General features: G+C 45.6%; 1 protein-coding gene across 1 annotated transcript; it reads left to right on the top strand.

The window, feature by feature from the left end:
• Window positions 1–16,204: 16,204 nt before the first annotated feature.
• LOC134933407 (START domain-containing protein 10-like) lies at window positions 16,205–107,289 on the top strand. Its single transcript, XM_063928558.1, has 6 exons — window positions 16,205–16,865; window positions 94,854–95,001; window positions 97,911–98,014; window positions 100,664–100,781; window positions 104,122–104,174; window positions 106,867–107,289. The coding sequence occupies exons 1-6, from the start codon at window positions 16,716–16,718 to the stop codon at window positions 107,095–107,097; spliced, it is 804 nt and encodes a 267-aa protein (XP_063784628.1). The 5' UTR covers window positions 16,205–16,715; the 3' UTR covers window positions 107,098–107,289.
• The last annotated feature ends 36,890 nt before the right edge of the window (window positions 107,290–144,179 follow it).

Consider the following 144,179-nt stretch of genomic DNA (forward strand, 5'->3'; position numbering starts at 1 on the left):
GCATCAGCAGTCGCTCCAGACTGCCCTGCATCACCGCCAGCGGGTGGGCTCGGAATTCTGAGCCTTTTCCTCGCACCCCCAGTTGCGGGAGAATGTGAAGGAGGAGATGTTGACAGGTCGCGTTCCGCTTGACTTGACAATTTTCTCACCAGCAGGTCTTTCAACCCCAGCAGACTTGTGTCTGCCAGAAAGAGAGATCCAAGGTAGGTTTTAAATCTAGGATCGAGCACGGTGGCCAAAATGTAGTGCTCTGATTTCAACAGATTGACCACCCGTGAATCCTTGTTAAGCGAATTAAGGGCTCCATCCAGAAGTCCCACATGCCTAGCGGAATCGCTCCGTGTTAGCTCCTCCTTCAATGTCTCCAGCTTCTTCTGCAAAAGCCTGATGAGGGGAATGACCTGACTCAGGCTGGCAGTGTCTGAACTGACTTCACGTGTGGCAAGTTCAAAGGGCATCAGAACCTTGCACAACGTTGAAATCATTCTCCACTGCACTTGAGACAGGTGCATTCCACCTCCTATATCGTGCTCAATTGTATAGGCTTGAATGGCCTTTTGCTGCTCCTCCAACCTCTGAAGCATATAGAGGGTTGAATTCCACCTCGTTACCACTTCTTGCTTCAGATGATGGCAGGGCAGGTTCAGTAGTTTTTGGTGGTGCTCCAGTCTTCTGTACGTGGTGCCTGTACGCCGAAAGTGTCCCGCAATTCTTCTGGCCACCGACAGCATCTCTTGCACGCCCCTGTCGTTTTTAAAAAAATTCTGCACCACCAAATTCAAGGTATGTGCAAAACATGGGACGTGCTGGAATTTGCCCATATTTAATGCACACACAATATTGCTGGCGTTGTCCGATGCCACAAATCCACAGGAGAGTCCAATTGGGGTAAGCCATTCCGCGATGATCTTCCTCAGTTGCCGTAAGAGGTTTTCAGCTGTGTGCGTATTCTGGAAAGCGGTGATACAAAGCGTAGCCTGCCTAGGAAAGAGTTGGCGTTTGCGAGATGCTGCTACTGGTGCCGCCGCTGCTGTTCTTGCGGCGGGAGTCCATACATCTACCCAGTGGGCTGTCACAGTCATATAGTCCTGACCCTGCCCTGCTCCACTTGTCCACATGTCCGTGGTTAAGTGGACATTGGGTACAACTGCATTTTTTAGGACACTGGTGAGTCTTTTTCTGACGTCCGTGTACATTCTCGGTATCGCCTGCCTAGAGAAGTGGAACCTAGATGGTATTTGGTAACGGGGGCACACTGCCTCAATAAATTGTCTAGTTCCCTGTGAACTAACGGCGGATACCGGACGCACGTCTAACACCAACATAGTTGTCAAGGCCTCAGTTATCCGCTTTGCAGCAGGATGACTGCTGTGATATTTCATCTTCCTCGCAAAGGACTGTTGGACAGTCAATTGCTTACTGGAAGTAGTACAAGTGGGCTTACGACTTCCCCTCTGGGATGACCATCGACTCCCAGCAGCAACAACAGCAGCGCCAGCAGCAGTAGGCGTTACACGCAAGGATGCATCGGAGGAATCCCAGGCAGGAGAGGACTCGTCAGAATTGCCAGTGACATGGCCTGCAGGACTATTGGCATTCCTGGGGAAGGAGGAAATTGACACTGAGGGAGTTGGTGGGGTGGTTTGCGTGAGCTTGGTTACAAGAGGAAGGGATTTACTGGTCAGTGGACTGCTTCCGCTGTCGCCCAAAGTTTTTGAACTTGTCACTGACTTATTATGAATGCGCTGTAGGTGACGTATAAGGGAGGATGTTCCGAGGTGGTTAACGTCCTTACCCCTACTTATTACAGCTTGACAAAGGGAACACACGGCTTGACAAATGTTGTCCGCATTTCTGGTGAAATACTTCCACACCGAAGAGCTGATTTTTTTGGTATTTTCACCAGGCATGTTAACGGCCATATTCCTCCCACGGACAACAGGTGTCTCCCCGGGTGCCTGACTTAAACAAACCACCTCACCATCAGAATCCTCCTTGTCAATTTCCTCCCCAGCGCCAGCAACACCCATATCCTCCTCATCCTGGTGTACTTCAACACTGACATCTTCAATCTGACTATCAGGAACTGGACTGCGGGTGCTCCTTCCAGCACTTGCAGGGGGCGTGCAAATGGTGGAAGGCGCATGCTCTTCACGTCCAGTGTTGGGAAGGTCAGGCATCGCAACCGACACAATTGGACTCTCCTTGCGGATTTGGGATTTCGAAGAACGCACAGTTCTTTGCGGTGCTTTTGCCAGCTTGAGTCTTTTCAGTTTTCTAGCGAGAGGCTGAGTGCTTCCATCCTCATGTGAAGCTGAACCACTAGCCATGAACATAGGCCAGGGCCTCAGCCGTTCCTTGCCACTCCGTGTGGTAAATGGCATATTGGCAAGTTTACGCTTCTCCTCCGACAATTTTATTTTAGGTTTTGGAGTCCTTTTTTTACTGATATTTGGTGTTTTGGATTTGACATGCTCTGTACTATGACATTGGGCATCGGCCTTGGCAGACGACGTTGCTGGCATTTCATCGTCTCGGCCATGACTAGTGGCAGCAGCTTCAGCACGAGGTGGAAGTGGATCTTGATCTTTCCCTAATTTTGGAACCTCAACATTTTTGTTCTCCATATTTTAATAGGCACAACTAAAAGGCACCTCAGGTAAACAATGGAGATGGATGGATACTAGTATACAATTATGGATGGACTGCCGAGTGCCGACACAGAGGTAGCTACAGCCGTGGACTACCGTACTGTACTGTGTCTGCTGCTAATATAGACTGGTTGATAATGAGATGTAGTATGTATAAAGAAGAAAGAAAAAAAAACCACAGGTAGGTGGTATACAATTATGGATGGACTGCCGAGTGCCGACACAGAGGTAGCTACAGCCGTGGACTACCGTACTGTACTGTGTCTGCTGCTAATATAGACTGGATGATAATGAGATGTAGTATGTATGTATAAAGAAGAAAGAAAAAAACCATGGGTAGGTGGTATACAATTATGGATGGACTGCCGAGTGCCGACACAGAGGTAGCTACAGCCGTGGACTACCGTACTGTGTCTGCTGCTAATATAGACTGGTTGATAATGAGATGTAGTATGTATAAAGAAGAAAGAAAAAAAAAACCACGGGTAGGTGGTATACAATTATGGACGGACTGCCGAGTGCCGACACAGAGGTAGCTACAGCCGTGGACTACCGTACTGTACTGTGTCTGCTGCTAATATAGACTGGATGATAATGAGATGTAGTATGTATGTATAAAGAAGAAAGAAAAAAAAACCATGGGTAGGTGGTATACAATTATGGATGGACTGCCGAGTGCCGACACAGAGGTAGCTACAGCCGTGGACTACCGTACTGTGTCTGCTGCTAATATAGACTGGTTGATAATGAGATGTAGTATGTATAAAGAAGAAAGAAAAAAAAAACCACGGGTAGGTGGTATACAATTATGGACGGACTGCCGAGTGCTGACACAGAGGTAGCTACAGCCGTGGACTACCGTACTGTACTATGTCTGCTGCTAATATAGACTGGATGATAATGAGATGTAGTATGTATAAAGAAGAAAGAAAAAAAAACCACGGGTAGGTGGTATACAATTATGGATGGACTGCCGAGTGCCGACACAGAGTTAGCTACAGCCGTGGACTACCGTACTGTGTCTGCTGCTAATATAGACTGGTTGATAATGAGATGTAGTATGTATAAAGAAGAAAGAAAAAAAAAACCACGGGTAGGTGGTATACAATTATGGACGGACTGCCGAGTGCCGACACAGAGGTAGCTACAGCCGTGGACTACCGTACTGTACTGTGTCTGCTGCTAATATAGACTGGATGATAATGAGATGTAGTATGTATAAAGAAGAAAGAAAAAAAAAACCACGGGTAGGTGGTATACAATTATGGATGGACTGCCGAGTGCCGACACAGAGGTAGCTACAGCCGTGGACTACCGTACTGTGTCTGCTGCTAATATAGACTGGTTGATAATGAGATGTAGTATGTATAAAGAAGAAAGAAAAAAAAACCACGGGTAGGTGGTATACAATTATGGACGGACTGCCGAGTGCCGACACAGAGGTAGCTACAGCCGTGGACTACCGTACTGTACTGTGTCTGCTGCTAATATAGACTGGATGATAATGAGATGTAGTATGTATGTATAAAGAAGAAAGAAAAAAAAACCACGGGTAGGTGGTATACAATTATGGATGGACTGCCGAGTGCCGACACAGAGGTAGCTACAGCCGTGGACTACCGTACTGTGTCTGCTGCTAATATAGACTGGTTGATAATGAGATGTAGTATGTATAAAGAAGAAAGGAAAAAAAAACCACGGGTAGGTGGTATACAATTATGGACGGACTGCCGAGTGCCGACACAGAGGTAGCTACAGCCGTGGACTACCATACTGTACTGTGTCTGCTGCTAATATAGACTGGATGATAATGAGATGTAGTATGTATAAAGAAGAAAGAAAAAAAAACCACGGGTAGGTGGTATACAATTATGGATGGACTGCCGAGTGCCGACACAGAGGTAGCTACAGCCGTGGACTACCGTACTGTGTCTGCTGCTAATATAGACTGGTTGATAATGAGATGTAGTATGTATAAAGAAGAAAGAAAAAAAAAAACACGGGTAGGTGGTATACAATTATGGACGGACTGCCGAGTGCAGACACAGAGGTAGCTACAGCCGTGGACTACCATACTGTACTGTGTCTGCTGCTAATATAGACTGGATGATAATGAGATGTAGTATGTATAAAGAAGAAAGAAAAAAAAAACCACGGGTAGGTGGTATACAATTATGGATGGACTGCCGAGTGCCGACACAGAGGTAGCTACAGCCGTGAACTACCGTACTGTGTCTGCTGCGACTGGATGATAAATAATGATATAAAAAATATATATATATCACTACTGCAGCCGGACAGGTATATATTATATAATGACGGACCTGCTGGACACTGTCTGTCAGCAGAATGAGTTTTTTATTTTATAGAATAAAAAAACACCACACAAGTCACACGACGTGTGTTTAACTTTTACAGGCAGACATTCACAATACAATATAGTATACTATATACTGGTGGTCAGGTCACTGGTCAGTCACACTGGCAGTGGCACTCCTGCAGAAAAAAAGTGTGCACTGTTTAGTTTTAATATGTACTCCTGGCTCCTGCTATAACCTAACTGCTCTCCAGTCTCCCCCACAATTAAGCTGTGTGAGCACAGTCAGATATTATACATAGATGATGCAGCAGCACACTGGGCTGAGCACAGATATGGTATGTGACTGAGTCACTGTGTATCGTTTTTTCAGGCAGAGAACGGATTATATTAAATAATATAAAACTGCACTGGTGGTCACTGGTCAGTCACTAGTATAACTAACTAATACTATCAGCAAAATTCTGCACTCTCTGTCTGAGTACTCCTCCTAAGCTCCAGTAAATGAAGTGTCACTGTCTCACTCTGTCACTAGTATAACTAACTAATACTATCAGCAAAATTCTGCACTCTCTGTCTGAGTACTCCTCCTAAGCTCCAGTAAATGAAGTGTCACTGTCTCACTCTCACTCTCCTATCTATTTCTTCTCTAAACGGAGAGGACGCCAGCCACGTCCTCTCACTATCAATCTCAATGCACGTGTAAAATGGCGGCGACGCGCGGCTCCTTATATAGAATCCGAGTCTCGCGATAGAATCCGAGCCTCGCGAGAATCCGACAGCGTCATGATGACGTTCGGGCGCGCTCGGGTTAACCGAGCAAGGCGGGAAGATCCGAGTCGCTCGGATCCGTGTAAAAAAAGCTGAAGTTCGGGCGGGTTCGGATTCCGAGGAACCGAACCCGCTCATCTCTACTAAAAACACCTGGCCTCATCTGGCAAGTGGCCTTGCAGGGCTCTCATGCAGGGGAAAAAGTTGTGCTGGCCCCCCTCCCCCCTTCAATAAGTGTCACCCTTAGGCACGTCAACATAAACTGCAGAGAAGAACATGGATTTTAAGAAACTACTCATACTTGAGCTACTATCTTGACCTTAAACAAGGACACTATCTGAATCTCTGGCCCGCTATCAAACCAGAGTCACACAGTGAAAATTGGACAGGACACAAAGCAGTGTAGAAAAAGCGGCCACAGTCTTTATTTATTATACTGTAAGAGGAGGGGTATACTTGGCAACCAAATGCCCCACAAGCAATGTATACTGTGACGGATAATACAACAATCCAAGAGTCCTGTTTACAATGCCCAATCCATCTGGCCACCTAGCACCCAATCTTGGTGACAGTCAAAAGAGTATAATAGCAAAAAATCAAAAATCCCTCAAGGAGTGACGGACTGCCAGGTCTCGGGTTCCTCCAGTAATCTTAGCTATACAGCACCACTGTGATCGGGAAGCACCTCCCCTTAACCACCACAAATAGGTAAATTCACACATTAAATTTGCTTCTGCTTCTAATCCACTCATTGGCCCTCTGTACTGCTTCTTGTACTGTATACAGTATGCACAATATAAATGCCCAGATCAACTGACAAATACTCCCATCTTGCTTATGTAACACGGGCCAGCTGTATGATCTTCCTACTAACGACGCCGGATGGTGAACAACACCAATATTGCCAAATAAGCAGCTGCCCTCTTATTCATTTCTTGAGGCTACTATTAACTACTGTATCTTACCATTATTGGCCTTCTGTATCATTTAGATCAAAACACATACAGTACACCTATCAAATATGTCATTGATTATGACTATGTCCCTACAAATGCTGATTGCCAACTTCAAAGATGTAATGGTAACCATCCCATTACTCTCCAAATGATATATTATCACATATGGGCTAGGCCAGTGGTTCTCAACCTCGGTCCTCAACCAACAGTTCATGTTTTCCAGGTCTCCTCACAGGATTGCAAGTGAAATAATTTGCTCCACCTGTGGGTCTTTTAAAATGTGTCAGCGAGTAATGAGAACAGCTGTTCAACTGCTAGGTGACCTGGAAAACATGAACTGTTGGAGGTACTTGGGGACCGAGGTTGAGAACCACTGGGCTAGGCAACCCTTGCATCATTAAGCCATCTCTGGGATTACCTGGGCCCACCACATGCCTCTCCTTCTAAAGCAATGCAGATTCACCTGCCTAAAGCTGACCTTCAGGTTCTGTACCAACCACTAATACCCTCTCTTTAATGCAGCCCAATGTATGTAGGAGTTCTTGCATATCCACTTGGTACTTACAAAATAACAGCAAAGCGATGTAACGCAGCACCCAAACCATCGCACCACTCCGCTGACATTCCTACTGATAGAGACGGGCACTTGCCCTGCGCTAAGATGCTGCGCTCTCACTAGCTCTTATTAAGTCCTGCCACACTCGGTGCTCTCAGGTGGACTATCTCCGTGGACCACATATGGATGTCAGGTGCCTCACACAGCGGACATCCTAACACTTACCCTCAGACAAGATAGGGTGTGTACACACGGTGAGATATTTTCTTTCGATTTTGACTATATAGTCAAAATCGCAAGAAAAGTTAATGCAGATCGCAAGGTGAAAGTCACCTTGCGATCCCGATGCGCGGTCCCGCCAGGTCGGCATCGCAAGAAAAGATAGACTGTGCAGGCAAGTCAATCCTTCCTAGATCGGTGTACTATCTAGTTCATCTCACATGTCAATGACATCTCACATAAGCCAAAATCTCACATAAGCCAAAATCGTAAGCACACATAGGGGTAAATTTACTAACATTCGTAATTTTCCGTTTGAGGTCAAAGTTCAATCACGAATGACATCGAAAGTGTAAATATGCAACTTTTTGAATTTATTACGACTAATTTACTAAGCTGCCGTATTCTGCATTTTCGGTTTTTCCGATGTCGATGTCATTCGTTTTTTTAGGCAGTGTTTTACGTGAGTGACTTGTAAAACACTGCCGACTTTAATATAATGAATCTGAGAGATCCGTGCTGGGCTTCATTGTGCACCTTGTAAAAAAAAAATGTTTAAACTTAAAAAAAAAATTGCGTGGGGTCCCCCCTCCTAAGCCAAACCAGCCTCGGGCTCTTTGAGCCGGTCCTGGTTGCAAAAATATGGGTAAAAAATTGACAGGGGTTCCCCCATATTTAAACAACCAGCACCGGGCTCTGCGCCTGGTCCTGGTTCCAAAAATACGGGGGACAAAAAGCGTAGGGGTCCCCCGTATTTTTGAAACCAGTACTGGGCTCCACTAGCTGGACAGATAATGCCACAGCCGGGGGTCACTTTTATACAGCGCCCTGCGGCCGTGGCATTAAATACCCAACTAGTCACCCCTGGCCGGGGTACCCTGGAGGAGTGGGAATCCCTTCAATCAAGGGGTCCCCCCCCTCCAGCCACCCAAGGGCCAGGGGTGAAGCCCGAGGCTGTCCCCCCCATCCAAGGGCTGCGGATGGGGGGCTGATAGCCTTTGTTGAAAGTGTTGAATATTGTTTTTAGTAGCAGTACTACAAGTCCCAGCAAGCCTCCCCCGAAAGCTGGTACTTGGAGAACCACAAGTACCAGCATGCGGAGGAAAACAGGGCCCACTGGTACCTGAAGTACTACTACTAAAAAAATACCCCAATAAAAACATAAGACACACACCTTGAAAGTATAACTTTAATACATACATACACACCTCCATATACACATACTTACCTTATGTTCACACGAGGGTCAGTCCTCTTCTCCATGTAGAATCCATGGTGTACCTGTGGAAAAAATTACACTCACAAAATCCAGTGTAGAAGCCTCTTCTTCTTTTAATCCAGATGTAATCCAGGTACTTGTCAAAATAAAAAAACGGACACCCGACCTCGCACTGAAAGGGGACCCATGTTTTCACATGGGACCCCTTTCCCCGAATGCCAGGAACCCCCTCTGACTTATGTCTAAGTGGGTTCCATCAGCCAATCAGGGAACGCCACGTTGTGGCATCCTCCTGATCGGCTGTGTGCTCCTGTACTGTATGACAGGCGGCACACGGCAGTGTTACAATGTAGCGCCTATGCGCTCCATTATAACCAATGGTGGGAACTTTGTGGTCAGCGGGTGACCGAAAGTAACCTCACCGCTGACCACATAGTTCCCACCATTGGTTACAATGGAGCGCATAGGCGCTACATTGTAACACTGCCGGGTGCCGCCTGTCATACAGTACAGGAGCACACAGCCGATCAGGAGGGTGCCACAACGTGGCGTTCCCTGATTGGCTGAAGAAACCCTCTTAGACTTATGTCAGAGGGGGTTTCTGGCATTCGGGGAAAGGGGTCCCATGTGAAAACATGGTGCCCCTTTCAGTGCGAGGTCGGGTGTCCGTTTTTTTTTATTTTGACAAGTACCTGGATTACAAATGGATTACAAGAAGAAGAGGCTTCTACACTGGAGTATGTGAGTATAATTTTTTCAACAGGTACACCATGGATTCTACATGGAGAAGAGGACCGACCCTCGTGTGAACATAAGGTAAGTATATGTATATGGAGGTGTGTATGTATGCATTAAAGTTATACTTTCAAGGTGTGTGTCTTCTGTTTTTATTGGGGTATTTTTTTAGTAGTAGTACTACAGGTACCAGCGGGCCCGGTTTTCCTCCGCATGCTGGTACTTGTGGTTCTCCAAGTACCAGCTTGCGGGGGAGGCTTGCTGGGACTTGTAGTACTGCTACTAAAAACAATATTCATTTTTTTACACAACGGCTATCAGCCTCCCATCCACAGCCCATGGATGGGGGGGACAGCCTCGGGCTTCACCCCTGGTCCTTGGGTGGCTGGAGGGGGGGACCCCTTGATTGAAGGGTCCCTACTCCTCCAGGGTACCCCGGCCAGGGGTGACTAGTTGGTTATGTAATGCCAGGGCCGCCGGGAGCTATATAAAAGTGTCCCCCGGCTGTGGCATTATGTATCTGGCTAGTGGTGCCCGGTGCTGGTTTCAGAAATACGGGGGACCCCTACGCTTTTTGTCCCCCGTATTTTTGGAACCAGGACCAGGCGCAGAGCCCGGTGCTGGTTGTTTAAATATGGGGGAACCTCTATCATTTTTTTCCCCATATTTTTGCAACCAGGGCCGGCTCAAAGAGCCCGAGGCTGGTTTTGCTTAGGAGGGGGGACCCCACGCAATTTTTTAACAAAAAATACACACTTTCCCATTCCCTTCCCACTGATAAACATGCACGGATCTCATGGATCCCTGCATGCCTATCCAAACACGGGATAAAAAAGCAGGTCTGTTTTTTTTTAGCACTTTTTCACGAATTGTATTTCTGCACGGCAGTGTTTGGCAATTGTCGGCAGTGTTTGTGATTTGCACTTTTTAGTAAATTACCGATTTCTACCAAATTGCAGGCGTATTTGACCGATGGTGTATTGATTCGTGATTTTTTTCCAAGGACTTCCAAAATATTACGAATGCCCTCATCACTGCCGAGATTTTTGCTTAGTAAATTACCGAAATGACACTTTGAAGAAAAAACGGCATCTCGGTCAAAATCGGGACCTTAGTAAATATACCCTATAGTCCATATCTCAAGAAAAGTTAGTCAAAATCTGTCCTATCTGGGCTCTGGGGAGTTCAAGGGAAATCGCAAGTGAAAATCGGGCATAGGAAGGATCTCACCGTGTGTACACACCCATAGACTGACGGCACCTGGCTTGGTTGCATCTTGTAAGCTCTCCGCATGACTCCCTGGCACAACTCTTGCCAGTGCTAGGCTCTGTGGCCTTTCTTCATCTCTCACCCACAAATACTATCGAGTCTGTGCTCTCTCTGGACTCAGACTCAGTCACATTTGACACTTACTAATGACTATGGACCTAATTCATCCATCCATCGCTGTGCTGCAAATTACACTGTCCTGCGATCAGATAGTCGCCTCCCAGGGAGAGTGGAAATTCGCCCCGTGCAGTGTAATGTACGCCGTGCGAAAATTCCCCTCAGTCAGCGGACAGCTGCAAAACCGTTCGCATCACACTCACCATCGAATGTTTTTCCCATTCTGTGCAGTCTGTGTGCAGCCCAGGACTTACTCCTCCAGTGCAAAGAAATCAGGCTGATCGGGGCCGGAGCTGACGTCACACACCCGCCCTGAAAACCCTGTGTTTTTCCAGACACTCCCAGAAAACTGCTAATTACCACCCACACTCGTCCTCTTCCTGTCAATCACCTTGCGAACGCCCGTGCAATCTGCTGTTTGGTGACACGCCTGCGCATTGCGCTACATACACATGGGCAGTCACTCAATAATCGCCCGCTGTGCGATTTTGCACAATAGCGATCAGGTCTGAATCGGGCCCTATGTCTCACACTGACGCCAGGCAGAAGGACAATGGCAGAAAGCAGGGTTTTCACTTCTGGTGCTGGAAGCATAGGGGGTTATTCAAAGGTGGCGGAGTGAACACAGTAAGGTGCGTCTTTTGACGCAGTTGCTGTCTGCAAATATAATAATACTGCAGGAGGAGTCTTGTGTAAATAGACGCCACCTACATGCTTGTGTGGTCCAGTGCTGCGTCCAAGAACACAGCATCAAATCACTTGCGAGAACATCGGCCACCTGAGTGACCCGAGGCTATTAAACCTTCAGCAGAACGCTGCCAGTCACCACAACCTCCCTGCCCCTAAGTGGCCTAGGCGACACTGCGTGCGTGACGCAATACCCTATCTGCACATGCGCATGGGGTTTGCGTACAACTATGAATTAGACCCATAGTGTGGTGTAGCACACATAGCTGACCAGCCTGGAATGCTTGTAGAAGGGTGGTATACAGTACCTTACTTACACCTCTGTACAGGAGCACACAGCATTAAAACACTGACACCTGGTGGCTAAATTATAGTACAAAAACAACACGCTTCTTTGGCATTACCAAAGGTCAATGGCCCTCATTCCGAGTTGTTCGCTCGCTAGCTGCTTTTAGCAGCATTGCACATGCTAGGCCGCTGCCCTCTGGGAGTGTATCTTAGCTTAGCAGAAGTGCGAACGAAAGATTAGCAGAACTGCTACTAAATAATTTGCTGCAGTTTAACTTTCTGAGCAGCTCCAGACCTACTCCTAGACTGCGATCACCTCAGTCCGTTTAGTTCCTGGTTTGACGTCACAAACACGCCCTGCGTTCGGCCAGCCACTCCCCCGTTTCTCCAGCCACTCCTGCGTTTTTACCTGGCAAGCCTGCGTTTTTTAGCACACTCCCTGAAAACGGCCAGTTTCCGCCCAGAAACACCCACTTCCTGTCAATCACACTACGATCACTCGAGCGATGAAAAAACGTCGCTCGAGCTTGTGTAAATCTACAAAGTTTTGTGTGAAAGTACTTAGCGCATGCGCGCTGCGTACCATGCACATTTTTGCCGTTTTTTCACTTGATCGCTGCACTGCGAAAATCGGCAGCGAGCGATCAACTCTGAATGACCACCAATGTTTTAAGTTAGCATTCATTAAAAATACGAATAACCTTTTAATAGGGAGCAACATTAGTCAGTTTTATTTAAAAAAAAAGTTATTCTGTTTTGCCCAAAACATATGTTTAATAGTTTTACTCCCTGCATCAATAATTATCCAGTACTAGCATCCCGGTGTACTCTGTTATAACTAGTGATGAGCGGGTTCGGTTCCTCGGAAACCGAACCCCCCCGAACTTCACCCATTTTACACGGGTCCGAGGCATACTCGGATTCTCCCGTATGGCTCGGTTAACCCGAGCTCGCCCGAACGTCATCATCCCGCTGTCGGATTCTCGCGAGATTCGGATTCTATATAAGCAGCCGCGCGTCGCCGCCATTTTCACTCGTGCATTGGAAATGTTAGGGAAAGGACGTGGCTGGCGTCCTCTCCGTTTATTAATATTGATGCAAATATTTGTGCTTATTGCTTAATTGTGGGGACTGGGGAGCAGCTGTATTATATAGGAGGAGTACAGTGCAGAGTTTTGCTGACAGTGACCACCAGTATACGTTGTCTGCCTGAAAAACACTCCATATCTGTGCTCAGTGTGCTGCATATATCTGTGCTCCCACTGCTTTATTGTGGGGACTGGGGACCACCAGTATATTATATAGGAGGAGTACAGTGCAGAGTTTTGCTGACAGTGACCACCAGTATACGTTGTCTGCCTGAAAAACACTCCATATCTGTGCTCAGTGTGCTGCATATATCTGTGCTCACACTGCTTAATTGTGGGGACTGGGGAGCAGCTGTATTATATAGGAGGAGTACAGTGCAGAGTTTTGCTGACAGTGACCACCAGTATACGTTGTCTGCCTGAAAAACACTCCATATCTGTGCTCAGTGTGCTGCATATATCTGTGCTCACACTGCTTTATTGTGGGGACTGGGGACCACCAGTATATTATATAGAAGGAGTACAGTGCAGAGTTTTGCTGACAGTGACCACCAGTATACGCTGTCTGCCTGAAAAACACTCCATATCTGTGCTCAGTGTGCTGCATATATCTGTGCTCACATTGCTTAATTGTGGGGACTGGGGAGCAGCTGTATTATATAGGAGGAGTACAGTGCAGAGTTTTGCTGACAGTGACCACCAGTATACGTTGTCTGCCTGAAAAACACTCCATATCTGTGCTCAGTGTGCTGCATATATCTGTGCTCACACTGCTTTATTGTGGGGACTGGCGACCACCAGTATATTATATAGGAGGAGTACAGTGCAGAGTTTTGCTGACAGTGACCACCAGTATACGTTGTCTGCCTGAAAAACACTCCATATCTGTGCTCAGTGTGCTGCATCTATCTGTGCTCACACTGCTTTATTGTGGGGACTGGGGACCACCAGTATATTATATAGGAGAAGTACAGTGCAGAGTTTTGCTGACAGTGACCACCAGTATACGTTGTCTGCCTGAAAAACACTCCATATCTGTGCTCAGTGTTCTGCATATATCTGTGCTCACACTGCTTTATTGTGGGGACTGGGGACCAGCAGTATTATATAGGAGGAGTACAGTGCAGAGTTTTGCTGACAGTGACCACCAGTATACGTTGTCTGCCTGAATAACACTCCATATCTGTGCTCAGTGTGCTGCATATATCTGTGCTCACACTGCTTTATTGTGGGGACTGGGGACCACCAGTATATTATATAGGAGGAGTACAGTGCAGAGTTTTGCTGACCAGTGACCACCAGTATACGTTGTCTGCCTGAAAAACACTCCATATCTGTGCTATATCTGTGCTCAAACTGCTTTATTGTGGGGACTGGGGACCAGCAGTATTATATAGGAGGAGTACAGTGCAGAGTTTTGCTGACAGTGACCACCAGTATACGTTGTCTGCCTGAAAAACACTCCATATCTGTGCTCAGTGTGCTGCATATATCTGTGCTCACACTGCTTTATTGTGGGGACTGGGGACCACCAGTATATTACATAGGAGGAGTACAGTGCAGAGTTTTGCTGACCAGTGACCACCAGTATACGTTGTCTGCCTGAAAAACACTCCATATCTGTGCTCAGTGTGCTGCATATATCTGTGCTCACACTGCTTTATTGTGGGGACTGGGGACCAACAGTATTATATAGGAGGAGTACAGTGCAGAGTTTTGATGACAGTGACCACCAGTATATATAGCAGTACGGTACGGAAGGCCACTGCTCTACCTACCTCTGTGTCGTCAAGTATACTATCCATCTAGATTCTATACCTTTGGTGCATTTTAGTTTTCCAGTTTGCTGACAGTGACCACCAGTATATATAGCAGTACGGTACGGAAGGCCACTGCTCTACCTACCTCTGTGTCGTCAAGTATACTATCCATCTAGATTCTATACCTGTGGTGCATTTTAGTTTTGCAGTTTGCTGACAGTGACCACCAGTATATATAGCAGTACGGTACAGAAGGCCACTGCTCTACCTACCTCTGTGTCGTCAAGTATACTATCCATCCATACCTGTGGTGCATTTCAGTTGTGCGCAGTATATATAGTAGTAGGCCATTGCTATTGATACTGGCATATAATTCCACACATTAAAAAATGGAGAACAAAAATGTGGAGGTTAAAATAGGGAAAGATCAAGATCCACTTCCACCTGGAGCTGAAGCTGCTGCCACTAGTCATGGCCGAGACGATGAAATGCCATCAACGTCGTCTGCCAAGGCCGATGCCCAATGTCATAGTAGAGAACATGTAAAATCCAAAAGACAAAAGTTCAGTAAAATGACCCAAAAATCTAAATTGAAAGCGTCTGATGAGAAGCGTAAACTTGCCAATATGCCATTTACGACATGGAGTGGCAAGGAACGGCTGAGGCCCTGGCCTATGTTCATGGCTAGTGGTTCAGATTCACATGAGGATGGAAGCACTCATCCTCTCGCTAGAAAACTGCAGTGCCACTCCTAGATGGGCCAGGTGTTTGTGTCGGCCACTTGTGTCGCTTAGCTTAGCCATCCAGCGACCTCGGTGCAAATTTTAGGACTAAAAATAATATTGTGAGGTGTGAGGTGTTCAGAATAGACTGAAAATGAGTGGAAATTATGGTTATTGAGGTTAATAATACTATGGGATTAAAATGACCCCCAAATTCTATGATTTAAGCTGTTTTTGAGGGTTTTTTGTAAAAAAAAACACCCGAATCCGACAAAAAAATTTCAGGGAGGTTTTGGCAAAACACGTCCGAATCCAAAACACGGCCGCGGAACCGAATCCAAAACCAAAACACAAAACCCGAAAAATTTCCGGTGCACATCTCTAGTTATAACTGCTGAAATATATATTTCACAGCCCTCTGCACCATTCACAGCCCTCTGCACCATCTACATTCAGTGCTCTGCAGTGAGACAGGATGATATATTGTACTTTAAGATGTACAGTGTCAGTTTATTTATGTATTATTCCGTACTGGAAAGAAAGTGCATTGACCTTTTTAATGTATTGAGTTCTTGCAGCCGCATAACCAGGTTACTGTACATTAAATAAAATCTCAGCCTGCAAGTCTACTTTCTTCAGGCTCTGGATCCGTCCTCTGCAGAGATGTCAGTGCAGCAGTAAGTGGCGAGTTCTCAGACTGCTGCAATGCACACATCCCTCTCACTGCAATAAGCCCTTGCAGCAAGACACTACTACAGCATGTTTGCAGGCCAGTTTAATGAACTTGATGAAGCTGGCTAGTGATCAGCTGTATCAGTAGCTGCTCCAAAATACCAGACAGATGGAGATTAGGCAAAGTTAGACAGAAAGGGGAGGACGCTTAAGAAGAAATAGGAGGGAGTGGAAGTAATGGGCTGGGTGAGGAATCCAAGACACCTGTATGATGTTACAGCACCTTCTAAATAATACAGGGCAGCAGGGCTTATGTATAGGAAACTGGAGACAAGTCAGCGGAGCTTATTTGAATACAAGGTTGGATAAGTGCTGTTCTATCCCTGGGATCGCTGAGCCTTGGAACAAACGCAGAGATATTCAGATTAACCTTGGAAATTTATCACGAGACGGATAAAGGGAACAAGCAAAAGACTGTTCACGCATAAGCGAAAAAGAACTAATTAAGGAAAACAGTGGACATGGGCAAGAATAGAATATTCTCCTGCAAAGTGTTATTGTGCTAAACTGCAGTATCCAAGGACGTACAAGTCTGCATGTCAGAGAGAGGCAGCGTTCTAGCTGAAAGAGCAGCTTTCATCTAATATTTGGAGTGCAGTTGCTGTGCCAGGTGCTTTGGAGTAGTGGAATGATGGTGCATATTCCCGATGATGCAGACTTTAACTCATTCCGGGAGCAGTGTGAGAGTGCTGAAGGCTGGCAGTGCCAGTATAATAAGGGGGGAGTGACGGTGTGGAGCCATGAGCAGGACAGCATCAGAGCTGTTAAAAAACTTAAGGTATAGTAATTCCACTCTTTATTGGTAACTATCGCATATGTTCTGCAATTCAAAAAATTGGATTATTATTATTATTATTATTATTATATATTTTTATTTTTTTTATTATGATTTATTTATATCTCTTTTGTGTGCGTATATATCCTATATATATATATATATATAAAACATTGTTTTAAATGGTACATTATTCCTCATTTTAGGGGCTTAGGGAGACATGTACTAAGCAGTGATAAAAGTGGAGAAGTTGCCCATGGCAACCAATTGGCTGCTCTGTATATGTTTTATAGTATGCAAATTATACATGTTACATCAATGCTGATTGGTTGCCACGGGCAACTTCTCCACTGGCTCACTTCTCCACTTTTATCACTGTTTAGTACATGCCCCCCTTAGACACATGAGCACTCTATAATCGGAGACCTAAATTAAACCCACAAATCAATATTCCCTTCTGTCTGTGGTGTGGGAATAATGGACTCTAAACTTGACGATTACAGGCACTTTTTTATGGGCTATTTAACATCGAGAAAGCCCATTACAGTAGAACCAGCCATATTACCTGCATACTGCAGTAACTGGGTTTCTTATCCTTTTCGTATATCTGAAATCTAACAATAGCTGGGGGGAAATTCTGCTTATTCAACATTTTTCTTCACTGCACTCATGTGACAATGTCTAAGAGTAATACACTATAATAATAAGTGCAATAAACTATTTTAGCAGACACAGGGGCAGATGTTCTAACGTTGGTGAGAGCTAAATTGCACGGTGATAAAGTACCAGCCAATCAGCTCCTTTCATTTTCAAACACAGCCTGTAACATGAAAGTTAGGAGCTGTTTGGTTGGTACTTTTTTCTTTCTCCAAGGCTTCATACTTAGACACCCGCCCCCTCCTGTCCCTAACCTTACTCTCCCCTCCCACGGTCTAACCTTGGTGGTCATTCTGAGTTGATCGCTCGCTAGCAGTTTTTAGCAGACGTGCAAACACTATGCCGCCGCCCTCTGGGAGTGTATTTTAGCTTAGAAGAAGTGCGAACGAATGGATCGTAGAGCGGCCACAACATTTTTTTTTTGTGCAGTTTCAGAGTAGCTCAAAACCTACTCAGCGCTTGCGATCACTTCAGACTGTTCAGTTCCTGTTTTGACGTCACAAACACGCCCAGCCACGCCTGCATTTTTCCGAACACTTCCTGAAAACGGTCAGTTGACACCCAGAAACGCCCTCTTCCTGTCAATCACTCTGCGGCCACCAGTGCGACTGAGATGCTTTGCTAGACCCTGTGTAAAACTACATCGTTGTGCCCGTATGTGCGCAGAACAGCCATTTTTAAGCTTGATCGCTGCGCTGCGAACAACTGCAGCTAACAATCAACTCTGAATGACCGCCCCTAACTCTTAAACTAGGTACATACTATACAATTATCTGACAGATCTAGCTGGTTGGAATGAAAATCTGGTAATGGATGAAAGCAAATGACAATCTACCATTAGCTCCCAAACACTGGAAAATGGACAAAAACAGTCGTTCATTCAAGTTGGTTAAAATTGTGTTTAACCAATTTGTATGAACATCAGATTTTGTTAGTTTTTCAGTGTTTGGTAGTAAATGGTCGATTGTCATTTGCTCTCATCCATTACCAGATTTTCATTCCAACCAGCTAGATCTGTCAGATAATCTGTCAGATAATTGTATAGTGTGTACCTAGTTTAAGCATTCTGAGCAGGGGCGCATCTAGAGAGGAGGAGGCCTGTGTGCAGGCTCCGTCTAGGCCCCTTCCTCTCTAGCTGGCAGCACTGCAGCTCTGGGCACTAGGGTCCCTAGCGCCGTCCCAGAGCCTAGTGCGCATGCACAGAGCTCCGGGAAAAATGGCGCTATGGCCATTTTCCCTCTGATTTTCCAACTGCGCATGTGCAAAACACACAGAAAATGGTGCCGCACCATTTTCCCAGTGACTACTGCAGCACTGTGCCGCGGGACTCCAGAGGTTAAGTATTCAAAATAATGGGTGAAGGGTGTGCGGTGGGGGCCCGTGTGCACCGCAAGCACTGCACCCATTATAAATACACCAGTGATTCTGAGATGTGCCGTCATTGTGAACATGTCAACGCTCTGTTTCTGCAGATGTCGACACGTTCCATGTTGACATTTCAACAATGGTGACATCATAACTGTCGATGTTATGTTGTTGACATTATGGTTATCAACATGATGGCAATGTCCCTGATGAACTACAGCTATTCAACATGCTGCACTCCAGCTACTGTGGAACTACACATCCCAGCATGCCGTGACTCCATTTTAGCAAGCCCTAATAGCAAAACTATGGCAGGTTATGCTGGAATGTCTAGTTCCACAGCAACGATACCCCTTCGCTACAGGTGTCTTCAGCATGGGAAAGTTATGGCGATGATTCAGAGTCGATAACAAATAAAACATTTTTGTAACTTTGCACCCGGGACTGGATTATGTATCCAACTTCCTGCGAGTTGCAGCAGGGGATACCTAAACACCAGTACAATTCAGCATTGCTCCAGTGTGCGGACAGCTGCTCTAGAAAGCAGCTAGTATTGGTGGAATTTACACCCCCCCCCCCCCCCCCGTGCCAGTTTCTGTATATGTGTAACCTGTGGAGGAGAAAGAGGGATCCCTCTTCACTTCCCTGGACTTCTTTCCTATAGGAAGGGGGGGGGGGGGGGGGGGGCTCCAAAAGCAAGTGCCAACTGAAGATGGCGTTTGTTCTTGCAGGCAAATAGTAAAAACTTTCCGTTTTCTAAGTTTGCTCTAATGACTGGGCCCATTACCAAAAACATGTGGAAACTAGCATTTCTGCATGTGTAATGGGCCCTTAAGTGATTATGAATAGGCCTCATAGTTACATATTTATAAAGTCTTTAAGCCCCATTGCAACTGTAGTAATTGGCGAAAATATATGTTTTAAAGTAACTTTTGCTAGGACAGTTGTTTATTGGATCAGCTGTCCTGGCATGAGTATAATGATAAATTGCCTGGAAATTAATTTGCAATTCAAAGAGCGACAGTAATGAAGATTTATTTTCTGAGCGTAGCTGTAGTTTGTATTAAATTGGCCACTATAGACAGGTAGAAAAATAATTGGTCCAAAAATGGCACTGTTCAACCTAAAAATAAAGTTGCTGGTTTTCACCGCGCATTGTATCATGTCCCTGTGGCATCTAGGGCCTGATTCTGATTTGGAAGTAAAGCAAAAAAGACACAAGTCACTTGTGCCTGGACAAACCATGGTAAAACGCAAGGGGAGCAAATACATTTATATTTTTTCTGTTAAGGGTAAATACCGTCTGATTTTGCTTTTAGCTCGGAAATTAGAGACCGCTTTATATTTATACTGCAATTTAGATTTCAGTTTGGACACACCCCTCCCAAATATAACTCTCTGCACACTGACGGTGGGAGTAGTGCATAGTGATAGTGACAGTAAGGATTCGTGGTTAGATACTTGTTTAAGTGAAGAAGTAGTCAGGGAGAGATTGCGCAAAATAAACATTAATAAATCACCTGGCCCAGACGGACTTCATCCGAGGGTTCTTATGGAGCTTAGGTCACAACTAGCAAGACCCTATACTTCATTTTCAATAGTTCAATTAGATCTGACATGGTACCGAAGGATTGGCATATAGCAGAGGTAGTGCCATTATTTAAAAAGGGATCCAAAAATCATCCGGGTAACTACAGGCCGATTAGTTTGACATCTATAGTGGGGAAAATATTGGGAGGAATTCTAAGGGATAACATACAGGAGTATCTGCAGACTACTAAGATTATTAGCAAGAACCAGCATGGGTTTGTGAGGGACAGATCATGTCAAACTAACTTAATTAGCTTCTACGAGGAAGTGAACAATAATCTTGACCAAGGAAAAGCAGGGGATGTGGTCTACTTAGATTTTGCAAAAGCCTTCAATACAGTGCCTCACAGGAGACTAATAATCATCAAATTAAAAGAGCTAGGCCTAGGAAAAACTGTTTGTACTTGGATAAGTAACTGGCTGGAGAACAGGGTACAGCGAGTAGTGGTCAACGGTAAGTCCTCAAGCTGGACACCAGTTGTCATTGGAATACCACAGGGGTCCGTACTCAGGCCACTACTGTTCAACTAGAAATAGGCCTGGAAAGCACAGTGTTAATCTTTGCAGATGATACTAAACTGTGTAGGGTAATTAATTCAGAAACAGATGTGGAGTCCCTGCAGAATGACTTATCTAAACTTGAAATCTGGGCGTCTAAATGGAGAATGAAGTTCAATATAGAAATATGCAAGGTTATGCATTTTGGGGCTAAAAACAAACTTGCATCCTACATATTAAATGGGGAAAGTCTAGGGGCAACAGTTTTGGAAAAGGATTTGGGGGTTGGGCCGGACTGGCCATCTGGCACTTCTGGCAAATGCCAGAAGGGGCGATGGCCACGTGGGCCGGTCCAGCGCTCACTGATACACGCTGCCGCTCAGTCCGGCGGCAGCGTGTCTCAGCTGTCAGCAGGGCCGAACTGGGACTAAAAATAGGCCCTGGCATTTTTGAAGCACACAGGCCCACCTCTGTGACTCCTCCCCCTTACTATTCCTGACTCCTCCCACTTATTAGTCTATGCTCTTACAAATATAATTAATATTCTAACAACATACAAGTGTACATCATTCTCTATTAAAATACACACAACCAGTGGTTGAAGTGGAAATTTTTAAGTGGGGGTATGGAAATGTGAAGTTTGTAATTAAGCGCTCCAGAAAAGGGGTTTTGCCACTCAAAAGGGGGCGTGGCCTTCAGTGTAGTTTACCACACCATACACCCCTTATACGCATTATGCACCACAATAGTAGGACCGCTTATACTATCTAGTACTGGTGCCTCTTTCACATTATACCGCACCGTATGAGCCAAAATTCACATTATAGCACCCGGTATGAGACGAAATTTACATTATATGCCCCCAATAGTGCAGTGCCAGATCCACAAATGCCCCCACAGTGCCAGGTATACAAATGCCCCCACAGTGCCAGGTATACAAATGCCCCCACAGTGCCAGGTATACAAATGCCCCCACAGTACCAGATCCACAAATGCCCCCACAGTGCCAGATCCACAAATGCCCCCACAGTGCCAGATCCACAAATGCCCCCACAGTGCCAGATCCACAAATGCCCCCACAGTGCCAGATCCACAAATGCCCCCACAGTGCCAGATCCACAAATGCCCCCACAGTGCCAGGTAAACAAATGCCCCCACAGTGCCAGGTAAACAAATGCCCCCACAGTGCCAGCCAATTGCTCCCACAGTGCCAGGTATACAAATGCCCCACAGTGCCAGCCAATTGCCCCCACAGTGCCAGCCAGGTATACAATTGCCCCCACAGCAGCCAGTGCTGCAGCTGCTTACCACTGCTGCTGCTCCTCGTCCGGGCTCCGGCTGTGAGGGACGGGTGAGTCAGGAGAGGTAGCGCCCGCCAGTGCGGCTGTGTCTGGCGCGGCGGCGTAAAGCGGACTTCGTTCAAACCAGCCGCCAGTTCGTGAGCCAATCAGAGCTCGCGGACCGGCGGCTTCTGATTGGCTGCCGGTCCGCGAGCTCTGATTGGCTCGCGAACTGGCGGCTGGTTTGAAGTCCGCTATACGCCGCCGCGCCAGACACAGCCGCGCTGGCGGGCGCTCTCCTCTCCTGACAGCTGAGACATGCTGCCGCCGGACTGAGCGGCAGCGTGTCTCAGTCAGCGCTGGACCGGCCCACGTGGCCATCGGCCCTTCTGGCATTTGCCAGAAGTGCCAGATGGCCAGTCCGGCCCTGGCTGTCAGAAGAGGAGAGCGTCCGCCAGTGCGGCTGTGTCTGGCGCGGCGGCGTATAGCGGACTTCAAACCAGCCGCCGGTTCGTGAGCCAATCAGAGCTCGCGGACCGGCAGCCAATTAGAAGCCGCCGGTCCGCGAGCTCTGATTGGCTCACGAACCGGCGGCTGGTTTGAACGAAGTCCGCTATACGCCGCCGCGCCAGACACAGCCGCGCTGGCGGGCGCTCTCCTCTACTGACTCACCCGTCCCTCACAGCCGGAGCCCGGAGGAGAAGCAGCAGCAGCAGTGCAGCAGCGGTAAGCAGCTGCAGCACTGGCTGCTGTGGGGGCAATTGTATACCTGGCACTGTGGGGGCAATTGGCTGGCACAGTGGGGCATTTGTATACCTGTCAGGTATACAATTGACCCCACAGTGTCAGGTATTACCTGACACTGTGGGGGCAATTGTGGATCTGGCACTGTGGGGGCATTTATGGATCTGGCACTGTGGGGGCATTTGTGGATCTGGCACTGTGGGGGCATTTGTGGATCTGGCACTGTGGGGGCATTTGTATACCTGGCACTGTGGGGGGAATTTGTATACCTGGCACTGTGGGGGCAATTGTGGATCTGGCACTGCACTATTGGGAGCATATAATGTAAATTTCGGCTCATACCATGTGCTATAATGTAAATTTCGGCTCATACCGGGTGCTATAATGTGAATTTTGGCTTATACTGTGTGGTATAATGTGAAAGAGGCACCAGTACTAGATAGTATAAGGGGTCCTACTATTGTGGTGCATAATGCGTATAAGGGGTGTATGGTGTGGTAAACTACACTGAAGGCCACGCCCCCTTTTGAGTGGCCACGCCCCCTTTTCTGGAGCGCGCGCTTAATTACAAACTTCACATTTCCATACCCCCACTTAAAAATTTCCACTTCAACCACTGGTTGTGTGTATTTTAATAGAGAATGATGTACACTTGTATGTTGTTAGAATATTAATTATATTTGTAAGAGCATAGACTAATAAGTGGGAGGAGTCAGGAATAGTAAGGGGAGGAGTCACAGAGGTGGGCCTGTGTGCTTCAAAAATGCCAGGGCATATTTTTAGTCCCAGTCCGGCCCTGGGGTTCTCATTGATAATAAATGTAATAACCGCATACAATGTCAAAGCACAGTAAAGAAGGCAAGTAAGGTGTTAGCGTGCATAAAGCGGGGAATTGAGACGAGGGACGAGGATGTAATTCTGCCGCTGTACAAATCATTGGTACGTCCGCAGCTGGAATATTGTGTTCAGTTTTGGGCACCACTGTATAAAAAAAGATATCGGTGAACTCGAAAGGGCTCAAAGGCGAGCTACTAAATTGATTAAAGGACTAGAGGGACTGGATTACGAGGAAAGGATTACTAGGCTGAACATGTATTCACTGGAAAAAAAGGCGTCTAAGAGGAGACATTATTAATGTCTTCAAATATGTAAAGGGGCACTACAAAGAGTTATCAGAGGAATTATTTATTAAAAGCACTCCGTTTAGGACACGTGGGCACTCGCTGAGGCTGGAGTAGAGAAAATTCTGCACGCAACGGAGGAAAGGGTTCTTCACTGTTAAGGGCAATAAGGATTTGGAATTCCTTGCCAGGGAAGGTGGTAATGGTGGACACTGTAAATGCATTTAAAAGGGGATTGGATGAATTTCTGATTGAAAAGGATATCCAAGTTTACAACATTTAAAATATTGATGTTGTTAATCCAGGTGTAACATGATTTGTAGTGGTTAACTAGCCATAAAACATTCTTCAGCAGGTACAGTTAAATCAACTCAACTTAATACAAAATACAGGTTGAACGCGATGGGCATTTTGCCTCTTTTCAACCTCAATTACTATGTTACTATGTTGTATTACTTCCAAATCCGATTGAAGCCCATAGACTAGTTCTGAAGAGTAGGTCCTCTTCCCTATCTGCTTCTCCTTCATCTTGTGTATATTGCTTCTATTTTTATGTTTTATTTGTATGACTTGTCATGTTGTCCAGTGCGGTAGAGTTTGTGGCACCTTCTAAATAAATAAATACAGTATTCATGGTATTGCACCCATTTGTGTAGGTAAGCATGCAGATTGGTACACTAAGATGGCATTGATAGTAGCTGTTCACAATATTGTTCCTTTTAAAGGTAGGATCATTGATTGCTGAGTGCTAGCTACTGTTGGAGGAACAGATGTGCCGTGTATCCTGCCTGTGTACCAGAACAAGATTACACGTTGTTGCAAAAGACCTTTAAGTGTTGTTACACATTTTGGGGAGCTGTCATTGTTGGTGAGTGCTAGGGATAACTATCGCCCATCGATGGTTAGGTACAGATAGTGGTTTTGGTTTTTCCATTGATGAGCTGATGGTTTTCCACTATCAATGACTATGAGATGGTAAAAAAAAAAATATATATATATGTAAATATATATATATATATATATATATATATATATATATATATATATATATATATATATATATATATACAAAAAAGGAAAAAATAGCGCCACTTGTGGTAAGTTAACCTTCACAATTATGTATAATATATGTCCAAAAATACACTCCCTTGGTACAAAGGGTGTCAGCAGGCCCCTAAATAAAAACAGCAGTGGTAAGCTGCTGTAAAAAGTGTTATAGAAACCAAGAATATGGGCACAAGCGAACAATGGTGTCTATAGTAAAGGAACGTAAAAATATTTTTTATATAGAAAGTAAAAGCATATTTATTTTACACGATTAAAAAACACTGATATACTTTAGTTTAAGAAAACATGCTTAAGCATAAGAATTCATAAAAAATGTGTGAACAAAAATATGGTTAAAAGAGAAGAAAAAATCTAAAAGTACAAGGTACACATCGGTTTGTAGTAAATGTGTAAAAAGTGCTTATCTTAGGTTCAGGAGGTTGGTCTGGGAAAGATCATGGAATGCCCAACGCGTTCGTCCTGAAGGACGAAACGCGTTGGACATTCCATGATCTTTCCCAGACCAACCTCCTGAACCTAAGATAAGCACTTTTTACACATTTACTACAAACCGATGTGTACCTTGTACTTTTAGATTTTTTCTTCTCTTTTAACCATATTTTTGTTCACACATTTTTTATGAATTCTTATGCTTAAGCATGTTTTCTTAAACTAAAGTATATCAGTGTTTTTTAATCGTGTAAAATAAATATGCTTTTACTTTCTATATAAAAAATATTTTTACGTTCCTTTACTATAGACACCATTGGTCGCTTGTGCCCATATTCTTGGGGTGTGTGTATATATATATATATGTGTATATGTATGTGTTTTTTGTTTTTTCTCCTCATCCCTAGCTCCCAGTGGCCCACTATGCCCCGCCCCCTTCCCTGATTGGCCCATTGTCCCTTCTCCCATAACAGAGATGTTCATCAATGGGTGAAAAACATTGATTATTCACTGTTGATGGTTTCGTACCATCAATGTTAACCACCACTGTCACCAGGGACGTAACTAGGGTGGTGCACCACAATATCCATTACCCGGGTGCCCGCTGTAATGTTCTTCTTAGCGCTGCACCTGGCTCCTCAGGTAGAAGCTAGTATAGCAGTCTGGTGCTTGAGCGGCAGGAGCCCGGACCAGTGGAAGACTGCAACGGCTGGGTGAGTCACCCTGCAGGGGGCCGGGGAGCAAGGGCCTTTACCTGCAGCTTCAGTGTTCTGAACTGACTTATATACAACTCCCCTTTTTTAAATAATCAGTGTAAGTAACTGTTCACCCCTAGGCTGACATGGCAGCACAGATATTACTAGTAAACAAATGTTCATATCTCAGGCTGGAAATAGCAGTAAATAATTGATAGGCCACTGACTGCTCTGTTGTGGGCAAAGGTTATTTATGCTATAGATGTGCAGATCAGAAATACTGGCATAAAACCCAATCTAGATTAGTGGCGCTCATGGGGAAAAGTTGCAGATGTCTCCACTTCACTTCACTCCTGATTGTCCTATTTTACCTTTGCTTAGCTAAAAACGATGAGTAATTACCGGGGCACCACTGTGTGGCATACCGTGTATAAGGGGCACTGATGTGTGGTGTAATTTGAATTGGGGGTACTATTTGTAATCACGCCCCTTTCCTGCAAAAGGGGTACTACTATGTGGCGCACCGTGTATAAGGGACACTGATGTGTGATGTCATTTGAATTGGAGGTACTATTTGTGACCACATCCCTTTTCCTGCAAGACCACTCATTTTTGGGCATGCGCCTTTGGTATGCACTGTCCCTATTTGAAATATTGGGGGAGGGGCATCGGTGCTCTTCTTGCCATAGGGCACTACAATGTCTAGTTAAGACTCTGAAAGTCCCCATCTATGGTGACCATCAATGTTTAGCTCACCAATTAGCCATCCATAGTGAGTGGCCGTATAGCTGCTCTCCTCTGGCACCACAACAACCAAATTTTTACACATCCTCAGAGATGGTAGTAATCCTGTGTCTTTCTAGAGTTTTCCAAACTCCGCCATTACAGTCCAGGTTTACTGATATCCATGCAATGAGTCCAGATGGTTAAATCAAATTGACTAATGTCACTTGTATGAAACATGGATATCCTTAAAATCTTGAATGTAATTGTGAAGTTTAGGAAACTGTTCTAGACTTTCAATTTGTTATAAATGGTCATCGGCAAATCATTGGTGGATGGCAAATTGATTCATTTTCATCCAACCTTAATAAAGACGTTTTCTGTTCTTTTCATGCTTTTAGATCAGAGCGAACATTTTTATTTGCACATCTATGATCAGCTTATATCTGACAAGCCCCATGCCACACGTTTTGTGCTAAGAACTGTTCATTGTAGGTGCTTACGTCCAAATGGACCTGTGGCCTGGGACCTCCATGCCTCTAACAGTCTTCAGTAAGGGTAATCCCCCTTTTTAAAGAGCTTGCCAACATCTGTTCTCTTCCAGTTCTATTACCCCCCCCCCCCCCCCCCCCCCCTGTTTTTGGGGCATGCTGAAGGCAGTGGTGCGTACTTGGACGTGGTTTACTGAGATGTTCGCGCAGATAATCCAATGCTGCTTCTCCGGACATAGCAGCAGATTAGAGAAGCCGGCATGGTGCGTCTGTTTACCGAAGACGCCTCCTGCGGCATTAACATATTATTTATGTCACAGCCGCTTATAAACGATGCACAGTTCCTAATTGTTTTATGTTTGTTTTTTAAGAGCCCATGAAAATGGAGTAATTGTTTTGTACATAAAATTACTACCACATGTGAGTCATGATACTGTATTTATATTGTGTTTCTTTTTCCTCTCATTCCGTTGCCTTAAGCTTGAGAAGATATGCACCCTACTCTGACAACTGTCTATCGCTTATATCTTAAACTTTTCCCTTTTTTTTTTTTTGTCTTGTTTATAGTTTTTGCTGTGTGTTGGCATATCAGTGAAAATGCTTTCATCTGAAACTGGGACACATGAAACATTTGGCTTTCAGGGTGTTTTTTTTGGGAGATCAAATGCTATTCTGAAGCGCCTGTGTCAGTGCATCAGTAAATTGTGGAGAGAGTCTGTTCACATACTTTAAAAGCAGCATCATGACTTACTGATTGATAAAGTTCTCTGTTGACAAATTTGGGGCAGTCTCCGTCTGGGATCTGCAATAAATACATTAAATAACTTCCACATTGCAACCAAGGTTGTTGTTGTTGTTGTTGTTGTTGTTGTTATTCCGTCCTGTGGCGCAAAGTACCAATTATCATACTTTGCACGTGCGCAGGACCTGTTCTGTGGGTGCTCGAATGGGTACTGGGACACAGGACAGCAGCAGACTGTCAGTGATGGATAGTCTGCTGCCATCTGGGGGGCAGGGAGGGGGCGGCGACGGCCTCCGTTTCTAAAAACAGAGGCGTGTCATAGCTGTTTAGGGGGTGGGAAGAGGCCCAGGATCGCTGTTGTAAAAAGGAGATTTCCTGGCCTCTGCGTCGTGAGGCATGCTCAGCACCGCGGGTGCCACAAGCCGCCCGATGGTGGGTGAGAGATCCGATGCTGTTTCCTAGGACACAGGTCGGATAACTACTGCAGCATGAAGCATCTGCGTGTTATAGACTCCTCCTGCTGCATCACCGTACAGAGCTATCGCTGCTGCTTCCAAGGAAGCGATAGCACCTCCAGCCACATCTGAATTAGGCACGCAGTGTTAACGATTTACCTTTCCTAGACAATTGTTGCTCCAGGCAAGCTTGTAATCTTTCTTTGCAATTGAGTCTCCTTGCAGCACTGTTTTACAATGAATTTCAAGACTGCTGGTAGAGCTTAACCAAATATTTAGCAACATTTTTTTTTTATCTACATTCCTTATTTAATGTCAGTGCACAAAAGGAATACAATTTTTGGATACTCCGCTGTCTCCCGCAGTGGCGCAGCCCCCACAACCCCTCCCTCTGCAGCCTACTTACATGGGCGGTCCAAGGAGACCCGATGATACTGTTCATACTGAATTGCATCATCTTAGCCCTGCCCCTGCTGTACAATGCCTGGAACAGCGGCATTGCATAGCAGGGGCGTGGACACAATGACGCAAATGCCATGCCCCCTGTACTGGCCCTTTTACAGTGTCATCCCCCACCACACCCCTATGCTGCGTCACTCTCGCCTGCCCGCACCGCCCCCTGCAGTGCCAAGCTAGCTGCCCTCTCCTGGAGCGTTCAGTCATTATGTTAGCAACCCTGCTCCAGACTCATGCAAGTGGCTATGCCATAGTATACAAGTGGCTGTGCTGTGAACTCCCGACTCCTTACAAGTTGCTGTTCTGTGTCCATCTAAGTGTCTGTGTGTTCACATATAAGTAGCACTACAGTGGGTATTGTCACTCGGTTGTAAAAAAAAAAAAAAAAGATTTAAAGTTTGTACAACCTGTGTACGCTGTGCATTTATTATTCACTTACATATAAAAGGATGCCCTTTGAATTGCTGCCATTTTAGTTGAGCTGCAAAGTTAAAAAAAAATATTGTTCTATTGTTTGTACTGTTCTGGTACACTGTACTCCATCTAATACGGTCACCATCCAAAGAATGGTGTAGGGTTATTTTAATGACAACATACAAACAGGCATTTCACTGACTACTGGAAGAAAAATAAAAAAAAATTGGAGGCCCTTGTAAAAACTGGCTCTGCATTACTTAAGCTGCTCACCCTCCATTGAGTTTTCAGTACAGTTAGGAACCTTGTCAGTGATTGGTATAGGAGGTTACTTCCTCAAAATGTGCAAATTCCACGAGGCAGACCTTTACTGGCAGTTACATCAAAGTACAGAGACTTCTGTGATGGTGGACTCCAGTGGGATGAATTTATATTGTGTGAGGATGAGACATACGGTACTGATGTGGGTGAGGATGGCAATGATGATGTCCTCTTGCCACTGCAGAGCTGTTAGCTTAGTTGCCTTAAGTTGTAGCTTGCTTTTTGGGGGGGGGCAAACAAACCAAGCACTTCAGTCACAAAAGTGGCAGACCCTGTTGCTGAAGTGCTTGGTTTGTTAAACAGTGTGTGTCTTTTTTAATATCCAACATAAGGCTTGGTGGGAGGGCACAAGGACTTTTCATTTCTGCCACTGCTGTGTAGATATGTTTCATAGATGCACTTTAAATTGCTGTGTGTTTGTGTCGCTGCTTTATTGCTTAGTAACCAGCCAGCTGACTGCAGCCTTTGGCCTACAGAGGACGAAAACAACACTGATAGCTGTGAGGATGTCAAAATTGACTGGAAATTAATGTTATTGAGTACCGTAGGAACATAAATTGTGATTTTAGGTTTTGTTTTGGGGTCTCTTTGGTCATATTTTGAAAAAAATACAAAACCAGTCTCGGCGTTTAGGCAAAACCAAAAACCAGCAAATATGGTCTGGTGCACAGCTCTAGTCCTAACATAACCTGATTTGTAAGGTATGTTATCCAACACTACTAGTGTCCCTACAGTACAGTATGTTAACTACTTAATATATTATTAAACTGGTATCCTGGTCACGGTTTCTAACAACTTTATCAAATGATCTTCTAGGGTATGTACTCTGGTCCGTATGAAGATAACATATCTTCAGGGCTCAGTTGGCAAAGCAAAAAAAGGAAGTAACTACGGTGCAGTGTAAACATAAAGCTGTTTTGTGGGCTTCATGCAGACAGTAGAGATGTGTGCAGATCCCTGTGTTTTGATTCTAATTCATCATCCTTTTTGGTCAAGACCACCCTCAAGTGTGTTGGTTTGGATTCCTTTAAAATCGATACACACAAAAAAAAAATCAACAAATAGATAAAAACAGCTAAAATCAAATAATTTGGACCTTGTTTACATTCAATCCAAAGCCTGAGTTCAGGTTTTAGATCCAAGTTCCGAAATGACGATGGACCCGAGCCGTAACTCTGTTCCACTCTGAACCCCAATGTGTCTCCAAACTGCGACTCAATCAGGGCCATCTATTCGTATGGGCTAATAGCTGGGGGTCCCCTTTTTCCAGAGGTACCAGATTTTTGAAAATCTGCCCTGGGGAGCTGAAGATATCTGACTTCAAAGCAGTGGTCCCCATCTGAGCGTGTTAATTGCCCTTCTCAGCCAGAGATCTTGGGTTCTGTCTGACTTAGAGTTTTCCTGAGTATATACGAGCTGGGGCTCTCCCCTTTCGGTGTACACTGGCAGCTTGTCTCTACTATGCCCAGAACCAGAGATATCGGCCTTCCAGCAGCGAATCCCTGCTCTATCTCCACACACCTGGTATGCAATTTTATATTTTTGTCGGTGGATTGCTCTGGCTCTTGATCTCTGATCCCCAAGTCTCCAGTACGTCCTGAAAGGTGGGAATCTCTAATTAATTAATTAATTAATTAATTAATTAATTAATTTATTTATTTATTTATTTATTTATTTATAATTTTTTATCCCATTGAAAGCTAAGAAATTTATTTCCAGGAACTGTAGATATCTGCAGTCAAGCAAGCTGCCCTCCCACTGGAAAAATAGGATTTTAATTACCTACCGGTAAATCCTTTTCTTGTAGTCCATAGAGGATACTGGGAATCCATTTAGTACCATGGGGTATAGACTGGTCCACTAGGAGCCTTGGGCACTTTAAGAATTTTATAGTGTGCGCTGGCTCCTCCCTCTATGCCCCTCCTACCAGTCTCAGTCTAGGAAACTGTGCCCGAGGAGACGGACATACTTTGAGAGAAGGATAGATAAGGAAAGTGGTGAGATTACGAACCAGCACACAGAACAATAGGAAAGCCATGCTAACCAAACTTGAAACATGAACAGTAACAGCTGAACAAACCAGAATACTTAACCAAGTAAGTGCAGGAAGAACGAAGCACCGGGCGGGCGCCCAGTATCCTCTATGGACTATGAGAAAAGGATTTACCGGTAGGTAATTAAAATCCTATTTTCTTACGTCCTTGTGGATACTGGGAATCCATTTAGTACCATGGGGAAGTACCAAAGCTCCCAAACCGGGTGGGAGAGTGCGCTGAGGTTCCTGCAGAACCGATTGACCAAACTGAAGGTCCTCAGAGGCCAAAGTATTGAACCTGTAGAACTTTGTAAACGTGTTTGAACCTGACCAAGTAGCTTCTCAGCAGAGCTGTAAAGCCGAGACACCCCGGGCAGCCGCCCAAGAAGAACCCACTGACCTAGTAGAGACCTGTTTCTGAAAGAAAATAGACAATGCCGAAATCTGGACTTTAATAGTGCCAAGGCGTAGGCCCACATCCACTCCCAACTGCAGAAAAAGCAGGAAACGTCCCAGATGAAATTCCACCACAGAATATTGTCTGCTCTCACACCAAGAGACGTACTTCTTCCATATATGATGGTAATGTTTTGACGTTACCCCCTTCCTGTCTTGGATCATAGTCAGGATGACCTTTTCAGGAATCCCTCTCCTGGCTAGAATCAGCCGTTCATCTTCCATGCCGTTAAACGTAGCCACGGTAAGTCTTGATAGATGAACGGGCCCTGCTGTAGAAGATCCTCGCGAAGAGGTAGAGGCCACGGATCTTCTGTCAGCATCTCGAGAAGATCTGCATACTAGGCCCTTCAAGGCTAGTCTGGAGCAATGAGGATTGCTTGAACCTTTTCCCTCTTTATTCTTTTTAGAATTCTTGGGATCAGAGGAAGTGGAGGAAACACGTACACCATTTGGTAGACCCACGGAGTTGTCGGAGCATCTACCGTCACTGCTTGTGGGTCTCTCAACCTGGAACAATACCGCTTGAGCTTCTTGTTGAGTCGAGAGGCCATTATGTCGATCTGTGGATATCCCCACCGACATGCTGACCACCGGAAAACCTCTGGGTGGAGGCCCCACTTCCCCACGTGCAGGTCATGTCTGCTGAGGAAGTCTGCTTCCCAGTTGTCTACTCCTGGAATGAAGACCGCCAACAACTCCACAGCGTGTTTTTCCACCCAGAGGAGAACTCTTGATACCTCTGACATTGCTGCTCTGCTTTTCGTTCCACCATGTTGGTTTATGTACGTTACTGCCATTACATTCTCTGACTGGACCTGAATGGCCTGATTCTGAAGTAGAGATGAGGCCTGCAGAAGGGCGTTGTAGATTGCCCTGAGTTCCAATATGTTTTATTGGAAGGACGACTTCCTGACTTGACCATCTTCCTTGAAACTGCACCCCCTGGGTGACTGCTCCCTGACCTCTGTGGCTTGTGTCTGTGGTCAGCAGAATCCAATTCTGAATCCTGAAACTTCGGCCCTCGATGAGGTGAGAAATCTGTAGCCACCACAGTAAGGAGATTCTGGCTCTTGGCGACAGACAGATCCTCTGGTGCATGTGAAGATGTGATCCGGACCATTTGTCTAACAGATCCAGCTGGAAGGGCCTCGCATGAAACCTTCTGTACTGAAGCACCTCATAAGAGGCCACCATTTTCCCCAGAAGGCGAATGCACAGATGCACCGAGATCTAGGTTGGCTTCAGGACAGCCCGAATCAATTGACTGGATTTCCCTAGCCTTCTCCAAGGGAAGGAACACTCTCTGAGACTCTGTGTCCAGTATCATTCCCAAGAAGGAGAACCTCTGTGTCGGTTCCAGGCGAGATTTTGGTGAGTTCAGAATCCACCCGTGATCCAGGAGTGGTCTGGTTGAGAGGCCAATGCTGTCCAACAACTGCTCCCTGGACGGTGCCTTTATCAGGAGATCGCCCAGGTATGGAATTATGTTCACTCCCTGTTTGAGGAGTAGTAACATCATCTCTGCCATCACCTTGGTGAACACTCTGTGCCGTGGAGAGACCAAATGGCAGGGCCTGGAACTGGTAGTGTCAGTCCTGCAGTGAAAACCGTAGATAAGCCTAATGAGGCGGCCAGATCGGAATGTGAAGGTACACATCCTTGATATCAAGAGACCCTAGGAATTCCCCCTCTTCCAGACCTGAGGTCACCGCTCTCAGAGACTCCATCTTGAATTTGAACACTCGTAAGTACTGGTTTAACAACTTGAGATTCAAAATCGGTCTTACCGAACCGTCTGGTTTTGGTACTACAAACAAGTTGGAATAATGGTGGTCATTCTGAGTTGATCGCAGCCAGCAACTTTTTGCTGCTGCTGCGATCAACTAGTACACGCCTATGGGGGAGTGTATTTTAGCTTAGCAGGGCTGCGATCACTTGTGCAGCCCTGCTAAGCTAAAAAAAATGTCAAGCAGAACAAGACCAGCCCTATACCTACTTACCATGTGAGACGATCTCTGCGATGCTAGAGCCAGCTTTGACGACAGACATCCGCCCTCCGTTCTCCTGGACACTCCTGCGTTTTCCCTACCACTCCCCGAAAACGGCAGCCAACGGTCCGAATCCGCCCAGGAACGCCTTCTTCTTGTGAATGTTCTTGCGGTCGGCTTTGCGACTGCTTTCTTCGTAGGACGCGACGTAACCCGGCAATGTCACGCACACGCATTGCGGCCGCCGCGCATGCGCATTCTGGACCCGTTCGCACCGCAGCGATAAACCACTGCGTGCAAACGGGTTGGAATGACCCTCAATATCCCTTGTTGTGCAGATGAGGTGGAACTAGAACAATGACCCGAGTCTGTACCAGTTTTTGAATGACGTCCTGTAAGGTTATACTTGCTTCTTGTGAAACTGGTAAGCCTGATTTTAAGAATCTGTGAGGTGGGAGCTCCTGAAACTCCACTCTGTAGCCATGGGAAATAAGATCTATGACCCAGGGATCCTGGCAAGATGTTGTCCAGATGTGACTGAAAACTTTTAGTCAGGCTCCCACCTGCCAGTCTTCCAGGCATCACGGTCCACCGTCATGCTGAAAGCTTTGAGGAAGCAGAGCTTGAGCTCTGTTTCTGTGAATCGGCAGTTGCTGGTTTTCGTGGTTTACCTCTAGTGCCTCTGGTGGCTGTAGAAGAACCTCTGGTTTTGCCCTTAAACTTGGCAGTCGGAAAGGACTGTAGATGAGGTCCTGAGTAGGCCTTCCTGGCTGGTGGAGCTGCAGAAGGAAGATACGTGGACTTTGCCTGCAGTAGCTTTTGGAGATCCATTTGTCTAGTTCATCTCCAAATAAGGCCTCTTCTATGAAGGGTAGGCCTTCCACGCCTTTCTTGGAGTCCGCGTCAGCAGTCCACTGGCGTAGCCACAAGCCTCTGCGTGCTGACACTGCCATAGCAGTGGTGCATGCATTAAGCAATCTTATTTCTGCTATAGCTTCCACCATAAAATTCGCAGAGTCCTGGATGTTGCAGGAGTAAAATAATCTCCCCCTTGGGCAAGGTACCTAACCCCTCAATTAGGTTACCCGACAATTTGGCGATGGCCTTAGTAATCCACCCACATGCTATAGTGGGTCTTTGGGCCACCCCAGCATCTGTATACAAAGATTTATTCTACGATCAGCCGTGTCTTTTAGGGAGGCTGCACCCGGGACAGGCAATACAATTTTCCGTGACAGCCTGGATACTGATGCATCCACTATCAGTGAATTTTCCCATATATTTTTTTTTTCTTTTTTCCCTATCCTCAGGAGGAAAAGGAAAAGATGATATCAACCTTTTAGGGATTTGAAATTTCCTATCAGGATTAACCCACGGTTCTTCAAACAGAGTGTTTAGTTCCATTAACACAAGAAAAGTGGCTGAGGATTTATTTTTTTATATTAAAATAAAACTCCTCGGTCTCCTCTGTTAGGCATATGCAGAACGTCTCTGATAGCTTCTATGAGAGCCTCTATCCCCTGTGACAGAGTAGCCTCCCCCCACCTCTGAGTCCACCTCCCCCTCCTCCATGTCTAACCCGTCATCATCCAAGTCAGACTGCAGAATATGAGCCAAAGGACATTTTTGCGGACAAATGGCAGGGGACTGAGACGCTGGTTTTGGTACGGAGTCTCTCTGTTCATAAATTCAGTAATCGATTGCCTTAAGTATTGCATCTCTTTCCCCTAATAGTATCCAACCAAGCTGGCTCTGCCCCACTAGCCTGGGAGGGTACACTGCACTGAGTACACTGCAGTGAACTCCCTGGAGAAGAGGAACACTGTGCCTTGACAGTGATGGAACACACACACACACACACACACACACACACACACACACACACACACACACACACACACACACACACACACACACACACACACACACACACACACATACTAAATGTACAAGTAACCCACAAGAGAGACACAGAGCCCTTCAAGAGAGACACAGAGAGCCTGGAGCCAGCACACCGTGCCCTTACTGCTAATGCCAACCTTAGCCGGGTCGCAGACTAAGTACCCAGACTGGGGACTTGGTACACTAGTAAGCTGGAGTCTAGGTAACCTGAAGTCTCTCCGGAGGAGCTACGCGTCCCTGTCGGTCAGCGTCTGTGTCCACCGCAGAGGAAAAATGGCGCTGCTGGATCTGCTCATAGCGAAGCCCCGCCCCTTCAATGGCGTGCGGCCTTCCCGCTTTTTTTTTATTTTTATTCTGGCTGAGGTAATTTTTAGTGCTTAAAATGGAGTCAGTCGCCTTTTAAGTCTGTAATGCCAGTCTGGATACTGTGTACACCTGTAGTGTACTTGGACTCCCGTGCTGTGGGAATGTACGCTTGTCGTGGTGGGGCGTGCAAACATCTCCCTCAGGAGCTGGTGTCCTGTCGGCAGGGAACGGGACCATTAACCCTTTATTTTTGTTTGCTTTGCTTCCAATCCAGTAACAACACCTTAATGTATCACTGCTACTTCTCAAGCTATGGGTGGAATTGATTAGCTGTGGTAAATTACCATGGGTTAACTGGTTTTGCCCCCCCCCCCCCTTCAGGGGCCAGGAGTTATCGGGGATTTGTTATTCACCTGCCTCAAAGGCTTGGGGGAAAAAATACCCAATTAAAGCGGGTTAACGGGTGCCATAAGTGTTTTAAAAAGAAAATTTGTTAACTCTTCACGGATTTTGTGTGTTAACTCCCGTTAATATGCTCATTTTAACAGGTGTTAACACGGTTGTCAGGTGGAAAAGTAAGTGCAATTGAATACCCATGGGCGGTAAAGGCCGAGCCTACCTCCCTTTTTCAGGTGAAAAGTTTTCATGGGTAATTTTATTCCCCCTTATGTGTGTTAGCAGTTATTTGCTGCCTACAATGTTAAAAGCTTCTAAAACAGACAAGTGATGGTGTCGCCCATATCAAACAATCTCTTTCTATCATTTTATAGAATGCAAGAGGAACAATAGCTAGAAAGTGACAATCACTCAAACCAGCACTGTTGCATCAAAGAAAATATAAACAGTAACCGTAGCCGTGTACTTCAATTTCTCGTGGTTATATTAATCCCATAGGGAAAAACAAGAGGGAGAAAATAAATATATATATATATATATATATATATATATATATATATATATATGTGTATATATATGTATATGTGTGTGTGTGTATATATATATATATATATATATATATATATATATATATATATATATATATATATATATATATATATATATATATATACAGGTTGAGTATCCCTTATCCAAAATGCTTGGGACCAGAGGTATTTTGGATAACGGATTTTTCCGTATTTTGGAATAATTGCATACCATAATGAGATATCATGGTGATGGGACCTAAATCTAAGCACAGAATGCATTTATGTTTCATATACACCTTATACACACAGCCTGAAGGTAATTTTTGCCAATATTTTTTATAACTTTGTGCATTAAACAAAGTGTGTGTAGCAGTCACACAATTCATTTATGTTTCATATACACCTTATACACACAGCCTGAAGGTCATTTAATACAATATTATTAATAACTTTGTGTATTAAACAAAGTTTGTGTACACTGAGCCATCAAAAAACAAAGATTTCACTATCTCCCTCTCACTCAAAAAAGTCCGTATTTCGGAATATTCCGTATTTCAGAATATATGGATATGGGATACTCAACCTGTATATATATCTTTAATTTATAAAAAGAAATACATAAATGCATAAACAATGGACATCCACAATAAGGAAACCTTAAGCGACTTAACTATCTCAATTACCGGCTATCCGTCAGAACTGTCAACGGGCAGTTCTTTTTAGAGCTGGGTTTAACAGCAAGCAAGCTCCAGTTTTCATCAGCAAGGTCTTCAGTAGTAGCCACCGCTGGTCCCACAACAAACCGGACCGCTGGAGAGGTAAGCCGCAGGGGGAAGGGGGAGGTTAGGTTTTATGCTGCGGGCACAGGGTTAGGGTTAGGCTGTAGCTCAGGGTGGGGGGGGGGGTTCAGGTTTAGGTTCCCCTGCAGGGAGAGTTAGGATTAAGCTGCAGGGAGTGGTGAGGATTAGGTTTAGGATGTGGAAACGGGGAGTTAGATTTAGGAACCACCAGGGAGGGATAGGCTTAGGCTGCGAGGGTGGGAGGATAGATTTAGGCTGCTAGAAGGCAGGGTTAGGGGGCCAGTGGGGCTGGGTAACTCTACTTATCTTCCCATGTCGGGATTCTGATTATCTGGATGCCACATTCAGTATTCTGACCACCTGCTTTTCAGTCCCAGCCCGTTTAAAGCACAATGGAATATGCTGGAGCTATATTAATAAATAGCAGGTGTTTGTCAATAAGCTTGGCTATGATGATGCAATTGTAAGCAGTAGTTAAAGTGGGGCGGAACTGCGTTCCGTCACCTTTAATTGCAGGTGGAACCAGTTTCACCTCCACCCGGCCACAGCATCAGGTCCCGACTCCCAGCTGCATTTTAAAGGTGGCAGCGGCCACCAGCCAATCCTGGCTCGAGGACCGGCTGTAGCACCAATCAGAAGTAGGGGCGGCTATTTCAAAATCTACATGCTCCGCCCCTTCCCAGCTCCCGACCTCTGCTGCCAGGCCCGGCGACAGGGGTCGTCTAAGGGGACATCCGTATCGGGCCCCATGCTTCAGAGGGGGATCAGGTGCATAAAAAATGAGGCCGCATCACCTAATCACTATAAAGGAAATTTGAATAACCTCCGCTCCCGGCCACTCGCATCCTCCTGTTCGTCCGCATCCATCCGTCCAGCCTGCTGGCTGCCTCAAATCAACTGGCTTTCCGGCAGTCAGCGGCGCTTTCTCACGACTGACTGTGTGCCCATGAAGAGTGGAGGAGCTGAAGCAATGTGCACTGATCACCGTCCAGGTGCAGGAACTGGATCGCCTGAGCAAGTAAAGACTCAAAAAAGGTAGTCGCTACTAGCTAGCAGAGGGACAGGACCATTGTAATAACAATCTTGAAAAAATGCATTTGAGTTTGCCTAGAATGACACACTAAAGCTCCAGCACCTTTGTCATGTGGGGCAATTATTTACTATAAAATAATAATAAAAAAAAAGTCCTAATTTGTGATGCTTTGAATGATGCTTAACTGTGTGTTTATGTGTGTATATTTGTGTGTGTGTATGTATATATGTGTGTGTGTGTGTGTGTGTGTGTATGTATATATATATATATATATATATATATATATATATATATATATATATATATATATATACGACAAGATTCAATCCCTGCGCTGCATGTCCGTGTTTCCAGAGTCTCTTAGAGATTGTTATTCCAGTGCTGCTCAATCCAACTCCCAGCCAGGGAGTAAATGGTATTGGTGCTAAAAACAAATAAGGAGAGCGCACTGGTAAACGTAAAATCATTCACTTTATATAGAAAAAGTAATATCCACATACATTGCAGTAAAAGCTTCCAAACTCCGTAAAGTCCACACGACCAACAGGATTGTGCTCAACCGAGCTGGAACTGTCTCGTCGGCTCCGGACCCGGCGGGTGACGTCACAACGTCCTCAGCAAGTAGCCACGCCCAACGCGTTTTGACCTATCACAGTCTGACGAAGACTGTGATAGGTCGAAACGCGTTGGGCGTGGCTACGGAGTTTGGAAGCTTTTACTGTAATGTATGTGGATATTACTTTTTCTATATAAAGTGAATGATTTTACGTTTACCAGTGCGCTCTCCTTATTTGTTTTTAGCACCAATACCATTTACTCCCTGGCTGGGAGTTGGATTGAGCAGCACTGGAATAACAATCTCTAAGAGACTCTGGAAACACGGACATGCAGCGCAGGGATTGAATCTTGTCGTTTATATATATAAACGACAAGATTCAATCCCTGCGCTGCATGTCCGTGTTTCCAGAGTCTCTTAGAGATTGTTATTCCAGTGCTGCTCAATCCAACTCCCAGCCAGGGAGTAAATGGTATTGGTGCTAAAAACAAATAAGGAGAGCGCACTGGTAAACGTAAAATCATTCACTTTATATAGAAAAAGTAATATCCACATACATTACAGTAAAAGCTTCCAAACTCCGTAGCCACGCCCAACGCGTTTCGACCTATCACAGTCTTCGTCAGACTGTGATAGGTCAAAACGCGTTGGGCGTGGCTACTTGCTGAGGACGTTGTGACGTCACCCGCCGGGTCCGGAGCCGACGAGACAGTTCCAGCTCGGTTGAGCACAATCCTGTTGGTCGTGTGGACTTTACGGAGTTTGGAAGCTTTTACTGCAATGTATGTGGATATTACTTTTTCTATATAAAGTGAATGATTTTACGTTTACCAGTGCGCTCTCCTTATTTGTTTTTAGCATATATATATATTATATATATATATATATATATATATATATATATATGTATATATATATATTATACATACACGCAAACACACACACACACACACACACACACACACACACACATATATATATATATATATATATATATATATATATATATATATATATATATATATATATATATATATATTATGCTGTATCCTGGTAGAAATTCTCATTACACTGACAGGCGTGTGCTTGTGAAACAATATGTGCATGACATATGCCTCCTCAAAGACTTTTATTTATTTTTTTACAAATACACACACACATGGTTCAAGTTCAGAACATGGGACCCCCTGGATTAGCATAACATCATAAAACTTGTTCAGAATAATAAAATGTGTACAGTCTTGGGCTCACTTTCTCTGCACACTTTTTGGCTTACAGTTCCCATTAGATATCCACGTGGATAGTAGAAGTAACAGCCCAGGGGTCCCATGTTTTGAACTTGAGCAATCTGGGGGGGCCCTAGAGATATCAGTGTACAGGGCCCCATGATTTCTGTTGCCAGCTGCTTGGAAATAAGACAACAATAGTGCAGGGATCAATGATGACTGCAACAAGTTGACGGGGAGCGGAGAGGCAGAGATATGGGGGATGGTGCGGGGTGCATGGCTGGCAATCGGCTTCGTTTTTGTCCAGTTGTTACTGTAGTTACTGTAACTCGGTGTCAGGTAACTGCCCAGAATGCCCGCTGCTGTCACCGCTGTTTATTTACTAAGCATGGCCCTGTCTCCCCTCTCTCCTGTCCCTGTTATCCCTGTCCAGTCCCATCCCTGCCACCTCTGTGCTGGCCCGGTCTCCCCGCTCCCCTGTCCCTGTCACCCCTGTCCTGTTCAATCCCTGTCACCTCTGTGCTGGCCCTGTCTCCCCGCTCCCCTGTCCCTGTCACCCCTGTCCTGTTCAATCCCTGTCACCTCTGTGCTGGCCCTGTCTCCCCGCTCCCCTGTCCCTGTCACCCCTGTCCTGTTCAATCCCTGTCACCTCTGTGCTGGCCCTGCCACTCCTGTCCCTGTCACCCCTTTCCTGTCCCATCCCTGTCACCTCTGTGCTGGCCCTGCCACTCCTGTCCCTGTCACCCCTTTCCTGTCCCATCCCTGTCACCTCTGTGCTGGCCCTGCCACTCCTGTCCCTGTCACCCCTTTCCTGTCTCATCCCTGTCACCTCTGTGCTGGCCCTGCCACTCCTGTCCCTGTCACCCCTTTCCTGTCTCATCCCTGTCACCTCTGTGCTGGCCCGGCCACTCCTGTCCCTGTCACCCCTTTCCTGTCTCATCCCTGTCACCCCTGTGCTGGCCCTGTCTCCCCCGCTCTCCTGTCCCTGTCCCCCTTGTCCTGTCCTGGTACCTCTGTGCTGGTTCTGCCCCTGTCCTAGTCCTGTCACCTTTTTCATGTCCCTGTCGCCTCTATCTTGTTTCTCTATCCTGGCCCTGTAATTTCGGTTCTTCCCCACTGTACTGTCCCTGTCACCTCTGTCCTATCCCTGACACCCTTCTCTCCGGTCCCCTCTGTTCTGTCATGGCCCTTTCACCCCTGTCCTCTCCCTGTCCCCTCTGTCGTGGTCCTGTCACCCATCTCTCCTGTCCCTTTGTTCTGTCCTGGCCCTGTCACCTCTGTCCTGCTCCTGTCTTCTCTGTCTTAGTCTGCCCTGGCCCCACTGGACTGTCCCTTTCATCTCAGTACTGGCCCTGTCCTGGAACTGTCCCTCCTGGTCCTGTCACCTTTGTCCTAGCCCCAAATTATATATAATTTTCCTCTTCTTTTTTTTTTTTTTTTTTTACTCTAACTTGCCTCCAGGCGACAGAGATGGACTTAACACTACTGGATCGCATGGAGTGAGAGGTACAGGGGGTGAGATGGGGAGGGAGTGAGATGTGCAGGGGGTGAGATGGGGGAGTGAGTCCGAGGGAGTGAGAGGTGTAGGAGGTAAGTAAAGGAGAGAAAGATTCAAATGATCAGACACAAAGGAGAGCATAGAGGGAGTATGGGATACCTAGGATGAAGATATGGACACATAAGGAGAGTGACATACAAAGGAAACAATAAAGCAGAAGGGACACATAGAAGACATAAGAGAGGTGAGCAAAGGTTGTTTAACATATACTGCTATATTGTGCATCGAATCTACAATTAGGAGGGGGGGGCACTGCTGTGGGCATTGTGTGTGTAAAGGGCACTAGTATGTGGGTCGGGCAATGTGAAAAAGATTGTGCTACTGTGAGGCATTATTTTGAATTGGTGGTACTTTTGTGTGGCCATGCTCCTTCCTTGTGAGGCCACACCCATTTTTGCGCCATGCGTGTCTTCGGCGTGTGCTAAGCGGGAGGAGTCGTGGAGGAGGTGCGTTCCCCCACCTCTCCAGGACCACTTTAAGCCCTGATTGTAAGGGAATTGTGTCCTCGCACCTCAATCCCTGCTCCATTAGAGAAGTGGACAGTCTGTGGATCGGTGTTCTATTTATCTTTTGGCTGTGGTAAGCATCCTAGATTTGGATACCCAGAGTAATCTGGTTAGAGCCTACGGTGGTAAATATCTGCAGGAAGGTGATGATGGTTCATCTGACAAAATTTCCAAAACAATATTAATTTAAAGGTACAGTAGTCATACAATGTTATTGGACACTGAAATGTATGAGTGACTTAAACATAATTAATTGAAGGCCCCTAAAGGACGCTTAGAGATTCCCTTAGCAGCCTGGGCTTCCACAGTACAAACCATCCTGAAAGGGGACAACAGCCATTAAATGGCTGAAGCTTGGAGACTATTTTCAAGTGCAGATGAATATTTAGGTCTGTAGCAATTATCACCATACTTAGTAGGCCTGTAGAATCACACTAAAGTCAAATATTTACAAGAACCAGATATGGCAGATTTCTGTTTATGACATTGATATTATTTATTGACTTACGGTGTGTCATTTATACTATAGAGATGTTGTGTTGTAAGACTATACTGCTACATAATGTTGGACTGGGACATGAAAGGTGCACAACGGAATGCAGTAGTAGGGGCACAAACTTATGGAGTGTGGCTAGTCTCTAGGGTGTGTGTGATCAGTCACCACAGAGGGACTTGGTCAACCATTAGAGACAACATGCAAACAACAAGGCCCTTTTGTAAAGGAGGGGACAGGGCTGTGTCTGACCACCCTCTTTGTTTGGCATGAAGGTTAATCAGTGTAGATTTTTACAGAAACAAACCAAGCACCTAGGTTCATCCTTGATCCTGCTCCACCAAGTTGCTGACCCTCTAGTAGTAGAATAAAAATGTGTCATTTGAGTACATGTTCTGGAACCTGACACCTAGTTGAGTGGGTGGATCCTCAAGCAGTGGGCCTACTGGGTATTTTCTCTATAGCTCTGTGTGACAGTCTGACCTTCTTTCTACATTTATTGTTATAGAATTGAGTTAGATAACCTACCTCTTGAGTATTAGTATTGTAGAGCTGGCGATATAATTGCTCCTAATTGTTGTCAACAAAAATCTATATTTAAGGTTTAAAGTTTAAGAAAAACCCTACACTTATACTTAAAATAAGTGGACTCAAACTAAGTAGCCTTACTTGGTCAGTAATAAAATACTTCTTGTATTTACTAAGCTATGTTTTACTGTAACAGGGGTGGGAATCCTTGCCTCTCTGTTGCGATGTGGATAAGGGGAAGAATTAGTGTGCTGCCAAAGATTGGTGCCAGTGCAGATAAACTGAGAGTTTTTGCTAGCAAGAGCTTTATTTTTCTTTCTGCCCAATAAGGTATATGAAAGTTATATCCCTGCTACTGACTGTGATGACAACCCATACTAATGGGAAGATCCACAAAGGTTCCACATGCCTCACTATGGGAAGTGTTGGTAACGGTGTTGTATAGTAGTCTGTTGTTTGTGTTGTTGCTCATTGTTGGTGCTGGTTTTGCTGAGGTCTGCATTATGGTCACATGTTTTAGACTGTGGTCCATCTAATTATCATTGGTAACTGGTTGCTTAAATAGTCAGAACCCATATAGGTCCCAACCCCACATGTGAGTATCAGCAACATATACATTTTGTGGACTGCCATGTATTGTTGGAAAAAAAGTGTTGAATGTTTGTTTCTCCCTTTTAAAACTTCACTAAGTACCAGAACAGCACCACAGCTGGCCGAACCACAGCAGGCCTGTTTTCAGAGTCGGGACATCTGAAATTACCTCTAAGGTACAGTCTATCTTTATTGGCCATGGGTTTTGAGATAACAGGCAACAATAGCCGCACTGGGTTATCGGTAAACTTAATGACCATAAAGTCACTTTTTTATTTTTTTATTTTTTTCCCTTGTGTTGGTAAAAATCTCTTCCGATCAACAGAACCTCAATTAGGTACCGAAGATTTCCATAGTTTACCCTAATATTAGACTGGCAGAAAAATTGCATTTTGGATGTGAAGTAAAGTAATTCACCAGTTGGTTTTGCCTTGGAGGTCTAATTCAAGAATCAAAAGTATATTAGGGATTTTTATGCCTTGCGTTTAAATTGTTGGAATGTCCAGTGGTGACCTTTCAGAGACATCGGTTATGTAAATACAAGAGTTCATATACACAGCCATGTTTAAAAATAAAAATGTATGGAAAACAAAAAATAGGATGAATGACAGAAGGAGAGCGAAATGACTGCATAGGAATAGAGAGAGTTAAACCTCCTGTGAGGGGTGGACCTAGCTGTGAGGAAAAGTACAGCCCATGGTAGAGAGGGGAGGGTTCAGTATATATAGGGACTGCTAGGCCAGCTTGGTCTCTCTTGCTGCTGAATTGCCTTCCCGCCCTCCCACCCTGTTTGGTAGAGGTTCTGGCACGGAGTGCCTTGGCTTTGAATTGTTAGTATGGTTTTATCGTTGGCTATTTGTTGGCGGAAAAGAACGGCAGGTTGTAGTTTGTCTTGTTAGTTGCAGTGATTTACAGTTTGGTGTGGTTTAGGTGCACTCACCTCCATTGACTTTTAAGGCCGCTTGACCACCTGTCCGGGGGCAGCGTCATCACCCATCAGGGTGGGTAGTCACCGTGGGGGTCTGAGTCGGGCACCTATTACCTATTTTATAGTTTGTGTTAAAATTAGGATAGTTTGGAAATTTAATGTTTTGAGGTTATCGTCAGTTGAATATAGCCGTTCTTTTTTCTGCCACCATATGCGGGCTGAATCGGCATGTTAACTAAAATTTTCATTTTACAGGTTTTCTAATGGTTAGGGTACAATAAATAGCTAACAATTTTCTGCCAAATTCAAGTCTCCGTGTCATTATTTCTTGGTATTAAAGGTACTGAATGCTTTACTTGTGAATAAGGGGTCCACACATTATCATTAGGAGGTTTAATTGGTGGTACAGTATGTGGGTCCAATGCTCTAGTCATTTATCTTCATTTTATGAACTTGAGTTACTCAAGTTAGGTATTTGGGATGCACTCCAGATAAACTTTGAGTTCTGTTGCATCAATGAATAAGATGTATTTGTTTATTTAGGTCTCTTGATATGTAGCCTAATTATAGGTCTATCTCTGTAGTTTATAGTCTTCCGTTTCAGGACTAATTAATTATTCCATTACCTGTAATGAATGAATTATGCAGTTTCTTATTTGTTTTATAAAATTAATTGTTTCAGGATTTTTTTGTAAGCCACTAAAGCAGCTGACACTAACTGTGAGAATACCGGGCAAATGTTTTACCTCTTTTACCCTCTCTGCGCTGGCTGGTCAACAAAAGCTGTGTGTGAGATTGGGGTACCCAGTACCTCCGTGATTTCAGAATCTTACATGGAGGACACAAAAGCATTTTATTTTAGATCGTAAATAGATAAATCTACTGTATCCTCAAAATATTGTCCAGCTGCTATTCAACATGGTTTTCTCTTCTCTGCTGGTGTGTCATGAACCAAGATCCTCCAATTTTTATCGGTGTTTCTCAATCTGTCTCGTGGAACCCTCGCAGTGCGAGTTTTCATGGTACACTGAGGAACAATTAGTACCCCCTGTGGGGGGGTCATTCCGACCCGATCGCTCGCTGCAGTTTATCGCAGTGCAGCGATCGGGTTGGATCTGCGCATGCGCCAGCGCATGCTGGACGGCCGAAGGCCGTTGTATTGTAGCGATCGCCTCTGCCTGATTGACAGGCAGAGGCAGTCCCTGGGCGGGAGGGGGCTGGACGGCGGCATTAAGCCACCGTTTAGGGGGCGTGGTCCAGCCAATGCAGGCGTGGCCGGACCATTGAGGGGGCGGGCCACGGCGGCTGCATGACGTCGCACGCAGCCGCTGCGATCCGGGCAGCGAGGAGGTTCTCCCGGCGAGCCACAGAAGCTGCGCTGGCCGGGAGTTACTCCTCGAATGCAAAAGCATCACCGCTGTGCTATGCTTTTGCATTTCTGCGGGGGGGGGGGGCGACACTGACATGCGGGGCGGACTAGCCCTGTGCTGGGCATCCCCCCGCATGTCTGAGTGCCTGATCGTAGCTGTGCTAATTTTAGCACATCTACGATCAACTCGGAATGACCCTCATTGTTCTAGTCAGTTAACACACCTGTGCTCTAGCTAGATGATATGGAAAACATGCACTGTTACCCTGGATACAAATGCGACAATATATCGTTGTGACACTTATCGGAACAATATATCGTCCATATGGTCTAATGTGTACAGCCAATTGCGCACTCCCGGGGGTCGTCCCTTTGCATGTGCTGTATGCCCAAAGGGACTACCTGGGGAACAATGACATGCATCGTTCTGATCTGTACCCAGCCATGAGGACCAAATATTAAAAACACTGTTTTAGCACATTCACAAAAAAGTCAAAGTTTGGACAAGAAAAAAGGGTCTCCTAGTCATCTCTATCATAGTGTAAGAGATAATACCCCAACATGTGCTCTTTATATTATATAGTATATAATATATTATATACCCAAAACATGTGTCGATCACTACCATAAATTCCATAAGTGTTTGAAATCTGCATCAATATTAAGTGGAGATTTTAGCAAAGCAACCAATCTTGTAGAGGGGGTTGACCTGTACCAAGTCAGCGAATGGGTATTAGTCTAGGCCAGAGGTTTTTAAATGCATTCCTCAAGGCAACCAAACAGTCAGGGCTTTAGTTATATCCATTGCTCAGCACAGATGGTTAAATCAAATTAACTGAGGTGCTACTTAAGTCACCTGTGGCCAAGCATGGACAAACTTAAAACCTGGGGCCTAATTCAGACCTGATCGCACCTCTGAAAATTTGCAGAGGCTTGCGATCGGATAGTCGCCGCCCAGCCAGAGTGAAAATCCACCCCGTGCAAATCTGCGTATGCTGTGCAAAAAGCTTTCCAAACGCTGGTCAGCTGCAAATACGTTGGCAACTCGCTCACCATCAAATAATTTTTCAGTCTGTTCGTAGCCCAGGACCTTCTTCTGCAGTGCAATAGAAACGGGCTGATCGGGCCTGAGCTGACGTCGCACACCCTCCCTGAAAACACTTGGGAATGCCTGTGTTTTTCCTGACACTCCCAGAAAACGGCCAGTTACCACCCCCAAACGCCCGCGTCTTGTCAATCAATCTGCGTTCGCCTAGCGACAAAAATATTTTTAATTTTTTTTTGCAGTTTGGCCTCGCGCCTGCGCATTACGATCTATACTCATGTGCAGTCGTTCGATAATCGTCGCTGTGCGGTTTCGCACAACAGCGATCGGGTCTAAATTAGGCCCCTTGACCGTTAGGGTGCCTTGAGGACCGTTTTTGAGAACCTCTGGTCTAGGCCAACAAGTGTGTGGTCATATTTTTTAATTTTTTTAAAAACGTTTTTTTTACTGGCTTTCTAAGGAGAACACCTCTTGACCATACTGGTGTAGTACTACATGTCTGTACAATGCAGAATAATTACAGTACACATTACTATTTAACAGCAGGAAGTGTTCTTAACTGTAGGGATAATGCCTGCTCAGTGATTGAATCAATATTTAACCATCCAATCTACTGCAGTAAAATAGCTGTATCAGCTTTGTCTCTCATTTAGACATGGGAGTTTCCATAAGGGTTTTTTATTCAAACGCAGATGTAGACTTTACTGCATAACCTCTTTCAGTGATTAGAATATTAATAAAACCTTGTATTGTTCTAAATCCAGAACTATCAAATTACAATTTATCTTGTAAAAAATTTTTTATACTGTGACACATTATCCAGTTCCCATTTTTATAAGTAAAATGAAGAATCACAAATGACAATGGTCTTTAGAGAGATTTCTGTAAGGCTTCCTTCCCTAAATGATTTCACAGCTTGTTGCCCTCCGAGCAAAGATTAAACATCTAAGCTGGCACAGTCTGTAACCTGAAGCAGTTTGGTAATGTGACAATGCACAATACTGATAAGTGAATTCAACATTTTGGGGGAAGGATCTGTATTTAAAAATCTTTTCACAGTTTCAGTGTTTTTGTCTGTATTGATGTATAACTGTACTCATAAATAACAATTGTGTACAGTGGTGGCAAATTCAGGGTTAAAAATCAGAGAGGGACATTAAAGATGCACTGGCACATAAAAAAAAAATGCCCTTTTTTTTTTTTAGGGAAATCTGATCCACACAGAGGCGTAACTAAGGCAGGGTGAGTGGGGCACGTGCCCTGGGCGCCTTGGCAGGCCCAGCAGGAGGGGGGGGGCCCACCGGCGGCGGCCAGGGCATCATGCCCACTCGCCCCCGTCACGCTGCAATGTGAGGGGAGGAGAGCACAGCGTCTCTCCTGCCCCTCAATGTGCTAACTGCCGCTGCCGCGCTGCCAGAAGCGCTGCGTGTGTGTCCGGTCTCCGGCGGCGTTAGCCAATCAGAGCTTGTGGACCGGCTCCTGATTGGCTGCCGGTCCGCGAGCTCTGATTGGCTAACGAACCAGCGCCACATTTAAGATAGCCGCCGCCGGAGACCTGGAGCGTTGAGGGGCAGGAGAGGCGCTGCGCTCTCCTCCCCTCACATAGCAGAGGGAAGCGGTGAGTGACGGGGGGGGGGGGGGGGGGGTCTTATACCTGGCACTGTGGGGCAATGTATCTGGCACTGTGGGGCAATGTATCTGGCACTGTGGGGAATGTATGGCGCTGTGGGGCAGTATGTATCTGGCACTGTGTATCTGGCACTGTGGGGCAATTGTGTATCTGGCACTGTGTAAAAAGGGGACTCTACAATACATGCGTACTGTGCAAAAATTGAATGAAGGTGTGCTGAGAGAAGACACAAGGGGTAGCGCGATAGTGTGCTGAGAGGCGACACTGGGTAGGTGATAGTCATGTTGGCATGCCCCATTTTCAGTGGTCACTCCCCTTCTGGTGCGTGGCCATGCGCGCACATACTTCTTTTTGTGTGTGTTGTTGTTGTTGTTGTTGTTGTTGTTGTTTTTCTTGTTTGTTTGTTTTTTTGGGGGGAGGGGGGGGCGCCACTCTTCATCTTGCCCTGGGCTCCGAAAACTCTAGTTAAGCCTCTGGATCCACATGTTTTTCGCTCCTGCTGAAGTTTTCATCTAGGTGAAAAAATAGCCCCGCTATTGAATAGGACGAATCCCCATTTGCCCTAAAAATAGCGAAAAGACACTTTTTTCGCCTTGGCGAAAAAAACAGACCTAATTGCATACCCCCCCCCAGAAATGTAACTGGGAGGGGCGGGTAAGCTACAGGATCAATCACAGGCTGCAAACTCTTTTTTGGATTGGGGGGGGATGCATTGTAAGAACGGGTTATATAATTTTGACAGAGAATTCCGCAACAAATAAAACGCTGAGAATAAGATTATTTGCAATTTATTAACATTTCTGTTACTACTTATTATTGGAAAGCAATAATGTATTTCTGTTTTTCATTTAATGCCTTTCTCAAACTATGATTTTTGTTTTTTTCTATGAACTGGATATTTCTTTAGGTGTGTATGAAGCCACCTAGAAATTATAGCTGTCCGGGTTCACTCATCACTCACAAACATTCACTATAATAGAAAGTCACAGGAAGACTAGACTAAGTAGCCTGTTTATCAAATACAGTAGGCCTGCAAACACAATAGTGTAGCATTTTACTTTACCATTGCAAGATGGGGATAATTTAGGAGAGCAGCCATCACTACAGGTGCATCCTTTATCCATGGTAAATGGCTTCCACAAGCAAAGTATGAGGAAGCTATTGCAAGTGAGCCTCCGCCTGCAGCTGGGCTTAATAGTCAGAAGCTTTAAGAGATAAAGGGGGATATTTACTAAGCAGTGACAAGAGCGGAGAAGTGAGCCAATGGAGAAGTTGCCCCATCAACCAATCAGCAGCTCTGTATAATTTTATAGTATGCAAATTCTAGATGTTACTTTAGTACTGATTGGTTGCCATGGGCAAATTCTCCACTGGCTCACTTCTCCGCTCTTATCACTGCTAAGTAAATGTCCCCCAAAGGGACAAAGTTACCTGGAGCAAACCATGTTGCAGTGCAAAGGGTGCAAATACATACAGGGTAAATACTGGCTGTTTTTGCATGTTGCACTAGGCTTAGACGCCGGTCAGTGTACTGGGGCGTGGTGCGGCCACCATCTAGGGGTTACCACAGGAAGCATTTATGACCCTTCTGGCTGCTCCACCTCCTCCCTCCCCACAGCTCTTTTCCATCCACCTCCAGGGCTCTCCCCTCTCTTGCACCTAGAGTAAGTGGCTAGTTACTGTGGGTGGGCCCCTCCTCTGGGACTAGCCCTGCATCTTTATCACCTCCACCTTCATATGTACCTCACCTCTTCACCCTCAGCTCCCCTTTGTCCTTTCTCTGCCTCCACCTCCCCTCACATCACCCCCTCCCCCGTTCGCATGATAGATATAATCGATAGATATAGATTATCTATCTATGTTTCTGCTGTCAGGTAAGTAGTGTGGCAGGTAAGTCCAGCTTCTCCTGAGGAGGGCGACATTCAGCGATTTAGGAGCAACAAAATTAAATTATATCATAGTCCCTACCTAAAAATGTTGTGGCGCCCCACATGTAACTCACAACTACTAGGCCTCTTTATGTTTACACTGCAGATTTAGATTTTATTGTGGACATACCCCATCCAAATCTAACTCTCTCTGCACAAGTTACATCTGTCCCACCTGCAGTGCAGCAAGTTTATTTGTAAAATGACAGAAGCTGATTGGTTAGTTCTTCTCTCTCCAAGCCTTTTCGGATTTGCTTTAAGCTGCGCTTATCCGCTCCTAACTGCCATTTTTTCAAATACAGCCTGTGACGTGGCAGCTGATTGGCTGGTACTTTTTCACTCTCCATTTTATCATTTTCCAAGCGATGATGCACCCAGCCCTGTATGTGCTGCTTCTTTGTAGGCTTGGTAGTGCATCCAATGAGTGATTCTGGTGGATTTGTGGTACATTTGCCTCTAGTCACATTCTATTGTATACTGCGACTTGAAAGCACATAGAGACCTATCCATCATAACTAATAGGCCTGTTTACACATTCGTAAACACTAGTATTCCTCCCTAGTATTCAACAGACTCCGAAAACTGAACATTATCTGAGTTTGTTTTGCAGGAACCAATGCCATCATTAGTTGGCGTTGATTCCCGGAGCCCCGCTCCTACCGATGGCAAGAAGGTCCAGGGTTGTGAAGAGGGATCCCTCCACCTTCTTCGTACTAAGTGCCCAATGAGTGTGTGCAGTTGGCCGGACAGGCACCAATAAGTAGGAATCGGAGGGATAACAGGGCGAGATAGCAGGGAGACGCCAGCGGGAACCAGCCGAACGGAACGAAGTCGGGAGAGGCACAATAAAGGTAGGCAGCTGTAGGGAGAGTTGGTTAGCTTTCTCCTCAGTCATACCACTTAAGTGCGGTGCTGACCGCCGGCAAGATATACGGAACCCACTGCAACGGACCTTATATGGACTTACACATTTGCACACGAAAGTGCTGTTAAACATTTATTTTATTTAAATTCATTTTTCTTTAGAGGTATTAGCGCTCTTTACACCTTTAGCGCTCCATTTTACGATTTATTCTAAGGTGCATTTTTGCTGAAAAAATATGCAAAGACAAGACACTCTGCACAAACTGGTCACGCGGCACTCACGCGTTAAGTGTAACGCGACTTGTAGCACACGGAGCAAAGTTGTAAGAGGACACATCTGTATGTATTCCTATAGATATGAAGGTTGCCTGCTTGCTACCAATTGGCACCATTTACAATGTTCCTTGGCTGTTATGTAACTTACAGTATGTTAATTCAGCTTTAAATTGGTAGGAATAAGTCACTAATATGGAATATGCTTATCTGCCTGCAATCAGCCAGCTAACAAGGGTTAATGAGCAACCCCTTTTCCACTAGCTCAAAAAACACGGGTAAATGCACGGGGGCGCGCATTTACCCGTGTTTTTTGCAAGTGGAAAAGGGTAAACCCGGATCAAGTGACCCGTGAATCCTACCCGGCTATTTACCTGGGTAGGACACGGGAATGATCCGGGTAGGGTTGTAGTGTAAACGGGAGCCGCTCCCATTTACACTGTATGGAAGGGCAGCGCTGGGAGATCATGTGATCTCCCTGCGCCGCCCCTGCCGCGTCACTAGAAGCGTCACCAACCCGGCATATGCCGGGTTGTGACTGCTGATGGGAAAGGGGCCGAGCACGGGTTGCAGCAGGGGGCAGCTCCCGTGTCAGGCTCCTGGCTGCGACCCGTGCTCGTAAGTGGAAAAGGGGTATCATTTTGCATTTCCGTTTTGTCAGAAATGGCCTTTTTATATTCCATCAACTTTTGTGGTGTTTGTGTCATAGCAATGTAGAGCAATAATGGCCGTTTCAGAGCCCTGGTGATCTGGGTGCCCTGCTGTGACATGCTACAGGGGCACGAGTGCGGAGGTCTGTCTCTCCATTATATGATTGTACCTGTAGCTGGCTAAATCAGGAGCACAGTGTGATGGCGCCATTGCACCACAGTTCCACAAACACATGCTATTCGTGGTTATGCTGGCCATTTTTAGCTCTGAACGGATCTTCTACTCGCCCTGCGGCTGGTCTTCGGTATGCAGACTGTCGGGATCCCGGCGCACAGTATACCGACGCCGGAATCCCGACAGCCGACATACCGACACTTTTTCTTCCTCGTGGAGGGAGAATAAAATAGCGTAGCGCGCCACCGTGCCTGCAGTGTGGCGAGCGCAGCGAGCCCGCAAGGGGCTCATTTGCGCTCGCCACGCTGTCGTTATGCCGGCGGTTGGGCTCCCGGCGCCGGTATGCTGGTCGCCGGGAGCCCGGCCGCCGGCATACCATACTATACCCCACCCTGCATATTGCGTACAGCATCCTGTGGGGTAAAGCCTAGTTCCTGCAATGCCTTAAGACATTTTAGACCCTTTTCCTGCAAAATAAATTATTTACTGTGTGGGTATAATTTATTATTCTTTTTGACAGTATTATGTGAAATATTCTTTGGGGCACCTAGGTTTTCATCCGTCTGGAGTAACTTGCTCTCTCCCTCGAGATAAATTCTCCATGTTTTCTTAGGTGATACACGGTCACGGCAGAAAACGCCGCGTTTTGGCGGGAGCTAAATCTGTTTGTTCTGGACAATTAGGCTTAATGTTTGGGGGTATAAATACCCTACTCTAGGTACCCACCACTATGCTTCTGATGAAGGACTCTAACGTCCGAAACGCGTCAAGCTAGTGGTGCCCGGTGTGGAGAGGTGGAGCTGTCTTCTTTGGATGATTCTTTCCTTCCGATACACTGCAGAAGTCCGGAATCTCCAGTGTTCTTTCTGGGAGGGTAATTTGACTCCAGCTGCCAGCACCCCTTGACACCCACCCTGTTGTGTTGTGGATAAATGCTATAATTTTTTAAAAACATTTGTGAGTGTTCTGTGCAAATAAATTCGTTGTCCCCTTTGTCCAATTGGTCTGCCCGATGATTTGTTTTCTTTTTTGAGATAAGATATCACACGTTTTGGAGGGCGCTATAAGAGGACACCTGCAAACACTCCAATGAAGGACTACAAGGGGATTCTCTTGTTTTTATTAGATGTAAGGACATTCTGTATACTTTATATGGTGTTTTGCGCCGATCACTTTCCAATTCTGTTCAATCAATTTCTGTGGAATTATTTGTGAAGGTTCCTGTGTTTAGTGGTTGGCTGCATATACATCATTGGCAGCGCATGTGGTTATTCCCCTTTTTTTTCAGTATATAATATATAGCAGTACGGTACAGAAAGCCACTGCTCTACCTACCTCTGTGTCGTCAAGTATACTATCCATCCATACCTGTGGTGCATTTCAGTTGTGCGCAGTATATATTAGTGATGAGCGGGTTCGGGTTCTCGGAAACCGAACCCCCCCGAACTTCAGCTTTTTTTACACGGGTCCGAGCAGGCTCGGATCCTCCCGCCTTGCTCGGTTAACCCGAGCGCGCCCGAACGTCGTCATCCCGCTGTCGGATTCTCGCGAGGCTCGGATTCTATATAAGGAGCCGCACGTCGCCGCCATTTTCACACGTGCATTGAGATTGATAGGGAGAGGACGTGGCTGGCGTCATCTCCGTTTAGAGTAGACTAGAGAGTAGTAGAGACACTTGATTTACTAATTTTGGGGAGCATATTAGGAGTACTACTTGCTGATAGTGTGACCAGTGACCACCAGTTTAATTAATCCGTTTTCTGCCTGAAAAAAAACGATACACAGTGTGACACAGTCACATACCATATCTGTGCTCAGCCTCAGTGTGCTGCATCATCTATGTAATACTGTATATCTGACTGTGCTGAGTGCTCACTGCTCACACAGCTTAATTGTGGGGGAGACTGGGGAGCAGTTATAGCAGGAGTACATATTTTAACAGTGCACACTTTTGCTGCCAGAGTGCCACTGCCAGTGTGACTGACCACTGACCACCAGTATATTGTGATTGTCTGCCTGAAAAAGTTAAACACTCGTCGTGTGGTGTTTTTATTCTATAAACGCATTCTGCTGACAGTGTCCAGCAGGTCCGTCATTATATAATATATACCTGTCCGGCTGCAGTAGTGATATATATATATTTTTTTATATCATTATCATCCAGTCTATATTAGCACTGCAGCAGACGCAGTACGGTAGTCCACGGCTGTAGCTACCTCTGTGTCGGCAGTCGCTCGTCCATCCATAATTGTATACCACCTACCCGTGGTGTTTTTTTTAATTTTCTATCTTCTTGATACTAGTAGCTTACTTTAGGAGTCTGCAGTGCTGAGCTGACCGTGTCCAGCAGGTCCGTCATTATATAATATATACCTGTCCGGCTGCAGTAGTGATATATATATATATTTTATATCTCATTATCATCCAGTCTATATTAGCAGCAGACGCAGTACGGTAGTCCACGGCTGTAGCTACCTCTGTGTCGGCAGTCGCTCGTCCATCCATAAGTATACTTGTATCCATCCATCTCCATTGTTTACCTGAGGTGCCTTTTAGTTGTGCCTATTAAAATATGGAGAACAAAAATGTTGAGGTTCCAAAAATAGGGAAAGATCAAGATCGACTTCCACCTCGTGCTGAAGCTGCTGCCACTAGTCATGGCCGAGACGATGAAATGCCAGCAACGTCGTCTGCCAAGGCCGTTGCCCAATGTCATAGTACAGAGCATGTAAAATCCAAAACACCAAATATCAGTAAAAACAGGACTCAAAAATCTAAAATAAAATTGTCAGAGGAGAAGCGTAAACTTGCCAATATGCCATTTACCACACGGAGTGGCAAGGAACGGCTGAGGCCCTGGCCTATGTTCATGGCTAGTGGTTCAGCTTCACATGAGGATGGAAGCACTCAGCCTCTCACTAGAAAAATGAAAAGACTCAAGCTGGCAAAAGCACAGCAAAGAACTGTGCGTTCTTCGAAATCACAAATCCACAAGGAGAGTCCAATTGTGTCGTTTGCGATGCCTGACCTTCCCAACACTGGACGTGAAGAGCATGCGCCTTCCACCATTTGCACGCCCCCTGCAAGTGCTGGAAGGAGCACCCGCAGTCCAGTTCCTGATAGTCAGATTGAAGATGTCAGTGTTGAAGTACACCAGGATGAGGAGGATATGGGTGTTGCTGGCGCTGGGGAGGAAATTGACCAGGAGGATTCTGATGGTGAGGTGGTTTGTTTAAGTCGGGCACCCGGGGAGACACCTGTTGTCCGTGGGAGGAATAGGGCCATTGACATGCCTGGTGAAAATACCAAAAAAATCAGCTCTTCGGTGTAGAAGTATTTCAACAGAAATGCGGACAACATTTGTCAAGCCGTGTGTTGCCTTTGTCAAGCTGTAATAAGTAGGGGTAAGGATGTTAACCACCTCGGAACATCCTCCCTTATACGTCACCTGCAGCGCATTCATCATAAGTCAGTGACAAGTTCAAAAACTTTGGGCGACAGCGGAAGCAGTCCACTGACCAGTAAATCCCTTCCTCTTGTAACCAAGCTCACGCAAACCACCCCACCAACTCCCTCAGTGTCAATTTCCTCCTTCCCCAGGAATGCCAATAGTCCTGCAGGCCATGTCACTGGCAATTCTGACGAGTCCTCTCCTGCCTGGGATTCCTCCGATGCATCCTTGCGTGTAACACCTACTGCTGCTGGCGCTGCTGTTGTTGCTGCTGGGAGTCGATGGTCATCCCAGAGGGGAAGTCGTAAGCCCACTTTTACTACTTCCACCAAGCAATTGACTGTCCAACAGTCCTTTGCGAGGAAGATGAAATATCACAGCAGTCATCCTGCTGCAAAGCGGATAACTGAGGCCTTGGCATCCTGGGCGGTGAGAAACGTGGTTCCGGTATCCATCATTACTGCAGAGCCAACTAGAGACTTGTTGGAGGTACTGTGTCCCCGGTACCAAATACCATCTAGGTTCCATTTCTCTAGGCAGGCGATACCGAAAATGTACACAGACCTCAGAAAAAGACTCACCAGTGTCCTAAAAAATGCAGTTGTACCCAATGTCCACTTAACCACGGACATGTGGACAAGTGGAGCAGGGCAGGCTCAGGACTATATGACTGTGACAGCCCACTGGGTAGATGTATGGACTCCCGCCGCAAGAACAGCAGCGGCGGCACCAGTAGCAGCATCTCGCAAACGCCAACTCTTTCCTAGGCAGGCTACGCTTTGTATCACCGCTTTCCAGAATACGCACACAGCTAAAAACCTCTTACGGCAACTGAGGAAGATCATCGCAGAATGGCTTACCCCAATTGGACTCTCCTGTGGATTTGTGGCATCGGACAACGCCAGCAATATTGTGTGTGCATTAAATATGGGCAAATTCCAGCACGTCCCATGTTTTGCACATACCTTGAATTTGGTGGTGCAGAATTATTTAAAAAACGAGAGGGGCGTGCAAGAGATGCTGTCGGTGGCCAGAAGAATTGCAGGACACTTTCGGCGTACAGGCACCACGTACAGAAGACTGGAGCACCACCAAAAACGCCTGAACCTGCCCTGCCATCATCTGAAGCAAGAAGTGGTAACGAGGTGGAATTCAACCCTCCTATATGCTTCAGAGGTTGGAGGAGCAGCAAAAGGCCATTCAAGCCTATACAACTGAGCACGATATAGGAGGTGGAATGCACCTGTCTCAAGCGCAGTGGAGAATGATTTCAACGTTGTGCAAGGTTCTGCAACCTTTTGAACTTGCCACACGTGAAGTCAGTTCAGACACTGCCAGCCTGAGTCAGGTCATTCCCCTCATCAGGCTTTTGCAGAAGAAGCTGGAGACATTGAACGAGGAGCTAACACAGAGCGATTCCGCTAGGCATGTGGGACTTGTGGATGGAGCCCTTAATTCGCTTAACAAGGATTCACGGGTGGTCAATCTGTTGAAATCAGAGCACTACATTTTGGCCACCGTGCTCGATCCTAGACTTAAAACCTACCTTGGATCTCTCTTTCCGGCAGACACAAGTCTGCAGGGGTTCAAAGAACTGCTGGTGAGAAAATTGTCAAGTCAAGCGGAACGCGACCTGTCAACATCTCCTCCTCCTTCACATTCTCCCGCAACTGGGGGTGCGAGGAAAAGGCTCAGAATTCCGAGCCCACCCGCTGGCGGTGATGCAGGGCAGTCTGGAGCGACTGCTGATGCTGACATCTGGTCCGGACTGAAGGACCTGACAACGATTACGGACATGTCGTCTACTGTCACTGCATATGATTCTCTCCCCATTGAAAGAATGGTGGAGGATTATATGAGTGACCGCATCCAAGTAGGCACGTCAGACAGTCCGTACTTATACTGGCAGGAAAAAGAGGCAATTTGGAGGCCCTTGCACAAACTGGCTTTATTCTACCTAAGTTGCCCTCCCACAAGTGTGTACTCCGAAAGAGTGTTTAGTGCCGCCGCTCACCTTGTCAGCAATCGGCGTACGAGGTTACATCCAGAAAATGTGGAGAAGATGATGTTCATTAAAATGAATTATAATCAATTCCTCCGTGGAGACATTGACCAGCAGCAATTGCCTCCACAAAGTACACAGGGAGCTGAGATGGTGGATTTCAGTGGGGACGAATTGATAATCTGTGAGGAGGGGGATGTACACGGTGATATATCGGAGGATGATGATGAGGTGGACATCTTGCCTCTGTAGAGCCAGTTTGTGCAAGGAGAGATTAATTGCTTCTTTTTTGGTGGGTGTCCAAACCAACCCGTCATTTCAGTCACAGTCGTGTGGCAGACCCTGTCACTGAAATGATGGGTTGGTTAAAGTGTGCATGTCCTGTTTATACAACATAAGGGTGGGTGGGAGGGCCCAAGGACAATTCCATCTTGCACCTCTTTTTTCTTTCATTTTTCTTTGCGTCATGTGCTGTTTGGGGGGTGTTTTTTGGAAGGGCCATCCTGCGTGACACTGCAGTGCCACTCCTAGATGGGCCAGGTGTTTGTGTCGGCCACTAGGGTCGCTTAGCTTACTCACACAGCTACCTCATTGCGCCTCTTTTTTTCTTTGCGTCATGTGCTGTTTGGGGGGTGTTTTTTGGAAGGGCCATCCTGCGTGACACTGCAGTGCCACTCCTAGATGGGCCAGGTGTTTGTGTCGGCCACTAGGGTCGCTTAGCTTACTCACACAGCTACCTCATTGCGCCTCTTTTTTTCTTTGCGTCATGTGCTGTTTGGGGGGTGTTTTTTGGAAGGGCCATCCTGCGTGACACTGCAGTGCCACTCCTAGATGGGCCAGGTGTTTGTGTCGGCCACTTGGGTCGCTTAGCTTAGCCATCCAGCGACCTCGGTGCAAATTTTAGGACTAAAAATAATATTGTGAGGTGTTCAGAATAGACTGAAAATGAGTGGAAATTATGGTTATTGAGGTTAATAATACTTTGGGATCAAAATGACCCCCAAATTCTATGATTTAAGCTGTTTTTTAGGGGTTTTTTGAAAAAAACACCCGAATCCAAAACACACCCGAATCCGACAAAAAAAATTCGGTGAGGTTTTGCCAAAACGCGTTCGAACCCAAAACACGGCCGCGGAACCGAACCCAAAACCAAAACACAAAACCCGAAAAATTTCCGGTGCTCATCACTAGTATATATAGTAGTAAGCCATTGCTATTGATACTGGCATATAATTCCACACATTAAAAAATGGAGAACAAAAATGTGGAGGGTAAAATAGGGAAAGATCAAGATCCACTTCCACCTCGTGCTGAAGCTGCTGCCACTAGTCATGGCCGAGACGATGAAATGCCTTCAACGTCGTCTGCCAAGGCCGAGGCCCAATGTCATAGTAGAGAGCATGTAAAATCCAAAAAAATAAAGCTCAGTAAAATGACCCAAAAATTTAAATCAAAATCGTCTGAGGAGAAGCGTAAACTTGCCAATGTGCCATTTACGACACGGAGTGGCAAGGAACGGCTGAGGCCCTGGCCTATGTTCAAGGCTAGTGGTTCAGCTTCACCTGAGGATGGAAGCACTCATCCTCCTGCTAGAAAACTTAAAAGAGTTAAGATGGCAAAAGTACAGCAAAGAAATGTGCGTTCTTCTAAATCACAAATCCCCAATGAGAGTCCAATTGTGTCGGTTGCGATGCCTGACCTTCCCAACACTGGACAGGAAGAGGTTGCGCCTTCCACCATTTGCACGCCCCCTGCAAGTGCTGGAAGGAGCACCCGCAGTCCAGTTCCTGATAGTCAAATTGAAGATGTCACTGTTGAAGTACACCAGGATGAGGATATGGGTGTTGCTGGCGCTGGGGAGGAAATTGACAAGGAGGATTCTGATGGTGAGGTGGTTTGTTTAAGTCAGGCACCCGGGAAGACACCTGTTGTCCGTGGGACGAATATGGCCATTGACATGCCTGGTCAAAATACAAAAAAAATCACCTCTTCGGTGTGGAATTATTTCAACAGAAATGCGGACAACTGGTGTCAAGCCGTGTGTTGCCTTTGTCAAGCTGTAATAAGTAAGGGTAAGGACGTTAACCACCTAGGAACATCCTCCCTTATACGTCACCTGGACCGCATTCATCAGAAGTCAGTGACAAGTTCAAAAACTTTGGATGACAGCGGAAGCAGTCCACTGACCACTAAATCCCTACCTCTTGTGTAACCAAGCTCCTGCAAACCACACCACCAACTCCCTCAGTGTCAATTTCCTCCTTACACAGGAAAGCCAATAGTCCTGCAGGCCATGTCACTGTCAAGTCTGACGAGTCCTCTCCTGCCTGGGATTCCTCCGATGCATCCTTGAGTGTAACGCCTACTGCTGCTGGCGCTGCTGTTGTTGCTGCTGGGAGTCGATCGTCATCCCAGAGGGGAAGTCGGAAGACCACTTGTACTACTTCCAGTAAGCAATTGACTGTCCAACAGTCCTTTGCGAGGAAGATGAAATATCACAGCAGTCATCCTGCTGCAAAGCGGTTAACTCGGGCCTTGGCAGCCTGGGTGGTGAGAAACGTGTTTCCGGTATCCACCGTTAACTCACAGGCAACTAGAGACTTGATTGAGGTACTGTGTCCCAGGTACCAAATACCATCTAGGTTCCATTTCTCTAGGCAGGCGATACCGAAAATGTATACAGACCTCAGAAAAAGAGTCTCCAGTGTCCTAAAAAATGCAGTTGTACCCAATGTCCACTTAACCACGGACATGTGGACAAGTGGAGCAGGGCAGACTCAGGATTATATGACTGTGACAGCCCACTGGGTAGATGTATTGCCTCCCGCAGCAAGAACAGCAGCGGCGGCACCAGTAGCAGCATCTCGCAAACGCCAACTCGTTCCTAGGCAGGCTACGCTTTGTATCACCGCTTTCCTTAAGAGGCACACAGCTGACAACCTCTTACGGAAACTGAGGAACAGCATCGCAGAATGGCTTACCCCAATTGTACTCTCCTGGGGATTTGTGACATCGGACAACGCCACCAATATTGTGCGTGCATTACATCTGGGCAAATTCCGGCACGTCCCATGTTTTGCACATATATTGAATTTGGTGGTGCAGAATTATTTAAAAAAACGACAGGGGCGTGGAAGAGATGCTGTCGGTGGCCCGAAGAATTGCGGGCCACTTTCGGCATTCAGCCACCGCGTGCCGAAGACTGGAGCACCAGCAAACAGTCCTGAACCTGCCCTGCCATCATCTGAAGCAAGAGGTGGTAATGAGGTGGAATTCAACCCTCTATATGCTTCAGAGGATGGAGGAGCAGCAAAAGGCCATTCAAGCCTATACATCTGCCTACGATATAGGCAAAGGAGTGGGAATGCACCTGACTCAAGCGCAGTGGAGAATGATTTCAACGTTGTGCAAGGTTCTGCAACCCTTTGAACTTGCCACACGTGAAGTCAGTGCAGACACTGCCAGCCTGAGTCAGGTCATTCCCCTCATCAGGCTTTTGCAGAAGAAGCTGGAGACATTGGAGGAGCTAAAACAGAGCGATTCCGCTAGGCATGTGGGACTTGTGGATGGAGCCCTTATTTCGCTTAACCAGGATTCACGGGTGGTCAATCTGTTGAAATCAGAGCACTACATTTTGGCCACCGTGCTCGGTCCTAGATTTAAAACCTACGTTGTATCTCTCACAAGTCTGCGAAGGTTCAAAGACCTGCTGGTGAGAAAATTGTCAAGTCAAGCGGAACGTGACCAGTCAACAGCTCCTCCTTCACATTCTCCTGCAACTGGGGCTGCGAGGAAAAGGCTAAGAATTCCGAGCCCACCCGCTGGCGGTGATGCAGGGCAGTCTGGAGCGAGTGTGTGACATCTGGTCCGGACTGAAGGACCTGCCAACGATTACTGACATGTCGTCTACTGTCACTGCATATGATTCTGTCACCATTGAAAGAATGGTGGAGGATTATATGAGTGACCGCATCCAAGTAGGCACGTCAGACAGTCCGTACGTATACTGGCATGAAAAAGAGGCAATTTGGAGGCCCTTGCAGAAACTGGCTTTATTTTACCTAAGTTGCCCTCCCACAAGTGTGTACTCCGAAAGAGTGTTTAGTGCAGCCGCTCACCTTGTCAGCAATCGGCGTACGAGGTTACTTCCAGAAAATGTGGAGAAGATGATGTTCATCAAAATGAATTATAATCAATTCCTCCGTGGAGACATTCACCAGCAGCAATTGCCTCCAGAAGGTACACAGGGACCTGAGATGGTGGATTCCAGTGGGGACGAATTAATAATCTGTGAGGAGGGGGATGTACACAGTGAAAGGGGTGAGGAATCGGACGATGAGGAGGGGGTGGATGTCTTGCCTCTGTAGAGCCAGTTTGTACAAGGAGAGATTGATTGCTTCTTTTTTGGTGGGTGCCCAAACCAACCAGTTATTTCAGTCAGTCGTGTGGCAGACCCTGTCGCTGAAATGATGGGTTCGTTAAAGTGTGCATGTCCTGTTTATACAACATAAGGGTGGGTGGGAGGGCCCAAGGACAATTCCATCTTGCACCTCTTTTTTTCTTTCATTTTTCTTTGCATCATGTGCTGTTTGGGGACTATTTTTTAAATCTGCCATCCTGTCTGACACTGCAGTGCCACTCCTAGATGGACCAGGTGTTTGTGTCGGCCACTTGGGTCGCTTAGCTTAGCCATCCAGCGACCTTGGTGCACCTCTTTTTTTTCTTTGCATCATGTGCTGTTTGGGGACTATTTTTTAAATCTGCCATCCTGTCTGACACTGCAGTGCCACTCCTAGATGGGCCAGGTGTTTGTGTCGGCCACTTGGGTCGCTTAGCTTAGTCATCCAGCGACCTCGGTGCAAATTTTAGGACTAAAAATAATATTGTGAGGTGTGAGGTGTTCAGAATAGACTGGAAATGAGTGTAAATTATGGTTAATGAGTTTAATAATACTATGGGATCAAAATGACCCCCAAATTCTATGATTTAAGCTGTTTTTGAGGGTTTTTTGTAAAAAAACACCCGAATCCAAAACACACCTGAATCCGACAAAAAAATTTCAGGGAGGTTTTGCCAAAACGCGTCCGAATCCAAAACACGGCCATGGAACCGAATCCAAAACCAAAACACACAACCCGAAAAATGTCCGGTGCACATCACTAGTATGTATGTATGTGTGTATGTATGTATGTATGTATGTATGAAATCTATACAGATATGTCTTTATATAGCAAGCCTCACCACGCAGCATGAGCGGGAGACGCCAAGCAGTGTAGCGTAACAGCTTGTTCCTTAAATTTGCATGTTATTTGCACCAGATGCCACAAAACACCACTCTGTGTACCAGAGATGACTGGCTGCGAATTTGGCTGGTATGTACTAAGACGGCGGTCACATTCTGCATAGATACTATTTGCACATGTACTAACATATGTGAATAGTATTGCAGTGTGGTAACAGCTGCCGCATGTGTTACGTGATCCACCGGTTGAGATGGTGGGCTGATGATTCCGTCGCTTCACAGCCCGGAAAGTGACGTCTGCAGCCAGTCCCGGACTACTCCTCCTCCCTGCAGCCGAAAGGACAGCAGGGGGAGGAGGAGATTGTGATCCGGGATTGCAACGGGAGGCTGCCTGCACACAGGTATGGGGGATGTCTGCGTGAGCGGTGCTGGGCGGCAGGATGTGGTAAGGAGAATGGGTCATAGGGTCAACATGCATTAGGTCGACCTCTATTGGTCGACAGTGACTAGGCAGACACCTGACATAGGTCGACACAGTCAATAGGTCGACATGGAAAAAGGTCGATTAATAGTTTTTTTTACTTTTTTGGGTGTCGTTTTCATCATAAAGTGACTGGGAACCCCAATTAGTGCGTTGTGCTTCGGGCAAGGTGCCTCGCTCTGCTCGGCAAAGGTTACTATTCCCAATCGTAGTCCACGTGGATTGTAAAGTATGAAAAAGTTCAAAACCTGTAGAAGAATTTTTTTTTTTTTAAACGCATGTTGACCTTTTTCCACGTCTGCCTAGTGACCATGTCGACCTAATGCATGTCGACCAATAGTGGTAGACCTAATGACCGTATCCCGTGGTAAGTCCATATGCTTCTATAGGGTAACACCACATTACCCTACACATCGATAAGTGTGCAGACGGGTGTTAGTACATTAAAAAATGCGTTAAAAACCCCCAAAACAGGGTTTTTACAGCATTTTTCTTATAGTACATCCCGCCCCATAACTGCACAGGAGTTAGTTTTAAATGAGTACAAAGTCGCAGATGAAGCACAATGCAACTTGCACTTCGTATACAGATTCAGGGTGGGAGGTAATGAAGTCCGAGTTCGGCGGTCGCGTGGGATGCCGGCCAAACTCTGCCATTTTTTTTTAAAGGGGCAGTCATTTACAAGGCTAAACCATGCCTTGTAAATGATTGCCCCTTTAAAAAAAAATCCAAGTTCGGCAGGCACCTCGCATGGACTTCGTTACATCCCGGACTTAGACTCTTTCAGACGCAGATGTACAAGTGTTGCATATCAAATTAATTAGTGCAGTCTCGTTAAGCAACTTTGTTGAATTTGATGGGTTAATTTGTGTGACTAAGTTGCACATTCCAGCTAAAAAAGATGTTTGACACAAGATTGGCTATTTTGGCACGACTGCAAGAAAACGTGTATGAGGACAAGCCTGTCTCCATGACGTTTTTTGCTTCAAAGTTAACTAAACGGCAAATAGCCCCGATGTTCTGACAGGATGTCATGCAGGTGACAGAACGGAGAATGCAGCCATTTTGGTTACTATGAAATTCCTGTAACTGCTTTCACTTTCTCACCCAAAAGTTTGGGGTGAGTCCTATGATTGGTGCAAACGCCTGTGTTCCATCATTAACAGTTTTTCTTGTTTGGTGTCATCATTTTGCAAATAATCTTCCCGGCCTTTTAATTTGCATGGCTGTCTGCAGAGGTGTATCTAGGGGACCAGGTGCCCCTGGCAAAGTAAGGGACTGGTGCCCCAAACCCCCCCCCCCCCCCCCCCCCCATATTTGAAATAGTGCAAAAAAAGGGGCATGATCTTGTGGGAAAGGTGCATGACCACATAATAGTACTCCCAATTCAAATTGTTACATAGTAGTACCCCTTATACACATTATGTCACACACTAGTGCCCCTTACACATCATGCCCACACAGTAATCCTTGTCACACTGTGTAGAAATCAGCAGTGCCTGGCGCAGCCAATGAGGGGCACTGCCCAGCGATGCCACCTGCAGTCAGGGGATGTAATCAAATATTAATGGCAGTGAAAAGGTATCTATGCGCACTACCTAGTAGTGATGATGTAGTGATATATTAAGAATAGCATTCTAGTACTTTATTTTGAGTTTCTTCACTGTGGTGCACTGTGGCGCCGAACATCGGCACCAGCTCTTGGCTGCTGTACAAACCACCAGCTCAGGCACTGCCACTATTATGTGATTCCACTCCCTGGCCAAGGTTGGCACCACCAGGCAGCGCCCCCTCCTCGGCCAGTGCACCTGGTGAGTGCCATCCTGGCCAATGGGTAGATAACCTACTGTCCCCAGCACATAGCCATAGTCCCCACCCCCTCCCAGCACATAGCCGTAGTCTCCATCCCACTCCCAGCACATAGCCGTAGACTCCATTCTCCTCCCAGCACATAGCCATAGTCTCCATTCTCCTCCCGGCACATAGCCATAGTCCCCCTCCTCCTCCCAGCAAATAGCCATAGTCCACCTCCTCCTCCCAGCACATAGCCATAGTCCCCCTCCTCCTCCCAGCAAATAGCCATAGTCCACCTCCTCCTCCCAGCACATAGCCATAGTCCCCCTCCTCCTCCCAGCACATAACCATAGTCCCCCTCCCCCTCCCTGCACATAGCCAAGGTCTCCCCCCTCCCTGCACATAGCCAAGGTCTCCCCCCTCCCTGCACATAGCCATGGTCTCCCCCTCCCTGCACATAGCCATGGTCTCCCCCTTCCCTGCATATAGTCTTCTCCCCTTCCAGCACAGTCTCCCCCTTCCCTGCATATAGTCCTCTCCCTTCCCAGCACAGAGTCCTCCCCCCCCCCTCCCGAATATAGTCCTCTCCCCTCCCATTACATAGTCTCCCCCCCTGCATATAGTCCTCTCTCCTCCCAGCGCAGTCTCCCCCTCCCTGCATACAGTCCTCCCCCCCCCCACCAGTACATAGTCTCCCCCTCCCTGCACATAGTCCTCTCCCGTGCCAGCATAGTCTCCCCCCCCCCTTTCCCCTGCATATAGTCCTTTCCCCTCCCTGCATATACAGTAGTCCCCCCTCCTCAAAGCACATACTGTATCAATTAATATGTTGCAGTACCTAGTGTGATGAGCTGGGCATCGCCTGGGCTGGAGGATTGCACAGTAGGCAGGAACACCACACTTCGTGAACAAAGTGAAAGTAAACTACAGCTCCCAGCAACCCTTGCTGCCAGGAGCTCCCAAAAGCAAGGGCTGCTGGGAACTGTAGTTTACTTTCACGTTCTTCACTAGTGCATTGCGGTGACTAACACCGGCGCCTGTTCCTGCCTACTGTGAGATCCTCCAGCGCAGGTGATGCCACTGCTAAGTGATTCCACCCATTGGTCGAGGGTGGCAATGCCGGACGGCGCCCCCTCCTCGGCTGGCGCCCCTGGCGAGTGCCATCCTGGCCAATGGGTAGATACGCCCCTGGCTTAATGCAAATCTGCTGTGTTTTATGCACCACAGTCCCTTGTGGGATTAATCAATGGCTGCTCTTCTCTTTTCTCTTTTTTTTTTCTTCTCTTTTCACCTCATTTTGTAAACCAGCAAAGAGTTAACCGTTTATGTAGCATCCCACCTCTATATCCACGTGAAACTGCAGAGCGTGTTTCCCTTTAGCTGTGAATAGCTGTGCAAGATGCTGTCTGTGGCTTCAAATGACTCGTTTTGTGTTCCAATCAATTATGAATGAAAGATAATGAGAAGACAAGACTTGGTTCCCCTTGCTGTAACAACAAAGAAGTCTGCTCTTGTACATGGAAAATAAGTCCATCAGCTGTCAGTGCATTAAATTAATTTCAACGTGCGTACCGAAATGTCAAACGTTTAATAATTATATGTAATATTGGTGCTCAAACACTGATGTGCTACAACTATATGTATTTGCAGTTATACAGTCAAGCCCTAGGGGTAGCTTTAGTAAAGTGGTGGCCATTACAACCAATCAAAACTTTAGTAAATGTACCCAATAGTCTAGAGGGAGAATAGAACCTGTGGTGAGCGAAGCAACCCACCGTGCCTGCAGCATGGCGAGCGCAGGTCGGTATAGTGACAGCCGCATCCCATATGCTGGGATCCCATACCGATCCCGATTGATAGACCAATTTTATTTATTGTGTTAAGTTTTCAACTTTAAATGACTGCTAATGTGGCCAATAAAATATATATATAATTTTTTTTTTATGGGTAGGGAATTATTTTATTTTGTATATACCACATAATAGTGACATAAAATACTAATTGTAAATAAATAATAATATTGGTATATCAATCTAATTATTCAGCAATTTGCCACCTTTTTATATTCATTAATTATTGCCCCCATATAATTTTTATTGTTTACTTTATTTAATACATAATAATTGTCTACATAGTAAATGTTTTGCTGTCTCCTCCTCTTCTGATTCACTCTCCAAACCACTGAATAGTAAGATGAGGATTTCAAACCGCCGCATCTCTGGTAAATTTCCGCCTACATTTGGTTGTTCTATAAGGCATGAGCATGCACCCGTAGAAGGGAGCACAACTGATCCTGGCCTAATTATGGGAAAGTACAAAAAACTTAGAACTTCTCCTTTTTCTATATAAGGATTTTGAGTTGAAAATGTACTTTAGCTCAAACAAAAATATATTGTGCAGCACGAGTATAATCTTTGACTATAATGTGTTAACACTTTGCATGGTAAAGAGGGCATCTGGGATTTGTGTAAACCTAAGTGTTTGCAAATTGACTTCCATTTATGTAATAAAACAAAACATAATAATCAGCAGTCTGTGTATTTCCCAGACTTAGTGCTCAGGAAGATTTGAGGGTCTATGTACTAATCCTTGAACAGAGATAAAGTGGATGGAGAAAAAGTACCAGCCAATCAGCTCCTGGCTGTCATTTTTCAAACACAACCTGTGACATGGCAGTTAGGAGCTGATTGTCTGGTACTTTTTCCGTCCACTTTATCTGCGCCCAAGGCTTAGTAAGTAGACCCATTGGTCCCAGGCGGCCAGATATACTAACTAAGCCTTGAAAAGTGATACATTTCACAGTGCTAAAGTACCAGCCAATCAGCTCCTAATGGTAATTTTTTAAACACAGCCTGTAACATGGCAGTTGGGAACGGATTGGCTGGTACTTTCTGTCCGTGAAATCTATCACTTTTCAATGCTTAGTTCATCTTCCCCTAGGCTATTATCTCAGGGAGGGGTGCAGCACATGACTTGCACAGGGAACTACGTCTGCCGCTCGAGGAGCCACGAGGGAAAAAATGGCATTAGAGCCACCACTAGTGATGAGATTGGTGCCAGAGAGGAAGTGCTAGTGTGAGCACAGTGGATGTAGATGTCGTCCTAGCCAAAACTGCCTAATTTCTGAGAGGAGCCAATGGGAAAATGTTATGCAGTGCAGTTAGGTGCAGTTAGCATGCCAGTGAGCACAGAACCCGTTGATAGGGGGATTACTTTGGAGGGAGAAGCTCCAAAGAGACACAGCCAGAGATGGAGACAGCATTACAGAGTGGTTGAACATCACAAGGCAGCCAGCCAATCCTATGAAAGATCTCCAGGGACAGAGAACAAGCTGTTAGATGTTAGATACGTGGCCAGGTGTCTGGAGGGAGCCTGGATCCAGCCCAGGTGTTTGTATTTGCTATTGTTTCTACTTATTGGACCCCCATGAAAGTGATCACTACTGTACTTCACATGTCCGCTTGATCTCTAGATCTTGTCTCTATGCAAAACAAATAAGTGTCACCTATTTAATACTGCATGCACCATACAAGAGACATCGCACCAGTACAGTGGTTCATGGGAGCTAGAGGTCTCTCTTGAGCTTCTTAACACTGACTCTACCCCTCCCCTCTTTCATTACTCTTCTGCAGCCTAATTTTGGTTTTTAAAAAAACAATCACCGATTTAAATTCTGCTGCAAAATCGTTGACCGTTGCAAGCTGATCAGTTGGTACTTTTTCTCCAAGCTTTGATAAATCTCCCCCACTGTATTGAAATTTACTAGTATTTATCACTGTGGTGGTTTTCTTGCCTTTTAAGTAGTGACCTATTCTGCGTGCCTTTTTAAAAAATTATAAAGGGCCTTTCCTTACCATGGGGCAAGTTCAGGAAGACTGTAATATATGCTCAAAGCGCTCCACAGGCGTCCGGCATTCAGACTGTTTCCGTAGGCGCTCACCCACTGAGATTAAACTGCTGCATTAATAAGAGTGAGAAATAATCAAAACAAAGCAGACACAGGCAAAATAAAGGGCAGCTCTCTAATTACTCAGCATCAGAGCTGAGGACTTATTAAATATTCAGGTGACCCTAACGAAGGTCCAGTGACATTTCATTCATTGCACGAGCTGTCACTTCCTTCTCAGAGGGAGACATGAATAATGCACCCGCTCTCTGAAGACTTGATACCATGGATCAGTTTGGGTTACTAGGTAATGGGTTCTAGTTACCACAGAGCTGAGTTCTTGCTGTGACGAGCGCCTCATGAAAAGCATCTGACCGGAACATGACCCAATGACTTATTCTCTGGAATCTCACATTTCTGCCGTTATTACTTTTTTTTTTTTTTTTAAGTGGAATAAACGTCCATACCTCTGACCGATACTTAATGTTATGCTGCAATGAGGTGTGTGTGTGTGTGTGTGTGTGTGTGTGTGTGTGTGTGTGTGTGTGTGTGTGTGTGTGTGTTTTTATAACGACCATCTGAAGTCATCATGCAGTAATGCAACTGAAATGGCCTTAAGACCCATACATGCTTCTATTAGGAATTGTGTATGAGCAAGACACAAGCTGTTATAATTCCTCATTTATAGTTGCTGTGAAATGTGTGTTTGTTTTTTTTGCAGCGACTCGGAGTCTCTGACGTCATCTGCATATTATGAACATTCACAAAGTTAAATATACTTGTCTATAAGTGTTGACTGTGGAGCCAAGGGGACGGTACTATTTGCCTGGGCTTGCTGGAAAAGCCCGGATCAGTTGCTGAGGGGGACAGTCCCCCTTTGAAGCAAATGGTGCTGCAGGCCCTGGGTCAGTTGCTGAGGGGGACAGTCCCCCTTTGAAGCGAATGGTGCTGCAGGCCCTGGGTCAGTTGCTGAGGGGGACAGTCCCCCTTTGAAGCGAATGGTGCTGCAGGCCCTGGGTCAGTTGCTGAGGGGGACAGTCCCCCTTTGAAGCGAATGGTGCTGCAGGCCCTGGGTCAGTTGCTGAGGGGGACAGTCCCCCTTTGAAGCGAATGGTGCTGCAGGCCCTGGGTCAGTTGCTGAGCAGCAGTGCTGAGGGACAAATATCCCCGCTGCAGCTTGCCGCATCCCCCTTTGCTGCCCACCAAGAGGTTGTGGCCAAACCTCCTAGTACCTGTCCCAGTCCCCACTCTCGCTGGCCCTGACTGTGGTTTAGCTAGGGAGCATCTGCTAGCCCACTACAATTTTGGACTGGCCTGTGGGTGTGTTTTTACGCCAGAACGTCAACTTGGACATTGTTTTGACATGTCCATGTCAACATTTTGACTACATCCCATGTATGCCTGGTGGCTGAGTGGCCTTCGACATCTCATCAGCACAACCCCCACTTGTCATCCTGGGGGATGTGGGATGTATATTACAAAGTATATATTCAATTTAAAGCAACGGTGTCTTCTAGATTTAAACTAATACGTTTATTATCTTGGTACTGTTTTATAGATCCACATAATTGACAGATATTTATAAGTTTTTTTTCTTGAATTGAACAAAGAAATAAAATACAAATAGATGATAGATTTTATTTTTCAACCTTCTTACATGCAAGTAAAGCAGCAGCCTCTGTAGTACTTACACACTGGGACGGGACTCAGGAAGAGTCTCTGTATGTCTCTCACCAGTCCCAAATGCTGAAAACAGGACCCAAACATATCAATATAACCTGTTGAGCAGTGGGGGGAAGGGAAGAAGCAGGGATCCTTGGGACACTTACAGCTCTCTCCCTCATACGCCTGTGTCTCTGGACTGCACACTTTCCTGATCTCATTCTGTCTGTGAGATTTTTTGGTCTGTTGTTGTACAAGTGGCAAAGCCAGTGATGCCAGTGTGCTCTGGCCGGGGGGCCCCCTGACAGAGGAGGGCCTGGGACACAGTGTCCCCTGTGTCCCTCCTTTAGGGGGACATTTACTAAGCAGTGATAAGAGCGGAGAAGTGAGCCAGTGGAGAAATTGCCCCATCCACCAATCAGCAGCTCTGTATCATTTTATAGTATGCAAATTATAGATGTTACTTCAGTGCTGATTGGTTGCCATGGGCAACTTCTCCACTGGCTCACTTCTCCGCTCTTATCACTGCTTAGTAAATGTCCCCCTTAATCTGGCCATGGTATAGACACATAAAGACATGCATGAAGTCTGGTATCGTCAAGCATGGAAAACTAAAAAAGATATATAGAGTCAGGTAAATGTGGAATTTACAACTGCATGTAGCCTGTTCTGATGCAGCTTCACTCAACTCTCAACTCTTTTAATAATATAATAATAATAATTATTATTATTAGTATTATTATTATTATTATTATTATTGTTGTTGTGAAAAGTATGGAACTCCTAGTTTAACATAATTTTACTTGATAAAAAGCTATTCAGAAAAAATCTCCATATTCTTGAAATCTGTAACTATCTGCACTAAATTTGGTGAACGTGTTTCCCTGTAGCACTGTCTGCCATTCAAGGTCTATAATATCTACTGATATAAGAAGAGCGAAATGACAGGCATAGGAATTGGGAGAGTTAAACCTCCTGTGAGGGGTGGACCTAACTGTTATGAAAAGTACAGCCAATGGTAGAGAGGGGAGGGTTCAGTATATATATAGGGACGTATAGGCTAGCTGAGTCTCTCTTGCTGCTGGTTTGCCTTCTGGTGAGTGTTGCTGAATTGCATATTCACTAGTGTTTTAGCTAGGCTAGTTAGAGTATTCAGGTTTACACTGAAAACTGTTATACTGTTATATAGTACACTGTTATACTATTATAGCTGTTATACTGTTGTACTGTTATAGCTTCACCCTCCTCTCTCATCTCACCACACACTGCTTTGGGATAATGGCCGCCTCTCGCCCCCTCCGTTCTGCCGGGACCCCAGCTCGTTACCGTTCACCAGGCGGTGAAGCTGGGTCCGCGGATGGGCCTGCTGGCTCATCTGCCCGTTCCCCGTCCACCGGCGCGGGTGCCCGCGCGGTGGTGGGTGGACGGACCCGGTCTTCCCTGCCCCTGGTTTCGTGTCCGCTAATAACCTCCGTCCGCGAGCGGCGGGGGGGGTGGGTCTGGGGGCACGGGGGAGACGACCGGAGGTGGCCTTCACCTCCACCTCTTGAGGGTGAGGCGCCGTTGCCGGGAGCAGGCGCCCGCGGGCGAGCCAGAGCGGGCAGCCAATGGGGGCTCCCATACCATCTCCCCACCCGTCCCCCTTGTCACGGCCGCGGCGTGATGCCGGGCGAGGGGTGGGCGGAGAGCGGCGGCGGGTCGGACGAGGCCTGTCGCGGGGTCTCGTCCGGCGGTCCTTTCCGGAGGCCCTGACGCTGGAAGGAGGGTGGCGGGAAGCAGCAGGCCGCGTGCATGCCCGCGTTCTCAGCCAGTGGCGCCGTTCGCGCACGTGTGCGCGCAGCGGCGCCGCCAGTTTCAACGTCTTCCCTGCTGCCTCCCTTGCAGCCGGAGTCCGGCGGGGAGCGGCGGCGGGGGGGGCGTCCCAGGATAGAGCGCGGCAGCATTGAGCCCCGCAGAGGTGCCTTCCCTGCAGACGGAGAGAGCTCCGGCCTGCGGGGGGAGGGCACGCGCGGGGGGGCCGGTGGTAGGCACAGCAGCGATAGTGAGGGCCAGCAGGCGCAGGATAGGATAGATGATTGGTGGGGGGCCACGCCAATTGTGGTCAGGGGGGCCAGCAGATCACCAGCAGGCCAGGCGGGGCCCTTATCGGCGCCTGCCGGCCGACGGGCCAGGAGAGGTGCGCCGGCATCTGCAGGGGCTCCCGCCGGTGCCGGCCGCGACTTTTGGGGAAGTCAGGAGGCTTCCGGAGAGTTGGCGTCGGCTCTGTCGACGGTGGTGGCAGCGTTGGGCCCATTGGCCGCAGCCGCATCCCCGGGGGCAGCAAGGTATTCCGGCGCACGTGCAGAAGCAAGGGTGTCCGGTACGCAGCCGGGGTCAGCGGCTCAGCGAATAGCGCTTGCTTGCCGTGACCTGGGGGCGGCTGCGGCGCAGTTGGGACACCGGCCAATACGGACGGAGCGCGGACGCGAGGTGGGGACGTCTTTGCCCCGGAGTGCTAGGCATGCCCCGGGAGTGGTTTCCGGGTCCCGTGCTTTGTCTTCTTCTTCAGGTGATCGCGGAGAAGTTGAGGTGGACGTGAGCGATGAGGAGGATTTCGAAGTTTCCACACCGGAGGACTCCCAGTCCGAACAGTCGACAGCGTCAGGTGAGGTTGAGCAGTCGGCGTCGGGCTCCAGCGCGCGCTCCAGTTCTCTCAGTTCCTCCTCTTCTTCATCCCTGTCGTCGCAAGCGTTCGACGTCAGTAGCACGACTAGGGCAAAAAAGCGTGCAATGAAGTACGCTAAGAGGGCGGCAGGGCAGCAGGAGAGGCGGAAGAGACGCAAGCGGCTTAGCGAGGACGCTCGCAGGGCCAAGAAGCGCTGCGATTTGCCGGGAGTAGTCCACTGTGATTATACTGCAGTGTTGAGGGGGTTGCGGGATAGCTGCCGTAGGAAGATCTGCAGAGGCGATTATGTTGATATGTTCGTGCTGACTAAGGACGCGAAGAAGGAGTTTAAGGCAGCGACAGCTAAGAAAGGCATCGGAGCTGAAGCTTTCCGTACTTTCGACAACTGGCTGGCCGGTTTTTGCGTCTTTGCGGCGTGTTATCTGGAAGATAGGCCTGAGGAACATATGAACGTCATACGATGCCTGCACTTGATACACGATATGCAGCGCACATCGTCAGGAATCGAATGGCGGATGTATGATGAGAAGTTCCGAGAGAAGCAGGACTGCTTACAGATTATTGACTTTGGTTGCAAGGACGTGGAGGTCTGGCTCCAGGTCACCCGGGCTTCTCAACCCGCAAAGGAGCCCCGGAATCCAGGGGCGGACGGGCAACGCGCAGGGTCGTCCGCCCAGGGAAGTAGCGCGGAAGGGGGACCGGGTAGGAGAGCTAGGTTGGCTATCCGCGGGGGAGGGCAGGCCGCCGCGAGGGGGAAGTGCTTCGCATTTAATAATGCGACCTGTTCCTTCGGCAAGCAGTGTCGGTTTCGACATTCGTGGTTGCAATGTGGCGGCTTCCACCCGGCCTCCAACTGTTTTAAAGGAAATCGGCAAGGCGCGAGGGGAAAGCAAAGCTACGCAAGACCCGGCGCGAGCGGGATCGCTCCACAGGGCCCCAACGCCAATTAATTTAGGCACCATGTCCAAATGGTTGGATTGGTATCCGAATAGTATGGACGCTCAGTTTTTGTTTCAGGGTTTTAAGTTTGGTTTCCGCTTGCCAGTTGCGGGCGAAGTATCGGTCAAGGCTCTCCGGAATCTTCAGTCCGCTCGCGCCTTGCCGTCTGTTTTGCGCGAGAAAGTTGATAAAGAGGTGCGAATGGGTAGGATGGAGGGCCCGTTTAGCTCGTAGTTATGGCCCGGGAGCTCTGATGGCTAAGATCGATGTTGAATCCGCGTTTCGGTTGCATCCGGACTCATTCCGTTTTATGGGTTTTCGAATCGGAGCGGAATATTTCATTGACAAATGTTTGCCGATGGGATGTTCCGTTTCATGCTCGTTTTTTGAAAGGTTTAGCACGTTCTTGCATTGGTGGGTGGAGTCTTCTTCAGGGGGTCATGGAGTTGCGCATTACCTCGATGATTTCCTGTGTGTGGGACCGGCGAATTTGCTGCGCTGCAGCGACTTGCTGTTCAGCATCCGAGCGTTGTTTTATCACTTTGGCGTTCCTGTGGCCGAGGATAAAATGGAGGGGCTGGTTTCCTGTTTGTCGTTCTTGGGGATTGAAATCGACACGGTGGCGGGATCGTGTCGCCTTCCTCAGGCCAAGGTCGCGAAGCTCTGCGAGGTTATTTGCCAGTTCGTGATGTCGCGCAAAGTCATGCTTAGGCAGGCGCAGTCCTTGCTGGGCCTCTTGAACTTTGCTTGCCGGGTGATCCCGATGGGCAGGGTTTTCTGCCGAAAGCTGGAGAGGGCAACGGCGGGGTGTACCAGGCCGCATCATTTCATTCGCTTGTCCTCCGAGATTAGGAGGGATTTGGCCGTCTGGGCCTCGTTCCTGGAGGACTTCAATGGGGTGCGTATCTGGCTGGCCCCAACGATCGACAATGCTAGGTTACAGCTGTTTACCGATGTGGCGGGTTCCTCTGGGTTCGGTTGCTACCTAGAGGGATCTTGGTGCGTGGCCTGAGGAATGACATCGCGAAGGTTTCACTAAGGACCTTTTGCTGCTGGAGCTTTTCCCCATTATGGTAGCGCTGGAGGTTTGGGGCGATCGTCTGGCTCATCGCAGCATTTTGTTTAGATGTGACAATCTGGGCGTGGTGCATGCGATCAATAACCAGAGGGCGAAGTCGCTGGTGGTTCTGTAGGGTGCTTGGGCGATTGCTGCTGACATGCTTGCATAAGAATGTATGGTTCCACGCGCAGTATGTGCCAGGACTTGAGAACGGAATTGCCGACGCGTTGTCCCGCGGTCAGTGGGAGAGATTCCGTTTGTTGGCACCCGAGGCCGATGAGCGGGGGTTTCAATGTCCCAGTTATGTCTGGCAGATGATCGGACCGGACTGGAGGGTCTAGCGATGCGGTCAGTGGCTCCGCACACGCTCAAGGCTTACGGTCAAGCTTGGAGCGAGTGGGAAGAGTTTGTCCGAGGACGTAGTCAAGAAGGTAAGAGCGGGCATCAGATGATGCTTTCTTTTATTTGGCAGCTTTTTGTCACGGGTAGGTCCAGAGCGGTGGTGTCCCGGTACTTAGCAGGGATTTAGTTTTTTAATAGAATCAAGGGTGTCCCTGACGTGACAAAGAGCGGGCTTCTTGTAAAGGCGATGAAAGGGTGGGCGCGCGTGGCGCCAACGCCGCCTGATAGGCAACGCCCCATCGATGCGGCCTTGCTACCGGCCGTCATCGATGCGGTAGGCAGTATCGCGTCGTCAATTTTTTAATCGCTTTTGTTCCAGTTGGCGTTCTCCATGGCTTACCATGGAGCCTTTCGGGTTTCGGAGCTGGTAGCGCCATCTAAGCGGGCAGACTCGCGCATGCTTCTGGATGACGTGGTGGTGGGTGAGAGGTCCTTGCTGTGCAGATTGCGTCGCTCTAAGACGGACCTAGTAGGTAGAGGGTGATGGGTCACTCTGGTACCGTCTCTGGAGGGGAACATTTGCCCGGTGAGATTGGCATTGAGCAGCAGTACGGCCCGGTGTGCAGGGGTCGTGGCTGCTGCATTATGACTGTTTACCTTTGATGAAATATCAGTTTCGTTGGATGCTGAGCCGCTGTCTGGCGAGCTTGGGCCTTTCACCTGCTGCTTTCGGTACGCATTCTTTCCGAATCGGGGCGGCGACGTCTGCTGCGTCGGCGGGTTTTTCCGTTGCGGAGATTCAGGCAGTGGGGCAATGGAAGTCATCAAGTTACAAACGATATATTCGCCCAGTTTCATGAGTTTTTAGTTTGATTAACAGTTCAGTTTTATTAGCCATTGTATAAGTTCATGTTGTAAGGTTAAGTACGTCCTTGTGCAGTTTGTGTCTGTTCGTCTCCCTTGTTCATCCTACTCAGAGATTAGCTACTCGCCGCTGCTGGCAGCGGGGTCTGGAGTTCTTTTGCGATTTTTTGCCTGCCTTGACGGACTGAATTCCAATCTACAATTCGGCTGATTAGTTACAACACGAAGTCCCTCAGCAGGTTTTTATGCTTTCACCTCCAGCTGAGTTCTTACATGTTTTTCCCATTTTAAACCCCCCCCCCCCTTTTATTTTCCTTATTTTACTTTGATCTTTCCCGTTGTGTGTTTATGTTACGCTTCGATTGGCTGGAAGCTTGTTTAGATCGGCTAGGCCGTGACTTATGCAAGACACGAAAACCCTTTTTTTCTTTTGGCAGATCCTTCAGGTTAATGCATTCAATAAGCTCCTGTTAGGATACTTATTAACCGATTTTTACTCCTTTCCTTCTCTTCAGGCTGGGTAGAAGACGATTTGGCAATCTGGGTAGTTGGCCACTCTTATGTTTACTGGGCAGCCAGGTTTTTGGCCTCGGAGGGGGCGCAGTTTTTTCCTTGGGCTCATGGCGTTCGTTGGCTTGGTTGGTGGGGGATGATGTGGCAAGATCTGAAGAGTAGATTGGTCAGTCAGGTCAGCGAGCATGGAGTCCCTAGGGTGCTGGTTGTCCATTTGGGTGGCAACGATCTGGGGAAGAGGACATCTTTGGAGCTGCGATGGGCCATGATGGAAGATCTGGCCAGTGTGGCCGCAGCGTGGCCCAATTGTGTTTTGGTGTTCTCTATGATGGTGCCAAGGTTGCGTTGGCGAGGAGTGGCGGACGGTCGCCCGATTGATGAGGCCAGGCAAAAGGTGAATGCGGCGGTGGCGAAGTGGGTGTTGGCTCACGGAGGGAAAGTGGTTCGCCACCCTAGGATTCGGTTTCGTGCCAGTCACCTTTTTCGGCCTGATGGTTTGCATCTGTCCAAGGAAGGGATGTTGTTTTTCCTGGAGGATCTGTTTCTGGTGTTGCAGGAGTTAGGTTGAGGGTATGGTGGCGGTGCGAAGACTCTGGGGAAGAGTCTTTCGCTGTTGGCGGAAAAGAACGGCAGGTTGTAGTTTGACTTGTTAGTTACAGTTGTTTACAGTATTGGTGTGGTTTATGTGCACTCACCTCCATTGACTTTTAAGGCCTCTAGATCACCCATCAGGGGGCAGCGTCATCACCCATCAGGGTGGGCAGTCAGCGTGGAGGTCTGAGTCGGGCACCTATTACCTATGTATGGTTTGTGGTAAATTAGGATCGTTTGGGTTTTAATGTTTTTTTTTTAGGTTATCGTCCGTGGAATATAGCCGTTCTTTTCTCTGACGTCCTAGTGGATGCTGGGTACTCCGTAAGGACCATGGGGAATAGACGGGCTCCGCAGGAGACTGGGCACTTCTTTAAAGAAAAGATTAGGTACTACATCTGGTGTGCACTGGCTCCTCCCTCTATGCCCCTCCTCCAGACCTCCGTTAGAATCTGTGCCCGGCCTGAGCTGGATGCACTTAGTGGGCTCTCCTGAGTTCACTATAAAGAAAAGTATTTGTTAGGTTTTTTATTTTCAGTGAGATCTGCTGGCAACAGACTTACTGCTACGTGGGACTTAGGGGAGAGAAGCAAACCTACCTGCTTGCAGCTAGCTTGTGCTTCTAGGCTACTGGACACCATTAGCTCCAGAGGGATCGAACACAGGGCCCGACCTCGATCGTCCGTTCCCAGAGTCGCGCCGCCGTCCCCCTTGCAGAGCCAGAAGACGGAAGAAACCGGAGAAAATCGGCGGCTGAAGACTCCGGTCTTCAATAAGGTAGCGCACAGCACTGCAGCTGTGCGCCATTGCTCCCACAGCACACCACACGCTCCGGTCACTGGTGGGTGCAGGGCGCTGGGGAGGGCGCCCTGGCAGTGGCGTCACAAGGGGGGTGCGGGGGGTGCGGCCCGCTCCCGGGTGTCACCCGCCGAGGGGTGACACCAAAATGCCGGCTCCTGCAGAGTGACAGAAGCCGAGTGCTGCACTGTTATATTATGTGCAGCACTCGGCTCCTGTCACTTTGTAGGAGCCAGCACTGCAGGGACAGCACCTCCCGAGAGTCAGCCCTCACCTCTCACACCCCCCAGTGAAAAAAAAACGGGTGTCGGGACGCGAAGCCCCGCCCTCCGCAAAGCCCCGCCCCCTTTACGGGCCTGCAATGGTTTAAAAACGGGTTCCGTCCGTGAAGCCCCGCCCCTCTATTTAAGCCCCGCCCATTCCCGCGAAGCCCCACCCCTTTTATCCTCGCTGCCGCACCGGGTGTCACAGAGGTGAGTGACGCCTCTGCGCCCTGGGCTGCAATTAGTATACCTTTTGGCACAAAAAAGCACATAATACAGTGTATAACACTGTATATGTGCAGAAACCCCCGCCATTAACGTTCTAAAAAGCGGGAGAAGCCCGCCGCTGAAGGGGCGGGGCTATCTCCCTCAGCACAGCCAGCGCCATTTTCTCTTCACAGCTCCGCTGGAAGGACGCTCCCCAGGCTCTCCCCTGCAGTATACACTACAGAAAGGGTAAAAAAGAGAGGGGGGGCACATAAATTTAGGCGCAAATTGTGATATAAGCAGCTATAGGGGGAAAATTCACTTTGTGTATAGTGTATATCCCTCTGTTATATAGCGCTCTGGTGTGTGCTGGCATACTCTCTCTCTTTGTCTCCCCAAAGGACTTTGTGGGGTCCTGTCCTCAGTCAGAGCATTCCCTGTGTGTGTGTGTGTGTGTGTGTGCGGTGTGTCGGTACGGCTGTGTCGACATGTTTGATGAGGACGCTTACGTGGAGGCGGAGCAGGTGCCGATAAGTGTGATGTCGCCCCCTGCGGGGCCGACACCTGAGTGGATGGATATGTGGAAGGTATTAACCGACAGTGTCAACTCCTTGCATAAAAGGTTCGATGACGCAGCTTTGGGACAGCCGGCATCTCAGCCCGCGCCTGCCCAGGCATCTCAGAGGCCGTCAGGGGCTCAAAAACGCCAGCTACCTCAGATGGCAGACACATATGTCGACACGGAGTCTGACTCCAGTGTCGACGAGGATGAGACAAATGTACAATCCACTAGGGCCATCCGATGCATGATTACGGCAATGAAAAATGTGTTGCACATTTCTGACATTAACCCGGTTACCACAAAAAAGGGTATTATGTTTGGGGAGAAAAAGCAGCAGTGACTTTTCCCCCATCTGATGAGTTAAATGAATTGTGTGAAGAAGCGTGGGGTTCCCCAGATAAGAAACTAGTAATTTCTAAGCGGTTACTCATGGCGTACCCTTTCCCGCCAACCGATAGGTTACGCTGGGAGACATCCCCTAAGGTGGACAAGGCGCTCACACGCTTATCAAAACAGGTGGCACTGCCTTCTCAGGATACGGCCACCTTAAAGGAGCCTGCAGATAGAAAGCAGGAGGCTATCCTGAAGTCTGTGTATACACACTCAGGTACTATACTGAGACCTGCTATTGCTTCAGCATGGATGTGTAGTGCTGCAGCAGCGTGGTCTGATTCCCTGTCTGATAACATTGATTCCCTTGACAGGGACACTATATTGCTAACCATAGAGCATATTAAAGACGTAGTCTTATATATGAGAGATGCACAGAGGGACATTTGCCGGCTGGCATCTAGAATTAATGCAATGTCCATTTCTGCCCGGAGAGTATTATGGACTCGGCAGTGGATAGGTGATGCTGATTCTAAAAGGCACATGGAAGTTTTGCCTTATAAGGGTGAGGAATTGTTTGGGGACGGTCTCTCGGACCTCGTTTCCACAGCAACAGCTGGGAAGTCGACTTTTTTACCTCAGGTTCCCTCACAGCCTAAGAAAGCACCGTATTATCAAGTACAGTCCTTTCGGCCTCAGAAAGGCAAGCGGGTTAGAGGCGCGTCCTTTCTGCCCAGAGGCAGGGGTAGAGGGAAAAAGCTGCACCATACAGCCAGTTCCCAAGAACAAAAATCCTCCCCTGCTTCCACTAAGTCCACCGCATGACGCTGGGGCTCCACATGTGGAGCCAGGTGCGGTGGGGGCCCGTCTCCGGAACTTCAGCGACCAGTGGGTTCGCTCACAGGTGGATCTCTGGGTTCTACAAGTGGTATCTCAGGGATACAAGCTGGAGTTCGAGACGTCTCCCCCTCGCCGTTACCTCAAATCAGCCTTGCCAGCTACTCCCCAGGACAGGGAGGTAGTACTGGCGGCAATTCACAAGCTGTACCTCCAGCTGGTGATAATCAAAGTTCCCCTCCTTCAACAGGGACGGGGTTACTATTCCACAATGTTTGTGGTACCGAAACCAGACGGTTCGGTGAGACCCATTCTAAATTTGAAATCCTTGAACACTTATATAAGGAAGTTCAAGTTCAAAATGGAATCGCTCAGGGCGGTTATTGCAAGCCTGGAAGAGGGGGATTACATGGTATCACTGGACATCAAGGATGCTTACCTACATGTCCCCATTTACCCACCTCACCAGGTATACCTCCGTTTTGTGGTACAGGACTGCCATTACCAATTCCAGACGTTGCCGTTTGGTCTGTCCACGGCGCCGAGGGTATTTACCAAAGTAATGGCCGAAATGATGATACTCCTTCGAAAGAAGGGAGTTATAATTATCCCATACTTGGACGATCTCCTTTATAAAGGCGAGGTCCATGGAGCAGTTGTTGGTCGGAGTAGCACTATCTCAGGTAGTGCTACAACAGCACGGCTGGATTCTGAATATCCCAAAGTCGCAGCTGGTTCCTACGACGCGTCTGCTGTTCCTGGGTATGATTCTGGACACAGAACAGAAGAAGGTGTTTCTCCCGGAGGAGAAGGCTCAGGAGTTGTCATCTCTGGTCAGAGACCTCCTGAAACCAAAACAGGTGTCGTGCATCACTGCACGCGAGTCCTGGGAAAGATGGTAGCTTCTTACGAAGCAATTCCATTCGGCAGGTTCCATGCAAAGATCTTTCAGTGGGATCTGTTAGACAAGTGGTCCGGATCGCATCTTCAGATGCATCGTCTGATCACCCTGTCCCCGAGGGCCAGGGTGTCTCTGCTGTGGTGGCTGCAGAGTGCTCATCTTCTCGAGGGCCGCAGATTCGGCATACAGGACTGGGTCCTGGTGACCACGGATGCAAGCCTCCGAGGTTGGGGGGCAGTCACTCAGGGAAAAAACTTCCAAGGACAATGGTCGAGTCAGGAGGCTTCCCTACACATAAATATTCTGGAACTAAGGGCCATTTACAATGCCCTAAGTCAGGCAAAACCCCTGCTTCAAAACCAGCCTGTGCTGATTCAGTCAGACAACATCACGGCGGTCGCCCATGTAAACCGACAGGGCGGCACAAGAAGCAGGATGGCGATGGCAGAAGCCACAAGGATTCTCCGATGGGCGGAAAATCACGTGATAGCACTGTCAGCAGTGTTCATTCCGGGAGTGGACAATTGGTAAGCAGACTTCCTCAGCAGGCACGACCTCCACCCGGGAGAGTGGGGACTTCATCCAGAAGTCTTCCAGCTGATTGTAAATCGTTGGGAAAGGCCACAGGTAGACATGATGGCGTCCCGCCTCAACAAAAAGCTAAAAAGATATTGCGCCAGGTCATGGGACCCTCAGGCGATAGCTGTGGACGCTCTAGTGACACCGTGGGTGTACCAGTCGGTTTATGTGTTCCCTCCTCTTCCTCTCATACCAAAGGTACTTAGGATAATAAGAAAGAGAGGAGTAAGAACTATACTCATCGTTCCGGATTGGCCAAGAAGGACTTGGTACCCGGAACTATAAGAAATGATCTCAGAGGACCCTTGGCCTCTGCCGCTCCGACAGGACCTGCTACAGCAGGGGCCCTGTCTGTTCCAAGACTTACCGCGGCTGCGTTTGACGGCATGGCGGTTGAATGCCGGATCCTGATGGAAAAGGGCATTCCGGTTGAAGTCATTCCTACGCTGATAAAAGCTAGGAAGGATGTGACAGCAAAACATTATCACCGCATATGGCGAAAATATGTTGCTTGGTGTGAGGCTATGAAGGCCCCAACAGAAGAATTTCAGCTGGGTCGATTTCTGCACTTCCTACAGTCAGGAGTGACTATGGGCCTAAAATTGGGATCCATTAAAGTCCAGATTTCGGCCCTGTCTATTTTATTTCAAAAAGAACTGGCTTCACTGCCTGAAGTTCAGACGCTTGTTAAGGGAGTGCTGCATATTCAGCCCCCTTTTGTGCCTCCAGTGGCACCTTTGGGATCTCAACGTTGTGTTGGATTTCCTAAAATCACATTGGTTTGAGCCTCTTCAGACCGTGGAGTTGAAATATATCACGTGGAAAGTGGTCATGCTTTTGGCCTTGGCTTCGGCTAGGCGTGTGTCAGAATTGGCGGCTTTGTCATGTAAAAGCCCCTATCTGATCTTCCATATGGACAGGGCAGAATTGAGGACTCGTCCCCAATTTCTCCCTAAGGTGGTATAAGCATTTCATTTGAACCAACCTATTGTGGTGCCTGCAGCTACTCGGGACTTGGAGGTTTCCAAGTTGCTGGATGTAGTCCGGGCCCTGAAAATCTATGTTTCCAGGACGGCTAGAGTCAGAAAAACTGACTCGCTGTTTATCCTGCATGCACCCAACAAGCTGGGTGCTCCTGCTTCTAAGCAGACTATTGCTCGCTGGATCTGTTGCACGATTCAACTTGCACATTCTGCGGCTGGACTGCCGCATCCTAAATCAGTCAAAGCCCATTCCACGAGGAAGGTGGGCTCTTCTTGGGCGGCTGCCCGAGGGGTCTCGGCTTTACAACTTTGCCGAGCTGCTACCTGGTCGGGATCAAACACGTTTGCAAAATTCTACAAGTTTGATACCCTGGCTGAGGAGGACCTTGAGTTTGCTCATTCGGTGCTGCAGAGTCATCCGCACTCTCCCGCCCATTTGGGAGCTTTGGTATAATCCCCATGGTCCTTACGGAGTACCCAGCATCCACTAGGACGTCAGAGAAAATAAGATTTTACTCACCGGTAAATCTATTTCTCGTAGTCCGTAGTGGATGCTGGGAGCCCGTCCCAAGTGCGGAATTCTGCAATACTTGTATATAGTTATTGCTTAACTATAGGGTTTTTTTGTTCTGAGCCATCAGTTTAATGAGGCTCAGTTGTTCTTCATACTGTTAACTGGGTATAGTTATCACGAGTTGTACGGTGTGATTGGTGTGGCTGGTATGAGTCTTACCCTGGATTCCAAATCCTTTCCTTGTAATGTCAGCTCTTCCGGGCACAGTTTCCCTAACTGAGGTCTGGAGGAGGGGCATAGAGGGAGAAGCCAGTGCACACCAGATGTAGTACCTAATCTTTTCTTTAAAGAAGTGCCCAGTCTCCTGCGGAGCCCGTCTATTCCCCATGGTCCTTACGGAGTACCCAGCATCCACTACGGACTACGAGAAATAGATTTACCGGTGAGTAAAATCTTATTTTTTCTGCCACCATATGCCGGCTGAATCGGCATGTTAACTTAAATTTTACTTTACAGGTTTTTTCTAATGGTTAGGGTACAATAAATAGCTAACAATTTTCTGCCAAATTCAAGTCTCTGTGTCATTATTTCTTGGTATTAAAGGTATTAAATGCTTTACTTTTTGAATAAGGGTCCACACATTATCATTAGGAGGTTTATTGGAATGCTACGTCTGTCAGCAACATTGAATACCAGCTAGTGTAATGTAAGCCAAAGAAAATGACAAATCAGTGGCAGGACATTCATGTGATTACTAATTTTCTGTCCTGGGAACTCCTCACCTGACAATGCGGGCTAAGGGCCATAGCTATGATTCCAGCTGTCCATTACTTTATAGTAAGGAACATCATGCAAGTACAGTATATTGTAGCAGAATCATAGAATGTTTAGTAGATGATTGAGATGATCCGGTGTGTAGTATGTCTCTGGGATTTGATAAAGCTAAATATTTATCTTATATAATACCCTTTATGAGGTCTAAGAACACTGTACGCTATCTACGTATGAAGTACCGTAAGGGTACGCTCGTTGCGTAACAATCGCTTAGCCGTAGTCGAGACGCTCAAGCGTCACGTTCGCTCACGGCCAAGAGATCACAGGCAGGCACGCTATTGGCTGCTGACTAACGTAATGATTCGCTATAGCGTAGCGGACGCTCGGGACCACGAGGAGATCACCAGCGGCGCTGACGCTAACAATGTTAAACCTATAACTCTAAACCATAAACAATGTAATATGCTGTAAAACCTTAGTGTATAGATAGAGTGTAAATGCAACACAGTGTAACCTTATTAACTCAAAAGCTGTATGAGCGTCACCGACGCTCTGAGAATACTTAACACTATAAGAAATACACAGATACCTGGGCTTAGGGTCCAACGCCTAATATATATATATATATATATATATATATATATATATATTATGAATGATATACTTGCAAAAGAATTAATACAAATACAAATCATACACTACAATATAACATAGACTACCTAACCAGATAACTACACAGGAAATATAATACAATTACTATTTAAGAGAAAATAAGAGAGAAAGAGGAGAAGAGAGAGAGAAATTGGCCCACAATAACAAGAAGATCAATGTAGTTGCGGAGAAAAACTTACGCACAAAGGAAACGATCGCATGCGCCTCTGGACATCCAGCTCCCGATTTTCAGCAATGATAACCGTTGAAGAGTGAGAGCTGGATGTGATCGGCCTGTCTATTTATGCCCCACACACAATGCAATTCAATGGTCCCTACAATCTCATTGTTCATTGGACACAGGAATTCCTCCTCGCATTATAACAAAAGGTCATAGGTTGATTCATACAGGTGGGCCGTGACTATTTCCAACAGCTCAGGTGGGAGGGAAACTGGGTTTCCCGCCGCATGGATAAGTAAGTGCAAATACAGTAAATGTTCATAAACTTCTTATGTCCATAACTATTCGCACGAGCGATTAATCCGCTTCAAACCAACACCGGAATATTGCTAATTAAATACTCTTCCGATGGGTACTAAACACCACTGTATTACTCCTGTCTGACCCTTCGTATCAAACAAAGAGGGATTTCTCTATTCACGAACATTCTATATTAACCAAACTTTCAGAATCTATCAAAGGGACCATGATCTACAAAATACATTATATAGTGAAAATATGTAACGATTGAGTCGCACGCTACGATCACATAAACTCTACCGTAAATACGCATACCGTGCGCCTGCGGGTGCCCGCGACTGTGAGTATGCGCACGTACGGGAGAGCGTACGCATGCGCAGCAGGGACCTGTGTGAGGTGCAAATATGGTAGTGTGCATAGAGATATTTTTCTGACTTTGACAGTCCACCCTTTGGCAGTCAACAATAACTGCCACCTTCTAAAACATTTCAAAAAGAGAAAAATATATGTCAGGGGTTAATACATTTCCATGGTTGGGTAAGGGAGGAGAGAGGAGAAGGTGTGAAGAGGGTATGACCTAGTGAGATAGCAGAAGCATGTGTGTATGAGTCCATGTTTGGGGGGTCATGTATCATCGTGCCGTACGTGTGGTACATCAAGCTTCGAGGTATTGCGAAGTATACATTTGAATTCCTTCTTATCCCGTGGTACGGGTCTGTGGATGGGCTGTCAAACTTTACCGAGCTCTTTTCGGCTTTGGTTGTAACAAAATGGGGGAGCACATTTTAGTTGATGATACATGAATGGGGGAGATATGTTATTGCTGATATCTGTGCCTGTATTCCCTATCGACTATGTGTGTCATTACCTGAGGGTTGTAGAAATGAAGAAAAGACATAATTACGGTAAATGCGGTGGTATTCTATGTCAGGTAAATGTACATTCGTCGATTGAGGTCTTGTTTGGTGTCTGTTGAATGCAGTCTTCTTTGTGCTTTTGCCCATAAGGTGCGAGCAAAAGCTGTCAATGTCCATAGATTTACAAAAGTGTTGGGCTAGCGTAATTTTAAAATTTCTAGGGAAACTGGGGATCCATGGCATAGTTCATCAAAATCTGTGTATCAGGTTGTCAAAACTTCTTCTTTAATCCATCTGTTGTCTGTATATCGGCTCATCAAATTCCTCGTCCAAGTGGGTCTTTTTACCTTGGAGGAAACGGAAAAACAGGTGAAAGAAACGGACCGTAGAAATCGCATTTTCATCACATCATTGTTTCTACATTTGGGTCATAAATCAAGTCCATTGGAATTACAGTTTCCTCACTCCTTAAACTCATTACCCTAGTACGACGATTGCACCTCATTAAAGCCTGACCGCATCTAAATATCAAACCAATCGTTATGATAACACCTAAGATACATAGGAGAAACTTCCCAACATCCATTATGACTCCTTGAGCCCAGTCTCCTAAACCAGAGAACCAATTTCGCGGGTTCAACCATGACACCCAACCAGTCAGCTCATTACCTACAGCAGCAAGAGTGAGATTGTGTCTCCTGCGAAATTCCCACTTCAGTTGGAGAATATCGTCCATCTTTTGGTCTATGACCTCGACCGGGTCCTCGGTGCTATTCGTAATATATGTGCAACATTTCACGCCGTATTGTGTTGCCAGTGTGACACAATATCCGCCTGTCACTGCTGTGAGGTAATTAAGAACCATTCTATGCTGTACCAGTTCTGTTTTATAAGCCTGAAGTTCTCTTCCAGTATACCTAAACGTGTCATCATACATTTCAGTGATATTATCTAACAAATTTGCAAGCGCAGATATGTATTTATAATTCAACACTCCTCTAGCGGTGCGAGTGATATCTAACGTGATTAGAAACTGAATCCCGGTGGATTCATGGATCATGTCAGAGGCCAGATGCTCTGTTCTTTCTATCAGATGCTGTTTAACTACGTGCTCATAATGGGTGTGAGTATAAGGAGTTTGGGCAACACGGTGTATGTCTTTCATTTTGTCATGTGATACAGTCATTACTTCAGGCAGTACTTTTCCAATATAACACAATCCTTCAGAGTTTGGGGCAAGCCACTTATACGCCTTTCTCCCGCATATGAAATATGCATCATCGGGGAGAACATATGGGACGGAGTAGGACATAACCATATTACACACCTTCCATGTGAAATCTCCTAACCCTAATTCTTCCATCTGCTTAGTACACGTATCAGGTTGTACGATATGTGCACAGTATCCTGGTGATACCTCTCCAACTCTCGTAATCCTATTTCCTAAGGTATACCTATACCGGAAAGATTTTCCTCTACTGGCTATGTGGCGTATAAGCTCTGTATCTGTAGGCATTCTATCTGCTCTATGCGAAAAGGTCATGGTTTGATTACTCCATGACACTTCCCAATTTCCCGGCTTTCGGGGATTGGAGATGTTAAAACATAATAGGGACCTATCCACATGGTATTGGTGGAGCTTCAAACTAGGAGGGCTGGAGATATTAAACCTCCTGTCCACCGGTCTCCCACCACTTAACTCAAGTACCTCCCCTAACGTTAAAGGAAATGGTACTAGCCCTGATTTGCTATGACCTTGAGATACTTGAGAGCATACCCAACAATCTGTTTTATTTAACACACTACCCACTCAATGGATGCCGGTCCATATGGATATTAAAACTGGATTGGCATTTCTTTATGCACCCATCCTCAATGACATTGTTACAGAGCCGACAGATACAGTTTTCTTCAGCTAACAATCCTTCACAATTCCTTCTATGGTCAATGCTATCGGATCGTTTTCTGATACTCGCCTTTACTTGTTGGTTAAGTTGTTCTTGGAAAACTACGCCTCCATCTTTATCATCAGAACCCATTCCAGAACCTCTCTCGACCTCCATGGTACTCTCGCCGGAACAGACTGCTCTGGTCAACATCATGGTCAACAGGAAAAATCCATATCACAGTCTCTTGGGGCAAGTCCATCTTACAGGAGGAGAAAAGAAGAAATTTGTAATGGGGTACAGAAAATCAGTTTGAGGGGGAGAGAAACTTGTTACGATAATTAGTTCTCTCGTCTTGTTGTTCTTCTTGTTCTGCTGTCTTCTCAAAGGTGCTGTCTCTCAGTCTTCCAAACGAACATTCTGGTGATGCAATATTCCCTCCAAACCAGCGATCTTTCTGACCCTCCGTTAGGGGGGTTTGATTATTGCCTTTACCGATTTGGTCGCGTCCACCTGGATGTCTTGTGTGATGGCTGCTGGAAGTGGTGCCGACATCGTGTTGAGTTCACTTTCTTGCTCGTATTCCTGAGGGAAGTTTGACATGGGGTGCAACTTGCACGGGTTAATAGTTGTACATTTAACAGCATTACAATTATCATTGTTATGTTTATTACACTTATTCTTATCATCTATACTACAGTTGCTAAGTGCGTTTTTATTGTTCAACATTGTGCCTTTCTCCGCAACCATAATCCTCTCCATTGCCACATCTCTCCTCCCAAGATGAGAGTCAGGTATGTCAGTTAGCTCTTTTTGCATTTCACTTTCCTGTTGCCATAACTTTAAACAATCATAATGTTTGATCCGTCTCTTTGCTGGTTCAATAAGACCTATCCTTCTCCTTAGATTTAGTAACACTTCTGGGCTAAAGCTACCTATTCTTGGGAATTTCTCCCCGTCCAGTACAGTCATTCTTTCCCATTCATCACATAAAACCTCTATGTGTGAACCGTATTTTTCACACATTACATACCTGGCCGACCCGATTGGTCGGTTTACTAAATCAACCCGAACCGAGGTTGATCGCCCCCTACCTGAACAACTGGCCCCCATAACTTGCAGGTGTTGCTTTTCTTCAGCGAACCCTTACAAAAACCAAGATGCCCGGGGCAGGCTGGCGGTGAAGTTTACCGAGTACTCCACTCACTTCTCGCCCACGTTGGCCAGTAACACAATCACTGTATCCAGAGCTGTTGTACCCAACCTAGGGCCCCTGTGAACCTTTATTTACTGGGGCGCGTTCCCCAGCAAGTATCGGTTGTTGGATAGTTCCTGAGTGACCAGCGAACTTCCCTTAAAATAAAAAAAATTACACAAATCACGTTAGAATGTACAAATAGCGTTTATGACCTTCGTACACGAATAGTACCGGTCAGGTTTACTAATGCACACAATTACGTGCGGTACAATCGTTCAGCACATAAGCAACTAATCTTATGTACTGAGCGACCAACGGAATCGAAAATTACGGCTGCGAATTCCTTCAGCCAGAGCTTGTATGGCCTATATGGGTGTTGCACCAACCCTTTTAGGTGTTGTGCCTGTGGACTGTATAGCGGACTTCCTTGTCTGCTGTACCTGAACCTGCTGGTCTGCTATGACCTCCTGGTCTGTTACAGTATGACCTCCTGGTCTGCTACACTCTAATGCTCAAAGTGTATGTTTTAACCAGGGATGCCTCCCTAGCCACCATGTACGTCACTTACACGCATGTACCTCACGAGAACTCGACTTTTCTTGTGGTTCAACCTCAAAAATTGTAAAAACAAACACTCACTCACCACATATACACTTTTGTTTCTATTTCTATTTCTGCGCAGAAATTTTCTTTAGACCAGATGTGTTACCAATTAGGAGAAGGATCTGTTCATTTAAATTTTGAATGTTAAAATAGATTTGCGCGATTTATCGCCTTGCGTTATTTACCGCGTTGCGCTATTTATCGCGTTGAAAAAAATTAACACTTGTGATTTGAGTTACGTGGGCGTACCCATATGCTCCGTTGCGTAATATACGCTGCGTGCGTCGGCCCTTGGGTTGCGTACGCAAGTCTCAGTCCTTTGTTAGAGACACGTGTACGCAAAGCAAAGATCCACCGTAACACAATTTATACGTTTATCAATGTAGATGATCCTTTATCATCTACCGCGCACCACACTGACTTCGCCTTGTCTCTCAGGCACAGCTGTGTTTGTCTATACTTTAACTATATTACCTTTTTACTCTTAAACTATGAAATAGCGGCAAATCTCTCTTAGCACGTTTATCAACTATAAAACTGGCAAACAGGAGAGTGATATACGAAAATACACAAATGAAAAAAAGAAATGCAGATATATATGTGTGCGTGCGTGTGTACGCAAGACAGAAAAATAAACCGTTTTAAAAAAGACTAGCGTGTTGTTCTTACCTCCGGTTCCCGGATTCCTTCAGCACCCTTTACTAAGAGAAGCAGACGCTTATCCAAACAGCACTACGAGGAATATGATCTCCCGCCCTTTGCTGCTGGATAATGTCTGCTGAAATTACCTAGTGCAGATATGTGAAGGACAGGACGAGCCCGCAATTGATAAAGCTAAATATTTATCTTATATAATACCCTTTATGAGGTCTAAGAACACTGTACGTTATCTACGTATGAAGTACCGTAAGGGTACGCTCGTTGCGTAACAATCGCTTAGCCGTAGTCGAGACGCTCAAGCGTCACGTTCGCTCACGGCCAAGAGATCACAGGCAGGCACGCTATTGGCTGCTGACTAACGTAATGATTCGCTATAGCGTAGCGGACGCTCAGGACCACGAGGAGATCACCAGCGGCGCTGACGCTAACAATGTTAAACCTATAAATCTAAACCATAAACAATGTAATATGCTGTAAAACCTTAGTGTATAGATAGAGTGTAAATGCAACACAGTGTAACCTTATTAACTCAAAAGCTGTATGAGCGTCACCGACGCTCTGAGAATACTTAACACTATAAGAAATACACAGATACCTGGGCTTAGGGTCCAACGCCTAATATATATATATTATGAATGATATACTTGCAAAAGAATTAATACAAATACAAATCATACACTACAATATAACATAGACTACCTAACCAGATAACTACACAGGAAATATAATACAATTACTATTTAAGAGAAAATAAGAGAGAAAGAGGAGAAGAGAGAGAGAAATTGGCCCACAATAACAAGAAGATCAATGTAGTTGCGGAGAAAAACTTACGCACAAAGGAAACGATCGCATGCGCCTCTGGACATCCAGCTCCCGATTTTCAGCAATGATAACCGTTGAAGAGTGAGATCGGCCTGTCTATTTATGCCCCACACACAATGCAATTCAATGGTCCCTACAATCTCATTGTTCATTGGACACAGGAATTCCTCCTCGCATTATAACAAAAGGTCATAGGTTGATTCATACAGGTGGGCCGTGACTATTTCCAACAGCTCAGGTGGGAGGGAAACTGGGTTTCCCGCCGCATGGATAAGTAAGTGCAAATACAGTAAATGTTCATAAACTTCTTATGTCCATAACTATTCGCACGAGCGATTAATCCGCTTCAAACCAACACCGGAATATTGCTAATTAAATACTCTTCCGATGGGTACTAAACACCACTGTATTACTCCTGTCTGACCCTTCGTATCAAACAAAGAGGGATTTCTCTATTCACGAACATTCTATATTAACCAAACTTTCAGAATCTATCAAAGGGACCATGATCTACAAAATACATTATATAGTGAAAATATGTAACGATTGAGTCGCACGCTACGATCACATAAACTCTACCGTAAATACGCATACCGTGCGCCTGCGGGTGCCCGCGACTGTGAGTATGCGCACGTACGGGAGAGCGTACGCATGCGCAGCACGGACCTGTGTGAGGTGCAAATATGGTAGTGTGCATAGAGATATTTTTCTGACTTTGACAGATTAAATGGGAGTAAATGGTTGCTTTCTTTTTGTAATTTATTTTACTTTCCAAAAATATAAATCTTATTTTCTGCGAATTGCAAAAACAAATTTAGAAGGAACTACAGTAAACACCATCTTCTGTGTACCTTGAAAGTGTTTTCTCTTAGGGCAGTCTTGATCGATGATTTAGCGACACATTTCATATTAGTGACCATTCGAAGTGTCATGGCCTCTTCCAGGTTACTTCAAACCATTACAGGGGTGGCCCGTGTGTGTGTGGGTGTGGGTGTGGGTGTGGGTGTGTGTGTGTTGGGTGTTTGGGAAGAAGTGGAGGTGAAGAGTATTTATATACAGTAGCTCCCCTGCTACCTGCAAGTAGAGTTGGCTTTCCAAGTTTAGACGTTCTAATGTAGGCCTGGCCAACCTGTGGCTCTTCAGCTGTTGTGAAACTACACATCCCAGCATACCCTACCACAGTTTTAGCATTACCTAGTAGCACAGTTGTAGCAGGGCATGCTGGATCTTGTAGTTTCACAACACCGGAAGAGCCACAGGTTGGCCAGTCCTGTTCTAATTTTAGTTTCTATGAACTACTCAAAAAAAAAAAAGAAAACAGATATGAAATTTAAGAGATGGGTGGGAGGTGGTGTATTTTACAAAAATCAGAGAAGGATCCCAGGAAAAAATGCAACATTACATGCAAAAATGTTGTTATTCCCACTCTAATCCACAAAGCAGCTAATTTTTTCATGAAACCACCTAGAGGAAAGTGTGTTCCTACAGATTAGAGTTTAAGGGGGGGGTTCAATAAATTCATCTTAACCGTTTTATCCCACACAGAGGCTGGCCTGTGCACACCATGACGCTGTAGTAAGGAATTTTAATGTGTCTCCACCGACAAAGGACTTAGCCAAATGGCTTGAACAACAATTGCTGAACTGCATCCAGTGGGGGTCTACTCCTCTATACCAGTGAAACATACTGTGTTCATTTACAATATAAGATAATATAAACCTGTACGGGAGTAATATCTGTATAACCTGACGTTGTTCTTTTGTCTTCTTTCTCAGATGCGAATTGTTTGCAAAGATGTTGCTGCTGAGGTCATGTATGACGTTCTTCATGACACAAACTATCGCAAGAAGTGGGACACCAACATGATAGATACCTATGACATTGGAAGACTTACGGTCAATGCAGATGTGGGGTACTACTCATGTAAGGCACTTTGTATGATATGTATCCTTGGGTAATGTTCTGTTGTCTTATGGTGGTGGGGGTCACAACTAAGAGAACATCATTTCATGGTGTGAATTCAATCTTCACCTATGAACCAATGTAAGTAAAATACCAATGTGCTGTAGGCTATAATTATGACCTCCCCTAGAGTAGCCTACAAGTCGGTGTGTGATATACCAGCAATGGATAAATGAGATTACTGCTGGTACAGTAAGAGATTTTTGGAGCTTCTGTACTCTAACTCTGGAAGTATGTTTAGATGGAGCACGGCATGCACTTTTCTTTTGAAGGGCACCAGCAAGAACAGCCTGGTTCAGAGTTGCAAGCAACTTTTTTTTTTTTTTGTGGACATATTTTGCAAATTTTTGCACTGTGCATGCACTAAGGGATTCAGTATGATATACCGACACCGACATCCCAGACACCAGTATGTCAGTAGCGGGGCGAGCGCTAGAAGCCACGCTATGGGCACGGTGGCTCGCTATGCTTGCCACAGATGATATTCTTCCTCTATGGGTGTCGACAGAGGGAGAATAGCCTGTGTCGCTGGGATTCCGGCACCGGCATTTCACCTCTTGTTGGGATTCCGGCATCTGTATTGTGATTGCCAGGATCCCGACTGGTGGTATGTTAACCTCTTCCTGCACTAAGGGGGTCATTCCGAGTTGTTCGCTCGTTGCTGATTTTCGCAACGGAGCGATTAAGGCAAAAATGCGCATGCGCATGGTACGCAGTGCGCATGCGGTATTTTAGCACAAACCTTAGTAGATTTTCTCGCGTCCGAACGAAGAATTTTCATCGTTGAAGTGATCGGAGTGTGATTGACAGGAAGTGTGTGTTTCTGGGCGGAAACTGACCGTTTTCTGGGAGTGTGCGGAAAAACGCAGGCGTGCCAGGATAAAACGCGGGAGTGTCTGGAGAAACGGGGGAGTGGCTGGCCGAATGCAGGGCGTGTTTGTGACGTCAAACCAGGAACGAAATGGGCTGAGCTGATCGCAGTGTAGGAGTAAGTCTCGAGCTACTCAGAAACTGCTAAGAATTTTCTATTCGCAATTCTGCTAATCTTTCGTTCGCAATTCTGCTAAGCTAAGATACACTCCCAGAGGGCAGCGGCCTATCGTGTGCAATGCTGCTAAAATCTGCTAGCGAGCGCACAACTCGGAATGAGGACCCAAGTGTATGCGACTAAGGACAAATATAGCATCTCCGTAGCATCTCGCCTTGCAGCTAAATGGTTGTGACTGGGTGTACGCACGTAAACTACATGTTCTGGGGGGGGGGGTCTTGGACGTTCGGGCAAAATCGCAAGGTATGCAGCTTTGCACTATGCACTATGCACTATGTGCATGTGTTGACATTGCAGAGTTGTATAAGCAGACCACAGTGGATGATTCACTGTGAACAGCCCAGTAACTTAACCACTGTGACTCTCTAGCAAAGTCTCACCCAGTAATCTTGGGTTCGGAACTGAAGCCTCCCTTGAGAACAGGAAGACTGGACTAAGCACAGTAGCGCACTCTTCTTTCAGCGGAGTTCTTGCACCAAGAATAGACCTGGTGCAATGCATACTGGCAGTGGGGACATTTGCTTTCCCGGTTAGATGGTTATGGGCGAATAGATGCAGCCAATGCCGGAGTAGTGGTAAAAAGTGTGGCAGACTTGCGTAGTTCTCTTAATCAGCACCTAAATTAATTTTTTAATCAAGAATTGGGCTAATTTACTGGGGCAGGGGGTGAGATGTAATGAATTCCAAGTTCAGTGGCTGTGCGGAATGCCGGCCGAACTCGGACATTTTTTTTTTTTTTAAATGAGCAATCATTTATAAGGCCTAGTTTAGGCTTGTATATGATTGCCCCTTTAAAAAAAAAAAAAAGTCCAAATTCGGCCGGCATCCCACATGGCCGCTGAACTCATTACAACCCGTCCAGGGTCTCAAAAGATAGCTGACTCTATAACTTCCAGCTAGGCTGCCCCATAGAAAAAACTCTGCTAACAGCAATTTACTCCAAAAGGCTACGTTGTTGTTGTTTTTTGAGCTTGCTACAATAAAAAGCCCCAGTAATGTCCTCCCCATGAAAAACTATGGGGACTTTCCTGTGAGCGCTGTTAATGGAAAAGCAGGAAATCTCCCCAAAACAGCCATTTACGCATGTTTTAAGAGAATTAGTTTGATAAATATTCCCTTTTATTAACTAAAGTTAGGGTAGTTCCTGAATGTCAGACTGCGAAGTGGACTTTCTTTTCTTTGTTCTGTTTTTTTTTGTTTTTTGAAAGCACAAATAAATGATGAGTCCGTAATTGGGGCAGTACGGATGGTGTAATGGTTAGCATTACTGCCTCACAGCACTGAGGTCATGGGTACGATTCCCACCATGGCCTAACTGTGTGGAGTTTGTATATTCTCCCCGTACTTGCGTGGGTTTCCTCCGGGTACTCTGGTTTCCTCCCACAATCCAAAAATATACAGGTAGGTTAATTGGCTCCCAACAAAATTAACCCTATCGTGAAAGTGTGTACATGTGGTAGGGAATATAGATTGTAAGCTCTACTGGGACAGGGACTGATGTGAATGAGCAAATATTCTCTGTAAAAGCGCTGCGGAATATCTGTGCGCTATATAACTGGTAATAATAATAAATAAATAATTGGCAGAGCTTCAGCTCACCAGAGGTCATCCAGGACAGTGATCATCCACAGATCTCAGTGCCAATGTGATATATTTAGTTTGTTCTCCTGGAAAAAGTGAATTAAAATCTGTACTGGAATGTGGCTAATGATTGGATGGGCACAACAGGGCTTTGTATGTTTAGTACAGTAATTGCTGCTCTGCAATGCGTGATTTGCTCTTTAACTCCGTACTGTAATCTTGTTATGTTCCTCTGTTGCAGGGAAGTGCCCGAGTCCACTTAAGAACAGAGATTTTGTAACCTTACGGTCTTGGCTGCCCCTTGGCAATGATTACATGATAATCAATTACTCAGTAAAGCACCCGGTAAGCCTCCGTTTGTGGCTATTCAGTGAGTTATATCCGGTGTTGATGGTTATTTAAAATTTGACAGTATTGAAATGAATCTGTAATAAATAAACTGCAGATGGTCGTTATCAGATCAATCTAAAATCAATATGAACTGTTAAAGAGTGAATGTGAGGAGGCTGTTTCATCTGCTTCTTTGTAATGGATGACAAATGACAAACGCACATGGGGCCCCGGGGGAATAAGAATTCTTCTGTATAGTACACAGGATTATCATTACATGACTGCTGTTATACCTCCAGAGTAATTGTAACCGCATAACCCAGGAAAGAAAAACACAGGCAGATGGGAAACGCAGGAGCTAACACTGAATTACAAGGATTTTCCCTGCCTGCAATAATCTGTTATATGTACCCATCCCTGCCAACTTTCAGTGGTTCCCTTCAGTTGGTCCGCTGGTGGTATTGGTGACACATTTCATCATCCTTTCCCAACCCTCAACTGTATAATGCAATGATGATGTGATTCGTCAAGACCCAAATTGCATCGCCAAGAGTGCTACTGTGAATCGTGTCTTCGCGGCTCCAGACTGAGGAGTCTACTGTTACTATAATGTTCCTTTTAATAATAACCTATCTAGAAAAACATGAAAAGCGTTTAAACCAAAACTGTTCCATAGATAACAGGTAGTGCTGACCTTAAAAACCTGTCTGATTATAAATATTTGTTTCTAGAAGAGCGTAGCAAATAAAAGTAGTCATCTGATTTTTATTTTTTATTGGCATTAGGACAAAGGACAAATATGTGGACCTTATTAGACTGTCCCTTCTAACCTCTTTTTGTATGAGCAGTTAAAATTTTGTATCTCTGCTGGCTACTGGATTTGGTTCTACAGTCTCCAACCCATCGACCTGCTTTGTCCCTCATGACCTATCTTCTAGGGACTAAGTGGATTGGCTGATCGTGGTACTTCCCCACCCAAGGGGTTTTCTAATGGGAGTAACCAGGACTATGACACAGCATTAAAATGAAGAAGTCCATAAAAGTTTTAAAATTACTGTACTTGAGGGAAAAAAGGGAAAAGTTGAGATAAGATCAGTGAAGAAGGAAGAGCGCTGGGACTGTTGAAAACCTGATAGGAGAAAGCATCAGTTTTATAATATTACCAGTAGTCTATAAGGAGGTAGAATCTAGATGTTAAGGTTAAAGAAGAGTATCAATCAGATAAACTAAGTTAGGCGATATAGTATATGTAGATAGACTTCCAAAGGAAGTCAGAGGTATAATGGATTAAGAAAGGAAAAAAAAAAAAAGGAAAAAGAGGGGATAGAATACAAAACTCACCAAATATACAGTGATATGCTGGAAATACAGGGACGGTCAGGGAGAGAGCAGATGGGAGGCTTCGCCTCCCCTCTGTGATAGTCAGATACTGCACTCTGGCCAATAATACTGCAAAACAAAGTCTGCACAAAGGGTGGAGCTATCAGATCTGCCTCAATGAGGGGTGTGGCTTCATGTAGTGTCAGGTGAACCTATCCAGGAAGATCTCCCAGCGCCCAGGAGCATCCAACATGAAAAAGCTGATGATCAGGATGGCTAAAATGCAGGGGAATGTGCTGAGAGTAACTGCTGGGGCTGGGCAAGGGGGGCACAGGGCTGGCACACACCCCTCTTGTGGGCAACATACCCCCCTGCCACTGAGAGAAAGCAGATAGTGCACGACAAGTTTTAGGTCGCTTCTGCTGAGGCTCTGCAACATATTTTGTGTGTTTATATTAAAGGGTTAGTGTAGTATGGCGGGTTTTAAAAACCGTTTAGTGCTCTCTGCCTGACCTTTTGTGGCCAGTCTTATATTATTATTTTTTTACCTAAACCTTTCTGTAACAAACTGTTTTTCAAGTTATTAGTTTGTAAGAATTAATAAATTGTCTAAATCTAGCTTTGATAATAGCCAGTGCCTCCACAGCTATTGACCTCACTGATGAAATGCTGAATGGCTACATTCTATCTATGTCGACATTCTGAGCATATACCAGTAAAAATTATAAAATCAAATGCTTTTAAGGGCGTTGGATGAGAAGAAAAAGAGATGGGGGGGGGATCGATGACTGGAAAAAAAATAATGGGGGGATTGCTGAAGATAAACTGGTGGAAACCGCAAGACAGGAGAAAAGAGAGAGCGAAAATAAAACTCAGGCGGCACCGATGACCACATCTAGTGTTTTATAGAAATGTTTTTCAATTTTTAAATGTGAAAATTATTACAATTTTCAATAAATCTGTATATTTGTACATACTCTACACATGTTACTAAATTCCTAAGTAATCATTTTTACAATAGTATTTATGGAGCAGATGAATAAGGTGACTTACAAAATTGAATTTGGATACAAGTCCCATACAGGTTAAACATCTGTTGCTATCTGATAATTGGTTTCCTCTAAATGAAGAGGAGAGAGAAGGGGCTATAACCAGGTGCCTTTATCATATGATGGTGCACTTATAGGAGCCCTCAATGCATCACTGAGTCTTTGCTAACCTTTTGAACGATAAAGAATCTTGATCTAATTCTAGTCCTGTAAATGTGATATTGTCTGTTGGGGATCTGGCAAGCAATCCGTAATTCTTTGCCCGTATTGTAAATGAAATCTGTTCTGGTTGTAGAAGCATCCTCCTCACAAGGACTTTGTGAGAGCGGTTTCCTTGCAGACCGGATATCTTATTAAGGCCAACGGCGACAACAGCTGTGTTCTGTACTACCTCACACAAGTGGACCCCAAAGGTAATACCACATTTTCTTATTTGTTTTGTTTGTGTATTTTGTGCTCACACGGAATTTTATTGACTTTTTTTTTTTTACTGTTTGGTTTTCTATTTTAATGTTTTTTTGTTTTTGTTTTTACCATATTCTTGAAGTGTAGACTAGGTACAGTAAGGGCACTGTGATACAGATCATACCAAAGCCAGAAGTGTGCCTGTCAGGACGCGAATATCTTGCGGCTGCTCGTCCGCCTGGTACAAAATATGCACTGATTATGGAGATTATGATGTCCAACAGCCGAATGGCTAAGTGCTTCTTAACCCCTCCTACTGCTCCAACAGAAATTATTTGTATGGCTGCTGATGTCTATTCACTGTTTACGTGATACAGTATCTCCATTTTTAAAGGGGAAGACAGTAATGTGTGTATTGAATTGAATTGAATTTGATATAGTAGTTTTATGCTGTAATGACATCTATATTCAATTTTACATGGTAAATACGATTTTAGCAGTGGCAGATTTTACCTAGGGCCAACCGTCCCACTTTTTCAGGCATTGTCATAAAGTCCTACCTGCGGGCTGCGGTGCCCTGTGCAGGGATTGGATTGGGCGAGCACTTTCTTGCCATTTCTCTGCATAAACAGTGCCGAGGAGAGCCTTGGGCATTGCTGCATAAGCCGCCAGAAAAACGGATTTGACGCAAGGCCACGTTCTCTTATACAGGACACGTCGGCCCCTCTTCCCACCTCCCCTATGTTGGGAGGCTTGGACAGGGACAATATCACCGTAAATCCAATAACTGCACTCTCATTAATATGACTTGTATCGTATGCAATTAGGGTACAGGTTTTTAATATGTGAGTGTAGCCTTAGCTATTTGTTATGGAGTGTGGTGTTGAGAGGTCTCTTTTTATAATCTATTTATTTTTATTTTATTTCCTCTGTGGTTTGATATAGGCTGACCTGGACCACTATTCAAGTGCTGTGAAATTGAGACTAGTAATACATGCTAATAATATATACGATTTTATAAACAGTCATTGTAAAAAGGTTAACAATACATTTGCTATACAAGTGATCTAAGACTATATGGAGACTAGGACAGCAGTTTGTTCTTGCAAGGTGTTGCCCCTTTTCTGTCCAGCTACTCTACTTTAGGGGGACAAAATCCAGTACCACGGAGTGACCTTAATAACTTTTAGTTGTTCATCCAAGTATTGTATTTGTTTGCTAGAGGATCTTATACCCTATATGTCGGCTACTAGAGCAGACTAAATAGGCCAAGTGGTTCTTATTTGCTGTCAAATTCTATGTTTCTATGTAACAAGACTTCGGTTTTGAACATGTAAATGTAGAACTACTAAGTTGTGCAACTAAGGGGTGTATTCAATAACTGTCGGAAGCTGCCGTCCTGTCGGAAAGATGGCAGCTTCCAGGGGTTCCGACCTATTCAATAGGGGCTGATTCTTTTCCGTCAAGTCGGGAATTCAGAAGCACGTGGATCGGCGGCTCCACGTTTCCCGACTTGTCGGAAAACGTGGAGCCGCCGATCCACGTGCTTCTGTCGGAAATGGGGCCAAATCCAACAGGTTTTGGCTACCTTTCCGACAAAATCATTCCGACTTGAAAACAAGTCGGATTGAGGTGAGGAGACAAGCGGTGCTACGGGCGGCTGGGGGAGCAGAGATCGGCGGCCGGCGGGGGGAGCTGGCTGCGGGAGGACATGTCTGCTGCGGAGGGGGAGGTGCTGCAGGGAGAGACCCGCCGCCGCAGACATGCTCCCCCCACCGGCCGCCGATCTCTGCTCCCCCCGTGGCCAGCAGGCACTTCTTTCCATGCAGCGCCTCCCCCCCGCCGCCCCAGACATGTCCCCCCGCAGCCATCTCCCCCATCCCTCCCCCCCCCATGATCTCTGCTCCCCGCAGTCATCCCACTCACAGCCACCGCCATCTGCACTCCTGGCCGCTGCTGTCAGCAGCGGCAGAACAGGACCCTGTGTACGCCCAAATCTGAAAGTCGGATTTGGCCGTGCACTGAATAGGGGTTGTCGGATCCATTCCGACAACTGCATGTCGGAATGGATCCGACTCTTATTGAATATACTTCTAAGTAGGTAACAGTCCTATAGAAGCTGCAACACTCGATGCACCGTCCTGTAATTTTTGAAGACTTTGCTGCACATTGCAACTACTGACTGTGCTAGATAAAGGATAGCTAGAATGTATTTGGTTGCAATGCAAAACTTCTCCACTTTATCTCTCTCTGGAAAGTTTGAAACCTCTCCACCGTTGTTTAGGTGGACCTGGGTGGGGTTTGGTGAGATCAGGGTCATTGGTTTTGTTGTGTTTCTGATTTTCAAAGAGTTGTTTTTGCCCAATACCAATATATTGTTAAAATGGGAAGTTGCAGATCTGTGATTAAAATATACTAAGATAATTAAAAATTTGACAAGTGAATGTTGTGTAAGTGAGTGTCACTGTGGGATTTATTTCTAAGCTGGCTAAGAGCCTACGGTGATAGGCTCATTAGTGTATCAGCCAATATATGAAAATCTGTATTGTTCTTGATGGCATCGTTATCTCCTCCTGAGACTGCGTTAGCAGGCCAGGGACATCATGATATACAGTACAAGCCCTGCTGTGATGCTTAATAAATAGGCTTCCTGTTAGCAGAGGCCTATTTTGGCAGTAAACTGGCTTTTCACTTTTTCATGAAGACATATGCTGTATGGGAACATTTTCAGAGCAGAAATTGGTAGGTGCAATTAGGATATTTGACCATAAGGTGGTGCTATTGGCTTTGTGAAGAAGATACGGTATTGGGTACACATTTCATCACAGCATGCTATTGTAAATAAAAAAAAAGCAGAAGTCATGGGGGGGGGGATTCGATTATGGGCAAAGTCATCCATCCGGCCAAATAAATGCGACAGCAGCCTCACTTTACGGCAGATCAATTTTGCACAAAACTATTTGCTACCCCATAGGGTAGCAAGCACTTTTGTCCGTATTTGGGATTCAGCCGGGTGGGTTACGGTTGTAAGATGCTTACACGTCTTGTTATATACAGTATTTAAAAAGTCTTCTGCCACTTCATGATGATGCAGCTAAATGTGGTCCTTCCTAGCCTTAAACAGTGAAACCACCCATACTGGGTCATCTTTTTAAGCTTAGAAGAACACCCCTAGAAGGAGATACTCTGAACGCTCCAAACAGGCACTGCAAAGACCAGCACTCCCTGTCAGCTACTGATCTGATTCAGGAATCCCCCTACTCAAAAACAAAATGTTTTAACGCTTCAGATCTGCAAACTGCCTACTTTGTGAATGACACTTAATTTTTTTTATTTTTATTTTTATAGGTTCGCTACCAAAGTGGGTAGTAAATAAAGTTTCTCAGTTTGTGGCTCCAAAGGTAAGTGAGTACGTACACACCTACAGACATTTATAATTTGTCTATTAAATTACAATGTTCCCTTCCCAAAAAGATCCCGAATCTCTACACCAAAAAAAAACAAAATACCATGGTAAACAAATTACCAAATAAGGTCCATTAATACCCCTTTCACATCGCAATGCCGGGTTGCACCCAGGAATTAGAAACGTGTCCCGCAATATGCTGGGTCGGGTTGCCATTGGGGGCGGGGACCACGGCAGCATCTGGGGCAGAGGCGGCGCTGGGAGAGGAGATAATCTCCACGCCGCATTTGCTTATACTGTGAATGGGACCGGGTTGCATCGATCCGGTAACCCATTCACATTGCACCTGACCAGTATTAAACCTGGGAATAACCCTTCTTTATTCCCGGGTTGAAATTTTTTTAAATACCCGGGTTGAAATACCAAGTCAGGTGACCTGGGACTTCGGGAGTGACCCCTTTCACACCGCACAGTGACCTGCGTCAACCCAGCAATATACCGGGTTATTTGTGCGGTGTGAATGGGGTATAAGCTGCCCCTTACACCATAGGGGATAATACTTCTAGCTATATAGTGTGTGGACTATTTAATGATTATACTACAATGGACTCTTTGCCATCAATTGTGATTTTAAACAATCATTTAGCATCCTGCCACTCACCATATCCGGTTTTATGAACGCCATATGCATGAATATTTCAGCAGAGGACAACCCTCCCAATGAGAGCTGTCCTCTGTAGTGTGGGGACTTCCGCAGGAGGTGCTGGGAGGGATGGGGGAAAGACCCATAGGTTTCTATAGGCTAACGCCAGATGGCGTTGCCCACCGCATCCAAGCAGAGCTTAGTACATAAGTGGCCAAACCTCTGAAAATTGGCATTTGTAGCATTGCTGCATCCCGCCCATAGTCCCCCCAACTATATAATATAGGGCATAGGCCATATAGGTGAATGCCTTAGGTGCCATTGCTCCAGTGGGGCACCCGGCAGTCAAGGTAGCCCTACCCCCCACATCATTTGAGGGGCACCAAACAGGCCGGGGCTGGCTCTGTGCAGCAGGTATAGTACAAATAGTTTTAAATCTCTTTCACTAGAAAATCATATGCAACCAAAATACAGCCACGAGCATTACGCCATGGATCATTCTTCATATAAAACAAGACTGTATAAACAAATGCTAAGGTTACAGAATATAATTAACATCTGACAAAAACAAAGTACTAGATAAACAGGTCATTAATAATATAACAAATTAAAATACAGGGTTGAGTATCCTTTATCCAAAATTCAAAATCCCACATTTTTGGATCCCCTACTGAGATAATTACATATATGTTCTATATTATGTGTATATATATACAGATATATTATATAGATAGAGATATAATATAATATATATATGTGACATTATCTCAGTAGGGGAACCAAAAATGTGGGATTTTGAATAAGGGATACTCAACCTGTACATATACACCGGCCGGTTGGTTATAATACACACACACACACACACACACACACACACACACACACACACACACACAAATGTGTAATTAAAACAATCACATAATTATAAAACTGGTAATTCACCATCCACTATCTGATTTAGTAAAGCACTTTAGGATTTATTTATTTTTCTATGTAGAGTCGCAAATTCCATTGCGCTTTAACAATTGGATACAGTAATAAAACAAAACTAGGTAATAATTGACAGTCATAGAGGTAGGAGGGCCCTGATCGCAAGCTTACATCAAAACACTTGCATACAGTATGTACATATTTTCTGGCCAGCCTTCCTGCTGTAATTAACACAAGAGATATAGAATTTGTCAGCAGATAAGAATCACTTGGCCCATCTAATCTGCCCCTTTTTCTTTTCTTTTCTTTTTCTTTTTTTTAACCTTTAGGCAATCTCAACCCGTTTGATCCTTTAGTTCTTTGTAAGGATATTCATAAGCATGTTTAAATTGCTCTGTCTGAGCCTCTTCCACCTTTGACAGGAGGCTATTTCACCTATCCACTGTCCTTTCTGTGAAGTATATCTTTCCTCCCTCCAGTCTTGGCATATATCCTCGATTTCTGATACTCCTATGAAGAATCTCTCCCTCCTGGATCTTGTTAAAACCTTTGGTATATTTGAAAGTTTCTATCATGTTCCCCCCTTTCCCTTCTCTGCTCCAAGCTAAAGTATACATGTTAAGATCTTTTGATCTTACCAGGTAAGTTTTGTGATGTAGACCATGCACCATTCTAGTTGCCCTATATGGTTAAGTATATGTTTAAGCAGTAACTGTGTTAGTAGCATGCACACTTGTTAGTCTGTTCTCCAATAAAATTAATATGGACATCATAATGTTATTTAATCTGGGAGTTTCTTAAGCTAGGTATGCACTATACAATTATTTGTCCAATCTGTCTGGTTGGAATGAAAATCTGCAATCATGTACAAGTTTAAACCATGCCTTGTACATGATTGCCGCTTTAAATAAAAACGTCAAAGTACAGCCAACATCCCGCACGGCCGGCTAACTCTTACTTCATAACATCCTGCCCTTTGTTTTTGTTGGATCTGTACTATATTTAGAAGTTGAGTATCCCCAACTAATAGCAGCTGGATCAACAGGTGCCTTTGTAATATAGTTATCAGCGCCAGGTATATTTCCTCTTTACATAATATAATTGCTCTATACAGGCTATGAAGAAGATCTACAAAGCTGGGATTAAGTATCCTGAATGGAAACGAAAGCATGACCCACACTTCAAACCTTGGGTGTATCCGGAGCAGAACACCCTACCTACCGTAAATTTGGAAGACTTGGCCATTCAGCGGGCGGATGAGCTGGAGAACATAGATGAAAGTGGCGTGTCTGAGGAAAGAACGCACATCAGCGATGATGAAGACGGGCTTTCCAAGGAATCTTAAACCGTTATTTTTTTCTAATCCATGATAGTCTATAAAAAGTTCTGATTTTCCATTGTTTGTGCCCAGCTACCAGAAGGGGGTCCACTACTCCCCATTATCTGTATATGACCTCTTGCACTATTATAACATTGTCTCCGTCTTCCTGATGCTTTTTTATCAGTCTCCATAATAAAATAAGTTGCATACAAACAACCTACCCTGAGGCTTTTAAGAGAAGGCCGTGTTTACAAGTGATACCTACCCAAACTATTCTGTAGCCAATGTCCTCCGGTCTGCAATGAGACCTTTTTACCAAGAGATCACTTCAATTCTCTGCAACCAAAAAGATTGGGGCTTTGCGATTCTGGGGTCATGACCTCAGCGGAATGGGTGTCTTCATATTTGATTAGCGGGTAATAAGCGGCTTCTCGCACTAGAGAGACTCTGGCACAGTGCCAGAGACAACAGCGCTTGCGCAGGTGTCCGGGAAAATGGTGCGGCGTGGGGCCCGTGTGCACTGCACACACTGCACCCATTATAGATACGCCACTGAATAGACCCCTTATTGTGTGAGCCACACCTACAGTATGACAAGTCCTTACTTCCACTATGCTTAGGGTCCATCGTTTCCCCCAAGTGTTTACACTGTGTGTGTTCTTCACCTGAAAAATGTTAAACTATTGCTGTCAATTTATTCCTGAGAAAACAGTTATGCTAACCCTATACAGCATACAGGAACTTCCTCCTAGGAAACCATGGGTTAAGCAAAGTATTTTGAGCGTAATATCTTGTGAATGTCTGTCTGGACAAGTGGCTTTGCTCAATTTAAAGACCTATTGAAATCTAAAATATAAGTTGGCTTCTATATTAGACCTACATATGATCGTTTGTACACGCACCTCTTGTAATGATTGATAACCGGGAGCAAAGAATTATCTGCGACCATTATCCGCACATCGGTCCTAATTCAGACCTGCTCGCAGCAGCAAATTTGTTAGCAGTTGGGCAAAACCGTGTGCACTGCTGGTGGGGTAGATGTAACATGTGCAGAGAGAGTTAGATTTGGGTGTGGTGTGTTCAAACTGAAATCTACATTGCAGTGTAAAAATAAAGCAGCCAGTATTTACCCTGCACAGAAACAAAATAACCCGCCCAAATCTAACTCTCTCTGCACATGTTATATCTGCCCCCCTTCCCTGCAGTGCACATGGTTTTGCCCAACTGCTAACAAATTTGCTGCTGCGATCAGCTCTGAATTATCCCCCTTATCTCTAATAGACTCCTCTGTATTGGCTGACTCTATTGGATCGGCATGGGATGCCGGCTGTCACTATACCGACAGCCAGAGAGCCTGCAGCCACACGTTCTATTCTCCCTCTGTAGGTGTCATGGATGGCCACAGAGGGAGAATCGTTTACCTCGCTGGTATTCTGGCGGTGGCATTGTACCCCTGTCGGGATTTTGGCGTTGGTATTGCGACCGGCGAGATCCCGACGGGCGGTATGTTATACGCATACTGATTCAATAGATGGTATAGGTGGCAGCCAGTATGTAACAACTGTAGATAACTTAACCAGGGGCAGAACAGGTTTACAGGATGGCACAGGCTTAATGTACTGTAGCAGTCATGTAATATAGGTAGACAACACTCATACAATGTATGTACCAGATCCACACAGGAACATATAGGGGTGTGTGACAGGTGGGAGCACACACCTGTGTCTGAACATACAGTGGGGGAAAGGGGGGGGGGGGGGCAGTAAAGTATGCACACTGGCTCTATACGTGCGGAGCCATGACAGGGCTAAATGGAGCCGTGTGCCAGCCACGCCCCCTGACCGCATGACGTCAGGGCCGCCAGAGCTGGAAAGAACAGCTGTACTGGAGAAGCATCCTCAGGATGGTGTGTAGAGGCTGCAGGGTGTATCTGCTAACCAGATGCAGGGACCATGGGGATGCAGCACCTATATGAACCCTGATGCAGTGGAACTGTCAGGGGTCACTGGCCTCTGCAATGTGTTGCTGGAGACACATCCTTCTAGAATGGAGGTGAGTAGAATCACTGAGTGTTATCAGCTTTAGCCAGAGGTTGGCAACAATTATAATGTAAAACAATAATGGAATAATGTCTCATTTATACTTTAGATGATGCCGTCATATAGTCCAGGGGTAGGCAACCTGTGGCACCCCAACTACATATCCCAGCATGCCTTGGCTCAATTTTAGCACATCCCATAAGCAAAACTGTGGCAGAGCATTCTGTGATGTGTCGTTCAGCAACAGCTGGAGTGCCACAGGTTGCCTACTCCTATGGGCTAGATGAGTCATCGTTTGGAGAGTGATAAAATGCAGAGTGAAAAAGTTCCAGCCAATCAGCTCCAAACGGCCATGTCCCAGGCTGTGTTTGAAAAATGACAGTTAGGAGCTGATTGGCCGGTACTTCTTCTCTCTCCATCTTATCACTCTCCAAGCGATGACGCATCTAGCCCTTAGTATTCATTAGTATGCATCACTAATTGTGCCGCAAAGACTTCAGGTGCACGAAGAGAACACGGTCAATGAATGAGCCCCAGGAAAGTCTCTGTTTCACCATGTAAGTGTCTACATAACTCTCATCTGTCGCAGTGTCTATTGCTCCTAAGCTATTGAAAGTTAATTGGTCACAAAACTACATGTGGGGTGGATTTTATGATCGGGTTATATATTTGATATCCATGTGTATCCTGATTTTTCAAAGCTAAGGAAGTCGCAGCACTGACCCTGGTAACAATAAATCTCTATCTTGTGCAGTGGTTTTATTGGGCCTCCTAGTATTCTGGTACTGTAACGCACTGGTGTTAAATCGCATGTTGTTACTATAGTTACTTAATGCCAGTAATGGCATGCAATCCAGTATGGTGATATAGATTGGTTCCAAAGAGCCCGTACCCACTTCCGCACGTGCCTGCTGCGTCTCTTAGATATGATCCTATAAGTGACGCACCCATGGGTGTAAGCTCTAGTTATACGCAGAACACATTTGACATGCGGTATTCTCGTTTACACCATTTGGTTACCACTATTATGTATAGTAAACCGTCACATTTAGAGGTCGTTACTAGATCTTTGTTCACATAGAGGTGGAGACAATTATTCTCATCCACAAATATTATTTCGTTTAAAAAAATTTTTAAACAGTACATGCGACATTGTTTAACAAATCTGACTGCGATTTAATCTTCTGTACAACGCCAGTGTGACCTGACATGTATTTTACTTTAAAGAAATGTGTGCTTATATAAAAACATTATTTTTTTTTCCTGAGCAATAAAATTGTGTGAAACTATTTGTGTGTTTTTGATTTGCATTTACGGCATATAACATGTACTCTCTAAGTTGCACTGCAAGCTGTTTATACACAAGGGTTAAAGTGGATTTAATACACAAAAATAGACTAAACATATTTGGGTATGAGTCATTAGGTCGACCACTACTGGTTGACATGGTCATTAGGTCGACATGAACAAGACTGACATATAAAAAAGTCGACATGCGTTGTTTTTTTTTACTTTAAGTCTCATTTTCTTCATAAAAAGTGACAGGGAACCCAAAATAATGCACCGTATCCCCTCGCATGGCTCGCTTCGGGCAAGGTGCCTCGCTCTGCTACCGCTGCACAGGTTACTATTCAAATCGTAGTCCACGTGGATCGTAAAGTATGAAAAATTAAAGAAAAATGTGAAAACCCATGTCGACCTAATGACCGTATCCCACATATTCAGATGTTTAATACTTTATTGGTCACAAACCTCATACCACAGACATGTACTGTTAATCTGCAGTTGGAGGTGATGTTCCGGGGGTCAGTGCTGTCATTGGGGATGTGTGATGAGTGCTGATGCACAGTACCTAGGGGAAGGTACAGTCTCTGCCCCAGAGGCACCTGTATTTTCTTGCCGGGGTACAGGAACTGCAGCCCGGACAGCCTCTGCTGAGCTGTCCTCTTCAGGACACACTCTGGGTGCTCAGCCTTCTATCTGGTCTAAGCCAGCCCAAGATGCAGAAAAAAAAACAGTGCTGATGGAAAAACTTTTTTGTTTTATTATCCCGTTGATAATGGCTCTTTCCACAGTCATTAAATTGTTCAAGTTGTTTGCCTTCCCTCTATTACTAACATAATTACAAATACAGATTTGTTGTGTCTGTACAACACTCCTCGGACCTTTACCACTTGGCTAATTGGCATTATCGCCTTTACAGAGTTTTTAATTGGTAGAAAAGGCTACTCTGTAAGACCTCTAAATAAACGTTTCTGCAAGGGTCTTTTACATACACTGGACCGAGTGAAGAGGGTTTTTTTATATTTTGTTTTAGCATTATCTACTCTTTATGTTCTCTGAAAATCATTATTAGGATCCCTATGTTATTTATGTTGGCTGTACAGCAACCACCAACTTGCTTTATTGAATAATTACCCCGACTACAGATGTTGGCCTTTACACACTCATGATTTGGCAGAAACCACTTACAAATATAGAGCCATGCTCAGGGTCGGACTGGCCCGCAGGGGAACAGGGGAAACCACCGGTGGGCCCCACTGCCTGTGGGCCCTCCTCCTCCTCTAAGGATCAGGTTTCAGACGCTTTCCCAGTGCACTTGAATTATGCATTATACTTATGTTACATTATACTTCACAAGAATATGGTTTATTATACACTGCTCAAAAAAATAAAGGGAACACAATGTAACTCCAAGTCAATCACACTTCTGTGAAATCAAACTGTCCACTTAGGAAGCACCACTGATTGACAATCAATTTCACATGCTGTTGTGCAAATGGAATAGACAACAGGTGGAAATTATAGGCAATTAGCAAGACACCCCCCAATAAAGGAGTTGTTCTGCAGGTGGTGACCACAGACCACTTCTCAGCCTCTATGCTTTCTGGCTGATGTTTTGGTCACTTTTGAAAGCTGGCGGTGCTTTCACTCTAATGGTAGCATGAGACGGAGTATACAACCCACACAAGTGGCTCAGGTAGTGCAGCTCATCCAGGATAGCACATCAATGCGAGCTGTGGCAAGAAGGTTTGCTGTGTCTGTCAGCGTAGTGGCCAGAGCATGTAGGCACTACCAGGAGACAGGCCAGTACATCAGGAGACGTAGAGGAGGCTGTAGGAGGGCATCAACCCAGCAGCAGGACCGCTACCTCCGCCTTTGCAAGGAGGAACAGGAGAAGCACTGCCAGAGCCCTGCAAAATGACCTCCAGCAAGCCACAAATGTGCATGTGTCTACTCAAACGATCAGAAACAGACTCCATGAGGGTGGCATGAGGGCCCGACGTCCACAGGTGGGGGTTGTGCTCACAGCCCAACACTGTGCAGCACGTTTGGCATTTGCCAGAGAACACCAAGATTGGCAAAATCGCCACTGGCGCCCTGTGCTCTTCACAGATGAAAGCAGGTTCTCACTGAGCGCATGTGACAGACGTGACAGAGTCTGGAGACGCCAAGGAGAACGTTCTGCTGCCTGCAACATCCTCCAGCATGACCGGTTTGGCAGTGGGTCAGTAATGGTGTGGGGTGGCATTTCTTTGGGGGGCCGCAGAGCCCTCCATGTGCTCGCCAGAGGTAGCCTGACTGCCATTAGGTACCGAGATGAGATCCTCAGACCCCTTGTGAGACCATATGCTGGTGCGGTTGGCCCTGGGTTCCTCCTAATGCAAGACAATGCTAGACCTCATGTGGCTGGGGTGTGACAGCAGTTCCTGCAAGACGAAGGCATTGATGCTATGGACTGGCCCGCCCGTTCCCCAGACCTGAATCCAATTGAGCACATCTGGGACATCATGTCTCGCTCCATCCACCAACGCCACGTTGCACCACAGACTGTCCAGGAGTTGGCGGATGCTTTAGTCCAGGTCTGGAAGGAGATCCTTCAGGAGACCATCCGCCACCTCATCAGGAGCATGCCCAGGCGTTGTAGGGAGGTCATACAGGCACGTGGAGGCCACACACACTACTGAGCCTCATTTTGACTTGTTTTAAGGACATTACATCAAAGTTGGATCAGCCTGTAGTGTGTTTTTCCACTTTCATTTTGAGTGTGACTCCAAATCCAGACCTCCATGGGTTAATAAATTTGATTTCCATTGATCATTTTTGTGTGATTTTGTTGTCATCACATTCAACTATGTAAAGAACAAAGTATTTAATAAGAATATTTCATTCATTCAGATCTATTTTTTGAGCAGTGTATATTTACCAAGAAGAACAGAACGTGTACTCTGTAATGGGTAGCCAAACCTCTGTGGTGGCTGCACATGCCCCAGTGGAGCCTGGCCACACCCTTAAGCATGAGCCCCTACAACACCCCTACATGAGCCCTTCATGCCCCAGTCCGACACTGGCCATGCTCAGCTTTGCCTATAAAATGACAGTTAGGAGATGATTGGTTGGTACTATGGGGGAGATGTACAAAGCAGTGATAAAAGTGGAGACGTTGCCCATAGCAACCAATCAGCTGCTCTGTAAACTTTTATAGCATAAATGTTACGTCAATGCTGATTGGTTGCCATGGGCAACATCTCCGCTTCCTCACTTCTCCACTTTTATTTTTTTTTTTTATTTCATCTCCTCCTATCTCTCTCCACTTTATCACTCTCCATGGTTTGATACATCTCTGCCAAACTCTTCAGACTATTATTGATGTCCTGCTGTATGTTCTTAAATCCCCCCGAGTAGGCATGGCCGGCAGTAGAAGTCATCCCCGGGTCCCTCGACCAGATAATGCTGTACATAGTAACAGAAGTTTTGGTGCAGGACAAAATGTGACTTTCTCAGATGAAACAATTTTATATTATTAAACTGTATATGCTGATTAGGTACCATTTCCATACCTTCCAACTGTCCCGATTTCAGCGGGACAGTCCTGCTAATTGGACACTGTCCCGCTGTCCCTCCCACGGGTCGTGGAGAGGACCTTTGCTGTGCGGTGCGCGATGACGTCATCGCGCACCGCACATCATTTCATCGGCGCTACTACTGTACAGGGGGCGTAACTGACCATGCCCCCTGTATGAAGCCATGCCCCTATTGCCGCCCGGGGCGCAACAAGCCATAGACCCGGCCTGTGCCATGCGCACAGCATCTATCAGCGCAAGGAGGGGAGCCGGGGGCTGTCCAGCAGCTCATGGAGCGCTGGACACACCTCCAAAATGACGAAAAAGGGGGCAGTTGCAATAGGCCACGCCCCTTGCCGTGAGACACCGCTCCCTTCGTCCAAAGCTCCGCCGCTTTTAGCTGTGGCCGCGCAATTCAAGAAGGACAGAAGTTGGGAGGTATGCATTTCTATCAGTAATGTTTCTTTAAAATGAAGATTACTGTCCCTGAGCCTTTTCTTTCGAATCCTGCCAGTTGTGTATAATTCCCCCACCCCCAGTACTCTTCAACCTCGATCCCCCTTGTGTCTCTCCAGCTCCCTTCTATTTCTCCATCCTTAGACCTCTTCTGTCTCTCCAAACCCACAATGTCTCTCTAGCCCATACACTTACTTTCTCCTAGCTCTTCTGCTCTGTCTTTCAGCGGTGCGCAGGGCCGGTTCAGGGGCTTTTTGCGACCCGGGCGGCAATAGGGGGCGTGGCTTCATACAGGGGGCGTGGTTAGTTACGCCCCCTGTACAGTAGTAGCGCCGCTGAAATGATGTGCAGTGCGCAATGACGTCATCGCGCACCGCACAGCAAAGGTTCCCTTCACAGCGGGCAGCGGGACACAGCGGGCAGCAGGGGGCCCAGCAGCAGCGGATCTTGCCCTGGTGCGGCGCCCTCTGGATGGCGGCGCACCGGGCAAAAGTCCTGCTTGCCCGTGGCAAGATCCGCTACTGGCGGTGCGGCACTATGTGACACCATGATGTCACACGCACTGTGCCGCAATAAACAAAAATTTTTTTAATGCATCGGCAATAGCCGGTGTAATAAAGCTACAACAGCTCTCTGGACAGGCCTGCCCCATGCTGATCTTTGCTGGTGTTAAGAGCTAGGTTTATCTGTGAGTCCCTTCAGGGTTCCCTGGAACCTCAGAGACGGGAGCAGCTGTGCCCCTTGTCGCTGGACCTGTGGGTAGGTGTCTCTTGAATCTTTCATCTGCATTCAACTGTAGATATCATTAACCTTAACTATGGCTGTCCTCTCGTCTCTTCCACATGCACCTCCCTCTAGGACACATTAGACATCCTGACACTGATAATGATGCTACCGGTATATGACACTAGATGGCGCCACGGGTTGGGGATGCCTAAAACACTGTATGAGTGATACAATGGAAGGGGAAGCAACCTGTAGCTGTGTACCCATGAAGCTTCCAGCTGCTTCTACCCCATGTTAGTAATGGGCTAGAAGCTGTCATTGACCAATGTCACCACTGCAAGAGCATAGATGCCACCATGCCCGCATTCCTCATATTATGGAGGAGGGCACCCTAGCTAACAGCTTAACTGTTTTCATAGTACTCGTGGTTTCCACTGATACTACTGGGATGGAATCTGCACCTTTTATCTGTGTCACTAGAGTAAACTAGTTTTCGTATTTGCATGTATAAACCCCGTTATTGCTGTTAACCGACAGAACCCAGAATACAAGACTGAGCCGGGAGGTAGATGCCAATTTGAAAGTACGTGCAAGACATACCATGGTGAACAAACTCGGGATCCGGTCTGAAGATCTACACTGTCTAGATCGACAATGTTTAGGTCGACAGTCACTATGTCGACAGGGTTGACATGTTGACAGGGTTTCTACGTCGACATGTACTAGGTCGACAGGTAAAAAGGTCGTCATGAGTTTTTCAATTTTTTTAATTTTTTTTTTACTTTTTCATACTTAACGATCCACGTGGACTACAATTGGAACGGTAATCCTTGCCCGAAGCATGGTGAGCAGACACGGTGCACCAATTGGGGTTCCTAGTCACTCTACGAAGAAAACGTTAAAAAAAAACCACACACCTCATGTCGACCTTTTGACCTGTCGACCTAGAAACCCTGTCGACCTAGTGACTGTCGACCTATAGTGGTCGACCTAGACACTGTTGATCTAATGATCCACACCCAACAAACTCTATACTAGCTTCATTATCCTCATGCGTGCCTATTGCCGATGTGGCCAAGCTAATCCTATAATGGGGGTCATTTATCAATGATTGACAAAGCTCGTTGTGAATGATAAAACTAGTTGCATATGATAAATGGTGCTCCAGCCAATCAGCTCCCAACTGCCATGTGTTGTAAAAATGACAGATGGGAGCTGATTGGCTGGAGCACCATTTATCATACGAAATGAGTTTTATCACTCATTGATGAAGGGGCCCCCTCAATGAGCATCATTGATCCAAAAAAGTATTATGAGATTATTTGTTCCCCGACCTGACCAGATTTCATTGTGTCTGAAGTCAGCACTTTTTCAAGTTCCCTTGTTTAAAAAATAAATACATATATAAACACAAATGACCCTGTGTAATGTGTTGTGTATTTTAAAATCGCTATTGCTGATACTCAAGCATTCTTTGGTGCAAAACTGGTGGGCACTAGCGATGTAGAACCTGAATGGTTTCAATATATGGAACAGCCTAATGTGGAAAGGAAATGAGTCTACACAGAGAGAGACTTAACAAGGCTTGCAGATTTATTGGTAACAGAGGTAACACACATGGAAAAGCAGAAACAGCTGTATAGTACCAGCCAATCAGCTGCTCACTGCCATGTCACAGGCTACGTTTGAAAAATGACAGGAGCTGGTTGACTAGTACTTTATCTCTCTCTAATAGTGGATTCATACTTATATGACGAACAATCGGGCTGAAGGGAATTCTGCCTGGAACAAGCCAGATTGCCTGTACACAGTGGGCCTAATTCAGAGTTAATTGCAGCAGCAAATTGTTAGCAGTTGGGTAAAACCATGGGGGTAATTCCAAGTTGATCGCAGCAGGAAATTTTTTAGCAGTTGGGCAAAACCATGTGCACTGCAGGGGGAGCAGATATAACATTTGCAGAGAGATTTAGGTTTGGGTGGGTTATTTTGTTTCTGTGCAGGGTAAATACTGGCTGCTTTATTTTTACACTGCAATTTAGATTGCAGATCGAACACACCACACCCAAATCTAACTCTCTCTGCACATGTTATATCTGCCTCCCCTGCAGTGCACATGGTTTTGCCCAACTGCTAAAAAAATTCCTGCTGCGATTAACTTGGAATTACCCCCCATGTGCGCTGCAGGGGGGGGAAGATATAACATGTGCAGAGAAAATTAGATTTGGGTGTTGTATGTTCAAACTGAAATCTAAATTGCAGTGTAAAATTAAAGTAGCCAGTATTTACCCTGCACAGAAACAATATAACCCAGAGCCGGCCATAGCTATAGGCAAACTAGGCAATTGCCTAGGGCATTTGATATGCCCAGGGGCATCAGCAGTTTCTGCTGATTAAAATGATATGCGGCATGCCTATATTCTGTGTGTTGCATTTCATATGCAGATACAGCCACAGTCTCACACAGTATAAAGGCATGCTGTATATCATTTTAATCAGCAGAAGCTGCTTGTGCATCCTAGCCACATAACAATGCAAATGAGATGCATTTTCATTAAAAAATTTGCCCGACGTTAGCACTGAGGCAATATTTATGAGGACACATCTGTATCCAAGCAGAGGCAGAGGTCACAGTGTTAGTGGCAGTGTGAGTGCTGTGTGCATGTGAGTGGGTTGGTTGTGCAGTAGTGTTCGGAATATGTGTAAGGAGCATTATGTGTGTCATGTAAAAATGCATTAATAATGTGCAACATATGTATAAGGGGCACTATGTGTGTCATTATGTGTATAAGGGCATTAATAATGTGTGGCATACTGTATGTGTAAGGGTACTACTGTATGTGTCATTATGTGTATAGGGGCACTAACAATGTGCAGCAAATGTGTAGGAGGCACTGTGTGTGTCATTATGTGTATAAGGGTATTAATAATGTGCGGCATATGTGTAAGGGACATTATGTGTAAAAGGGCATTAATAAAGGTTGTCATAATGTGTAAGCACATTATGTTTAGAAGGACATTAATAATGTGTCTCATATGTGTTAGGGGCATTACTGTGTGGAATTATGTGTTTAAGGTGCTCTTCTATGTGGTGTTGCGTGTAGAAAGGGCACTACTGTGTAGTCTAATGTGAATAAAGAGCAATAGGGTGTAGTGTAATGTGAATAAGGAGCAATTCAGTGTGATGTAATGTGAATAAGGGGCTCTACTGTGAGGAGTAATGTTTATAAGGTAAAGTGATACTACTGTGGGATGTAATATGAATTATGGAAACTATCGCATGATCAAATGTGAATAAAGTGCAGTACTGTGTGGCGTATTTGGAATTGGGGTTACTATTGTGTGGCCATGCCCCTTGCCAGCAAAAACACACACCTTTTTGGGCTGTGCGCCAAATGTGCGAACTGTTCCTATTTAAAATATAGGGGGTACAAACACCAAAATAAGGACTGCTATGGCTGAGGGGTGATGGTTCTGGAAAAGAAGTGCAAGGTCAGAGGCAGAACCAGCAGTGGTGCTAGGGGGCACTAGCCAAAATCTTGCCTAGGGCATCATATTGGTTAGGGCCGGCTCTGATATAACCCATCCAAATCTAACTCTCTCTGCAAATGTTATATCTGCCCCCTCACAGTGCACATGGTTTTGCCCAATTGCTAACAAACTTGCTGCTGCGATCAACTCTGAATTACCCCATAGGACGATGTAATGAAGGATGAAGTGACCTCTCGTTCCATCCCTCATTACAATGCACCGGGTTGCACACGATATCTTCCGGTTAGCCATGCAGCACAGGCGACTGGACAATGTTACATACAATCACACAGGAGCCCGCAATCACGAGTACAAATCAGAGGATCACCACGATTTGTCATTCTGCTATGTGGCAAATTGAGGCGATAATGGGGGTCATTCCGAGTTGTTCACTCGCAAGCTGCTTTTAGCAGCTTTGCACACGCTTAGCCGCCGCCTACTGGGAGTGAATCTTAGCATATTAAAATTGCGAACGAAAGATTAGCAGAATTGCGAATAGACACTTCTTAGCAGTTTCTGAGTAGCTCCAGACTTACTCGGCATCTGCGATCAGTTCAGTCAGTGTCGTTCCTGGTTTGACGTCACAAACACACCCAGCGTTCGCCCAGACACTCCTCCGTTTCTCCAGCCACTCCCGCGTTTTTTCCTGAAACGGTAGCGTTTTTTCACACACTCCCATAAAACGGCCAGTTTCCGCCCAGAAACACCCACTTCCTGTCAATCACATTACGATCACCAGAACGAAGAATAAACCTCGTAATGCCGTGAGTAAAATTCCTAACTGCATAGCAAATTTACTTGGCGCAGTCGCACTGCGGACATTGCGCATTAGCGACTAGTCGCTCCGTTGCGACAAAAAAATAACGAGCGAACAACTCTGAATGACCCCCAATGTTCTAATGTGTACCGACCCTAATGCTTAGCACATAGACCCCTAAATTCTCTATATTGACTCCCTATATTTTAAAGTTCTGCAAGTTCTACTAAATACAGTCACGATGACAGTGGTGGTGTTACTGGCTCTGCCACATTCTTCTAACTTTAACATTGCAATTCAACAATTCCATTACTTGATCTTGGCACCAGATTTGTGGGTGCATGTGGTCCCCTGCTCACAGTATACAATACTATACTATACCATACCTGCTTGGTTGTGCAGAATTTTTATATTCATCTCCGCTCTGCAATTTTACTGGCACCTCTTGGTATGCCTTAATATTCACTAAGCATTTCCTAGAAATTAGTTCAAATAAACCTGAATTATACTTATAACAGGGGATATTATATACAGGGCTGTCAAGAGACCACGCACAGCCCCCCACCGCCCCCAATTTTTTTTTTAAATCTGCACCAAATCTGGTGTACAGATAAAAATATATAAGAACCTGTCACAAATGACCTATTATCTCATTTCTATAGTACCAATACGAAAAGGAAAGCAGAGAGGTTAGCTACAGCATCTTTTCTGCATTATGACCAATACTCTACTTTTCATAATTCTCCCTCAGTATATACTTTCCATTTATTTTATAAATTCCACTGGTTTCACTAGTACAAGCTAGTATCCAGGGGCGTTTCAACAGAGGAGGGGGCCTGTGTGCACCTCTGGGTGGGCCCCCTCCTCTGTACAGTGCTGTAGACGCCGGCATTGTGCTGGAGTCTACTGTGCATGAGCAGGTCTCCGGAAACATGGCGCCCACCATGATCCGGAGACCAATATGGCTACTGTGCATGCACGGCAGCGAATTCTGCCGCGACCACAGCACCCGTCACTGCACTCCGGAAAGGTAAGTATTTAAATGGGTGCGGTGTGGGCCCCCCCTGGACCCAGGGGTCCGTGTGCACCGCACCCATTGCACCCATTATAGAAACGCCAATGCTGGTATCAATTATTAGTTACTTATTTAATTATGTATATGTATATAGTGTCAGCTCTTTACAACAGAATAGCACTGTGACACAGTGGCGTAACTTGTGAGTGGTGGGCCCAGGTGCAAAAATATAATTTGGGCCCCTCTCCTCCACCCCAATCCAAGTTCATAATATGCCACATGGCAATGGGTGACAGGGAGAGGCAGAGGGTGACAACGGAATGATAAAGCTAAATATTTATCTTATTTAAAACCCTTTAAGAGGTCTAAGAACACTGTACGCTATTGACGTATGGAGTACCGTAAGGGTACGCACGTTGCGTAACAATCGCTTAGCCGTAGTCGAGACGCTCAAGCGTTACGTTCGCTCACGGCCAAGAGATCACAGGCAGGCAGGCTACTGGCTGCCGACTAACGTAATGTTTCGCTATAGCGTAACGGACGCTCGGGACCACGAGGAGATCACCAGCGGCGCAAACGCTCACAATGTTAAACCTTTATATCTAAACCATAAACAATGTAATATGCAGTAAACCTTTATGTAGTGATAGAGTGTAGATGCAACACAGAGTAACCTTATTAACTTAAAAGTTGTTCGAGCGTACTCGACGTTCTGAGAATACTTAACACTATAAGAAATACACCAATACCGGGCTTAGGGTCTAACGCCTTATATGAATGTTATACTTTGAAAAAGAATAATACAATACAAGTCATACACTACAATATAACATAGACTAACTAACCAGATAACTACACAGGAAATACAATACAATTACGTTTAAGGGAAAATGAGAGAGAAAGAGGAAGAGAGAGAGAGATAGAGAGAGAGAGAGAGAGATGGCTCACAATAACAATAAAGACAATATGATTGCGGAGAAAACTTACGCACAGGGGGAACGATCGCATGCGCCTTTCTGAATATCCAGCTCCCGATTATCAGTGATGAGAACCGTTGAAGAGAGTGAGCTGGATATGATCGGCTTGTCTATTTATGCCCCACACACAATACAATTCAATGGTCCCTACAATCTCATTGTTCATTGGACACAGGAATTCGTCTTCGCAGTATAACAAAAGGTCATAGGTTGATTCATACAGGTGGGCTGAGACCATTTCCAACTGCTCAGGTGGGTGGGAAACTAGGTTTTCCGCCGCATGGATAAGTAAGTGCAAATAATAGTAAAAGTACATAAACTTCTTATGTCCATAATTATTCGCACGAGCGATTAATCAGCTTCAAACCAACACCGGAATATTGCTAATTAAATACTCTTCCGATGGACACTAAACACCACTGTATGACCCATGTCTGACCCTTCGTATCAAACAAAGAGGGATCTCTCTGTTCATGAACATGCTATATTAACTAAACTTTCAGAATCTATCAAGGGGACCATGATCTACAAAATACATTATATGGTGAAAATATATAACGATTGAGTCGCACGCTGGGCGCACAGAAACTCTACCGTAAATGCGCATACCGTGCGCCTGCGGGTGCCCGCAACAGCGAGTATGCGCACGCACGGGAGAGCGCACGCATGCGCAGCGCGGACCTGTATGAGGTGCAAATATGGCAGTGTGCATCGTGATATTTTTCTGACTTTGACAGTCCACCCTTTGGCAGTCAACAATAACTGCCACTTCCTAAAACATTTCAAAAAGAGAAAAATATATGTCAGGTGTAAATACATTTCCATGGTTGGGTAGGGGAGGAGAGAAGAAGGTGTGAAAAGGGTATGACCTAGTGAGATAGCAGAAGCATGTGTGTATGAATCCATGTTTGGGGGGTCATGTATCATCGTGCCGTACATGTTGTAAATCAAGCTTCGAGGTATTGCGAAGTATACATTTGAATTCCTTCTTATCCCGCGGTACGGGTCTGTGGATGGGCTGTCAAACTTTACCGAACTCTTTTCGGATTTTGGTTGCAACAAAATGGGGGAGCACATTTTAGTTGATGATACATGAATGGGGGAATATGTGATTGCTGATATCTGTGCCTGTATTCCCTATCGACTATGTGTGTCATTACCTGAAGGTTGTAGAGATGAAGATAAAGAACACTTATGGTAAATGCAGTGGTATTCTATGTCAGGTTAATGAACATTTGTCGGTTGAGGTCTTGTTCGGTGTCTGTTGAATGCAGTCTTCTTTGGGCTTTTGCCAGAAGGTGTGGGCAAAAAGCTTTGTCAATGTCCATAGACTTACAAAAGTGTTGGGCTAGCGTAATTTTAAAATTTCTAGGGAAACTGGGGGTCTATGGCATAGTTCATCAAATATCTGTGTATAAGGTTGTCAAAACTTCTTCTTTAATCCATCAGTTGTCTGTATACAGGATCATCAAATTTCTTGTCCAAGTGGGTCTTTTTACCTTGGAGAAAACGGAAAAACAGGTGAAAGAAATGGACTGTATAATCGCTTTTTCATCACATCATTGTCTCTACCGTTGGGTCATAAATCAAATCCATTGGAATTTCAGTTTCCTCACTCCTTAGACTCATTACCCTGGTACTACGTTTGCACTTCGTTAAAGCCTGAACGCACCTAAATATCAAGCCAATCGTTATGACAACACCTAAGATACATAGGAGAAACTTCCCTACATCCATTATGACTCCTTGAGCCCATTCTCCTAAACCAGAGAACCAATTTTGCGGGTTCAACCATGACACCCAACCAGTCAGCTCATTACCCACAGCAGCAAGGGTGAGATTGTGTCTCCTGTGAAATTCCCACTTTAATTGGAGAATATCGTCCATCTTTTGGTCTATGACCTCGACCGGGTCCTCGGTGCTATTCGTAATATATGTGCAGCATTTCACGCCGTACTGCGTTGCCAGTGTGACACAATATCCACCTGTCACTGCCGTGAGATAATTAAGAACCATTCTATGCTGAACCAGTTCTGTTTTATAAGCTTGAAGTTCCCTTCCAGTATACCTAAAAGTGTCGTCATACATTTCAGTGATATTGTCTAATAAATTTGCAAGCGCAGAGATATACCTATAGTTCAGCACTCCTCTAGCGGTGCGAGTGAAATCTAGCGCAAGTAGAACCTGAATCCCGGTGGATTCATGGATCATGTCAGAGGCCGAATGCTCTGTCCTTTCTGTCAGTTGCCTTTTAACTACGTGCTCGTAATGAGTGTGAGTATAAGGAGCTTGGGCACCACGGTGTATATCTTTCATTTTGGCATGTGATACAGTCATTACCTCAGGCAGTACTTTTCCAATATAACACAACCCTTCAGAGTTTGGGGCAAGCCACTTATACGCCTTCCTCCCGCATATGAAATATGCATCATCGGGGAGAACATATGGGACGGAGTAGGACATAACCATATTACACATCCTCCATGTGAAATCTCCTACCCCTAATTCTCCCATCTGTCTAGTACACGTATCAGTTTGTACGATATGTGCACAGTATCCTGGTGATACCTCTCCAACTCTCGTAATCCTACTTCCTAGGGTATACCTATATCGGAAAGATTTTTCTCTACTGGCTATGTGGCGTATAAGCTCTGTATCTGTCGGCATTCTATCTGCTCTATATGAAAAGGTCATGGTTTGGTTACTCCATGACACCTCCCAATTTCCCGGCTTTCGGGGATTGGTAATGTTAAAACATATTAGGGATCTATCCACATGATATTGGTGGAGCTTCAAACTAGGAGGACTGGAGATATTAAACCTCCTGTCCACCGGTCTCCCACCCTTTAGCTCAAGTACCTCCCCTACCGTTAAAGGAAATGGTACTAGTCCTGATTTGCTATGGCCTTGAGGTACTTGAGAGCATACCCAACAATCTGTTTGATTTAACACACTACCCACTAAGGAGTGATAGTCACTCAATGGATGCCGGTCCATGTGGATATTAAAACTGGATTGGCATTTCTTAATGCACCCATCCTCAACTACATTGTCACAGAGCCTACAGATACAGTTTTCTTCAGCTAACAATCCTTCACAATTCCTTCTATTGTCAATGCTATCGGATCGTTTTCTGATACTCGCCTTTACTTGTTGATTAAGTTGTTCTTGGAAAACTACGCCTCCATCTTTGTCATCAGAACCCATTCCAGAACCTCTCTCGACCTCCATGGTACTCTCGCCGGAACAGACTGCTCTGGTCAACATCATGGTCAACAGGAAAATCCGTATCACAGTCTCTTGGGGCCAGTCCATCTTACAGGAGGAGAAAAGGAGAAATTTGTAATGGGGGTACAGGAAAACAGTTTGAGGGGGAGAGAAACTTGTTACGATAATAAGTTCTCTAGTCTTGTTGTTCTTCTTGTTCTGCTGTCATCTCAAAGGTGCTGTCTCTCGGTCTTCCAAACGAACATTCTGGTGATGCAATATTCCTTCCCAACCAGCGATCTTTCTGTAAGGAGCAAAAAATCTTGCATTACCATTTGTGTAACTGATGTGTGACATACCATCTTTAAAACATGAAAACATGAGTGAGAAGAGAGAAAACAAAAAACAAGAGAGAGAACAATTCATAAAAATATATATTACATAAACCAACAATAAACAACAACAGGGGAAAAAAAACATTTTCTTTCAAACATTTTAAAACATCATCAGATCATCAGGCTGTCATATCTACATGTCCAATGGTTTCCTTGCGCAGTCCCCCCCCCCCCCCACCAGCACCTCCATACTCCACCCTTTGTATCTGGCCAGGATACATTGATGCGGATAGGTCATGCTGGGGTTTGGTAGACTTCTGCAAAGACCAAGTAGATATGCAATGTTTGAGTCCTACCAATAATCGTCAGAGGTGGGGAGAGAAAAGAAACATTTCACAGATATATTTACAACGTTTCACCCGGTCATTCCTGTGTCTTCAGGGAATGACCTCCCAATTTATTAACTGTTACCTCAGGCTTACCATCAGTCCTAATGATCACCTTTCCTGACTACATATCATGGGTGTGGCTCAAAATTCTTCCTATATGATCCCTGATTATAATTTGGTGTGTCATAACCCTGCTCATATCTTTGTCTAGGGGGTATATTTGAATTTGGTCTACTTCTTGGTCTACAATCTCTTGCAAAATGACCTTCCTTCTGGCAATTATAACACCTTGTCACCTTTGACTTACCCACAGGGATCTGAGGCTTCTTTGTTTCCCCGTGCTTGATGGTGTTTTGCTCATGCCCAACAGCAGAGTCCCTTAATGCAGTTACTGATTTATCTCTCCAGTATGGATTGGTGATCTGTATCCTTGCTCTCAACACTTCCTTTAAACCATCCATTAGCACAGATACTGCTACTTCTCTGTGCGGTGCACTTGTTTCGATGTTTTCTATACCTGTATACCTAATCATGTCCTGCAATGCCCGGTGGAAATAATTAGAAGTACTTTCCCCTTCGTTTTGTCTTATGGAGAAGATTTTGTTCCACTCGACAATGGCTGGGAAATATACTTCTAACTGTTGGTTGATCTGCTTAATACATTCCTGATTGTGTTCCTCCGTACAAGGTACCTCCGTGTCTAATTTACAATCAGCAATAAATTTCGCAGGGTCAACACTGGAGGGCAAACATGCCCTCAGCACTGTCCGCCACTCTTTGTTGGTGGGTTCTGTGGAGTTTCCTAGTTCTTTAATAAACCTTTGACATGCTACCAGATTTTTCCTGGGATCAGGAAATTCAGACATAATTGATCTCAATTCGGTCCGGGACCAGGGACAGCGCATTGCACTGTCCTTGACGGGAAGGATTCCCTGATCGTCAGTCTTCCCATCGGGGACTGTGATCACCCTGACAGGACTAAACTCAATTACATCACCTTGTTTTGGCCTTACAATATGGGGTACATTTGTTTGTGCGTGATATAAAACATTGTACGTACCTGTGGACACGACCTCACCTGACCCTCCGTTAGGGGGTTTGATTATTGCCTTTACCGATTTGGTCGCGTCCACCTGGATGTCTTGTGTGATGGCTGCTGGAAGAGGTGCCGACATCATGCTGGGCTCACTTTCTTGTTGGTATTCCTGAGGGAAGTTTGACATGGGGTGCAACTTGCATAGGTTAATAGTTGTACATTTAACAGTATTACAATTATCATTGTTATGTTTATTACAATTATTCTTATCATCTATAATACAGTTGCTAAGTGAGTTTTTATTGTTCAACATTGTGCCTTTCTCCGCAACCATAATCCTCTCCATTGCCATGTCTCTCCTCCCAAGATAAGAGTCAGATAAGTCAGTTAACTCTCTTTGCAATTCACTTTCCTGTTGCCATAACTGTAAACAATCAAAATGTTTAACTCGTTTCTTTGCTGATTTAATGAGACATATCCTCCTCCTTAGATTTTGTAACACTTCTGGGCTAAAGCTGCCTACTCTTGGGAACTTCTCCCCGTCATATACAGTCATTCTCTCCCATTCATCACATAAAACTTGTGTGTGTGACCCGTATTTTTCACACATTACATACCTTGCCGACCCGATTGGTCGGTTTACTGAATCAACCCGAACCGAGGTTGATCGCCGCCTACCTGAACAATTGGCCCCCATAGTTTGAAGGTGTTGCTTTCTTCAGCCAACCCTTACAAAAACCAAAATGTTCACGATAGGCTGACGGTGGCGGTTTACCGAGTACCCCACTCACTCGCCCACGCCGACCAATACGACCTACACACTGTCCTAGTGCTGGCGTACTCGACCCAGGGCCCCTATGAACCTTTATTTACTGGAACATGTGAGTGTGTTCCGCAGAGCATTGACCCTTTCCAGTAACTATTGGTTGTTGGATAGTTCCCAAGTGACTGGCGAACCTCCCTTAAAATAAAAAAAAATTACACAAATCACGTTAGAATGTACAAATAGCGTTTATGACCCGTTTCGTACACAAATGGCACTGGTCAGACTAACTAATGCACACAATTACGTGCGGTACAATCGTTCTGCACATAAGCAACTAATCTTATGTACGGAGCGACCAGCGGAATCGAAAATTGCGGCTGCGAATTCCTTCAGCATGAGCTTTATGGCCTATATGGGTTCCGCACCAACCCCCTGGGTTGTGCTACTTGTCTCTATAGCGGACTTCTTTGTCTGCTGTACCTGGACCTCCTGGTCTGTTCTGGACCTCCTGGTCTGTACTACAGTATGACCTCCTGGTCTGCTATACTCTAATGCTCAGATTTATGTTTAACAAGGGATGCCTCCCTAGCCACCATGCACGTCACTTACATGTATGTACCCTGCGAGAACTCGACTTCTTGTGGTTCAACCTCAAAAATTGTATAATTGCAAACACTCACTCACCACATGTACACTTTTGTTTCTATTTCTATTTCTGCGCAGAAATTTCTTTCCTTTAGACCAGATGTGTTGTAAATCTGGAGAAGGATCTGTTAGTCTAAATTTCGGACACTAAAATAGACTTGCGCTATTTATCGCGTTGCCACCTTTTCGCCTGTTAAAAATAACACTAGCGTGTGATTTGAGTTACGTGGGCGTACCCGGACGCTCCGTTGCGTAATGTACGCTGCGTGCGTCGGCCTTTGAGTTACGTACGCGAGTCTCACCCTTTGTTAGAGACACGTGTACACAAAGCAAATATCCACTGTAACACAATTAACACATTTATCAATGTAGATGATCCTCGATCATCTACTGAGCACCACACCAATCTCTCCTTGTATCTTTAGGTAGAGCTGCGTGCGTGCTTTGCACTTTATCCCTTAATGTATTACTTTTACACTTTAACTATGAAATAGCGACAAATCTCTTTTAGCACGTTTATCAATTATAAAATGGCAAACAGGAGAGTGATTTATGAAAATACACGAATAAAAAGAAATGCAGATATGCGTGTGTGCGTACGCAAGACAGAAATAAACAGTTTTAAAAGACACTAGCGTGTTGTTCTTACCTCCGGTTCCGGATTCCCTCAGCACCCTTTACTAAGCGAAGCAGACGCTTATCCAGACAGCACTACGAGGAATATGATCTCCCGCCCTTTGCTGATGGATAATGTCTGCTGAAATTACCTAGCAGAGATATGTGAAGGACGGACGAGCCGCCAATTGATATAGCTAAATATTTATCTTATTTAAAACCCTTTAAGAGGTCTAAGAACACTGTACGCTATTGACGTATGGAGTACCGTAAGGGTACGCACGTTGCGTAACAATCGCTTAGCCGTAGTCGAGACGCTCAAGCGTTACGTTCGCTCACGGCCAAGAGATCACAGGCAGGCAGGCTACTGGCTGCCGACTAACGTAATGTTTCGCTATAGCGTAACGGACGCTCGGGACCACGAGGAGATCACCAGCGGCGCAAACGCTCACAATGTTAAACCTTTATATCTAAACCATAAACAATGTAATATGCAGTAAACCTTTATGTAGTGATAGAGTGTAGATGCAACACAGAGTAACCTTATTAACTTAAAAGTTGTTCGAGCGTACTCGACGCTCTGAGAATACTTAACACTATAAGAAATACACCAATACCGGGCTTAGGGTCTAACGCCTTATATGAATGTTATACTTTGAAAAAGAATAATACAATACAAGTCATACACTACAATATAACATAGACTAACTAACCAGATAACTACACAGGAAATACAATACAATTACGTTTAAGGGAAAATGAGAGAGAAAGAGGAAGAGAGAGAGAGAGATAGAGAGAGAGAGAGATGGCTCACAATAACAATAAAGACAATATGATTGCGGAGAAAACTTACGCACAGGGGGAACGATTGCATGCGCCTTTCTGAATATCCAGCTCCCGATTATCAGTGATGAGAACCGTTGAAGAGAGTGAGCTGGATATGATCGGCTTGTCTATTTATGCCCCACACACAATACAATTCAATGGTCCCTACAATCTCATTGTTCATTGGACACAGGAATTCGTCTTCGCAGTATAACAAAAGGTCATAGGTTGATTCATACAGGTGGGCTGAGACCATTTCCAACTGCTCAGGTGGGTGGGAAACTAGGTTTCCCGCCGCATGGATAAGTAAGTGCAAATAATAGTAAAAGTACATAAACTTCTTATGTCCATAATTATTCGCACGAGCGATTAATCAGCTTCAAACCAACACCGGAATATTGCTAATTAAATACTCTTCCGATGGATACTAAACACCACTGTATGACCCATGTCTGACCCTTCGTATCAAACAAAGAGGGATCTCTCTGTCCATGAACATGCTATATTAACTAAACTTTCAGAATCTATCAAGGGGACCATGATCTACAAAATACATTATATGGTGAAAATATATAACGATTGAGTCGCACGCTGGGCGCACAGAAACTCTACCGTAAATGTGCATACCGTGCGCCTGCGGGTGCCCGCAACAGCGAGTATGCGCACGCACGGGAGAGCGCACGCATGCGCAGCGCGGACCTGTATGAGGTGCAAATATGGCAGTGTGCATCGTGATATTTTTCTGACTTTGACAGGAAGGAAAGGTGAGGCAGAGTGACAGATGAAGGCAGCGTGAGGGGCATAGGGTGATAGCGGAAGGCAGAAGTTAACATAGAGAGGGTGACAACAGAAGGTAAGGGGAGGCAGAGGGTGACAGCGGTAGACAGGGGGAAGCAGAGGGTGACAATAGAAGGCAAGTAGGGGAAGAGAAGACAGCGGGTGACAGGGGGAGGCAGTAGGTGACAGGAAGAGGGTGACAGGGAGAGACAGTGGGTGACAGGGGTACAAGCATAATGTCCTGCACGGTACGGAGTACAGGCTGCATGTACCTTGGTGGGGGCAGTAACACAGCAGCATCTGCACGGTCAGTCAGACAGTACCAGTTACAACATTTGTGAGCTGCCTTTAATTCACAGACAGTAGTGACTCATTAGAGGTAGTATGTGGCTGTGATCATCAGTGCTGATAGGTGGCAGGGCTCCTTTATCAGTCTGGCACACAGAAGATCAGCCCTGCCTATCTTAAGTAAGGGGAAGGTAACTCAGGCAGTGGGGCCCACCCTGCCCTCTTCACTGGGCCATTCATCTTAAATTGCTCAAAATGGTCTGCGGGGGGGGGCAGGGGATAACTCATTGCTGGTCTGGGCAGCAGCGGACCCCTTAGTCCTCAGGGGCCCCGGTGCAATGCATCTGCTGCACCAATGGTAGTTCCGTCTCTGCTGTGTCATTAAGGCCCAGATTTATCAAGCCTTGGAGAGTGATAAAGTGGACGGTGATAAAGTACCAGCCAATCAGCTCTTAACTGTCATGTTACAAGCTGTGTTTGAAAAATGACAGTAGCTGAATTGTTGGTACTTTATCACTGTGCAATTCATAACTGTGCAGGGATTGATAAATCAGGCCATAAGTGGTATGTGTACAATGACTAATCAAATATATTTTATTCAAATATTTGAGTACATACAGTATGTACTCTGCACAACAGAGTACAATAGTATTCACAATAAGAACAGATTTATTAAATCTCATGGCTGTATCCTAGTTCTGCAGTGTTGCTCACTGACTTCCTACCACTGATTGAGTTCTGACGTCTATCTTCCGGAGACTGTATGCTCCGGGAAATGGGAAGTTCTGTTCACCCTGAGATAAGTGGACAGCTATGAACCAGTAGGGACCATGTTAACAAACAAAAAACCTGTAACAAACTTTATTTTGCTTTGTTTATATACAGTAGAACACACAGCAATATACTCAAGGACAAAGTATAGTTTCAGTGTAGGGAATACCTCGTTGTACAAAGCCAGATGTCCACTAGGAAAGGGTTACCTAAGATTTAGAATGAGCTGGAGTATTAACTATACAGAAGCTTAACAGATTTGTACAGTAAGTGACTGGATAGCTCTATTCTTATGTAGGGGATAGAGCGGAGAAGGTAAAAATCCTTTGGAAAGAGCTACATCTCTGCGGCTGCCTACTGGACATCCAAGCGATGAGACCTAATAGTTGTCTGACGGTTCAGTTTGTGACTTAAGTAACTTTACATGCTATAGGCAATTCCATTTCACAATGGATATGAAAACATAGAAACACAGAATTTAAGGCATATAGGAATCACTTGGCCCATGTAGACTACCCCTATAGGTTTATGGTATTAGGGTTAGGGTTGGGTTAAGGGGTTAGGACTTGGAGTTAGGGTCTTGGGTTAGAATTGTTTTGGTACTAGGATGAGCGTCAGGGTAGGGGAGCTCTAAGTTCTGGATTTACCAGGATTGTATCGGGGTATGTGCCCCAGGGTCCCGGAAATGGTATACTACAACATCCAACAATATACAAAAGATATATACAGAACAAGAAAAATATATTGTATACAGATGCATTATTAAGACCATCCCTAAAGACAGGAGTGAAAACTATTTTTAATAAAGCAACATATTAGGACCAAGCTGTTTTACTAACAAACAGATGCCCATTAATCCTAGATCTGAAAACTGGCTTAAGGCCCGTACACACTGGTCGATATCATACCCTCCAACATGACCCGCCCCACTAGGTACAAAATGCTCTGTTTCTGGACTTCCCTCTTAATTTATTATTGCCATCACCTGTGAAGAAACAGCTTTCTTATCATTTAACTAGTTCAACACAGGTGATAGAAATCATAAATTAAGAGGGAAGTCCAGAAACAGAGTATTTTGTACCTAGTGGGGCGGGTCATGTTGGAGGGTCTGCGATATATCGGCTGTTCTCTTGAACGGCCGATATATCGCGGGACCGTCGGCCAGTGTGTACGTCCGATACGTCTGTGAACTCCGTCGTTCACAGACGTATCGCGTCGGCCGTGCAGCACAGCCGACGGCCAATATATCTACCGATATATTGGCGCGTCGCTGTGTGTGTACGGGGCGGTCAGCCGACCGCCCGTACACATGCTGCGGCGGCCGGCGGTGATTGACAGCTGAACTGGGCGGGTGTGTGTACATGCCCGCCCAGTTCATGACGTCAGTCCCCGACGGATCGGACAGTGTGACTGTGTATGCTGAACACACTGCTCGATCCGTCCATAGATATATCTGCAGATCAATTGATCTGCAGATATATCTATCAGTGTGTACCCACCTTTACTCCGCCTACAGTCTATTAGGGTGCTACAAATGCAGTCTGGAACTGTAGGTGCATCATGTGTATTTTTATCAATATCACACACTACTAGTGAGGACTTCGCTAGCCGATATTTTTATTAACTGCAATTCCACATATCGAATGTAAACTCTCAGGACTCTTTTAATCTAAACCTTGCTCATTTACATTGCCAAGTCACAAAAAATACCCTAGAGCTAACTCTATGGGGTGTATTTACTAAAGTGGAGATGTTACCCATAGCCACCAATCAGATCTAGCTATTATCTTCTAGAAGGTGCTAAATAAATGATAAGTAGAATCTGATTGGTTGCTTCTCCACTTCTAAAAACCTGCACTTTACACACCTTTCTCTCCATAGTGCAATCTCTATGGGGTCTATTCATGAAGCAGTGAAAAGAATGGAGAAGTGAGCCAGTGGAGAGGTTGCCCAAAAAGTTGCAAATTTACACTTTCGATGTCATTCGTGTTTGAACTTTAACCTCATTCAGGAAAAATACGAATTTTAGTAAATGTACCCCTATATCTCCCTAGTCCTCTCTCTATATCTCCCTAGAGCTCGTTCTACATCTCCCTACAGCGCTCACTATATCTCCCTACAGCACTCTTTACAACCTAAGTGCTCTCTCTATATCTCCCTAGAGCAGTGTTTCCCAACCACGGACCTCAAGGCACACTAACAGTCCTGGTATTAGTGATATCCAGGCTTGAACACAGGTGACTTAATTAGTAGCTCAGTTATTTTGATTTAACCATCTGTGCTGAAGCCTGGATATCACTAAAACCTGCACTGTTGGTGTGCCTTGAGGACTGCGGTTGGGAATGCCTGCCCTAGAGCAATCTATATATCTCTGTAGTGCTCTCTTTATATCTCCCTAGAGCTCTTTCTATATCTCCCTAGAGCAAACTCTATCTCTCTAGTCCTCTCTCTATATCTCCCTAGTCCTCTTTCTATATCTCCCTAGAGCTCTTTCTATATCTTCCTACAGCGCTCTCTTTACCTCTTAAGTGCTCTCTCTATATTTCCCTAGAGCAATCTATATATCTCTGTAGTGCTCTTTCTATATCTCCCTACAGCACTTTTTTACTCCCTAGCGCTCTCGCTATATCTCCCTAGAGCTCTCTTTATATCTCCCTAGAGCTCTTTCTACATCTCCCTACAGCGCTCACTATATCTCCCCACAGCACTCTCTTTACCTCCTAAGTGCTCTCTCTATATCTCCCTAGAGCAATTTATATATCTCTGTAGTGCTCACTTTATATCTCCCTAGAGCTCTTTCTATATCTCCCTAGAGCAAACTCTATATCTCCCTAGTCCTCTCTCTATATCTCCCTAGAGCTCTTTCTACATCTCCCTATAGCGCTCACTATATCTCCCCACAGCACTCTCTTTACCTCCTAAGTGCTCTCTCTATATCTCCCTAGAGCAATTTATATATCTCTGTAGTGCTCTCTTTATATCTCCCTAGAGCTCTTTCTATATCTCCCTAGAGCAAACTCTATATCTCCCTAGTCCTCTCTCTATCTCCCTAAACCTCTTTCTATATCTCCCTACAGCACTCTCTTTACCTCCTAAGTGCTCTCTTTATATCTCTCTAGAGCAATCTATATATCTCTGTAGGGCTCTCTTTATATCTCTCTGAAACAATCTCTATATCTCCCTACAGCACTTTTTTACTCCCTAGCGCTCTCGCTATATCTTCCTAGACCTCTCTCTATATCTCCCTAAAGCAATCTTTATTTCTCCCTAGAGCAATCTCTATATCTCCCTACAGCACTCTCTATATCTCCCTACATCACTCTTTTACTCACTATAGCGCTCTCTATATCTCCCTAGGGTAATCTCTATTTCTACTTAGAACAATCTATATTTCTCCCTAGCGTTTTCTCTGTATCGTGCCAGTGGAATCTTTATACCTTCCTAGAACTCTCTAAACATCCATAGAGCTCTCACCATACCTCCCTATAGCTCTCTCTATTACTCCTTAGAGCAAACTCTGTTTCTCCCTAGAGCTATCTCTTGTCTCCATAGCAATCTCATTACCTCTCTCTATACATCCCTCAAGCTCTCTCGATAAAGAATGCTCTAGAGCAGGACTTGCCAAACCAGTCCTCGAGATCTACCAACAGTTCACATTTTCCAGACCACCTAGCTGGTGCACAGGCGTAGTCATTACTAATTAAGATGTGCTGCATTCATTCCTAACTGACAATTCTACAGATCTCCAGGAGGCCTGGAAAACATGAACTGTTGGTAGATCTCGAGGACCGGTTTGGCCAGCCCTGCCCTAGAGCATTCTTTATATCTCCCTAGAGTTCCTTCTATTACTCTCTAGAGCAAGCTCTATTACTCCCTAGAGCTTTTTCTATATCTTCCTGGAGCAATCTCCTTACCTCACTAGAGCTAATCTCCTTAAAACAATCTCTATAAATTCCCTATAGAAAAAGCTTGCGAGAAGTTTGGTTTTATCACTGTTGTGTCCATTTGTAAAGCGCAACTGAATTTGCTGTGCTCTATAAAAAACTGTTAATAAATACAGTATATCTCATTACAGCAGGCCACTGACTGTATCCTGACATCTATCTTCCAGAGACTGTATGCTCCGGGAAATGAGAAATCTGTTCGGCCTGAGATAAGTGGACAGCTGTGAATCAGTAGGGACCATGATAACAAACAAATGATCTGCAACAAACTTTATTTTGCTTTGTTAGATACAGAAGAGCACACAGCAATAAGGCAAAGTATAGTTTCAGTGTAGGGAATTTCCATTTGTACAAAGCAAAATTTCCACTTGCCATAGATTAGGATCACTGTGACTAAGTGATAACTAATACCCCTTTTCCACTAACATGAAAATCCTGGGTTTTCGTAAATGAACGCACACCAACCTGGGATTTTTGTCAGTGGAAACAGCTGTACCGGGGTGAAGTCACCCAGGAATCCTTCCTGGGTAACTAGCAGGGTTTTTACTGGGAAAGACCTGGGTGGTCTGCAGTGGAAACGGGTTACCTGGATCATCCAACCAGGGTAACCCGTTTGCACTGTGGTGATTGGCTCAAAAACCCATCACCCATGGCAGCCATCATCGGGGAGGAAGAGATTACAGCCTCCCCATATGGTCCAGACTGTTCCGTATTTTACCCCGTACCCAATTACTCTGCTTATCGCCGCATGCCGGTCTGCTGGTTTTATAGGAGTTTTGCGGCTTTTGGAGATGACATCATTTCCAAGCGCTAGCACTGCACCCAGGTACTGTATATCCCGGGTCTGACCCGGCTTGGAACCATATTCCAAATCACAGGTCAGACCCGGTATTTTGGTGGAAAAGGGGTATAAGAGTAGAAGGAGCTAAAGTATTACCTAAATATTTGTAAATGCATTGAGGGCTCTACCTCTATGAAGAGGACAGAGCGCAACAGGTGAACCCTATGGGAAAAGCATCAGCTAAACGTCCAAACTGCGATACCTCAACGTTGTCCCATGGTTTAGTTTATGACTTAAGTCATTATAATATCTATAAGCAATTCCAATTAACAATGGGTAAGTATCCTTGAATATGTATTTCAAATATGTGGCGAAAGGCAGGGGTTTTTTTAAGTGTATTTATATGCAGCACGGTTGACATCGTGGTTAGCATTGATGCCTCACAGCCCTGACAATTCTTGTCAAAGTCACTATATGTGTGGAGTTTGTATGTTCTCCCCAATGTTTGTGAATGTTTCCTACAGGTGCTCCAGCTTCCTCCCACAATCCAAATACATATTTGTAGATTAAAAAGACATGGGTATAGACGGGTCCACTAGAAGCCATGGGCACTTTAAGAATTTGATAGTGTGGGCTGGATCCTCCCTCTATGCCCTCCTACCAAACTCAGTCTAGGAAACTGTGTCCGAGGAGATGGACGTACTTTGAGGGATAGATAAAGATAGTGGTGAGATTCCGAACCAGCACACACAAACAGAGGAAAGCTATGCTAACCCAACTTTAAACAGGAACAGCAACAGCTGAACCAACATTACTTAACCAAGTAGCTGTGCAGGAAGAACGAAGCCTCGGGGAGGCGCCCAGTATCCTCCACGGACTACGAGGAAAGGATTTACCGGTAGATAATTAAAATCCTATTTTCTCTTATGTCCTAGAGGATACTGGGGTTCCATTTAGTACCATGGGGATGTACCAAAGCCCCCCAAACCAGGTGGAAGAGTGCTGAGGTTCCTGCAGAACTGACTGACCAAACTGAAGGTCCTCAGAGGCCAAAGTATCGAACTTGTAGAACTTAGCAAACGTGTTCGAACCAGACCAAGTAGCCGCTCAGCAGAGCTGTAAAGCTCTGACACACTCCGGGCAGCCGCCCAGGAAGAACCCACCGACCTAGTAGAGTGGGCCTGTACAGATTTTGGAAGCAGCAAACCTGCTGTAGAATAAGCATGCTGGTGTCAAAGTCAGAAAAATGTCTCTATGGACGTTGCCATATTTGCACCGCACACTGGTCCGCGCTGCGCATGCGTACGCTCTCCCGTGAAGGCGCATACCCGCGATAGCGTGCACTCGCAGGCGCGGTGTGCGTATTTACGGTAGAGTTTATGTAGTCGTAGCGTGCGACTCATTCGTTACAAATGTTCACAATTAATGTAGTTTGTAGATCATGGTCCCCTTGATAGATTCTGAAAGTTTGGTTAAAATAGAAGGTCCCTGGTTAAAGGAATCCCTCTTTGTATCGTACGAAGGGTCTGACAGGAATCATACAGCAGTGTTTGGTACCCATCGGAAGAGTATTTAATTAGTAATATTCCGGTGTTGGTTTGGAGCGTATTAATCGCTCGTGCGAATAGTTATGGACATAAGAAGTTTATGTCCATTTCTATTATTTACACATACTCAGGTATGCGGCGGGAAACCCAGTTTCCCACCCACCTGAGCTGTTGGAAATCGTCACAGCCCACCTGTATGAATCACCCTATGACCTTTTGTTATGATGCAGGGCCGAATTCCTTCGGCCAATGGACAATGGGATTGTAGGACCAGGAGATTGCATTGTGTGTGGGGCATAAATAGGCAGGCCGACCACATCCAGCTCTCACTCTCTCATCAACGATTATCTGCTGATAGCCGGGAGCTGGATATCGAGGCGCAGGCGATCATACCCTTTGTGCGTAAGTTTCTCTCCGTAATCATTGTCTTTCTGTGAGCCAATTTCTCTCATCTCTCTCTCTCTCTCTCTCTCTCTCTCTCTCTCTCTCTCTCTGTTCTGTTCTCTCATATCTCCCCTAGACTAGGCTAGTATTGTATTGTATTAGATAGTATTGTATTGTATTGCATTTAGGTCAGTGTAGTATTGTCTTTTTGTATTTATTGTTTAGTTCTGTGGTTAGGAAGTCTCTGTTATATTGTAGTGTATCATTTGTACTGTTATCCCCTTTTTCAAATATATTAGATATAATACAGTTAATAGGCTTTGGAACCTAAACCAGTATTTGTGTATTTTCTATAGTGTTAAGTGTTCACTTGAGCGTCGGTGACGCTCAAGCAGCTTTGTAGTTAGTCAGGTTACACAAGGTTGCACTTACACCCTGTATTCACATTAAGTTATTCTGTGTATTTCATTGGTATAAGGTTTAAACATTAAGGTATAGCGTTGTGAGCGTCTGCGCCGCTGGTGACCTCCTCGTGGTCTCGAGCGTATGCTACGCCATAGCGAATCATTACTCTAGTCATAGCCAATAACGTGTCCTGTGATCACTGGGCCGTGAGCGAACGTGACGCTTGAGCGTCTCGCCTACGGCTGAGCGATCGTTACGCAACTAGCGTACCATTACGGTACTTCTTAAGCAAACAGCGTACAGTGTTCTTAGACTTCATAAAGGGTTGTTTATACGACAAAGGAATTTAGCATTGTCAATTGGGGACTCGTCCTATCCTTCTCATATCTGCACTAGGTAGATCAGCAGACATTATCCCCCAGCAAAGGGTGGGAGGTTGTCTCCCAGTGCTGACGGGATAAGCGTCTGCTTCGCTTAGATAAAGAGTGCTGAAGGAATCCGGGAACCGGAAGTAAGAACAAAACGCTTGTGTCTTTTAAAACTGTTTTATTTCTCTTCTGTCTTGCGTATACACGCACGCATACATTTATCTGCATTTCTTTTTCAATTTCGTATATCACTATTCCTGTTTGCCAATTTTTATAGTTGATAGAAAGTGCTAAAAAGAGATTTGCTGTTATTTCATAGTAAAGGTAATAGTTAAAGTATAGAACAACACACGATCTGCCTGGGAGATAAGGCAGTCAGTGTGGATTGCGGTAGATGATCAGGGATCATTTACATTGATAAAAGTATATATTGTGTTACGGTGGATCTTTGCATTGCGTACACGTGTCGCTAACAAAGACTAGCGTACGCAATCCAAAAGGCAGACGCACGCAGCGTACATTACGCAACGTAGCGTCTGGTTACGCTCACGTAGCTCAAGTCACGAAAAAGGTGAATTAGCGCAAAGCGAGAATTAGCGCAAAGGCGATAAGTAACGCACAGCGGTAGATAACGCGAAGCGGTAAATAACGCAAATCTATTTTTGGAAAAATCTGAAATTTAGTTTAACAGATCCTGCTCCTAATTGGTAACACTGTTGGACTGAAGACAATTTCTGCGCAGAAATAGATATAGAAACAAAGTGTACATGTGTTGAGTGAGTGTGTTTTTTTTTATACATAAGTTTATACAACTTTAAGGTGGAACCAAAAGGAAAGCCGGGTACTCGTCAAGGGACATACGTGTAAGTGACATATACGGTGGCTAGGGAGGCATCCCTGGTTAAATAATATTTGAGCATTAGAGTATAGCGGACCATAAGGTAACAAGACCAGGAGGTCATAAGGTAACAAGACCAGGAGGTCATAAGGTAACAAGACCAGGAGGTCGTAAGGTAAAAGGTCCGCTATAAAAGTCCAGTGGCACAACGCCTGGGGTGTTGGTGCAGAACCCATATAGGCCATACAAGCTCTTGCTGAAGGAATCGCGGCCGGAAACATCGATTCCATTGATCTTTCAGTACATAACAAGTAGTGCTTGTGTACTGAACGATTGGACCGCACGTAATTGTGTGCAGTAGTTAGTAATCTGACCTAATACCATTAGAGTAAAGTGGTCACAAACGCTATTTGTACATTCTGACGTGATTTGTGTAATTTTTTATTTTTGGAAGGGAAGTTCGCTGGTCACTCAGGAACTATCTAACAACCCCAACTTTACTGGAAAGAGTAAGTGTCCTGCGGGTAACCCTCATATGTTCCAGTAAACTGAAGGTTCCATAGGGGCCCTGTATCGAGTACGCCAGCACCACGTCGGTGTGATCAGGTCGTATTGGTCGAGGTGGGCGAGTGAGTGGGGTACTCGGTAAACCGCCACCGCCGGCCTACTGTGGAGTAATTTGGTTGTCTGAAAAGGCTTGCTGAAAACCTTGATACAGAGATCCAAGGAGGACTAAGCAACACCTGCAGACTATGGGGGCCAGTTGCTCAGGTAGGGGGCGATCAACCCTGGTTCAGGTTGATTCTGTGAACCGACCAGTTGGGTCGGCACGATATGTAATGTGTGAAAAATATGGAAGTCACACCGAATCTTTATGTGATGAATGGGAGAGAATGACTGTACAAGACAGGGACAAATTCCCAAGAATAGGTAGCTTTAGTCCAGAAGTGTTACAAAATTTAAGGAGGAGGATATGTCTCGTAAAATCAGCAAAGAGACGAATTCAGCATCATGATTATTTACAGTTATGGCACCAGGAAGGTGAGATACAGAGAGGTTTGGCTCTGGCGGCAGGATCTGGGGCAGTCAGGAAGCTGATAGCCACAGCTCCTCCTCCACCATACATTGCAGGAGAGAAGTTGATTGCGGAGAGAAACGCACTGGGTTGTAAAACACAAACTCTTAGTAACCCTGTAAATGTTAATGATGTTAACCAAATAACTCATGCAAGTATTAACCCGTGCAAGATGTACCCTGTTTTGAACCTTCCTCAGGAGTGTGATCAAGAAGACGATTCAGCAACAATTTCAGCTCTCTCTCTTGCAGCCACCATAGCAGAGACCACAGTAGGCACAGCGACACCCACGAGATTAGTGAAAGCCCCTAGCGGAGGGATAGGTGAGGTCGTGTCAACGGGTAAGTACGGCACCATGCACTACACTGAAACAATTGTACCACAACAAGCTGTAGAATCTACACAGGAAGAGGCTGTTAGAATTGCTCCTGTAAGGGTAATAGCAGTTCCCAATGGAAAAACAGATGTGTCTGGAGCCACTCCCATAAGGAACATTGCCATGTACACTCCATTTTCCAGAATGGAATTAAGAACAATAGTGTCCGAATTTCCTGACCCCAGAAAGGACTTAGTTGCTAGCCAAAAATACATCAGGGATCTAGGTAACACTGTAGAACCCAACAACAAGGATTGGCAGATACTGCTAAGAGCTTGTTTACCTTCCAATGTTGACGCAACTCAATTTTTAGCTGACTGTGCATTGGATAAAGATGTACCGCTTACAGACGTGTACAACAAGGATAATGTAAAAAGGATAAATTTACAGCTAAAGGAGTATTTCCCAGCCGTTGTTAAATGGAATAAAATATTTTCCATTAAGCAAAAGGAGTCCGAAACGGCAACAGAATATTTTCACCGGGCACTATTAGAAATGGCAAAGTACACTGGTATAGAAGACATTAAGACCAACCCAAACCATCGAGAAGTAGCAGTATCTGTACTGATGGATGGTTTGAAAGAAACATTAAAAGCTAGGGTACAGACCACGCAGCCATGTTGGCGAGGTCTGTCAGTGTCCACATTGAGAGAGGCTGCTATTGATCACGACAGAAACATCACTAGGCACAGGGAATCGCAAAGTGATAAGTTGATGTCCGTAAGTACACAGGCGCTGACCACAAGGCAGCCTGCGTATGTACCACCGAATCCTGTGGGTAAGGCAAGTGTAATAACATGTTTTTCTTGTAACAGACCGGGACACTTTGCACGAGAATGTAGAACAAAGAATGTACAAAGATCTTTTCAACCCCCTAGACAACAACACAACACACGACATTGGGAGCAGGGTCCACAGAGGCGGAGTTTTGAGCCACATACAGGGGAAACAAAAAGATATCCCCCGAACAGAGATTGGCATGCCTCTGGTAGTTCCCAGCTAACCCCCTCACAAGTAGTCGCTGCCAGCGGGATTCAGGGAGGTCAGCATACCCAATAGGGGTGTGGCCATACCTGTAATCTGCACCCAGTTAAGTTGATTGCTAGTCTTGGAAGCGAACCAGAAATTGCAATCAATGTAGCTGGTAAAACTTTAAACTTTCTTGTAGACACAGGGGCGGCCAAGTCAGTGATAAATTCGACAGTGGGCATGAGAACCACTGGTAGGACAATTCCAGCCATGGGAGTAACAGGAGTAGTCCAGCACTACCCTGTTAGCAAACCAGCCGAGATTACAATAGGGCCTTTGCATACCAAGCATTCCTTTTTGCTGGCTGCATCGGCACCAACTAATCTCCTGGGAAGAGACTTACTATGTAAAATGGGTTGCGTCATTTATTGTACTCCTGAAGGTGTATTCTTGGACAATCACGCTCAGGAAGTACGAGACATGTTAGACTCCCCATCAAAATTAATGTCACATTCCATTATGACAAATAGGAATCCATCCCAAGTAGAAGAGATGACATCTCAGATACCAGAGTCACTTTGGACAAAAGATGGACAGGACACTGGATTAATGGCAAACGTAGCTCCAGTAGTTGTACAAGTAAAAGATGGTAGGATAGCTCCAAAAATCCCACAGTATCCTCTGAAGCCAGAGGTGGAGTTAGGAGTTTTTCCCGTAATAGAGCGCTTGCTACAACAGGGCATTCTAGTAAGAACGTCCAGCACAGCAAATAGTCCCATCTTCCCTGTTAAAAAGAGTGGGGGGAGGGGTTACAGGCTAGTGCAAGATCTAAGGGGGATTAACAAAATAGTTGAGTCAGTTCCCCGTAGTGCCTAATCCAGCTGTCATCCTAATGCAAATTCCTCCCACTGCCAAATTTTTCACTGTTATTGACCTCTGCTCCGCATTCTTTTCAGTACCTCTGCACCCTGACAGCCAATATTTGTTTGCATTCACATACAGAGGAGTCCAATACACGTGGACTCGGTTACCCCAAGGTTTCATAGATAGTCCAAGTATATTTTCTCAGGCTTTGCATGATTGTTTACAGTCTTTCCAACCGGAGAGTGGATCAGTGTTGATACAGTACGTGGATGATCTACTACTGTGTTCTGATTCATTGGAGGCATCCCTGAAGGATACGAAACAGCTCCTGTTTCATCTTTCAGACACAGGTCACAAGGTTTCCAAAGACAAGTTACAATTATGCCAAACTAAGGTAAAATATTTGGGACACTGTCTAACACAAGGACTGAGACACCTGACCGCTGATAGAATTCAAGCCATTAGAGACATGACACTGCCACAAACCCAGCAACAGATCAGGACGTTTCTAGGAATGTGTGGGTATTGCCGTAATTGGATCCCAGGGTTTTCCATATTGGCGCTACCTTTGCAGGAAATGGTCTCCTCAAACAAACCTGATCGGATTTCGCATACAGACGAATCCGAAACAGCATTTGAGAGACTCAAACAGTGTCTAACGCAGGCACCAGCACTAGGTATGCCAGACTATGGGAAACCCTTTGAACTATACGGAACAGAAAGTGCTGGGTGCGCAGCAGGTGTACTAACACAAAAACACGGTGATGCCAGCAGGCCAGTTGCATATTACAGCGCTCAGCTAGATACGGTAGCGCGATCCCTCCCCACATGCTTGCGTAGCGTTGCGGCGATAGCATTGCTAGTGACAAAAAGCGAAGATGTCGTGCTAGGCCACAACCTCACAATCCATACACCGCATGCGGTATCTGCCTTATTGAATTCTGCCCAAACCAGACACGTCTCATCAGCAAGGTTTACGAGATGGGAATTGGCATTAATGGCCCCAGTAAACATCACCATAAGGAGATGCAGTGCATTAAACCCTGCAACATTTCTCCCAGGTGTGCCTGGTCAGGCACAAAGGGTGGAAGGTGAGAGTGATGGGGAAGGAGGATTTAATGCAAAGGAAGATACACATGATTGTATGGAATATTTGACCCAAAATTTTACCGCAAGGCCTGACATCAGTGACAATCCACTGGAAGATGCAGAACTCACGTTCTACACGGACGGTAGTTGTCACAGACAGTCAGACTCGGGAGACTTGTGTACTGGATACGCAGTCGTAGATGACCAAGACACCATAGAAGCGGAACCGCTAGGCCCACCTCACTCAGCCCAGGTTGCGGAACTGGTCGCCCTAACCAGAGCATGTGAATTGGCTAAGGGTAAGTCAGCCAATATCTACACCGATTCCAGATACGCCTTCGGGGTAGTCCATGATTTCGGAGCCCTATGGCGGCTCAGAAATTTCATGACGGCGGCTGGTACACCGATAGTGCATGCAGCTCACATAAAAAGGCTTCTAACAGCGATACAGGAACCCGACAGAGTGGCTG

This window comes from Pseudophryne corroboree, chromosome 6 (assembly GCF_028390025.1).
Source record: "Pseudophryne corroboree isolate aPseCor3 chromosome 6, aPseCor3.hap2, whole genome shotgun sequence".
Taxonomy (NCBI): Eukaryota; Metazoa; Chordata; class Amphibia; order Anura; family Myobatrachidae; genus Pseudophryne; species Pseudophryne corroboree.

Bases quoted from the DNA above. Each gene is read 5' to 3' on its own strand.
- LOC134933407 (XM_063928558.1), top strand. From the start codon at position 16,716: ATGATGGTGCATATTCCCGATGATGCAGACTTTAACTCATTCCGGGAG. The intron at 98,015-100,663 runs GTAAGCCTCCGT...TTCTGGTTGTAG, and splicing joins ATTACTCAGTAAAGCACCCG to AAGCATCCTCCTCACAAGGA. The intron at 100,782-104,121 runs GTAATACCACAT...TTATTTTTATAG, and splicing joins CACACAAGTGGACCCCAAAG to GTTCGCTACCAAAGTGGGTA.